The sequence below is a fragment of the Elgaria multicarinata genome, chromosome 6, assembly GCF_023053635.1.
Source record: "Elgaria multicarinata webbii isolate HBS135686 ecotype San Diego chromosome 6, rElgMul1.1.pri, whole genome shotgun sequence".
NCBI lineage: Eukaryota > Metazoa > Chordata > Lepidosauria > Squamata > Anguidae > Elgaria > Elgaria multicarinata.
In genome coordinates this window covers 53,209,378-53,353,556 of record NC_086176.1, presented here as the reverse complement: position 1 = coordinate 53,353,556, position 144,179 = coordinate 53,209,378, and the positions used below count along the sequence as shown (strand labels likewise).

General features: G+C 41.9%; 5 protein-coding genes across 12 annotated transcripts in view; 4 read left to right on the top strand and 1 right to left on the bottom strand.

Moving 5' to 3' along the window:
• Positions 1–4,299, top strand: part of LOC134400269 (protein FAM240B-like) — an 11,673-nt gene extending 7,374 nt beyond the window's left edge. For both annotated transcript variants that reach the window (XM_063128580.1, XM_063128581.1), the window contains exon 3: positions 3,566–4,299. In XM_063128580.1, the coding sequence (XP_062984650.1) occupies positions 3,566–3,698 (133 nt within the window). In that variant the 3' untranslated portion in view covers positions 3,699–4,299. The remainder of the gene's footprint in view (positions 1–3,565) is intronic.
• Positions 4,300–37,081: 32,782 nt separating this feature from the next.
• PRXL2C (peroxiredoxin like 2C) lies at positions 37,082–47,649 on the top strand. 2 transcript variants are annotated; one of them, XM_063128578.1, is made up of 6 exons: positions 37,082–37,303; positions 39,387–39,455; positions 40,194–40,247; positions 43,050–43,155; positions 45,074–45,205; positions 47,026–47,649. In XM_063128578.1, the coding sequence occupies exons 1-6, from the start codon at positions 37,097–37,099 to the stop codon at positions 47,151–47,153; spliced, it is 696 nt and encodes a 231-aa protein (XP_062984648.1). In that variant the 5' UTR covers positions 37,082–37,096; the 3' UTR covers positions 47,154–47,649. The 2 variants fall into 2 exon arrangements, with proteins under 2 accessions (XP_062984648.1, XP_062984649.1); XM_063128579.1 differs by lacking the exon at positions 45,074–45,205.
• A 4,809-nt stretch (positions 47,650–52,458) lies between these two features.
• CDC14B (cell division cycle 14B) lies at positions 52,459–109,540 on the top strand. 6 transcript variants are annotated; one of them, XM_063129426.1, is made up of 15 exons: positions 52,461–52,707; positions 65,494–65,587; positions 70,241–70,316; positions 72,531–72,623; positions 83,811–83,887; positions 86,732–86,798; positions 87,564–87,626; positions 87,998–88,085; positions 88,623–88,853; positions 91,880–92,018; positions 93,356–93,509; positions 93,951–94,048; positions 98,550–98,666; positions 104,597–104,653; positions 104,904–109,540. In XM_063129426.1, the coding sequence occupies exons 1-15, from the start codon at positions 52,527–52,529 to the stop codon at positions 104,938–104,940; spliced, it is 1,572 nt and encodes a 523-aa protein (XP_062985496.1). In that variant the 5' UTR covers positions 52,461–52,526; the 3' UTR covers positions 104,941–109,540. The 6 variants fall into 6 exon arrangements, with proteins under 6 accessions (XP_062985498.1, XP_062985499.1, XP_062985496.1 ...); XM_063129431.1 differs by lacking the exon at positions 52,461–52,707 and adding an exon at positions 62,746–63,226; XM_063129428.1 differs by lacking the exons at positions 98,550–98,666; positions 104,597–104,653 and adding an exon at positions 95,116–95,260 and having other exon boundaries at positions 52,459–52,707.
• Positions 109,541–110,505: 965 nt separating this feature from the next.
• HABP4 (hyaluronan binding protein 4) lies at positions 110,506–131,760 on the bottom strand. The gene is made up of 8 exons (XM_063129433.1): positions 131,336–131,760; positions 123,759–123,906; positions 122,275–122,436; positions 121,659–121,730; positions 118,842–118,925; positions 116,233–116,401; positions 113,399–113,581; positions 110,506–110,827 (listed from the first exon to the last, which is right to left on the bottom strand). Exons 1-8 carry the CDS (start codon positions 131,631–131,633, stop codon positions 110,771–110,773), a joined length of 1,173 nt encoding a protein of 390 aa, XP_062985503.1. The 5' UTR covers positions 131,634–131,760; the 3' UTR covers positions 110,506–110,770.
• Positions 131,761–135,851: 4,091 nt separating this feature from the next.
• On the top strand, positions 135,852–143,132 carry ZNF367 (zinc finger protein 367). The gene is made up of 5 exons (XM_063128762.1): positions 135,852–136,214; positions 137,093–137,243; positions 138,629–138,748; positions 140,284–140,422; positions 140,709–143,132. The coding sequence occupies exons 1-5, from the start codon at positions 135,852–135,854 to the stop codon at positions 140,941–140,943; spliced, it is 1,008 nt and encodes a 335-aa protein (XP_062984832.1). The 3' UTR covers positions 140,944–143,132.
• Positions 143,133–144,179: the final 1,047 nt, after the last annotated feature.

The window sequence follows — 144,179 nt, the reverse complement described above, 5'->3', positions numbered from 1 at the left end:
CTAGGACCTAGAAACCCCACATTCTCTCCTGGGGGCCGGGATTACCCACCGCCGCCCTTGGAGAAGGAAAGTGCAGAATTAAGGAGGGAGGCAGCACCAACCCAGCATCATGAAGACAGCTCCTTGGTGTGCTCAAGCAAGCCTGCTTTTAGGAAGCTGCAATAAGACAGTAGTTCCTCACTTCTTGTCCCAGCACTTCCTGTTTCCCCTCTCTTCCTTTCCCCCCTCCCAGATCCTGATTTTCTTCACTTTTCATTAGTCATGATGTACTTATTGCAAAACAATGATGTAGTGCAGAACTATTCTGGGTCAACACTGCCTCCTCAACACTACCTCAATGCAGCCGTCAGCCACAAAGTGCTACTGTCTGGACTGCACTGCCATGGCCTGCACATGAAGGCAAAGTACTTGCTGCACTGCACCACATATAACAAAAGGTCAATAGCTCTTTTGCCCTTGCAAAATGCCTTGTGGAAGACTGACTGGTGTAAGAGAAGAGACAGTAACAAAGAGAGTGCTTAACCCTTCCCCTACCAGCTGCTTTCCCACTTAGCCTTCTGTCTCCAGCTGCCTTTACCCCATGGGTTTCAGACCCATATTTGTAAGGTAAACAGAGGTCTGAAACACTGGTAGGCAGTGTTTTTGAGGGCCCTTGGGCAAGACACCCCCAATGGGCCCCCTCCCTCTGGGAATCTGCCTTCCGACTACTGTTGTCACTGCTCCTCCTCCTCTTTTTCATCATTGCTACCAATTACTTGACAGGCAGAGAGCCAGTGAGCAAGCAGGCAGTGGCATCTCCTGCTCCTCCTGGATTCCTGCATTGAGCAGGGGGTTGGAATCAAGGGCCTTATAGGCCCCTTCCAACTCCAGTGTTCTATGATTCTCACCACCACCATTGCCTGGGCCAGAGCAAGAGGCAGGTGAATAAGCAGGTTGCAATGATGAACAGGAGGAGCAAGTCCAGGGGGCTTTTGTCAGTGGCCCCCTGTTGCGGTGTGACCTTTCAGCAGGTGCCCAACGATGCCTTGACACCAGTCCTGCTGGCAGGGGTAAAAGTAGCTAGAGAAGAGTTAAGCACTTCCTACTCTGATGCAAATTATCCCTGTCTGAGGCCACTTTTCAACAGAAAAAAAATGAATGGGCTGGTTTGCACCATCGACGCAGCCCACTCTGGCATGCTGGTCACCCCTTTGAATATTCACGCTGCAGTGGGTAGGCACCATGGTTTATCGTGTCATGTGAACCTACTGGGGGTGGTTTATGTGAGAGCGAAACAACCTTTACATAACCCATGAGCTGTTTTAGGGTTATGCAATGGTTGTTCTACCCTTGCATAAGCCATTCTCGCCGAGTTTTCATGGCCTGATAAGCCATGGTGCCCACCCATTGCAGGTTGAGTATTGAAAACGTGGACAGTATGTACTACAACCCATCTACTGTGTGATGGTACAAATCTGGTCAGTAAATCTTCAGAACACACAGCTGCCATATAACAGTTTGCCTCTTAAAGCAGGAATGCTTCCCTGAAAGAAAGTATTAATTTATTAAATCACTAAGTCTATCTGGAAGTACAATATCTCTGCAGGGCTATCTGGAAACACCCAATGCCTCCAGAATGGTTTAAACAGAAAGGTGCAATCCAGAGAACTGAAGGCTCCAACACATACACAGAGCGAGTACCACATGATCAGAAGCTGCCCTGTTATTTACTACAAGGTCACATCTTCATCAAGGATGAAATGTTTCCCCCCCCCATGTTGAGGATAATGGAACAGCTACTGTACATGGAGCTTGGCGTTGATACTGAAGTCACAATGGACTATTGGGAAACTATTGAAGTCACTGTTTTAGTCTTGATGATAAGCTATGTCATAGTTTTTTAAAAAATACTTTATAGTTCTTCATCAGAAATTTCAGCTGAAGCCAAATAATGTTCAGCAGCTCTATTCAAGTTAACTTTTTATAACCCGCAGGTTCTTCAAAAGGAGTCTATAATTCAAACAATGTACCTTAACTTGGCAGGCTATGGTAGACTGACTTTACAGAATACAGAACTTTTGACCAAGACACCTGGTGCTTGTAAGCAAGCAAGAGTCTGAACTGAAGATAGATATTCTCTTTGTGTTCCCTGGGATCTTGTAATTAACAAGGAACACTTGACCAGAGAGAGAGAGAGAGAGAGAGAGAGAGAGAGAGAGAGAGAGAGAGAGAGAGAGAGAGAGAGAGAGAGACTGTGCTTTGAATAAAAATGTTCCCAACTGATTAGACTGATTTTTGAGATCTTGAATAGGCCCTCCTGAGAATGCCACTTTTGCTACAGGGCAGATCAAACGGGTGGGAAACATGTTAAACTGTAAATTGTAATCTCAGTTGGAGGCAAAGTGAAAATGACCACAGCATTAAAAGGCCAAGCTAGGCTTACTGAGACATTAAAGGCGTCAGGCACAAATACCCAGCAGTACACCACCACACAGCATTCAGGTAATATTTCATTCTACGTCTCGAATATAGAATGCTTTCTAACCATAGTTCCATTGGAAAGCTAATCTGGTAGCAGCAGTGATGTGATCTACAGTACAGATGGGGAACCTGTGGCCCTTCAGTTGTTGCTGGATTAAATCTCTCATCATGTTGGTTGGGGCTGATGGGAGTTGAAGTCCAACAACATATGGAGGGCCTAAAGTTCTTCATCCCTGACCTATAGGTTCCTCCCTCCTCACTATACCACAATAGAACTTCAGCCTGTGGCATCTCTCCCCATTTTAATGATAAAAGTATTTATGATCATCATTGTTGAAAGTGTATTGCATGTTTTGACAGAAGTCTATAATGACTTGTCATGATGGAGTGCCTATGTATTCCCACTCTCCCAAAGACACATCCAGATAGTTCTGATTTCAAGGATCGAGTGCACAGAAGTTCTGATTCCTGCTGTCCAGTCATGGAAAGTACATCCATTCACATTGGTCCTCTACCAGCTCACTTGAGAGCAGTGAGGAATATGCAATCTTTACGGTTCACTATGACATTTTCTGTGCTCTGGGTCATATGTTAAGAGCCCAACCAGGCACATCACATGGAAAGTTGCCATTTCAATATGTATCATTAAAAAAAACATTTTCTTGACTCCAAATGGAAGCATATCAATTCCTTGGCTTGAATTCTGCCTTTGGAGTACCATAAACAGTGTCTGTGTCCAGTTTTCCTTGATGTCATTTCCAATGCAAGCATTAAATGACTTTTCCTACGAGACAGCACTTATGCTTCATCCAGAGAATACCCAGAGGAGAAACATGTATCTCTAATGACAGCATTTTCCCAGTTGTTTGACTCCTATGGAATCTAGCAATGTCACCAGGTTTCGCACTGATGATGAGTTATGCCATTGGGATTCTCTCTGCGTCCCAAGCGAGAAAGCCAGAGAGATACCTATGCTAAATTAACACAAGACAAGTGCATTGGTGATGAAAGAAAAGGGACAGCATTGGGATCACTCAAAAGAGCTAGGCATTTGAAAAATTTGGCTAACGGTTCATGCATGAGAATGTTTGTTCCTTGTTCGCAGGCTCCGACATGAATGGGCCCAGCGGCTAGAAGGTCAACTAAAGATGCTTCAGAAGACAAGTGAGAAGCCTAACGTGCAGACTAGCCTATTGCCAATTGAAACTTTTCAGCCAATGCATAAAACAGCAGCCTAAAGTTGTTGGTGAAATGTAAGAGAATGTATTTTCCTAGCATTGACTGGACCTAATTTTGATCTTGGAGACACTATACTGAATGTGAACAGCAATTCCAATGACATCGAAGTTTTAAATGAGCTGGTAAGAGATTAATCAGGCTCAGTTCGTGCCTTTCTCCACAGTTGTCAGCATAGGTCAGATAATAACAAAATAATTTATATTGACTGTTAAAACGTTATGATAAATTTTAAACTGTGTGTTAATATATCTCTGTACCCAGAAATATCTTGGTATCGTCTTCAATTTATCAGGTGACAGCGTTATAGTTTTAGGGTGGGGGAACTATTCTTTATTGGGTATAAAATGATGGCGATGATGATGATCAATGAACACGGTGCTTATATTTGGCTAATATATTTCCTTGTGCTCCTTTCCTTGAAGTTTTCCCAAATGTTTGGAATTCTTGAGACTGAAGCATCTTCAGTTTTGAGAAAACAAACCATCTTTTTGCAGATCTGTATATGTATGTTTTTCGAAGTTGAACTCCTTTCCTGTTCCCAAATGAGTTTCAAGGAGAAAAATCTGTTGAAAAAATCTCAGTTTTCCCCATTAGGATATAAAACACATTTTGCACTCTACTAGCTGTAGAGTCACTGAGCTATATGTGTGACTACTTTTTTATGCCTAGCTTGTCAGGATAGTGGGTATAATTGTATCAGTGCATCCATTAAATTTTTGGAAAAAAATGTTTAAAAACTATTTTAAAGTGCAATTCTGTGCATAGCTACCAGGCTCAGCCCTCCCGTGAGGCATGATGAATCCCCTGCTCAGGTGGCAGGTCAGGAGGGGCAGAAGATTGCCCCCACCACTGGGAAGGGCCCCTCCAGATACTGCCACCACCACTGTAGCAGTGCTCATCTGCTCTAGCAGATACCACAAGTAGGGTTCCTTGGAGGAGCACACACCTTCCTCTCATTTCTCACTCTGAGCCCTCTCCTAAAACAAGAGACCAGTGAGGTGTCTTGTTCGGAGAACCCACACACCCAATTTCTCACTTTTGGAGAGAACTCAGAGTGTGAGACCAGGCTGATGGGCTCTGTTGAGAGGCTGCATGCCCACCTCCATGCCCACCTGGCAAATCACTCACTCTGGGAGAGTCCCTCAGATGAGAGATGGGGGGGGAGTGGTCTCCCTGGAGAGCTCACCTGCCCAATCACTCATTGTGGGCAGGGGAAGACGGTGGCAGCACAGTCAGCATCCTCCTGCCTCTGACACCTTGTGCTGCTGCTGCTGTTTACTCAGAAGAGACTGCATACAGTCATATTGAACTCTTATATTGAACTCAATAGGATTTGCTACTGATTAGAGATGTATAAGAATGTGCTGCTAAATGATAGCCTTAAAAAAAAACTCACACCAAATCTGTGCTGCAACTTGCCTAAATATTGAAAACTAAAAAGGCATTTGAAGCTGAGAAAACGTAGCTAATAGGGAGGGAGGAGGAGACTTACTATATTCAAGTATAAAGAAAAATATCTTACTCTTGCTGCATAGTGAATCCCTTAAGGGTGATAGAGAAGTCAGCGTAAATGTATAGCCCTATATTTTTAAAGGAGGATTTTATTTTATTTTACACAGTGAGAAACACACAAAGGAAGAGTTACGTTTCAACTTTTTAACGTTTACAATATTGTAACTAAGATGTTATTGGCTTGTTTGTTTGTTTTGTCTTTTGTTTAGGCTGCAAGATATACTATTTTAAACCAATAGATACTTTGTTAATTTTGGGGACAGGGACTGGAAGTTAGATGCCGAATGTTGTTAGTACAGCTATACTTGATGTCAGCGCCATGCTCACAATGCAGAGTGATGGAGGCTCGATTAGTTGTACAGGTTCTGTGAGTTAGGAGGGCTAAGCGACATGAGGCCCAACACAGACAGAATGATAGGGGGATGGCTAGGCCCTAGGTTGCAGCAGTGTCAGGGCCATCAAGGGTGGTAACTGCAGACTTTGGCAGGATCTACATTACTGCTTTAAAACAGTTTATAACAGTAGTGACAACTGTTGGGGCCCAGGACACACTCCATACCAAGTTTTCAAACCATTTTCAAAGTGTCATATCCTGCTTGATGTAGATCTGGCCTAAGTGGTGTCAAAAGCCAAGCAGAGGATCAAAGCTAGGTCAGCAGATCGTAGAGAGTTGAGGCTAGGCCAAGCAAGGCATGGATGGAAGTTGACGAGAAGTGTGAGCAGTCAGAAAAAGTAAGAAAGAAGTGGGGAAAGGAAGCAGAAGCTTAGTTCTTAAAGAGAACTGATCAGACTGAAGAGCAGAAGGATGTTTGGTGGTATTAAAGTACGAAGTGAAATTTCAATAGTTCTTTGGGTCACCTTTCAGGCCTCTAAGTCAACAGGATTCACTTGGGTGTGTAGCAAGCAACTGTCTTTCTATATCTGTGGTATGTCTGCTGAGCCATTTGTCCTGGTGGCCTCCAAGAGCAGGAACGAGCTGGTGTGGTACATCTGCAGTACCAGCTTTGGTGCAGATAGGACAAATCCTGCATCTGACTGCCAGAATCTTTGGTTCAAGGTTCAGGATAGTTTAGAAGCAAAATAGGCTTTGGTATGAGGTTTATTATTTCTAAAAACATTGAATATTGATATGCAAAAGATGTGTGATTTGGTGAGCAAATCACCAACCCCTCTTGCCCACCCCTCAGATAATCTCACCACAGCACACTGAAGTACAGTAGTCCTTATTTTCCCTTCCTGTTGCCATATTATTCTGTCACTCTCCATTTGCCCACTATTCCTTCCATTCAGTCCCTTGCAGAATTTGTAATAGGCCAGAATCTGGTCCCTAGGTAGCCCGTATCCACTGCTTCAGCTTATATTAGTTCCTAAAAATGAATATCCTGTTGGTACTGATTATGTCACTGTGTTATATTGAGTATTTTCCTTCTCTGTTCTGAAGCTAGTCCATGCCTTGAAGAAACTATCCCACTACCCTGAAGGCTGATTTGGGCAATATCCCAGCATCCTGTGAGCAGTGATGCAGTAAAGCCAGGGCTCCCAATCAATGCACTGGGCTTCTAATTATCCAGGACAGTTATATCATCTGCCACCCCCTCAGTCTTCTCTGTTTTCAGTTTGATGTGGATTAGATGAAAATTAGCATCAGGTATGTGGAAGTAAGCATGGAAATTACAGCTTGGCACAGAAAGAGTGATACAACATTCATATAAAACTATGTAGAATGCTATTTGCCAGCGGTTTTTTAACGGTTTTTAATGCTTTATGTGTGTATGTTCTGTGTTTTAGAATTTTAAATTTTGTATACTCGTTTTAATCTTAATTTTAGAATTTCTGTAAACCGCCCAGAGAGCCCTGGCTATGGGAGCGGTATATAAGTGCAATAAATAAATAAATAAATAAAAATAAATAAAGCAAAGTGGCAAAGAGACAACTTAAAACACACACACACACACACAAGCCACCTGAGATACTGTTGGAACAGTTGCTAAAACAGCTTGAAAATTCTGCTCAGGTTTGCAATGCTTATGTGTCATGAATCACAGAGTTGGGAGGGAACTTGAAAGTCATGTAACAGAGTAGTCCTGACTGGAGCAAGGTGGGATGTGTGTGATCAGTGAAGTGGTGGATCAATTCCAATTCCAAAGCCCTACAGGCTCATCCTGCCTACAGTAGGAGGGGATCAGACTTGCCTTTTCTTTCCTCCAGCAGTTTCTCCAGCTACCCAGGAAGTCACAATGAAGACTTTCAGGCAAGGGGAAATCACGTTTCCTTACCGTTGCTCTGCTTCCTGCTTCTGTTCCACATTTGAAATGAGCTGAAATTACATGGGGAAAAGAGCAGCAACTACATGCCTCATACAGTTCAATGGGACAGTGCCCTCTGGTGGGCATTTTACAGTGTAAATTTGCCTGCACACTGGAAAACCCGTCAAATCCAGACATATTTCAGAGGAGTCAGGTTTTCTGAGTCTTATTCCTTAATGCTAAAACTGGGAAATGGAGCAGGACATATACAGGAGGCTTATGGCAGCATCAAAATGACCCACGAACAAGTGTGCTATAGATCTCTTGTTTAAAGAAGCCCATTCTCTGACCATTTATTTTATTTTATTTTATTTATTTTATTACATTTATATAACCCCCCATAGCTGAAGCTCTCTGGGCAGTTTACAAAGATTAAAATAGTGAACATTAAAAACAAATATACAACATTTAAAAGCATAACAAACAATTTCCATTTTTCCTACTGAACAGAAAGAACAAATTCTTCTCTTGTTCTGTTTGTTCCCAAATGAGGCTTTTAATCCCACCTTTGCCCTGCCTCATTCACAGTTTGCAAGTGAAGTCGCCAGCAGTACTTATTCCCCCTCCACTATACACTTCCCAAATACCATAACCATACATGAAAAAAACCATCACAAATGAATCAGGTTAGTGGACATACACATAGTGGAAGTTGGTGGCTCTGATGTCAGTGGGGCGGTGAATCTGCTCCGGTCACCTGGTCTAAAGGAGCTATCCAAGGTCACCTTGGATAGCACTTTTCGAGTTCTGACTGATTCTGATTGTAACTCAGAGCAGATTCACTGCCCCTCTAACACGGGAGCCACCAGCCACTACTGTGTGCGCGCACACACACACACACACACACACACACACACACACTTCAAGGCAGATGAGTAACATCCATAATAATATGGTAGGCAGAATCATGATTTCCTCCCCACTAGCTTATAGCCCACATCATTGTATGGATTAATATGAGAATAGTTCACCCAGGCCTTTCACAGTTAACTCCACAGCTGAATAATGTGTTTTAAAAACGATTCTCCCTTATTTGGAATAGTGCAGGGTTGTGCCTGCTTTGTATTAAGTTAGGATCTGCGAGAAAGCTCATGTATCATGGATGACTGCAGACCACTGATTGCAGATAGATTCAGGACCCCTCGAGAGTAATCGCTAGTCAAAAGGTCCCCCAAGAGCTAACTTTACAATTTAGATTTTTGAGTTGGTTGACAGATATGAAAAATTACTTATGCTGTAAACAGTCAGCCTACTGCTAAAAACACTGAAGAGTCTCATGAGCATTATTTATTCTTCCAAGTACACAGAATACATTTTATTATTAATCAGGTTCTTGAAAACATTCATTACAGCTGGTTGTATGCCTGTAACAAGTCTGTGAAGGCCTAAATGGCACTAATTTCTAATCAAAAGGCAGCTCCAGAGATTTTAGAGGGCCTGCATAGTAGACATGTTGCTGTCTTTCTCTCTCACTCCCAATACATAAACAGCAAGAAAAGCAGACAGCTTGTAATTTCATAATTCATATTAAACCACTAAAATGTTTCAAAGTGGGAGTGGGGAACCTTTTTCAGTCTGACTTGGTTCCAGGCAAGTATGCTGGGGAGGAGGGACATGTAGGGTGACCATATGAAAAAGAGGACGGGGCTCCTGTATCTTTAACAGTTGCATAGAAAAGGGGATTTCAGCAGGTGTCATTGGTATGCATGCAGCACCTGGTGAGATTCCCTCTTCATCACAACAGTTAAAGCTGCAGGATCCCTGCCCTCCTTTTAATCTGGGTTCTCTAGTATAGCTCCTGCAGTTTTAACTATTGTGATGAAGAGGGAATTTCACCAGGTGCTGCATGCATACAAATGACACCTGCTGAAATTCCCTTTTCTAGACAACTGTTAAAAATACAGGAGCCCTGTCCTCCTTTCCATAGGGTCACCCTAGCTGGGACACGTTCTGCCCACATACTCATGTATACGTTGCTCCTCCCCAACTGCAGCTAGGCTTTTAAAAAGCCTGACTGCAATGGTGGAGGGATGATTTTTCAAGGGGGGGGGTTGTAGGGTTGGGGAAGGGTGGCTTACCCCTCCCCTCCCCAGTAGCCCCTCCCTGAAAATGCCCCCGCCTACAATTAGGCTTTTTAAAAACCCTCCATTGGAACTAAAAGGGGCTGTTTTAAAAGCCTGATTGCAGCAGGGAGGTGATTTTTTTAGGGGGGGATGATAGTGATGAGGAGGGGCGAGTTAGCCCTTCCCTCCCAAGCAATCACATACACCCCCACAAAACAACCTTGTTGCTACAATTAGGCTTTTCAAAGAAAACCTCCATTGGAGGCTTTTGAAAAGCTTTAATGCAACATGAGCAGGGAGTTGGGAAATTGCCTTATTTCTGATAAGTGAGAAGCTGCTGGGCCAGATCCAATGGAGACCTCCTGTGGGCTATGGTAGGCCCATGGGCCAGAGATTCTCCATCCCTGTTTTAAAGATGCAGCATTCAACAGGTGGCCATCATCTTTCATTAATCATTAAAAAAAGCAAAGGTAGCCATGTTGATTATAAGAAAAATGCTGAGATCCATATTTGCATAATATCTTTAGATGACCTAATAAAGGTATTACATTAACATGGATTTTGGAACTGAAAATCCATTCCACCTTATTTACTATTTTTTAAAAAATAATTTTTATTAACACAAATTAAAATACATCAACATAAACAATCAATCAAAAAAAATTTTTGAATACACAAAAAAACCAAAGCTCAACTATTAATATTTGTAATTTATCAATATTCATAATCAAACAATACAATGCAATACAGTTGCTCCCCTTCACCCTTTGGGATCTATTCCTGCTTCCAAAATCTCATTACTTCTTCTGGTGGTGGTTTTCCACTTCCCTTAGAGAACACATACACCAGGAACTGTTTCCAAATTCCCTCAAATTCATTCGTATTTGTTATGCCTCTTCTTACTTTAATATTACATGTCAATTTATCATTAATGGCAATATCCCAAATTTCCTTATACCATTCTTCAATACAATAATCTCCCTGAACCTTCCAGTTCCTAGATATAATTAATCTTGCTGCTGTCAGCAGGTTTGTTATCAATTCTTTAGTTTCTTTGTTACACTTTAAATCTCCATATAGTGATAGTAATGACACACTGGGTGTCTCATCAATCTTCATTCCAACAATTTCTTTTATCTCATTAAACACCATTTTCCACAGTTTTTGTACATATTCGCATTCCCACCCCATATGTAAATACGTTCCTTTTCCCCCACAGCCTCTACAACAATTTGCTGAATACAGCTTATTTATTTTATTTAATCTCACTGGGGTTAGATACCACCTCCATATAATTTTATAATAATTTTCTTTAATTCTCACCAACATGTTTCTCAACACTCTTTGTCTCCATATTCCCTCCCAACTCTGTTGCCCTCCTTATTTACTATTGAGCAAAATAAGCACATGCTTAAAGAGATTGGGTGGCCTCCAGATGTTTTGGACAACTCCCATAAGCCATAGCCAATATGGCTAGTGGTCAGGGATTATGTGAGTTCTAGTCCAAAACATCTGGAGGCCACCAGCTTGCCTCCCTCTGGATTAATGCTTCCTGAGTCATTCCAGATGCCCTTTCTCTTCTTCCACCTCCTAACAGTGCAGAACAACTGTGAGACCTGGGAGTAGAAGGGAAAGAGCTGGTGAGTTCTGGTGGTAGGGGAAAGGTCATGGCTCAGGGGTAGAGCATGTGCTTTGCATACAGAAGATCCCCGGTATCTCTAGGTAGGGCTGGAAAAATTCCTGCCGGAAACCCTGGGAAGCTGCTGCCAATAACTGTTGACAATACTGAGCTAGATAGGCCAACGGTCTGACTCAGTATCAGGCAGCTTCCTATGTTCCTAAGGGGATGAACCATCTGCAGCATTGGTACTCTTCCATCTGATCCCGTGTGCTGCTGTGTCTGCACATTGGCACCTAAGTGGGGCATTAAGCATCCATCTGTAATGAATGAGATTAACCACTGTTACAATAAGCAATACAGGATAGCTTAAGTTATAGATGAGATCCCACAGTTGTCCTCCAGTCTCTCAAATAAACAGCTAATAACGTGGAACTAAGTCACTTCAGGCTCCATTGATGCAGCTGCAGTCATGACATATACTCTACATTGTTCAAGCTAATGACTCATTTATTTATGATTTTTTGAAACTGACAGCTGATTGGAATGCTGTTCAAAAAGGATTTGAAGATGCGACCAACTTGTTTAGAAAGCCTTACGCTTTAACCATAGATGTTCAACAGTATATTTTCCAGATTTCTATCTTGGACAAAGTATGATAAACCCTGAATGAGAGCCACTCATTTTCTTAAAATCAGCCAGCAATATTGTTCATCTCGTTAACATCCCACGATTTCCAAAATTCCCAATAAAACTTCCAAGGTTTGATTCCCCTTATTCCAAAGTTCATTCACCAGTCCATTCGTCCATTAGTCCTGTGGTTCAAATCCTGGCATTATCATTTTCTGACACCTCTTTCACATGTCTAGGCTGCATCTTCACTGCAGACATTCAGTTATTATTGTTTCATAAACTGAACTCCCCAAAAGGAAGAGCAGAAATCTCCAAACAATCAAAAACTGTTTTCAGCTACATTAACCTTCTTGAATATGTTTGCCTTGCATCACAAGGGAACAATGGGGGTTTATTCAATAATGTGAAAACTGTTCTGATAAAAATGACATGATACGTGGTATAGACTTGTTTTCTGAAACTAGGGGATGTATCCAGTGTCGCTCATATGCAAGCAGGGTTCATCACCATTTCGGTTCCACGAGTGGCCAGCTCTGTGGCACCCTTCACATGCACAATGGTGATTTAGTGCTCTTGGGGCCAAGTCCTGCCATGCATGGAAAACCTAATTTCTGGAATGGGACAAGCTGGTGGAGCCCCCTTATGCAAGCTCCGCCAACCTGCCCCATTCCAGAAATGAATGATTCCGCTCATTTAGGGCTGCTCCTGGAAGTACTAAATCTCCATTGTGCTAGTGGTGGGTGCCACTTGTGCCCTTGGGATTGGTGGGGCTAGCCGCTCACTGGCTGTCACCATCGCATTTTGCCCTATGATCAAACTTTAACCCTAACGTTCAGTGTAGGACCCACTTTTGGTGGTAGCTATTTGAGGTTACACACACACACACACATTATCCTTTTATTTGCATCCTGCTTTAGCCCCATTAAGTGGAAACTTGAACGGTGGGTGTGGGGGTGCATGTAGGGAAAAAAAAGATGATTGCACCAACACTCTTTCAACAGCCACCAGCTGAAGACCAGTTATATAGAGGGGTCCACCCACATCCAACCCGTCACTGACTCCAGACCACAGTTCAGGACTTCCACAGCCTCCCTGGTCTGAGATTTGTTTTTGTCTGTACTAGATATGAACCAAGGACAAGCAGGACTACAGGAAGCTGAGCCCACAGCTTTTGAAACTGAATCTCCCGTATGTTTTCGTAAGTGCTAATTTAGGGGGTGGGAGAAATTATATGGTTTAACTTGGGATTACGACTCTTCGGTAATGATCCGTCCCCGAAGGCCTGAGATGGGACAAAAATCTTTACTAGAGTCCTAAAAATAAAGTTTATGACATGCGGTACAGCTGTAGTGTTGTTCAGCTGCAAGTGACAGATCTGTCCACCCAAATACAACCAACGTTAAAATATTGTGAGGTGCTTTTACCAAAATAGATTATTTGAAGGGCATGCCAAGGAACAGTTTGAACAGCTTTTGAAAAAGGGCAGGCTTCCTTCATGCAGATAGCATTCTATAATTTCTCCCATTAATGCCTGAAAACGACACTCTACAATGTGCTACAGCATGACAATGACCTGGTTCGCATGACATGGCCATGGCTTAATTTACCTGTGTGGGGGGGTGTCATTTTTGTACGGCCACCGCAGGTGCCTAGCTTGCCATGGCTTGTTGTGTTATGTGAACCCAGGTGACAGGGGCTGTTTGAGGGTTAGACAACCCTCAAATAAGCCATGGTTTATTTTAGGGTTATCTGAGGGTTGTCTAACTCTTAAACAAGCCCTGCCAACTGGGTTCACACAATAGGGCAAGCCATGGTAAACCGGCTGTGCTCGGGCACCGTGCAAAAATTAACCCACGGTGGGCTGTTGTGTGGTGCTAACCAGGTCAATGTGTTGGCTTCACATGCTGATATTATCTCACCTGATCTATATTAAAATAAGGAATGTCATATATAGAACAGGTGTGGGCTCCAATTTTTAGAACAAAACTTAGAACTTACACAGCTAAGGGAAGTGGGGCTCTCCCACACCTGCTGCTTATCCCACATAGCTGCTCCTATCCCCAGTTTCCTGGGAGTAAGACTTCTATTGAACTCAATGAGGCTTACTTTTGAGTAGACATGTATAGGATTTGCTGTAAGTCACACAAAGGCAAAACCTACTAACTAATGACAGCTAGGGTGGCCATATGGAAATGAGGACTGGGCTCCTGTATCTTTAACAGTTGTATGGAAAAGGGAATTTCACTTCAGCAGGTATCATTTGTATACATGCAGCACCTGGTGAAATTCCCTCTTCATCACAACAGTTAAAGCTGCAGGAGCCCTGCCCTCTTTTGTATCTGGTCTATTCTAGAGTATAGACCATGGCTTAATTTACCTGTGGGGGTTGTCATATACTACTTTAACTGTTGTGATGAAGAGGGAATTTCACCAGGTGCTGCATGCATACAAATGGCACCTGCTGAAATTCCCTTTTCTAGACAACTGTTAAAGATACAGGAGGCCTGTCCTCCTTTCCATTTGGTCACTCTAAATGACACCAGTGATTGGCTTGCAACATCATTTTCCCTGAGTAGGGCAAACAGAAGCTTCAGGAGTGGGGGTTAATTTTCATTGGAGAAATGGTATTGGGGAAAAGGATTAAACTTCAACTAAGGCAGCTATTTGCACAGGAGAGAGAGAGAGAGAGATTTCTGACACTACACTTCGTATGGCTCTAAGTAAAACTGACAAAAGAAGGATTGCCCTTTTGAGAAACTTTCCAGGACAATTTAATAGTTATTTTTCTCATTGTTTTTGCAGTGATGGGAAAAGCCCTATCTGATAGTGTTTTCTTTCCAATTAAAGTCTTCTTTGAGATCATACTGGTAACTCAGCTGGAGTCCTGCCATTTTCTTTTGAAGATGAGTTGACCCTACCATAGGAAGCTATTTGTTTTATAATGAAGCATTCTAGAAACTAGGCTGGGGAACACTCATAAAAGCTATGTTTTTTCCCTCATGCCCCCCCCCCCCCACCATCTAGTCAGCTACTGACACAATTCAGAGACTTCTTCCTGTCATCCAGTGTGAGCTCCAGGTTTTTGTGGGCCCTTGGGAAAGACACCCTCAATGTGGCCCCTGTCCCCTGGTGAGTCTGTCTTCTTACCACCATGGTCACCAGTTGCTATTGTTCCTCTCCCTCTTTGTCATCCTTGACAAGTAGTGAGCCAGTGAGCAAGTAGGCAATGTTATCTGGTGTTCCTTCTCACCACCAGCATTGTCTAGCCGGAGTCAGAGGCAAGCAAGAGCCCAATACCCAGGAGGGGCAGGTTGAAGGGGCTCTTTTCAGTGAGCCCCTGCTGAGGTGTGGGCCCTCAGCAGGTGCCCAACCATGCCTACTCTTGATATCAACCCTGCTGTCGCCCCATGAAACCAATATCAGGAGTCTTTACTGCAAGCATGGCCCAACGAGGGCTCCAAATACTGAGCACATATAATCTGGGATGAATCATCAGGCTCAGTTCCAGCCAAAGCCCTCAGTATCCCTTGGCATTTGAGCCATGCATCCCTTGGCAATTGCCACCCTTCCTTACCCGGATTTTCACTGTTTACGCCATGCCTTTGTAACATTGCTGAGGGGGAAAGAAGATTATGTTAGATTATATGCTCAGTGACCTGGCATAGTAGCAAAACTCTTTCAAAGATAAGATAAATACATTGCACAGAAATGTTACATATTAAAAAGAAATGTCCTAAAAGAAAAGAAAACATGTTTTTTAAGAACTACTCAGCCTCTTATTACTCTTGACTGAATCCATACCGACATATACTGTAGAAATGAACTGCACTCGGTGGCTGAGAAATTACTTGCCTTGAATTCATTGGCCTGTCTAGTAAATGTCAGATCACAAACTACAAAGAATGCTCCAGATGAAATGAGTTTTAATATTACAAAATACTAAATTCATTATTGTGTTTGAGAATAGCAATATCCTTACCTAGTTGCTGCTGAGGAATTTATTTTGAAAGTGAACCCTATACTAATCATGACTTTTTGTCGCTCCAGATTGCAATTCACATCTCTTTAATCAAGTATCTGTGCTCTGTCTCTCCCTTGTCATTTTTCACAAATGCCTCTTCCTTCTTTTGTTAAAAAAAAGTATTACAATTTTATTCACTATCCACACAGACACCTTTTCCCATCCCAATGCAGTATGCTTTGAGCTTCTCTGCAGTTTTTTTAACAGCTTTGTTTTTTCTTTCAATATATACAAAGGAGTCGTTTCTTTACTTTAAAAATATAAGTCCATTTAAAATAAATCTATTTACAAAAGCCCATCACTAGAAAATTGCCTTTATGAGGAGAGGGAAAGGATGTCAAATGAACCACTGATAGGTAATACAACATGGCAGGGAAGTTCAAGTGCACTGCATGGCCATTTTATGAAAAAGAATTAATACCAGACATATGGCTTATAATAAATGACCTTATTTTGGTGTGTTGGGGTGTGTGCTTGTGGGTGTGTATTAGTGCCATGCCAAAAATTTCTTCCACATTTTGTCAGCCATTCTCATTCAATTTGATAGAAAAGAAATTGCTTGTGGTGGTGGTGGGGGAAACAATAGTAAAGAAAATTTCAGAGACTTTCTCATTGTTTGTGTTTGGGATTCTTGTGCTTACATTACTTAGATGGTGACTGTGTAGTGTGTACAGATATCCTACCCTTCATTGTATGATCACCTCTCTGGCAGCCTATAGCCTCTTCAGCTTCCCACAGTTCAATTAAAGCCCAGGGAAAGACATAAGGCATTTTCCTCTCAGATCTGGAAATGCAGGCAGACTTGGAGGTTGCAGAGTAATGGATAGATGTGTAATGGAAAGAAAACATACAGAGACCCCTGGCCACCTTGCAGTGATTAGGTAAGATCAGAAACACCTCAAAAATAAGTTATCAACTACCTTGGTGATGGAAAATTTCCAGGAAACTGATTTTGGCACAGCACTAGCTCCACCTCTTCCGCGGAGCGAGACACAACACCGCCCCCTCACACCTGCTTTCTGGGGGATGCAAACTGGGGGGTGGGGACAGGCTCCCAGCACAATTGACGGTGTTGGCACATGCAGTGGCTGCACAAAAACAAAAACCCTTCACAAAAAGAAAAAGAAAAAGTTGTGCCACAGCCCATGCCAATGGTGAACCTCACCTGTGAGAAATTGTTGAGAATTTCTCCTCCCCCTGGAGAACTTCAGTGGAATTATCCCCTCAAGATTGGGGACAATCTTGAGAAGACAAGATTGAAGTCATAAGACAAGCTGGTGATGAGTTATTTTGGAAAATACGTCAGTACTTATCATGGAAAGTATTTTGGAATCTGATGGCTCAATTTCCCCTTTGCCGCAATGAAAGTTGGCTCCAACGTGATTCATTTTTACATGGCACTGCAGAATCAGCAAAGACAACAATCGTTTTCCATATGTGCTATATAACCTGGCATTGAGGAAACAAACCTGGAATGTCTTAGTAATGTCGTTTGAGCATTACCATTTACTTCTACAAGGATAAAATTCAGTGTACGTGTACAAAGCAAAACCAGGGGAGTACTTTAAAAATTGGCCTCTCTTCTAAAATGGTTTTTCTCCCCCAAAAGCAAGTATATCTGGTAAAGAAATTGCTTTCCCAGTAAATCATAGGGATGGACAACAACATATTGGTCAAATAGGTGGGAACATCATCTCCATTCCAGATCAAGTGAAATGGACCTAAAAGTCAGTTTGGGTTACTGAAATTTACTGTATATATCTTCCATTTCCCATATGTCAACTCCATGGTTTAAAAGTCTATGCCCATGGCAAACACCAAAGCTGCTAGCTAAGAGTTAATAATAAATTTCACACAGAGTGTTCTGACATATGCATATATTGATATTCTCTCTCTCTCTCTCTCTCTCTCTCTCTCTCTCTCTCTCTCACACACACACACACACACACACACCATTCAGAAATGTAGTAGCACATGTATGACTACTTAATGTAAAACAAATGAATAGCAGCCTCCCATTTGTTTTGCTTTTACAACTTTTTCTATTCACATGCTAGCCATCATGGCACGATACTACTCACTTCTTCCTTTTACTTCTTCTGAAGTTACTGTTGTTTCAGAAATCATGCCAGGGTGGCCAGCTGCAAAAGGGGACAAGGCTTCTGCTTCTTTAATAGTTATTTCAGCAGTCACACAAGCTACTCCTATTTGAAATTCACTCTTCTAAACAATTGGTAAAGGTGTGGGAGCCTTGTATTGTTTTGCGTCTGGCCACCCTAGTCATGTAAGCAGTAACACACACTGCAACCTTATACATGTCTACTCAGAAGCAAACCTCATTGAGTCAAATTGGGCTTACTCCAAGGAAAGTGCTACAGGGTTGCAACCTAAATTAATGTCATGTATATATGTTACCGGTGGAATTAGTGGAATACAGTTGAATTACCCTAAATCAGCCTTCCCCAGCCTAGCGCCCTCCAGATGCTTTGGTCTTCAATTTCCATCAGCTCCAGCCAGCATGGTCAATGGTCAGGAATGCTAGGAGTTGGACAAGGAGATCACAAGGTTGAGGAAGACTCCTCTATGTGATATACATATATTATTTACTTATTACATAAAGTACTTGTTGTTGTTGTTGTTGTTGTTATTATTACACTTTAGGATTATATCTCTTAATTTACCCATTCAAATACTAATAGCTTCATCCCACGGACCTGTTTCCCTCGAATTATCCCTACAGTGCTAAGCTGTCTGCGTTGTTGTTGTTGTTGCTACCGGGCAGCAAGATCCTTTTCATACCAGGAAGTGGGTTTAAGGGGGGGAATGTAAACAAATCATAAAAAATCAAAGGACCCAATCTGATTCAAATTTGGTATGCTTAAAGCTCTCCTTAATATCTATTACTGTGCCAATTTTGAAGTCTTTATCTTTAAAGCTTATGCAGATGTAAGCATTTGTTTAATTCATATCAAATCCTGCTCCTGCGCCTCAGTGGCCGCTCAGATGATACACTCGAAATCTAGTATCAAAATACGGCGAATCTTTTGCTTTTAGAGCACAATTAAAACAGGATGCATGGAAGTACTTCACAATAAAAGCTGATTATAAACTGGAAAACTTTGGAGTCCTTTGCATGCAATTCGCAGTGATTGCACAGTATAACGCTGGTGTGATAAAGCTCTTCGTTTCTGCTGTGCTTTCCCCCATTTTTTATCCCACTAATCTTAAATATTGAAACTAGACTGTCCTATGACACGCTGGGACAGCCAACGGATAATTCATCATAGGATCTGAGAAACTATTTCATTGGGTTATATCTGCAAAACGTGTTCCCTCAAGCACACAACAGCAGAAGGTAGGATAACAGATGCCCTTTGAACCCACTGGATAACATGGCAGAGTATAAATAAAAAATGAACACAGAAAAGGACACCAGTTCCTGACCATATTCAGAAGTGCCTTGTTTCCTTTTCCTCCATTCCATCATCAGAACATTCTGTCTGTTCAGAGCCTGTCAGCCTGCATGTATACTTGGGAAATGCTCCTCTTGATCTAGCAGTGACATTATTTAGTTATTACATTTATATCCCACCTCTTTTCCTCCAAGGAACTCAAAGTGGTGTACATCCTCCTCTCCATTTTATCTTCACAACAGCAACCCTGTGAGGCTGACAGTCTGTGACTGGCCCAAAGTCACCCAGTGAGCTTCCATGTGGGGACCAGAACCTGGATCTCCCGACTCCCAGTCCAACATTCTAACCACTACACTACGCTGGCAGAGGACTGTCGTGTCTGACAAAAGCTTGGCTGGAGGTTTGATTCCCCCCATACTACTACTTAGGAGGTTTTGGCTGACCCTGTTGTATATTATAATTTTGTAGTAATATATTTCTATTTTCCTTGCATCCCCTCAGTACTATTTTTGTTTGTGTTATGGGCAGCCATAGTATGTGGGCATGCCATCCTTCTGTACCTTGGGGGACTGCATGCAGTCCAGACCGCTCTTCCCGTTTACTCCCTCCAAATACCAAGCTATTGAGTTGTTGTTTAAATGTACATCTAACCCTCTCCCAAAGCCTCAGGCTGGATATCAGCATGTACAGACAGAGCAACATCTTACATTTGGGTTTTTGGGGGGCCCTAGAAGCCAGAAAGATTTAAAGGTAACGTTACCCATATATCTTGGGGCCTGTCTTGACGAGGGGTCTGCCCTGAAGCTCTGGTTTTAAAAAGTTGGGGACTTACCATGACTTTTTCATGCCCGGGAGGTGCAAATCCCATTTGTTGCCATCCTCTGGCATGGCACCAGAGGCGTGTCCCCTGCCAATGGCAAACTGTGATTGGTCATTGGGAGGGCAGGGGCGGGCATTACAGTGAGCCAAATGGCTGCTGGACCGCCTCTGCACCCCTACGGACCTTGTGGAGCTCTGAAAAAATAAATAGTAAAAAATACAAACACAAAGGGATCACCGGTGCATCACGACAGTGGGGAGGTGGCTGCCTGTCTCCACACCTGCCTCTAACTATGAAACTTCACAGTAAGAGACAAAGTTTTTTTTAAAAAAACAACAACCCAAAGATTGCAACTGTCAAGACACCCCCTTGGCTTATTTTGGAGTTTTCCCACTTCCCTCTTCTATTCTGTCTCTCCCATTCCCCTCCTCCTCCCCAATCTATAAAAACTCAAATTAGGGAAGACTCAGAGTAATTTTTAAGTTATTAAGAGTGTGTGTGTGCGCAGGGGCGCGCGCGCGCGCACACACACACACACACACAGAAGGTGGGGCAGGGAGAAGAGAAACTGAAAGTTGTAAGTGTTCTTTCCTGGAAGTAATAAATCTTTGGCTGGGGGAGAAGGCAATAAAGAAGCATTTGAGAGGCTAATTCTTTGCGGGGGGGCAAAAGAGCAGCACGGGCGCACCAGGACAGTTGGGGCGGTCCATCTCCACGCCTCTCTATAACTGCGGAAGTTTGCAATTATATAAAATTATAAAATTGCTCAAGTTCCTCCCCTTCCCCTATAAACCTCATGTTAGCTGCTTCACATGGGAACAACATGAAGGAGCACAAACTATAAAAATACTTTATAAAGGACCTGGGGAAGTTGCAACAGCCCCAGACCATTTTCCAGGTGTTCATCCATCCAATGAGCCACCAAGAGTCCCATTTTGTGAACCATTTGCATGTCTGCTTCCTCCATTTCTATGTAGAAAATTCTTCCTAGACCTTTTGCTGAACTGCCATTCCTAGGTTGCTTGGTTGAGAGCCATGACCATTAAACAGACATAAAAATGTTTTACACTTGTAGCACAGGCATGCCTATGGCTTCCTTTGTCTAGGCAGTGGGACACTTTTTCCTCTCTCATACCAACATGACATTAGACCATTTTAGGGTGCATTCAATTGTTCCTGTACTGTTGGATCCACTCCCATTCACTCCCAACTTCCCCATTCACTAGTTTGATTCTCAGCTGTTCATCGACTACAGTTCTTGCAGGAGTGATAAATCCAGATTTCCCTTGGCTTTCCCCCTACCTTTACTGAATGCTGAAAATTATCTAGCAGTTCAACCTTCAGGGGCAGTGACCCACAGACACTATTGCTCTAGTCATGAATTTCTGAAGTGACCAAACTAATTGGTCCCATTAAAGCTAGAGTAATTTGTGAATCTTTCCAGGCCAGAAGCATCTCTCAATTCAGCAGAAAAGCAGCAGGCTAAGGACTGCTTTACTGTAATCCACAGGAATGTGAGGCTCAATTTCCTATGGATTTCTCCCAAGCTACTTTGGGAATATGTGGATAAAGAAACCACATGAGCAGGACCAAAATTGTGGTTCTTTCCCCATGTAAACATCATCCTTCTTATGGCCACCCACCTGGTGCCTTCTGGAGAGTGGTGTATGATTGGACCATCGAGAGTCAGCCACAAGGCCACTGCAGGAAAGTATGAATCTACCCATCAAGGGGCTCTTCGCATGAGCGAGATAAGGCATGCTCGTGACTGGCCACTCATGGAAGTTTGCGGGTCCTTTTGACAATGTCATCAACCTCCTGCACGTCTCCTGAGCCTTCTCCCAGTTATTCCGTGCTTTAAAAAAAAACACCACCACCTGGATATCCCTATTCTTCTGAAATATTGTGGGATTTCCTACCGTGTGCAGCCGAAGTTGAGCTACAAAACACCCATTGTCCCATTCAAGGCCATGAGCACTGAAAGGGGGAGATGTTTTCAAATATAGACCACGTGGTTCCCCTTTCTTTATTTATTTATTTATTACATTTTTATACCGCCCAATAGCCACCCATATAATGCAGTCCATTACAATTGCACAAGAGAAACAGGAAACTAAGCCCTGGTAAGGCAACATGATTTCCCTTTAATCGAAAGGAACCCCAAGTGTGTGCATAGGGAGGGGTGCTCCTAGCTGAGCCAGCCCTATTCTATGCTATACCAAACAGTACCATCTTTTTTGGAGCAGGGGAGAGAAGGATCACAAAAGAAAGTCAGTCTAAAGAATAGCATGATTAATCTCATTTTGTATAATCTTAGTCTTCTCAAGACAGTTTAAAGAATAAAAACAATACAATTCAACATCAAACATAAATTCACATTCATTTGTGTGTGTGTTTTTAAAATGTACACTAAAATATAATTTCAAAATGCCCATCATCAGCAAATACTATTAAAATTTTCAATTAAAAGCCAGGGTGTTACTAATTGATTTTGATGCAAAGCCAGGACACATTTAAATGGACTATGGCAAACTGTCTATTGCAGATTATTTTTTACTTGGACCAAAGAAGTCAGTGTTATGTTTCTTGTACACATGGGGTGGGGGTGGGGGTGCGCGTGCAGCACGTACACACACACACGCACACACATATGCTTTCTCTCTGTTATCACTGTTTTCATCTTTCTCCTTTGCTTTATTTAAAATGGGTGAATGCTCTATTGCAATTAGGTAAACAATTCATAAAATGCACAGACTCATAGCTGATTAGTTAAATCACAGAGCAGAAAACAGCAGTCTGTCAACCTTTCTTTGCAGATGGGTTAACTAACAAGCTAAATGGTTTATCTTCTAAAGGCCAAAATTGTAATGATAATGCCAGAATTATAATGGGTTGGATCCAGACTTAGAGCCTGGCAAAAATTCTGCATCACACCAGGCAAAAATCCAGCAACTTCACCAGGGCTTCTACTTCCAGATTCCTTGTGGGATTAGATTGGGTCTTTTCTACATCTTGCTTTTTCTTATTCTTTTTCCCCAAGCAAGGTCTATGTTTCATTATAAAGCCATTAGATGGCGCTGTTGTTTTATTTGCCATGAGGTCACTACACTATAGAGCTAAAGTGGTTTATTGCAAGAGGGGGGAAAACGCCGGACTTTTGTCGTCACGAAAAACACCGCGATAAAGCTTGCAAAGGGCAGGAGATGCCCTGGAAGATGATCATATTGTGTATAGGACTTGTGAATATCTGTGACCAATCCAGAAACCCAAGATACTAAAAGATGATTGCTGCCAACCAGAAACCTCATAGTAACCTTTGCCAGCCAGCTCCAAAACAGTGTAGAGATCCACTCAGTCAATATTCCGAAGGTGCCAGCTTGCTTATGAGCATTGGCCCTACACTACTAGTATGTCCACAGCCCACTGGCTATGGCAGTTAGCAGACACTGGGTTGCCGATGAGTCTGATGTCACAACGAAACCTGGCAGGCACAATTGTCCTGATTGCTCTCTGTCTCTGATCACAATCCAAATAGCCCCTTAAGTGCGCCCAAGAGCATGCACACACAATCCCTGGGAATGTGGTTTTGTTTCATCAGCAGCCTCCTGTTGCACTACACAAACTGCTTTTGAAATTCCTGCCGGCTTTTAAAAAGAACTTGGCATAGGGGATTGATATTTGGAAGGGTGGGGGAAGTCAAACTGTCTATGGCAGTACTAGCTCTGGATTGAGATCTACTATAAAATATTACAACCCAAGTTTTCTCTATTCTTTTTGCCAGTGCATTATACCCCTGCAGCTATTGGAATGAGTGTTTTTCCCAAAGTTTGGCTGTTCATCACGCTTCCCTGTTTGTTTTTGTTTGTTTGCTAGCTAAAGATATACCCTGCATTGAACGTTATATGCTGAGCATCCTAACAGCTTGAAACCCTTCACTGATGTAGCCTGTTTGTTCCATCGTCGCTGTAAATACACCACTGATCAAGTTATCTACCTGAGATAGTGAGCATATTAAATCACTTGAACTTCATTTGCATGATGACTCTGCTAAACATGCAGGCTGCAGTAGCAATTCTAGCCGTTTTGAATGACACACTTGAATTAGCTGTTTATTAAAAAAAAAAAAAGCACAGGAAATGAATTGTTAGTTCTTATCCATTTCAAATTAGATTCAGCACATAACTCTGAAGAGTGCACACCTAGCAACGGTTTACATTTGTCTCCCCAGTAAGCTTTTTAATCAAGAGTAATTTGGAGTGTTAAACATATTGAAGCGTGTTTCATTAGCTATGGATGGTATTTGATTTATTCATATGCTCTGCAACATATGTTGCCTGTGCTTTTGAAGCAGCATCATTTCCGATTGTAAATTAGAGCTTCTGCTTTTTGTTGATGTGTTGGCACTTTGCCTGTTTTCATTCTGACATGGAGCATAAGGCAGGAAACTGACAGCACATCTCTAGATGATGTGCATGTTTGTCCGGAAATAATAAGGCCACAAAATACCTTCTGATGAATAATATCTCAAATTAAAGACAATAAGTGTTGGCTTTTTTTTTTTTACTACACAAATATTTTATAAATAAGATGGCTTAAACTCCTGAAAATAGGGGGGAAATCGTTGAGAAATGTTTTGGCAATACCTTACCAGTATCACAAATATATTCTCTCTCTCTCTCTCTCACTGTGTTCGCATATCATGCTATGGGTGATTAATCCCAAAGCATTAGTGGTCCATGGAGGCAGTCATTTGAATATTCAAACCACAACTACAGCTTGTCATGTCATATGAACCTGGTGCGGATGGCTTGTTGGCATGGTTAACACACATATACACCCGAATTCATGGACTGCTTTAGGGTTGCAGGGAGATTGCTCTCACCATGTCAACAACCCACTCTTGCTGGTTTCGCATAACACAACAAGCCATGACCAGGGCATGAACTGGCGCCACGGCTCATCTTTATTTAAATAAGCCATAATCGGTGCCTGGCAGCTTGACTAAAATAAGCCACAGTCACTTGTGACATGTACTGGCTGCCATTGTGAATATTCAAGCAATGGTGGTCACTCATAGCAGCTTATTGAGTTATACAAACCCAGGCAGGGTAGTTTGTTACCATTGTCATGTGAATCTGGGCAAGGTGACTTGTTCTAGCCACCCAGAACCCATGGGCAGTTCTTTGGTTCTAGGGTCACTTGTTACCCAGGGTAACACGCCACCTGCCCAGGTTTGCATACCATGATAAGCCAATGGCAACGGCCACCATGGCTTGAATATGGCGGCCGGCACACATCACAATCCACTGTGGCTTATTTAAACCATGCTGCCAGCCACCAATCATGCAAACCAGCCCATTGTCTCTCTCTGACACACACACTATCCTGACTATTCCAGGCTGAGGCCTGCAGAAATTATGAGCCACCAAGCTGAATATAGCTTGGCAGCCATGCATTGCAGACCACCGGGGATTCACACTAGGCCTTTGCTAGACCTACCTTAAAATCCGGGGGAGAGGAGGGGAGATCCCGCGATGCTAGTATCGTGGGATGTCGCTCCAGTCTAGACGTCAGACGCGACGAGCTCAAGAAGAGAGCCGTCACATCCACCATTCTTTTTCATTCTTAAAGGGACAATGCGCACAAACAGTCGTGCACACAGGTAAGGGTTTTTACATTAAATTCATTTCCCCACTCCTCCCACCCTGCCCCCGATGGGCGCAGCTTCTCCCGGCTACGCGCGAGTAATTGCGCGGAGCCAGGAAAAGCCGCAGAACGGGCCATACGCTCATGGTCTTGGGCTCAGCCCAAGACTGTGGGAAAAACCGAGGCCAAAGGATAGGTTAATATCCCAGGGCCAGGCAGGGTTGATCCCTGCCTGAGCCCAGGATCCCCTGTGCGTCATCTGGACGCACAGGGATGATCCCGGGTATCACCCCAGGATATAGCCTGATCTAGCAAAGGCCTCTGAGACAAGGGAAACTGCCCAGTTCTGAGTTAGACCTTGGCTTCTTCTAGTTTCAGTACTGTCTGCACCCAAGCTAGGCAACCTGGTGCCCTCTAGACATTTTGGACTACATCTCCCACAATTCCTTACAATTGGTCGTGCTGGTTGGGGCTGATGGGAGTTGTAGTCCAAACTATCTGGAGGGCATGAAGTTGGCAACTCATGATCTACATCAACTGTCCAGCAGCTGTCCAGGGATTCAGACAGGGGTCTTTCCCAGGGCTACCTGAAGATGCCAAGGATTGAACTGGGACCTGTCATGGGCTGGGCCCATGGTTCCTTTAAGAGAACATCTTTGCTTCATCCAGGGGAGAGGGAGAGGGGTTTCTTTGTGTCCGAAAAGGGAGTAGCAAGTAAAATACTAAGGCCTCGCTGTGCAAGAAGTGCCTGGCATCTGATAACGCCTCCCCGGGCTGGTACCGGGGGGAGGGTAACAAGTTGCAGCTGTGCAATGTCTGGGTTGTTAAGGGGTTTCTATTGGTCAGGGTGGGTCTGGTGACAAGGGGGTCCCAGAAAGAGATAAAAAAAGCTTGGGCACCCAAGGGTTCCTATGTTTGTTAGGAGTCCAGTGAGTGTGTGGTGAGGAAGAGCATCCAGGCCGGGCTGGCTAGATGGCAGAAGCCCCACGTGGCCACTGAGGGAAAGAATCAGTTCGAGTGGTGTGAAGCTGAGTCAAAGTGAGCAACAAAGAGGTTGAGTCGCAGTGCTGTTTGTTATGTTTTAGATTAGGTTTGGGTACAAGTGGGCAAGGGATCTTGCCGGAGTTACGGCTGGTGGGTGGTTAGTGGGGAGTGAATGTGAATCCAATTGGTTTGAGTGTGGGGGAGGAGGAGGGAGAGGTATTAGTCCCTGCTGTCCTGAGTGTGTTATTCCTTTGGCCGTGTTTTTCCCCCAAACTTCTTACGTGTTTACCTTAATGTGTGGACCCTTATGGAAGTGTTTGTGTAAAGAATAAAAGTGTTTTGGTCCCTATCTCCCGTGTGGTATCGTTTCCTTGAAAACCTAGACTTCAAAGGGTTAACAAGCGGCAGTGAAGGGGTGTGTGTCTGGGTTGGCCGAGCCAGAACCCCCTTTCCTGGCTGAGGAAACGCTGAATCAAGCCGAGCGGTTCTACCACGGGACCTTCTGCCACTTGCCCTTTCCTCCTGCTTTTTTTCTGAATGCCAGGGGATGAGGGGCAGGAGGGGAATGGAAGGGCATGGAGTGATGGAAGTCTGGACAGTTGTGATATGTCCATGTCACTGGATCTATCTAACTGTCATGTCTAACCCTACTGCCCCTGTTTTGGGAGAAGGTGTTTCGGGTAATCAATCAGAATCAGATTCGGAACTGGAGGAGGCAGCACCGGACACCGGCCAGCCTGTGCCAGCGGGGGAGGGAGCTCTCATGTGCGATTCACCAGCTGGGAGTCAGCCCTCTCCACAGCTTATCTCCTCAAGGTCAAATCCTACACACTCAGAGGAAGTGAGCTTTCTTCCGGAGGAGAGTGCCCCGATAAACCGATGCTAGGGTCCATCGGAAGCTAAAACGCAGGGAGCGGAAGGAAGGCATGAGAAAGTCGGTCCGACTAAGATTGCGCCAGAACCTGCCTCTGCACCCAGGGCCGGGTAAAGCTGGTAGTAGGCCCAGGCCAGATGGGGAATGTAGGCCCCATTTCAAACTGCTCATTAATTTTTTTTTAATCAGTTCTAAATACACATGAACTAGAACAATTTATAAAATAGGTAATGGCAAGTACTTTTATTCAAGATGTATATAAGACATCACTTCTTCACATTCAGAAATGCTTTACGTGCTTTTCTTTGGGCAAATTCATCATGAACAACAGAAAAAACAAGCAACTTTGCCCAAGGGGCTCGGAGTAGGCCCCCTCAAAATCGTAGGCCCATGCCAACTGGCTCCACTGCCCCCCCCCTTCTGCCCAGCTCTGTCCGCACCAGGCTCTCTGAAGTTACGGGTGTTTGGGAACAGGCTTCCTGTTCTCCTTAGAACAGGCTTCCTGTTCTATGCTTAGTTTGCATAGTTTTGCCTAGGGGGAAGTTTCCAAGACATTAGACTCTCTTCAGGTAGAAGAGATGTTTGTTGCTTAATAAAAACTTTGTGGATTACCTAGCAGGCCTTGTCATTTGCCTCCCATCGAAAGCAGGAGTTTTCTGAGAAACACGACACTAACTATTTATCTATGTGCAGGCTGCCATTCAGAGTTACCCGTTCCAAGGCAACTCACAACATATTAAAACCATAAATTTGTATTGTAAAACACAACACATATTAGCAGCAGCCATTAAAAACAACAGCAGCAGAATAAAAACACTTTTAAGATAAAAAAAAACAACTGTTCAGCTTTTGAATTGAAGTCTTTAGAGTTTTCCTGCTATCTGTCTCTCTCACTCTTTGTTCCCCCTCCCAAATCCTTCAAATTCTCTATTCCAGCCTTTCCCAACCTGGAGCCCCCAGATTTGTTGGGACTGCAACTCCCATAATTCCTATCCACCATGCCCATTGGCTGCAGTCCTAATACTACTGTACAACTGGAGGGCACCAAGTTGGGAAAGTCTGCTCTATTTCATAACATGACCTTGTATTTTGAAGTATCTTATGTATACTATGTGGGCTGTGGCATAGAATTCAGGAACAAAGACAGAATTGTAGTGGATTTTTTTTTTAAAGTTCATGGGATCTTAAATCAATGATGGCCAACCTCAATTCTTATGGGGTCATTCTATTCTTCTTCCCAGTCTGCCAGACACTGTCTGAAGTGCATTTTGCCACAAAGCCCAAATTGTTCACAAGTTGTTCAAGGTCTGCAATATAAATCCCTGAGTAGCTATTAGTCAAGTCATTACGTACAAAAAGTTTGAAGTATCACTCCCGCACTCAATCTTCTTTTCCTTACAAGTGAAAGTGTGAGTCAAGCTTTTTGCCACACCTTAAATTGGAATTTTGTTGGGCTTCTGGGTCCCAGCGGCTGGAAAGAAGAGGCAGGCAGTTGGAATCCAAAGCTAAGGTCACAATTCAAACTACATGCTGGGCTTGGACACAACAGGGATCAAAGCTGGAAGGAGGGATGGAGGGTAAATAGATGAAAGAGATGCAGGAGCCAAGCTGAGTAACAGACTGGTCATGCACTCAGAGAGGCAGCCTAGTAGTTTCCCTTAGCAACACATTCCAGGCTGGCATCAAAAGTTAGCCTGGTCGGACACCTTCCAAGGGCCCACACAGCAGGGACCTACTTGCAAGAGGGCCGTGAACCTGCTCTTCCTCTTCACCATTGTAACCTGCCTGTTCCCCCTTCGTAGATTCCACTGCTTATTTGTTCATTGGCTCTCTGGGCTCCCCTAAACGAGTGATTTATAGCATGCCACTCATAGACGTTTACAGGTTGATTACATGACATCGTCAACAGCCAGGATGTCTATCCCTCCCTTATCCCTTTGTCAGAAAACACAGAGATATAATCATTTTGGTTTTTTTAAAAATAGCACTGCATGGAGCAAGCCTACATTATGGTCTATCTGTCTCTGTAAACAAGTGTAGAAGGTCTTATCTTCACATAAAGGGTCCCAGTTTATCATAGAAAGATGTGAAACATCACAAATCTAGCAAGGTAGAGCTACCTAGCAGGACGTGCCATGGGATTACTTTTCCTAGATCACCTGATTCCCAAGCACCTCAGCATTCTGGCCTGCAGTGTCTGTTGCCCCCTCCTAAAACACGTGCCCCACCCTTGTTAATTTTCTGAACCTTAAGCTGTAAAGTATAATTATTTAGTTGATTGTTTTTATATAGCTGATATGCTATTTCAATTATGGTTGCCCTTTACCCACAGTCCAGAAATGGCTGCCATAATATAAGGATGCTCCTGTAATACTGCAAAGATCCATAAAGTTTAAAAAGCAATTTTGCAAAATCACCACTTCTATGAGCACATATCTGTTAATATAAAATATGACCATATAAAATATTCATTTTGCAACATAATCAGGGTTGATTGAATTAATGGCTTTGTGATGAATCACTCTTGTATACACTTTGCCAGCAAAACTGGTAGGAGAACTTAAACTTGTCCTTCTGCTATACAGAAGGAAACATCTTAACGAACAGCACCATCTAGTGGGTTTCACATATTGCAAGAGCTGTACATCTATTTTGTAATTCAGAACATGGCTTAAGTGATGTATTTCTGAGAAGGAAAGGTAGACCCAAATCTTCTCCTACAACCAAGAACCCAGACAATAATTTCAGCAATTTGAAAGCAATATAATAGACATAGCCAGCAGTATAGTATGCATGCTCATTTGTTCCAGCTCTCTATAGTCTCTGGTCTAACAGTTTTTTTGAAACTTGATTGAATTTAGTTGGCATATTATTCCAGTAAAATGCAGCATTCAAGTTACTTCCCTACTAAATGAAGGCTAAGGCTATAGCTAGACCTAAGGTTTATCCCTGGATCATCCAGGGGTCAAACCTGTTCATCTAGGTGACACACAGGGGATCCAGTGCTCAGGCAGGGGTGAACCCTGGATGATCCCAGGATAAACCTTAGGTCTAGCTGTGGCCTTAATGTGAGCTGTTTAACCCTTGATGAACCCACGATGGCTGGGTTTGCATGACATGCTGCAACCCACAATTGCATGGATCATCAGAGACTGCATATTCAGAACTGCGGCTGCATCACAGCCAGGCCAAGCTTTCTTTCTACCAGGCCCCCAGTGTGCAGCTTATGCCTAAGAAAAGCAGGGGCTTGTAGATGCTTGAATAGGAGGTGCAGAAAGGCGTACCTTGGAGTGGTAGTGCAAAGGCAGCCCAGTGCAGAGGTTCTACTGATCCCTACTCTTGCACACGTGGGGCGCTTTAACAGCAAGGGTGCAGAACCTCAGACCCGTGGGCCAAATCTGGCCTGCCTTCAGTACCAATCCGGCCCTCCAAGGTTGCCCAGATGGCCCTGGCCCTTTCCCTGGCCCCACCCTCCTTTTCCCTGATTGGCAATAGTTTGGTTTCCCAGTTTTTTCATGGCTCCCTACCACCCCATTCTCAAAGCCTGAAATGTCTCCCCTAAGGCTTAGTTACAGGCAATGTGAGCTTTAAGGTAAAATAAGCTGGTATCTTTGGGATTTTGGCCCTGCCCCTTTGCCCTATCTCATTTTGTCTTTGACTCCACTCACATTGGAATGCAGCCCCCAAGAGCTTCTCCAAAACCCCTCTCAGGCAGAGGGCTGGATTTCATTTAACACAGTTAGGGTGCAATCCTATGCAATCCACTCTGGTTACTCATCAGCCTCTGCAGAGGGAGGTGCAGCGGAGGTGATCTTTGCCTTTGCCTATGCCACACCTCCCACTCTGGATTTTAGCTAGACAGGCATGCTTGCCCATCTAGCTGAGGCATCAGGGAGGGGAAGGGATGGAGGTTGGGAAGGTCTGGGGATATGGTATAAGCTGTCCCCTCCCTGCCCAGAGGAACATCCCCTTTCCCTTCCTCTAAGGTTGCCTCACAACCCCGGAGAGACAGCCAGCATGGTTCTCACTGTGCCAGCTGCGAGTGGGTGGGGGTGGGGAGCTTGGACTCCTGGGTCTAAGGTCAGAGCACTGCCTCCAATCTTGGATCCAGGAATCCAAAAAAATCTGAGACAATGGCCTTTGCTAGACCTAAGTGAAAAACCGGGGGAGAAGAGGAGAGACCTCGTATTATGAATAATGCAAGATCTCACCCTCATTTACACGCGAGTCACGATGAGCTCAAGAAGAGAGCCATTTTAAAAAAAACTTTTAAAGGGCTGGCTGCACAAGAGGACGAACGGCAAGGTAAGTGGGTTTTTTTTTTAAAAAAAAAACTTGATTTCCCCACTCCCCCCAACCTAGCCCCAATGGGCACAGTGCTCCTGAGGAGCACTGCGCCCTGTGCACGGCTCCCCGCTACACGTGAGTAATCACGCAGAGCCGGGAAAAGCCGTGGAAATGGGCAACACGCTCACGGTGTGGCGTGAGAAAAAGCGGGCCCAAAGTGTAGGGCTTTATTTAGGGCTCCCTGAGCCTGGGATCCCCTGTGCGTCATCTGGACACATAGGGGCGATCCCGGGTATCAGCCCAAGATAACCCCTGGTCTAGCAAAGGCCAATGTCTAGGCACCCTAAGATTGCACATGATCCATTTGTATTTAACCCTAGGGAAAGAAAACAAAATGTAGTATTGGCATTTTATATAAGGACTGCCAGACTGGGACTGCTTTTGACATTTTTAAATTCAGCCAATGTGCCACATTTCCCAAACGGTTTCATTTTTTGTAATGCCCAAACAAGACTTTTCATTCAGAGTCCAACACTATAATATATACAAATTCATGGAGAGACTAAAAGGACTTGGTAAATTTTAGTGCCTGGTAAAAATTGGCTCCATTTTAGTTTATGGGCTTTCTTTTCAGTGAGGCCAACTTTGGATCTAAAATCTACATTTATTTCCATTGAAAAACCAGTGAAATATCAGTTCTAGTCAAGAAATGGAAACGTTCTTTCTTTTTCATTTTAAAGTTTCACTGCAGTTTGCTGACCAGAAGCCTTGAATTGTCTAATGGGAAATGTAGTCAAAAGCAATCTTTTCATGATAGGATTTACCATTTCAGCAGAAAAAACACACCTTTTCCCATTTGAAGGTTGTTTTGATTCATGGTCGTCCCCGTCCCCCCCTAAACAGACCTAATTATGAACATGCAGAACAACCCTGGGGCTGGGAGAGGCAAGCACATTTTTTATTAACTTTTCCTGTCAGACAGTTGCAAAGTTAGCATTGTTTTAGTATTCAGGGATATACAGATAAAGAAAAAAGGAGAGAGAGAAATAGAAACTGATGAGGCATGTACGACATGTCAGAGAGAATGAAAATCAGAATAAAAACGGTAAGGCACTGTGTTGGCAAGAACCATCTCAAATATAAGCATGAAAGCTGTTGTTACAATAGACAGCATGTCTGATACTAGCAGGCCTGTGTGTCATAGTAGCACATGAGGAACAAGAGTGTAATACATCTCTGACACCAAGTGGTCAATCTGGAAATGTTCATTGCACAGAACATTTTGCATGTCCTGCAGCCATTAATGGGTGTGTTAAAAAATAATTGACACAAAATCTGATTGTATTATAAAAATACCCCATCATTCTTATGACAACTGCAGTCTGTGCCTCCAGTAATTATACACACTTACTTTGGAGTAAGCACCACTGAACTCAGTGGGATTTATGTATAACTAGTGTTGCATAGGACTGCAGTATAAACTTTCTCCCAGTCCCCACTTTTTTGCAGCAGCTGCATACTAATAAATTTACTCTGACTTAGGCCATAGCTAGACCAGGCCTATATCCAGGGATCGTCCCGGGATCATCCCTGTTCATCCAAATGACACACAGGGGATCCCGGGAGCAAGCAGGGACGACCCCTCCATCTGCCTGGGATAATCCTTAGTTCTAGCTAAGGCCTAATACTGAAGATTTGGAGCAAATAAAGATAGTGGGTTGGTTTTTTAAAAGAAGAACGTTTTAAAGGACCAAAAGGAGAAAATAATGTGAAATAAAATATCCACTAAATATTAGAACACAGTTTTTTGTTTATTCGTTCAGTCGTTTCCGACTTCGTGACTTCATGGACCAGCCCACGCCAGAGCTTAGGATAACATTATCCCATACTAAGCTTTTAGAATAACTCCTACAAAATGTATAGTTTTCCTATATAAATGTGGAGAACAAATTTTGTGGAAATTAACACGCATGAAGCATGCATACTCATCTATGTCACTGTGTGTATGCAAACTCTGATGTAGTTGTGTGTGCATTCAGCAAATTAGATGGATTCAATTGAGAGAGGCATGAGTGGAATTTCACTTGCATAGTGGGGCTTGTAGGAGATCAGCAAAAGTTTCTGGCTCCCAATTGTTTAACAACAGCAAGAACAAAGCACCTTTCTCACTTTCCAAAAGGGCTGTTAAAATCCCTGATCTGCAGCTACTCACATGTATATTTGTACTTGTATAGGCAGCTCCACCCAATGTGTGGTTGATTGGGAACTTTCTGCCTTCACAGCCTATTACAAACCTCTCACATCATATCTAGTTTGGCCCTGAGAAGACAGTCACTTTTCAGAGCTAAAGTATTAACAATACTTAAGGAGTTTTGAAATTGTTTTAGAGAGCAATCCTATGGCCCCTAAACAGATGTGTTGGAGTGCAACTCCCATAATTCCCAGCCATATGGAATTTACACTCCCAACACATTTGGAGGACACCAGATAGGACATAATGCTATGTCCCTACAACTGCTGGGAACATTCTGAGAATCAGCGACAAACAGACTCCAGTAACAGCCTGGTACACAGCACCTTCCAGATTTCAGCCTGGGTTTAGGTTCTGCCTTGGAAGGTTCTCAGGGACTTGTATACTATTATGCTCACATTAATCACACCTAAGTTCTGGCCATACCCCAATAACTTCATTTATACATTCTTGTAAAATGAGAGGATTAGCACTAGCAAGTGGCAAACAGCCAGCATAGATAACAATATGAACATCCCAGACACTCCTGCTCGTACCAGGTAGTAAATCTAGCCAAGGACTAACTAAAGGTAAATAATAGCCTCTCAGGTCATACCATCTGAGACAGATAACTGCCTCTGAGAAATAATAAGCATAACTGTCTACTTAAAGAGCCCAGGCCCAACAGGCGGTCTAGACATGAAAGGAAAAATTGTTGCTCGCCACTAACTCAAGATGATAATGGTCTTACAAATTTCCACTACACTGGCTGGCAGTTGAATCTACTTCAACATTGGCACTAGAACACCATCCTCCACCTGAGGCTAACAAGCCACCTTAGGAAATGCACAGCAGAAAGTATAACACTCACAACTCTTCCCTCCAACACCTCACCGCTGTTCCACACCATCATTCACTACCTGAGGCAGCCATTTCACTCTGCCTAATGGCAGGACTAGCCCTGGACAGCCTTAGCTATAATGGCCAAATATGTTTTGTTTTAATGTATATTTGTTCCAACATATGTATTTTGGTATTAGGGGAAGCGGAGTTCAAACAACCCTCCTCACACATTTAAAGTATGCATGAGGGAGTTGTGGTGTGCTCCATGCAAAAAAGAATACTGTTTGGCCCAGGATTCCACCTCACGTGGAGATGCTCTATGTGTTTATGTTGGTACACATATAGGGCTGTTTCACACCCAGCATGCAACAGTGGGTGAATGTAACAGTGGGCTTGAAATAATTTTAAACAAATAAATGTAGCATGGCTACTATCCAGCATGTCTTCAACAGTACCACTGCTTCACACATTGGGAAAATACATAAGGAATTTGTGTGTATCCTGCTATGGGAACTTGTTTAATAATAGTACCTAAAGTCATGAGAATAAAACAAGCGGCAAGTCATTTGAGGAGGAGCCATCACCCATGGTAAAATATCCACTTTGCATGCAAAAGGTCCCAGGTTCAAATCCTTGGTTATATCCCACTTTGAGTGCCATTTTTTGGCATAAAGGTAGGATATAAATTAAATTTAGGATGGAAGGAAAATCTGGAGAGCTGCAGCTTGTCAGATGGGCAAGCAACCCAGTGCCCTCCACATATTTTGTGTTGTTGTTTATTCGTTCAGTCCTTTCCGACTCTTCGTGACTTCATGGACCAGCCCACGCCAGAGCTTTCTGTCGGCCGTTGCCACCCCTAGCTCCCCCAAGGTCAAGTCTGTCACCTCCAGAATATCATCCATCCATCTCCCATAATCCCTGACCAATGTCCATACTGGTTTGGGTTGATGGGAGCTGTAGTCCAAAACATCTGGAGGACACAAAGTTGCCTACCTTGACAGTGGCTCTTCATAAATTATTCATATGTTCATTACAATCAATTCTGTGTATGTTTACACAGACAGAAACCACATTGATCTCAATGGGACTTCCCTTTCATAGAAGCCTTAATTAAATAAAAAAAATCCTGTAATTTAGCTTCCCAAAAGTAATCATCATCATCATCATCCAAGGCAACTTTAACTAGAGGTATTATTATCAAAAGATATATCTGAGTTCATATCTCTCAACACTTGGAAGCACCGTAGCGCAGTGATAGAGTACTTGCTTTGCATGCAGAAGGTCCCAGGTTCAATCTCCAGGTAGGGGTAGGAAATAATCCTGCCTGAAATCCTGAAAAGATGTCCCATTGGTCTGAGTCAGTGTAAGACAGATGCCTATGAATAATTGTTTAATGCGAGTAAAGTGTTGGTACTATTGGTTCTGGATATTGTTAACTTACTTATTTGTATGTGTTGTGCTTATTTGAATTTTTGATTATTTTAAAATGAACTTAATTGGCTAGTGTATTTGTTTTGTGACTATTGAACTAAGGTAACCCAAAAGCTCAACACTTCTCCAGCTATTAAACTCCTCTGCCATAAGCCGTTAATAGGAAGAGAAAAAAGCTTAAACCAGACTTCAGTATATACAACAGCTACTAAAACTAATGAAGCCTGCGTCACCAAATTCACAGAGAAGTACAGCGGTCTCCGTCATCCTCCGAGCACGCGTCAAGCAAAGAGCCAGGAGGTGCGAAACGGAGCAGGGATTCGAAAATGAAAGTTAAGCATTTCTCTAATGAAAAACTACCCACAGGGGCGCGATCCTATGCATGTTGATCCTGCGCCGCGCCGCCCCCGTCTAATCATGCATAGGATTGCACCCTAAAGCGCGTAAGCAGCACGGAAGAACGCAGCCAAAGACGCCGCGCTGAAGTCTGGAGGATAAAACGGTGTGAGCAGACTTTTCCATGCGCTGCTCCTGGCTCACGGAAGCAGCCAAATAACCGGCTCCCCCGCCCTGCCCCTCGGCGTTGGAGTTCAGCCACCGCCGTTGCCGCTGCTTCTATTGGCGGAGGATCTCATCCCGCAAAGGGAAAGGCAGCCGCCTCCTCCGGTTCAGCACATCCCCCTTTGCAGGGTCCGCTTACGCCGGGCACTTCCAGCATGGCGGAACCGCCGCCAGCGGGACCCCCGCCGCCGCCTGCGGTCACACGGCAGATCGGCAGCCGAAGCCTTTCGCGGCCAACCGGGGAAGATTCGCCCCCGGAACTGCGGGACGCCGCCCAGCGCCTGGTGGTGGATGTGCTCGGGAAGGAGATCCCGTTCGGCGTCCTTTACAGGGAGCGGAAGGCGATCGTGGTGTTCGTGCGGGTGAGAGAGACGCAGCCCGGCCCGTGGCGGACCTCCCCAACTGCGGCGAAACTTAGCAGGTTTCGCCGGCGTGCAAGTCCGTGTTTCGCCTCAAGGTGCCGGAGCGTTACACAAGCGAAACGACCTCCAGTCTGCTTGGAGGAACCCTGATACTGGGTAACTGCTCTTCCCAGCCCCTCTCCTGTAAACAGGAAATTTGAATTTCCACGCGCAAACTTAAGTCTTCCGACTGCGATTGGCTTCAGAGGCCTTGAAACTGAGGAGCAGAGGAATCAGTGACGATGAAGTCGCGACCCTCTGCGCGCCTGTTTGGGTTGGATGTGAATCGCACCGAACTCCTTGGGACTGAGGGCCACAACGTGCATGACTTAGGCCTTAGGTTTATCCCGGGATTGTCCCGGGGTCATCCCTGTTCATGTAAATGACACACAGGATATCCTGGGAGCAGGCAGGGATGAACCCAGGATAAACCTTAGGTCTAGCTAAGGCCTTAAACTCTTTATCTGGCAGCTACATCTCCCCTTTTCATTTTTACTCTAGAGTAGATACAAGGAGGGGGTAGGAAATTCAGATGGTGCGGGGATTGTGAGGGGGCTTTTAACCGGATCAGTGGGGTCTACTTACGAGTGAACATCTATAGCCTTGGACTGACTGTCCAAAAGGTGAGGTGTGGCTATGCTGAAAACAAAAACCATACACTTTCAATCATGTTATTTTTAATACTTAGTGTACAGTTATGTCTGTGTTTTTTATTATTACTCAAAAGTAAACATGGCATATGGTTCAGGATTGCAGCGCTTAGGGAGGAGATCTATCTCCAACTCGTGCCCCCACAAGGTAGGGAAAGTAAAACTACATAACAGATGGGCACCAGTGGGAGGTTTCCCCCACTTCCCCCCCATCCCTAAATGGCGCGCTGGAGGGGGATATCGATCCAGATTGGCCCTGCATTTATTTTAAGCAGGAAAAAAACGACCAACACCTACGGAGTTGCATACTACTAATTAAAGTGTAGCTAGACCCCAAAATGACTTAAAAGCAAAGACTGTGTCATTAAGTACAGGAATTTTGAATGGGCAAACCGTAATTACATTTGTATATGAATAAAACAGTAGTTCTGAAGGGGGAAATACTTGTAGCGCTGCAACCGAATTCAAGTAATTTTAATAATTAATCATGTCAGTTTATGGCTGCACTCTTCCTACAGAGTAAGCCTCCATTGAACACAATGGCACTTAGGGCACAATCCTGTGCATGTTTAGAGCGCAATCCTATGCATGTTCAGACGGACAAAAGCCCTACAACTCCGAGCATGCCCCAGTCAGCATGGGAAGCTGGGAGCTGGAGAACTTTTCCTACCTAAATGCATAGGATTGCATTCTTACTTACATTTGCACAGGATTGCAAAGTACCGATTCTGTCTTGCAGCCCTAGAGCAGCGTTCCCCAACAGTGGTCTTCCAGATTCGTTGCACTACAACTCCCATTACCCCCAGCCGGCACTGAATTCAGGACTCTTAACACTGAACTAGGGCTCTTCCGGTAGGGGAGGGAGAGAGATAATAATTACACTTAGGCCAGTAGCTCTCGTACAGGGCTAATCAACCTGGCACCCACTACATGTGTGGGCCTTCAACTCCTATAAGCCATGAACATTGGCCATTCTGTAAGTTTAAATTGCTATTCTAGCTACCCCAGTGATTTCGGAAGGATATATAATCTTCTGCCATTCCTTTTAGTCTGTTGCAGTAAATGAATGACACACTGGTTAAGTTCTGAAATAACTTCCTCCCCTGTATACCATATTTCCACAAAACAGATGTTCTTCGTACACACAGAGAAAGAATGTTTATCTGTTTTGTCTTTGTTTCCCGACAGCCTGAGTTTTTACAGAACAAATATAAACCCAAGACACTGAGACTAGCACAATACATCCCAACTTCCATTTGTGAACTCCAGTGTAGATGAAGTTTGCATGCAAGTTTGTAAGCCCCGGTGTACTTATCTACTCTCCTCACTTATTTTGAAATGGAATAATTTTATTGCAAATGTATCCTCTGATATCCGAAATTGGTTCTTTTCAGCATTTTCTGTGTTATACTTGTAAGGAATATGTCGAGGATCTGGGCAAAATTCCCAAGAAATTTTTACAAGTAAGTAAAAAACCCAGCTTTTATCATATTTCAAAGTATAATCAGACACTGTTACTGCCTGTACAGATGTCTGCAGTTTCTTTAAAATACAGATTGTGAATTGGTTCTTGCACATTCTCTCTGGCTTTCTTTTTAATATTAGATATAAATCGAATACCCTTTAGTAACTTCTCCTTGACTTGAAAAAAAACTTTATATTATTGTTCATGTACAGAACTGCTAAAATTTGCTCTGTGCTTACAAAGATTAAAAAAAACAAGAAAGCACTTGCCTGCAGGCTTACAATCATGTATGGTTTTGTGTATATATGAGCATGTGTCTGTGTGTGTGCATGACTGTGCACATGTATGAGCATACGTTTGAGGGGGAAGTAGGTGTGTTCCAAATTGTCTTTCTGTCCGCCTGTCTTTCTGTGATTTTTGCTGTGGAATTCTGAAATAGCATTAATTATTGCTTAATGGCTTACATTCATATTCTCAATATAGAAAACTAATCATTTAATCAATAGTAGTACAGAACTGGCTCTACAGTCACAGTGACTACAGTCACATTAGTGTTGGCACATCTGCCTCCAACACTATCGTGACTTCACTGTAAATTGCTAGCATACCACCTCATTTTGAGACATTGCTGCAATGCCATAGTTCTTGTTAATTCCAAACTATGTGTTTCTTTGTGTTGGCATGGTGGTCAGGTTGTATTGGTCTCAGTTTGAAATATGTGGGTTTTTCCTTTTAGGATGCAGATGTCAGACTTGTAGTTATTGGACAATCATCACACCACCATATTAAGGTAAGTATAAGAAGATGTTAGATTTATTCTAGGTTAAATCCAGGGGCTTTCTTCCTCTCTGCCTGCCTGCTCCATACCACCTGAAAGCCTGTTTTGGAGGGTTTCCCAGTGCTCTGGAATAGATTTTGAGGGTGCATGGAGGATTTCAGACGGGGAGGGGGAATTGACCCCCTCCTGGAATTGCTACTGTTAGCAGAACAACATAGTTGGGTTCAAGCCTCTGTTGATGTATTCTAATTCAGGTCTCCTCACTTTTTAGCAAATACACACACACACACACATACATTGAAGCACAGCGCTGACAAGTGGAGTTTTAGGAGTGCCTACTATCAGCTTTGGCTGATACGCCAGCTGCGCCCCTTTCTAGAGTTGGAAGACCTAAAGACAGTAGTGCATGCACTGGTAACTTCGAGGTTCAACTTCTGCTATGCGCTCTACATAAGGCTACCTTTGTGCCTAGCCTGGAAACTTCAACTAGTACAAAATATGGCAGCCAGGTTGGTCACAAGTACAACTAGGAGTGACCATATTACACCAACTTTAAAATCACTTCACTGGCTGCCAATTAGTTTCTGGATGAAGTAAAGCCCTACATGGTTTGGGTCCAAGTTACCTGCAGGATCGCCTTCTCCCAGTACATTCCGCCCCACACACCCAGGTCCTCTGGGAAAAATTTACTTCAGTCAGCAAAAACTAGGCTTACAACCATGACCCAGAAGACCTTCTCTTCTGCTGCTCCCAGACTGTGGAATGGCCTGCTGGAGGAGATTCGCCAACTTAACAGTCTTTCCAAATTTAAAAAAGCTATGAAGACTGATCTCTTCTGGCAGGCCTACCCAGTCGAATTTTAAGATGTCATAAAAGATTTTAATAATAAATTGGTTTTATATGTTTTTAATCAGTTTTATGTATTTTATAGTATTTTTGTAGTCTATTGGCTAAAACCTATTTTGGTTGCCTCAATAAACTTTTTGTATTCGATGTTGTTCCCTGCCTCAATCCAGAGGGAGAGGCAGGTAATAAATAAATAAATAAATATATTATTATTATTAATTTATTTATTTCATCATTTCCCTTTCTCCTCACCACAATGACAGTAGTGAGATGATGTAAATAACATCCACACTTGGCAGAATTTATTTATTTATTTATTCATTACATTTCTATACCGCCCAATAGCCGAAGCTCTCTGGGCGGTTCACAAAAATTAAAACCATAGTAAGACAACCAACAGGTTCAAAGCACAAATACACAATACAATATAAAAAGCACAACCAGAATAAAAACCACACAGCAAAATTGATATAAAATTAAAATACAGAATTTAAACAGTAAAATTTAAATTTAAGTTAAAATTAAGTGTTAAAATACTGAGAGAATAAAAAGGTCTTCAGCTGGCGACGAAAGGAGTACAGTGTAGGCGCCAGGCGGACCTCTCTGGGGAGCTCATTCCACAACCGGGGTGCCACAGCGGAGAAAGCCCTCCTCCTAGAAGATATGCTTTGGCAGCCCTTCTTTATGTGGCAACACCTTTGGGGGTTAAGCGTGTGACTGCAAGAGTGTCTTGTCAGTGGTAGCATCCAGACTATAGAAGCCTTTCCATAGATGTACATCTGGTGTCTTCTTTATTTTCTTTTAGGCACCAGGCAAACATATGCACTTAAAAAGTGTGTATCAGAGCAAAGGCCTGTGTAGACCAGCATTCTGCCCCTACAGGGGCTAGGCAGATGCCTCTGTGAGACCTGGAACCAGGATATGAGGGCAATAGCCCTCTTCTGCTCTTATTCCTTAGCAACCTGAAAGAGTGTATAGCCATAATTAGCAGCCATTAATAGCTTTATCCTCCGTGAATTTCCCTAATCCCCTTTTAAAGCCATCCAAATTGGTGGCTCTCAGGACATCTTGTGGTAGAGGATTCCAGAGTTTAATTATGAGCTGTGTGAAGAAGTCTTTCCTTTTATCTGTCCCAAAATGAGAAAAGTCTGTCCTGTTTTCCAATGCCTTAATTGTTTTGAGTATTTTTTTTAAAAAAGATATAGAAACTTTTTGGGAGAGGCGGGTAGAGAGTCACTCCTGCTGGTCTAATATATTTTTCACCTTCATGTGAATAAACACAGTTGGTTTCCGATGGATTTACTTTTAAAGCTGCAATCCCCTTTAGGAGTAAATCCCATTAAATTCCATAGGGCTTACTTTTGAGTAGACATCTATAGAATTGTGCTGCAAGTTCCTTTGGGGGCAAACACTACAGATTTTGTTTAAGAAAGAGTCCAATTTTACTGGAAGCTTTACTTTGATTGTTGTTTTAATCCCTCAGGAACAGCTGTAATTTACATCCTGGTTTTTAAAAACATTATAAGAAGAGCCCTGCTGGATCAGACCAAGGGTCCACCTAATCCAGTATTTTGTTCACACAATGGCCAACCAGCTGCCCATGGGGAAACCACAAGCAGGGTATGAGCACAGCAGCACCCTCCCACCCACGTCCCCTAGCAACTGGTGTACAGAGGAATACTGCCTCTGATACTGCTGGAGTGCTCGGAAAGGGAGTCATTTCTGAGAACTACAGGATACTGGAGTTCACGGAAATGAGTCCCTTTCATTTCAGTGGGACTTCCTTCCAAGCATGCATGCTTAGGGCTACAGTTATGCAGCACAGGCTTAAACATGTTTACTCAGAAGAAAGTCCTTTTAAATGTTATGGGCCTATTCTTTGGTGCTTAGGATTGCAGCTTTAGTGTTCCAGGAAATATAAAAGATTTTACAGTACATTCTGTTGATACTTATGTATGTCTCTTGCAGCCATTTTGCAATTTGACAGGTTATCCTCATGAAATGTACGTAGATCCTGAAAAGGAAATTTATAGAATGCTTGGGATGAAAAGGGGGGAAGCATCCATTGCCTCAGGTAAGGTGCTGCTGCCGACTGTCAATATCAGAAACCACAGTGCTATGTAAAGATGTGTAGACTACAAGCTATTTCCTTTCATACAGACATAAAATCATAAAGGGCGGTTCAAGTCTCAGGCCATAATATGTCAACAGCAAGGCTAACGTGATGATGATGAATTTTATTTACGGTCACAAGACCAGCAAAACAGTGTAAAAGTGATGTATTAATTATTTATTAATTATTATTAACAATATTATTTAAAGCCAAAAAGACTTCCAGAGCAGCTTAGATATAATCAGTAAAAAGACACGACACACAAGGAAAAAGGAATGGGGAGGGATGAGGGGGAAAGAAATTAATGATGCAATCCTATGCACATTTATTCAGAGAAAGCCCTACAACTCCCAGAATGTTGGGAGTTGTAGGACTTTCCTTTTTCTAAACGTATATAAGATTGTATGCTAAGTCTTTCAGTTGGGCTGGTGGAATGGCCCTGTTTCCCCCACTCATCTCCCTCCATATAGCCTGCTGAAATAGCTGCTGGTGGTCACAGTTGAGGGAGCAGGAGCCTTCATGGGGAGGTCTTTCAGCAGGGGTGATGGAATGCCGCTTCCCTTCCCCTCTCTCATCTACCTCTAGGCGTCACTAACAGGAACAAGTGAGCAAGTGTTCCCTCTGTGAATTGCTCCCCTATGAATGTGCACATTGGAACACTAAGGTTTGCAGGAAGCAATTCACATCACATCAATTCATGTGCTATATAAATAATAATAATAATAATAATAATAATAATAATAATAATAATATGATGCAAGTATGGGAATGTCTTGCAGAAGTGATCCTACTGGAAAATGTAACATATAAATAATGGTACAATCCTAAAGGCACTTATTAGGGAGTAAGCCCAATTGCACAGAGGGCTTACCTCTGAGAAAACATGTGGAGGGGTTGTTTGCATGTAACGATAACCCATCAGTGTAAAAACTGATGAGTTGTCAGGTGGGGGGTGCTGCCTACAGTGCATCCACTTCCTTCGCTTTACCCCACAAGTCATGATTTGCTCCTGCTGAGCATGATGACTGAACCCCAGTAAACAACCCAGCGGTTATCGCAATGACAAACCATGAGTAACCAGTGGGTTCAGTCAACATGCTCAGCAGGAGTGGATCATGCGTTGCTGAGTAAAAGCGGAAGAGATGGGCTGTGCTGCAGGCAGCTTGCCCACTATCTCTCATTCATTCACAACAGCCCATTGGTTTTTAAACTGATGGGTTGTCGTTACATGCAAACCCAGTCATAGGCTTGGCCTGTTAGTCTTATATATGTTGTCTGCAGGCTGCTCGTTTTTCTTTCTCAGTCGTCCACCTGCAAAAAAGTTATGTATTGTGCTAACACCTGCAGAAGTGTTTCCTTTTACAGGATTCTGAAATAGCATGATCCTAAGTACATTTACTTGTAGTTTAGTCTGTTAATTTCAATGGAATGATGATGAAGTAATTATGCACAGCAGGACTGGCATCAAGAGTTAGCATGGTCAGGCACCTTCCGAGGGCCCGCACCCCAGCAGGGGCCCACTGACAAGAGCCCCCTGGACTGGTCCCTCCTCTTCATCGTTGCAACCTGCTTATTCACCTGCCTCTTGCTCTGGCCCAGACACAATGGTGGTGGTGAGGAGGAGGAGCAGGAGATGCTACTGCCGGCTTGCTCACTGTCTCTCTGCCTGTCAAACAAGCAAGGTAGCAATGATGAAGATGAGGAGCAACAGCAGCTGATGACAGTGGCAATGAGGACGCAGGGATCCCATTGAGGGCGTCTTGCCCAAGAGTCCTCAAAAACCTGGAGCCGGCACTGACGCTTGGAATTATAGCCAAATACCTAAACAGAAAACTTCTCATGCCAAACGTGCTTCCTCTTCTCTGTTGTACTATTTTAGTGCAGAGCCCTCACGTTAAATCCAGCTTGCTATCAGGAAGCATTAAAAGCATGCTGAGAGCAATGGCAAGCCCTGCATTTGACTTTCAAGGAGATCCAGCTCAGCAGGGAGGTACCTTGATTTTAGGTCCAGGTAAGACTGTTTATAGAAATTGATGTTTTTCTGAGTTATGCTGATACATTATGTCTCCTCTCTGCTGCCTGTACATTTCTGGTTTTCCATGGAAAGATGGTCTTGTGTTGCAAAATGAGAAAATAGATTCTGGGCTGAATCCAGATGTTGTTCCCACATAATGCTAACCCATGGTTTATTTAAGCCATAGTTTATTGCCCTACACAGAGATTGTCTGGCAGATAATCAGACAAACTGTTGTTTGTTTTGTCAATCCCTGGGTTGTTTGTTTTGTCAATTCCTGGGTTGTTTGTTTCCCTCCTTCACCCACTCCCTCCCTGTATCCCAAATGCCTTTATAGTACTATAGTACTGGCATGTAGAATAACAGGTTTTTGGTTTGCCCACTGCCTCTGTAGCCTGGTGCAACAACCCAGAATCAACCCAGTTCTAAGTTCACATGTAATAACAATCCATGGTTTTAAAACCCAGAGTTCACAACCCAACTAAAAACTATGGATTATCTTTTTGGGTTGTTCATGTTTAACAAACCATGGTTTGTTAGCTCAACTCGTTCACACATATCAAGCCGTCATTAAACAATCCATGGGTTAAATAAACCATGCGTTAGAGTTATATACAAACTAAGTCTGTCATACTTAGAAGTTAGTCATGACTAACGTAAGTCTCACTGAGTCTACCATGAGTAAGACTAAACTTAGATCCAATCCTGTTTAATAGTCACCTCTTAAGATGGGATAGAGGCACCATCTGTCTCTCTTTGAAGTCAGCAGTGATTTTTTTTATCTGTGAACGTTAGGAGAAGGCTCACGCATTGAGTAAAGTGAACAGCTTGGGAGAAATTGGCTGATATACTAAAGGCTGGTTGCAATGTTCCGCATCCACTGTGGGGCTTTTTTTAATAATAATAATATATAATAATATATTGTTACCTGCCTCTCCCTCTGGATCGAGGCGGGGTACAACACAAATAAAAACACCATAAAATACATAAAAGTAATTCAAATGTTTAAAATCAGTGCACCATTAAAAAGGCATCTTAAAATTCAACTGGGTAGGCCTGCCGGAAGAGATCATTCTTTATGGCTTTCTTAAATTCTGGAAGACTGTTATGTTGACAAATCTCTCCCGGCAAGCCATTCCACGAACTGGGAGCAGCAGAAGAAAAGGTCCTCTGGGTAATAGTTGTCAGCCTTATTTTACCCCATTCCTGCTGCTACTCCACATTCCTCACCAAAAAGCCATTTCTGAAGTTCGTGTGACACACCAGCAAACCCGTGTGCATGTGTGGAAGTGCTTTGTACTTGTGTACAGGGTTCTTTGTCGCCCGGGCTTAATTATCAAAGCATTTTACCATCATTCTCTTTGTTCACATGACATGACAGCCTACCATAACCCATGGTGAGGCTGCGGCCCATGTGGGGTGCATGGGGCCGCCATGTTGAATATGCAACCTCCATTTATGGGTTGTGTTGCGTGAACTTGGTGAGTGTGGGTAATATGAGGGTTAAATAAAACAGAGCATTTATAGAATAGGACTGTTGTTGATAGGACTGCTATCAACAGTTGTTGATAGCAACTGTGTATCTTTCATCCCACCATCACATAATTGGAGTTTTGGATTGCTCAGTAAATGAGGCATTTTTGTCATCTGGAAAACAAATCCAGTAAATCTATGGCTGATGTGGAATCTGAAGCACTATCTCTCTGATCCAAATTCAGCAGTCGAGGCACCAGACCACACTGGCTGGAAAACAGTGATGAGGAAGCAGTGTTCTCTACAGATGGGAATTCATATTGTTGGTTTTTAATTTGTTCCAGATAATGAAATCCACTTTGTGCACCTGGACAAGAACAGGTTGGATCACGCTCCCATTAACACTGTTTTGCAATGTGCAGGAGTTCAAACAGTAGACTTCACCCACCGATCTCAGATTATTGAAGTGTGAGTTTTCGAAAGAAGGAAACTCCAGGTGGCAAGTGAAATGATACACAGCAAAAGTTGATTCCAGCAAATCACCGGGCTGAGGTTACTGTAACTTTGCTAAATGAAAGATCCCTGGCTATTAGGTAGACTGGTTTCTGGTAGGTGAGAAAAGGACTTCATACTTAATATTGTATTCAAGGAAGCAATGTTTACACTATGATGCATTTAACAAGAAATCATTTGTATAAATCTGCTGCACAAAAAGATACTTTGAGGCTGTAATCCTGTACCCACTTTACTTGTAATTAAGTTGCATTGAACTCAGTGTGGCTTACTTCTGAGTAGACACACACAGAATTGCATTGTAAATGTTGCTTGTCATAAACAGAGTATGCATTTTATTCTATTCACAGCATTTTGTTGATTGTTTAGCCTTTTCTACCATTCCTTCCCAAGGATTTAATAAAATGAAATACTCATCTACAGATCTAAATAAAAAAGTAAATTTCTACGATTTCTATATACGTAATAGCTTCTTTGCAGAGTCACAATAGAACAGTTATGTTTATGACAAAGTGGTGGAGAATCTGTATTCCTCTCCAGAAATGTTGACTTGGACTCTGTAAGCCATGAGACGAACTGAAAAAAAATGCTTAGAAAATGATTTCATAGCATCCTCCATAATCTTATTGTAGGGAATGACCCCCCAACCCACCCGCCTGCCCCCCCTCCCAAGCGTGGGTCAAAAATTCTTCAGAAAGCTTCTTGCAATTTCTTGGTAAGACACATTTAAAAGACCACACCCAAAATCTATTCTTGTACCTGGGTAATGTGAGAGTTTGGGGTTATAACCTTTTGCCCAATTTGGGTCCCAGAGGATTCAAAATGACTAGACAAAATGTACAGTATACTGAAATAATTTGTGGGAGCATTATGGAGCAGATGCATAACATGCATTTTTCAATATTCACTTAACGAAAAATAGCTCCTAGAGCCCTAAGGCCTGATCTTTCATCTGCATATTATACGTTTAAATTTTCTTCTCCATTTAGCCTGCTACCAGAAACTATGCCATCATCAGACAATGTACTATTGAGTATAATTGCTATTGCAAACATGTCCTCTTTTCTACCAGTGGCAACATTCACAGCACTGTACAGCTGTATATATGCTCCATTTTCACTCTCTCAAATATAATTGAGAGTTAATGTGTGGGCATTACAGAAAGATTTCTTTAAGAATATTGAAAACTGCACATTTTTAATAAGAAAATTGTCATATTTTCCTTACCCAACAACTTTAAAGAATGTTTGTGAATACAAAGCTAAAACAAAATAACTCCCACCTAATTTACAAACTTGATAGAAACTGTTGTTTTAAGACTATTCTTTTAAATGTGTCTTAAAAAAACACCAGACATTTTGCCAAAAATATTTAACCCAAATGCGTGTTGTTGCCTTCCAAATAATACAGAGTTTATGTATTACATGGGGATGGAGGGAAATGATGCAATAATGGGTCTCATCTCATGACCTCCTACTAATTTCCTTCTAATTCATTGCAAAGAATGTGGTAACACTAATGCACTAAATTGTGGGAAGCCACGACATATTTGCAAGTTGGAGCTGCAGTCCACAAAACACTATTTGATGATGATGATGATGCTCTCAGGGTGACATACATAATAAAAACAATTACAATAAAACCATAATAAAAATAAATGTAATAAAACATTTCATTTCATTTATTAGTTTTGTATAGCACCCAACTGGCAAATGCCCTTGGAGCGGTTTACAATCATAAAACCAAGTAACAACAAGATAAGAAAATAAATAAAAAAATACAATAATGCAAGCCTCAAAATAATATAGCATTAAACATTAAAAATATTAGAAACATTGAGGAGCCAGTGTTAAAGATAATAAAGCACCAGATTAAAGGCTAAGTGACTGCTTAAAGAGGAAGGTCTTAATCTGCCATCTACAGTAAATGTATACAGTGAAGACAGCAGGTTGGTATTCCTGGTAAGGGCATTCCAAAGATGGGGGACAGGGGCTACTACAGAGAAGTCTGTTTCCTTGGTAGCCACCTGTTGTACCATAGTCATCAGCAGCACCCTGAGAACAGACTTTGAGGACTAAACACCTTAAAAGCATTTAAATCCAGCAATAGTCATTTAAAATAGACTTGCTTTGGACTTGTTTATGAATTTTAGGCTGCAATCCCTGAGCTCTCTCTTCCTAGGGAATAAGTCTCATGAAACTTGGTAGGGCTTATGACATGCTCAGAATCACATGAACTCCCATGTTTATTCTGAAGATGAAGTATTTGGTCTGAAGACAACCATCTCCCTAATCAGATGAATTACTTACCGACAGTATTTCCATTTTACCTAGATTGAACTTCAGTTTATTAGCTCTTTTAGTCCATTGTTGTTAAAAACTAACCTGAATGTGAAGGAAAGGAGAGATAGAGTTGGGTGTCATCTGTGTACTGTTGACACCTTACTTCAAATCCTTAGATCACCTAACTCAGCAGTTTCAAGTAGATGTTAAAAATGTAGCATGGGGGACAAAATAGAGACCTGCAGAACTCCATAGCAGTAGTGCCTTGTCACAGAGCAATAGTCCAACAGTCTGCACCACTTTATGGAACAGATAGGAATGTCTTCATTGGGGCAGAATGGCCTCACAAACAGTCCAACAGTCCCCCACAAAAGCCACTGATGGGTCCAGGAGACCTATCCTGTCCTGGTGCATGTCATTTAAAGGGCAACCAAGTTGTAGATATCAGATTAAATCCACTAACAATAAACGTTCACAGCACTAATAATTAGTGATGGAAGAATCTCGCTTGCTTTGCTATTTCCTAGCAAAGCAATGAAGATTGTAGTATCACCAATGACTGCTGTTGTTTTTTATCTCAAATTTGAAGATTGCTTAAAAATTTCACAGACTACTGCTTGCATTTTATGTCCCCCCCTTTTGAATCTGCCCCCCTCCTCTAATGTATCCCAACTGAGAATCCATTTTATGCATTTGATGAAGTGGGCTGAATCAAGTCACAATTCATGTTAAGATGTAAGATGTCACAAGGGTCCTTTTGCTTTTGCTGTAATAGATTTACACAGCTGTAAATCATACATGTTTTAAAAACATCAATCTTTGAAAAGGAAATAAAATTAAAGTATTTGAATATCCAGCAGATGGCAGACTTATCCCAAAAGGAAACAAAGAGAGGAAGCGTATGTACCTTGATGTGCTCACAAAAAGTGAGAGGTAGGGTAGGGGACTCCTAACATTCCAGGCTTATGCCTTCCATGTGACACAAACTCCATGGAAATTATGAAGCCTACTTTCAAATGGTTGTGTTTATGAACGAGGGTGCATAGATTTTCTAATTATTTTTTCATAGCATCGATTGAGGGTGTTATTAAAAGAATGTAACCAGCAACAAGTGTACTTTTAAGCAACAGAAACTACAAATGTTGAAGAGCTATTGGCATTTTTTTCAATATTGTTTGTATAGCAGAATTTTCCGACAGACTGCTTCTTGTTTTCATTGGAGATTCAATGATGCAAACCAATTTTGGATTTGAATTATATATGCAGCAGCACATTTCTTACTGTTCTGATTTTTAAAATGCCTTTGGTGTAAAAATAATCTTCACTCCAGTCCGCAGAAGTTCTGTTGTGTAACATAAGCTAACACAAAAGTATATGTACACTGGAAATTTAAAGTTAAGACCTATATTTACTTAATTGCTTACTATAGCATGTTCTGAAACAAGATATGAAGTAGTAGCCACAATCATGGAACTCAACAAATTCCTTGAAACTACTAATCTGTGCCTCTTTGAACTAATCAAAATGCTAAAGTAACCTCCCAATCATAATTCCTGCATAGAATTCACTTTCAGGTGGACTTCCCACTTCCTGTACATGAATACTGACTGTAGCGTCTGTCTGTGCATGGAATGACTCACCAATGCAGCCCACTAGCCATGAATTGTGCCAGAAGTTTAACCTCTCCTGTTTTTGCAGTCCCAAGCAGGCAGCAAAAATAGGCTAATTGTATGCTGTATTAGCTTGATGGGTTACATATTGTACAAGCCTGATGGCGTTTTTAACTGGTATAGACAACAAATGTGCATCCATCCCATAAAGCGTAATGTATTAATGGGAGAAGAGGTGATGGAAAAGTTGTCATAAATGGGGACGGAGTATCAATTAAAATAGCTAAAGTATATGGCAAGGGAGAAGAGTATTTAAGGTATATCTAACTTATGAAACTTCCCTCAAATGCATTTGAAGTTTTATGCTAGTTCCTATTTTCTTTTGTGCCCAACTTGTGTGAAGAGCACATCTGTCATAATACTACAATCCAGGGTCATCCCATGAAGCTGATTGGTGGGAGATTCAAGACAAATAAAAGGAAGTACTTCACAAAGCACATAGTTAAGCTACATAATTCAGTAGCACAAGATGTAGTGATGGCCACCAATTTGGAATGGCTTTAAATTGCAGTTAGATAAATTCATGGAGGAGAAAGTTATCAATGGCTTCTAATCCTGAAAGCTATGTTCTACCTCCAGTAGCAGAGGTAGTATGCCTATATTCTGCAGTTGCTGGGGAACATGGGTGGGAAGGTGCTGTTACATCTGTGTCCTGCTTGTGGGTCAACAGTTGGTTGAGTACTGTGAACAGAATGGACTAGATGGACCCTTGGTCTGATCCAACATGGCTCTTATGTTAAATGCATTTGAGTTTTATGCTATTTCCTATACTCTAAAGAGTCTTCCGTGCATCTTGTGTGAAGAGCTGAAAGAGATCCTGAAGTAAGAAAAACTGGATGGCTGGAGGTTCCACATAACTTGAGAACTAGCATAGTTTTTGGCCAATGAAGAATTTAAGTCCATCCAATATCACCTGACCTATTTTATAACTCCCATTTTCTGGTCCTCAACCCAACAGCTTTGCCGATTAGCATCCCGCGAGGAAGAACTGCTTGGGTGAGTAGGTGGGTGGGAGAGACCGTAAAAGCCTTCCGTAGGAGCTATATTCCCGGTTGCTTGTGACGCAGTTATTCAGGAGTAGCACTATGACATCACCCGGCAGAGGCTCTGCGATTGTGGCGTCACGCCGCCCTGCCCCAATGAGAGGCGAGCGGGAGGGGAGGAGGGGGAGAGGTGGCCGAGAGCGGGAGCAGCGGCGGCAAGTGGCAGGTTGGGCACAGGCAAGGGGGCGGCGCTTGGGAAAAGCCACCGCAACCTCCCTGCCCATTTTGGCTCCTGGTGCTGCTGTTCTTGGGCTGCTTGGACCCCTGCCGAGGGGGAAGCGGCGGGGATGAGCTCGGGTGCCCTGGCGCCGCTTCCTCCTCCGCTACCGCCGCCGCCATGAAGCGGAAGACCTCGGCGGCGGGGGGCCGGCGACACTCGGCCCCGGCCACTGTGCCTTCCACGCCGCCGCCGGCGGTCAAGAAGACCCGCAGCTCCGCCACGCTGCCGTTGGTGAACGAGGCAGAGGAGGAGCAAGCCCCGCGGCCCCTCCGACGCGAGATCAGCCTCCAGATCACAGGTGAGGAGGGGGCAGCAATTGCTGCTGCCGGGATCAACGCCAACAAAGCCCGAGTAGGGTGGTTCTGATGGGGCTTACATGGAGGGGGGGGCGTTATCTGCTGGAGGGTTGCCTTCTTGGACCCAAATCCACACGAAGAAGGGGGCGGGCCGAGCCTCCAAGTTCCTCCCCAATCGTAATCCCCGTAACTTGTCAACAAGCCTCTTACGTTGCTATTGAGTTCCTTGAAAGTCGTGCATCTGCTTGGAGTGCTGGGCTCTGGCGGTCCGCGAAAGCTTTTGCCACCAGCAACGTGTTCGTCTTTAAGGTGCCACAAGACTCTTTGTTGTTCTCAAAGTGAAGAAGTGTTGCTCAGATGTGGAGCTTTCAGGATGGCAGATTCATTTCAATGGACATTCGCGCGGGCTGGCGAGGTATAAACAACAAGCACGAGTCAAGTGTTCATGTTATTAGGGCCAAAGCAGACAGTAATTTAAATCAGCATCTCGCAGCTACGTCCTCCCCCAACCCCGTTTCTTTCTTTTCATTTTAACTCTAGAGTAGGCACAGGGGGCCTGATCCAGATCAGACGTGTGTAGGGGAGGTGGGGGGGCTTTATCCGATTCTAAACGTTTTTAGGTGCCTGCGAGCCTTTGCAGTTAAAACTGGATTAAAATCTAAATAACCGATGGGGTTTCTAATCCTTAGGATTACTCATTTGAATAATTACTGGGGGTTTTTAAAAAAATAAAGGTTAGGGTTAGGGTGGGGGTAAATGCAAATGGTTCAAAAAATTCTGCCTGTCTTGTGCCCAGATTACTGATCAAACTTTGGGGGATAGTTCCATGCCTCCGGTATGAAGGTAAGGTAATGGAGGCTGTGTGTGTGATTCAGCAAGTACACAAAACATTGAGGTCCAGTGTTCTCTAATACTTGATATAAAGGGAAATAGTTATATAGAGAAGGCATCATTCAAATGTTTAATTTACAAGGTTTCGCTGAGATAAAACCAAAAATCTTTTGAGACCAGGGGATGTGCTACATATAAACACTGTAAAAAAAAATATAAGCGGCACAATCTACCATATTGTTTACTACTTATTATTATGTAAAACATAATTTTAAACCTTGCATTTAAAATCATGTAAGGCTTTTGATGCCCTAAATTGGCAATTAGTGCTATTGGGAATTGGGTAATGTGTGAAATCCGCCTCAGAAAATCATTTTTAGGTTGTAACCTGCCCTTGCCTGGCCTCTCTCGGCTTCAGTTATCCATCCCTAGAAGAGGAATAGTAGCCTTGAAGACATGCTGGGAGTGTGGGAGAGAATTCTAAAAAGTATTTTCCTGTTCAAAGTGGTGTCACATAAATGGTGAATAATAAATGAATGAATGAATAAAACCTTTTGAATTAAAACTGAGACTCTTGGTCACAGCTCTCCTGGTCTTGCATAACTTGAATGGAAGTGTTATGGTATTGCAGTGCATATAGTGGATGTTTATGATGATTCTTCTTTTTTGCCATTGGATTTTATTTTATTTTGAAATAAAGCTTAAAATAGAGGCAACGAAAAGAACACACAACAATACAACAAAGTCACTAAAGAAATAAACTCACTGATTATAATTTTTAGTATAATTCTTAGTATATTATGCATATATTAAGCTGTAATAAAACTGTGATAACATCGCCTCAAGAGAAGGTCATTATCTAAAGAAAGAATTGATATGAGTTGTGCTTTTGTGTATGTGTAGATGTACATCTACACACGCTACAGAAAAATATATATAGATATTTGTATTAAATATACTTGCAGCATTATTGCAGCATTATTCACAAAAATGCAATATGTATACTTAAGCTGGCTTTGTCCCTTTGAAAGAAAAAGCCATTAAATATGTGGGTCTGATCCTGAGATGGGCTTGTATAAGTTAAGGTTTATCAAGCTAGATGCAGTGCACTAGCCATGGATGGCAGCCTGGTGGCTCATTAAGCCCAGTTTGCTCAAAAGGCAAAAGAGAGAGAGAGAGAGAGAGAAGAAGAAGAAATGAAAGCAACAACAGCAAAAGATGTATGTGTGGTAAAACATTTGGCAAGCCACAATACATAGCTAGCAGTAAATCAAGGAAATTTAAATCAGTGGTTTAATTCATGATTTATATCAGCAAGAAAAAAGGTTGATTTAAATCGCCAATTTAAATCAAATTTTCCACTGAAAATTTCATAAACAATGGTGCAGATCTAACCACTAAACCATGTTAATTTATAACTATTATTTACATCATGTGGTAACATTCTTACAAGCAGGCTTTGCATTTCTGTGTCTCACTGTATATATTTTGCATGCCTCCCCTTTTTTTAACCTATAGAGGGAATGTTTTTTAAAATAGCTTTATTCAGTCTTTCTTATAACCAGCATCCATGACAGTTTGAAGTTAACAGCACAATTCTATACATGGCTACTTAGAAATAAGTTCCATTGAGTTCTGTGGGGTTCAGATGACACACAGAATGCAGCTGATGGTGTGTGAGGGAGGTTGTCTGAACTCTCCTGGTGGGAATCTACACTGGTGTTATTCTAACGCTTTGAATGGGTTACTGTGACGCATAGCGTCACGTGACCCTGGGTCTCCAACGTTGTAAATGAGTCATACTTACAGGTTCTGTTTCTTAGTTCCAGCATGGCTGCAGATTCATGTGCCTTGTCCTACCGGTAATTCTCCTCTCTCAACCCAGAGCTGCTGAGTTTGCTCCGCCCACTTCCTGTTCTCCTTCCTTCGCCCCGTTTGCTATCTTATCTGCTACAGCAGATAAATCACACCAGCCTTATACTGTGCAGTCACTGACAATTGTATGCAAAGGACTCAGAAGTTTTCCACCTTAGAATCTGCTTTTATTGTGAATTACTCCCATGCATCCTGCCTTAAAATTTGAATCAAATTGGGTCATCGGTTGATTTTTTAATGATTTTTAAAAAAACATTTCCCCCCTCTTTGCAAAGGAGCTGTAGCTCCTTGCAGGAAAATTAACAAGGGTCCAAAACTCATGACCAGCGGGGCTTTAATGCGGCTGCTGCTAAAACTTTTTTTAATTTGGTCTCCCATCCAAATTCTGACCAGACCTAACGCTGCTTAGCTTCAGCAAAGTGGTTGGCTTTTGTGCATTCAGGCAATTCCCTGGGACTTGTGTTAAGATGTTTTGGGAGGGGGGGATTTGTGTGTGCTTATGACTTGCCCTGCACTGATAGCTAGGAATGAGGCAGGCAGTGGGCGGAGCAAACCCAGCAATGAAAGGATTTAACAATGTGCCCTGCAGTAACGTTACAGCTACAGAGAACCACGTTAGAAAGGGACACTAGCAACGTTATAAGACTAGTGTAGATCCGGCCCTGGAGTGTATCCAAATTTGGCCAACAACCAGTAGAATGGAAACCACTTGCAGAAAGATTACTCTTCTCCCTCCCACCACTGCACCCAGACGCATATCTACTCTGTAGGTTTGGGGGATTCTCCGGAGCAGAGCTGGGAGGGGGCACATGGGGAGCTGCAGCGGGGAGGAGAACAAGGGAAAGTCCTGTTGTGCAAGCAGAAGTCTGCTTGCATGGCATTGGATTTAACCCCCTATATTTATAGTAGGAAACAGGTTTTAGCTGTTGGTCTCATTTTGGTGTGCAAATGAGGATCAAAATGGCCAGAGATAGATGATGTAGTCAGTGTCAGACTGGGGGTCAGTTTTTGGAGCAGACAAGGTGAAGCAAGGTGAGTTGATCAAACTAGAAGCTGACTTGGATGTAAAGGCCTGGTGTGTTCCAACTAAGTTTGTTGGGTCAGCTTTGGGCTGGAACTGCCACCTAGAGCAGAGGTGGGCAGAAAGTAGATTTCTAAGTGTTTTGGACTTCCTGACCATTTGGCCTTTGTGTCAGGGGGTTTCTGGGAATTGAAGTCCAAAACACCTGGTGATCTACCTTCTTCCCACACCTGGCTTAGAGGACATCCTTTACACACAGAGGCAAATCTGACTGGTTTGTGGGGGGTCTAGAACACAGGTGGCACAGAAGGTAAGGAACTGGAGACTGGGTGCTGGAGACCATGATTTCAAACCCTCCCTTTATAAACTTCAAGTGCCAAAGAAGTTTGCCAAAATCAATGGACAGTTTTTAAAAACAAAAACATGGCACCATGTTGCAGGGCAAGAAGCAGAGCTAAGTGCTAAGAAGTCTTTTTATCATCTGAAGATAGATTTGTTTCCCTTCCCCACCTTACCCCCCCCCCCCCCATCAACAAAGCATGGAGCCCAATTCTATGTATGTTGACTCAGAAATAATTCCCATGTGCTTATTGGGACTTATTCTTCAGTAAGTGTGCATAGAATTGAGCCTAATTTACATTGGTCAGTGAGCGTTTCCCATTTGTAGGATATTTACTTAATACAAAGTGTTTCATAACTCAAGGATATTGCTCTGCAGGTGTCTGTTCTGATTGCTGCAAAGCTTTTTCATCACACACATTAGTCACTCTAACTGCAGCTCTTACTCTGTAAACAGTGACAGCTGATTTATGAAAGTGCTGAAGTCTCAAAGGCACAAGAGACAGTAGCTGGAACTCTCCCTTAAGATGTAGAGGAGTCAAAGGACTTACAGAACTATAGGAGGATGTGCCTATTTAAATATGGAATGTTGTTTTTATTGATTTATGATCTAATATAGTAAGGAAGTAGGATGTATCTTAAGCTTAATAGGTAGAAGGCAGAGGGTTTGTACCCCCCTTTTTTTCTTTTAAATTAATGCTGTGATAGTTCCCACAAACACTGCAGCTTACAGCTACATTTCAGAAAAGACGTTAAAGAGGGGTGAGCAACTTCTGGCCCTCCAGATGTTTTGGCCATCAAGTCAGTTTTATCTGGTTGTACTTTTATATTGTTTTTATATTGTGATTTTATATTGTGATTTGTTTTATACCTTGAATTGTATTTGGTGGTTTTAATTTTTGTGAACCACCCAGATAGTTTCGGCTATTGGGTGGTGTAGAAATGCAATGAATGAATGAATAATAAAGTCTTATCCTCCCTCATCATTGCCTATGGGGGATATGGTAGGCTAACACTTCTGGAGGGTCACCAATTACCTGGTGTGACCTGAGAACAATGGCCTTGGGTAAGTCATCTTGGATCTGTGAAATAGGAATAGTGATGTCATTGTCATTAGGAAGGTTGTTGGGAAGATGAAAGCAATGGTATCCAGCCTTTGCCCTCCCTCTCTCTCTCTCTCTGTGATAAGCAAGTTGTAGCAATTTGTACCCACACCCAGAATAAGAGGCAAGAAGACAAACAGTACTGGATTAAACAAGGACCACAATTTTATTAACGTTACACATGTGGGAACTGCAACCAAAATGAAACTAAGAGCAGGAAAATCAGCTGCTTTAGGCAGGATTGCCTAGCAGTCCTCAGCTTCCCTCTAGTTGTAGGTGAGTTGATCTTGGCTCAGACTCAGAAGTAGCTTCTAGTCTGCTTCCAACTTTCCTGCTAAACATCATTTGTATTGAAGGATGTTTGTCGACATCCCATCACACGAGTGCCACATCTCCTGAATGTATCATGTCAACAATCCAGAGAGGAGTTCCACTGACCACACCCACAGTCCTGAGTTGCAAATCTGAGGCCGGATCTACACTACGGCTTTAAAGTGCTTTATAACAGTTATAAAGCGCTTTAACTGCTTTAAAGCGCTATAAAAGTGTTATAAAGCGCTTTAAAGCAATAGTGTAGATCCGGCCTAAGGCAACGTCTATTACCTCTGGGTCAATACCTTACTTGTTTTATATTTCCTGCTTTATCATACCACTGGAAGTGGGGGCAAGTCTGTGCTTAGTTTCACCCCCCTCCCACCACTCTAGGGTCAACACCTACAAGTCACGTTGCAGATGAAAAATCTCCCTCATCAGAAGCCATAGCTAGACCAGGCCTATATCCCGGGATCGTCCCTGTGCATCCAAATGACACACAGGGGATCCCAGGAGCAGGCAGGGATGACCCCTCCATTTGCCTGGGATAATCCTTAGGTCTAGCTAAGGCCTGAGACATTGATACCATTATTCCTTGAAAGATTATTCATATGTGATGAATCTCAAGGTGAGCTATGTACTAGCTCCTATCCTGGGCAGGGTTTGACAGCCGTTTTGTGACTGGTCAGCCTCAGTAATTTTGAGCTCTCTCAGGGGGCCCTGGGAGAATAAAGTTTCAGAGCCCTTGGACTAGAGAGCTTTTTAGGCAGGGGTTCCTAATATGGTGTGAATGGGTGCCATTGCACCTGAAAGGCCAGGCTGAGGTACTTGTCAAACAATTTTTCCAATCTTGTACTGGGGAAGGAAGTCCTCCTTGCCAAAAATGGCTGAAGAGGGGGCCCCAAGGTCACCCCTCACTGAAGACACTTAGGGAAACAGTGGTCTTGGTAGGGGGTGACCTTCATTCCTCCTCTAGCCAATTTTCAGCAGGGGCCTTTTTCTCACCCCATGCAGATGAATGGAGGAATTGTTCCACTCACTTGCATTGGGGTGGGATGGGATGGGGAGAGAGAGAGAGAGAGAGCAGAGACAGAAGGAAGAAATGGGGGAGGGGAAGAGGCAGACAGACAGACAAGCCAGAGAAAGAAAAAGAAAGAGCAGCTAGAGGGAGTGGGAGGGAGAAGGATGGAAGGGGAGCCAGAGAAAGAGAGAGAGAGAGAAGGAAAGAAATAAAAGCCAGAGAGAGAAGGAGGGAAGGATGGGAAAAGAGCCAGAGAGCCAGACAAAAAGAGAGAGGAGCCAGAGAGAGAGAGAAAAGGAAAGAGCAGTTAGAGGGAGAGGAAGGGAGAAAGAAGGAAGGGGAGCCAGAGAGAGAAGAGCCAGAAAGAGAGGAGTCAGAGTAGCATACATACAGGGTGCACATTCATGCATGCACATAAACACAGTTAAGTGGGGTGGAAGCACTCCCAGCATTCTTGAGATTCTCCCTCCACCCCTACCTCCCTAGAGGATCTAATTTATAGTGGTGCCCAGGGCACTTTTTCAAAACGCCCGCTGTGCCCATGGGCCCCAAAACCCCTGTTCTAAGATCTGTTATTTTTTTAGTGGAAAGGCAGGATATAAATTAAATACCATCAGAGGGATTCACCAACTGAAACTGGCTTTAGCACACACGTCTTAGGAAGATCTATTGGGCTTGATACATTTAATGCCTTAGGCAGACCTTATGAAAGCATCTTAAAGGGCCTCTATTGGATCCCTGGGCCAAAGCTACAATACTTCTCAGGGTGACCATTGCAAACATTGGCCCTTAATGGCTGGCAATTGCAAGCTTCAGAAGTATATACTGTGCCATTGGCTAAAGCCCTAAATCTCACCAGACCCATGCCTGGAATGGCAGAGTTGTTCCTGGCTTTAGTACCTTCCCCATTCTTTGTGTGCGGCTGCTTTTTTAAAAAAAGAAAAAGATGGGCAGATGCAATTGCCATCCAGCTACGCCATTTCCTCCTCCACACCACCACTGCTCAATCTGACATCCCTGTCTGTTCCTTCTTGCTCCTGCCAAGTCTGAAAGAAAGTGCACAGGGAAGGGCAGGACTAGGGCTTATATAGCCTCTGACTGTTTCTTTCCCTGGTTGGCCAGCCCTGCAATAAACTCACATGTCCATCTGTGGCACTTAGCATGTGCCCAGTCATCATCCCTAGCATGTGCCTCTCTCCCTGTAGCTGCACACAAAGCTGCCCCAACCTGACATTCCTTTTGAGGCTATGAGTAGTCAAACAAATACTTAATATCTGAAAAACTGCAAACTCAGAATTCCTCCTGAACATAAGTGTCCAGTTCAGATCTGCCCTTTGTGTCTGCCCTGTGTTCCTTGTGGACACATTTATTCCTGTGCTGTTGGTGTTTTTGTTCTGTTATTATTTCAACACTGGGTTTCTTTTATAGTAATAGGCATGGTAAAGAATTGTAAAAATATTCAGCCATGAGCATTCCTTAAAAGTTAGCACCCTGAAACAACACCTACACACCCTACAATTAGCTTCTTAAATGTGCTATTACTTCATAATATTACACAGTTCCACTTGCTGGGCAGGAAGAGAGCCCTTGGCTTGTAAATAAATAAATGTGCAATGTTTTCTTTGCATTCAGAGGTTGCTCTCCATTGAAGGGTCAAAATGGTCATGCAGAATATGAAAAAACAGGCTTCTTTTTGAGAACTGGGAGCTCTCAGATGTTTTCTTTCTATGCCACCCCAAATGGAATAAAAAAACATTTATTTATTTATTGCATTTCTATATTGCCCAATAACTGAAGTTCTCTGGGCAGTTTACAAAAATTAAAACCATGAAAACCATTCAAAATATAAAACAAACAACAGTATAAAAACATAGTATAAAATGCAATATAAAAACACATATGCTTCTCTCCAAAGATTAAGTAGATCTGGCAGATGTTGATGATACTTAGTGCTACTCCAATCATTAGTACTGATTCTCACTATACAAAGTTTGGTTTGAACAAGGACAAAGCTTTTTAAAAAAATAATAACACTACATGTGTCATTTAAAAGGGACATTTTACTCAACAACTGTTTTGTAAATAGCGACTAAATAAGGTAATTACCACTGTCCATACTTAATGCATTACATTTCCCTTTGATCTCACTGTTTAAAATCTCCCTCCTCCCAACCCTGAGAGTTTGGCATAATGCTTCATGCATCTGATGAGGTGGGCTCCAAATTTGCTACTCTTTAAATTGCCGCAAGACTCAGGAAAAAGGGATTCTGAATACTTTGTTCCATGCTGAGATCACAACTTGCCACATCTTTGTTCAGTGCACTTCCTTGTATGCTTCCCCCCCCCCCCCCCCGGCAAGATGTGATGAATCAATCTTCAGGCTGAAGTCCATGCCACAATCTTGTTTCTCTGGTGCTGCCAAAGAGTAAATTAATACATTATATTTTTCAGTTGTGGAATCACTCCTGTATGCATTTCCCTTTCTAGGGGTATCCATGCACTGTAAATGTGAGAGTGCATTATATCCCCCCCCCCTTCAACATTATTGGAGATCCACAGATGGGAGTCTTGTTCCTGGGAAAGCAATCCACTTAGGAGAGCTATTATAGCTGGAGAACAGAGAGTTCTAATCCCAATTTAGGCCTGGCAAATTACTCCCTCTAATTTCTCTCACATGAAAACAACATTCACTATCTACAGTTGCACAACACCTTATACTTTTCATAGTGTCAAAGAGATTATGAGGACATAATTCAAAGGACTTCACATTTTTAATCTAGTAATCCTTACAATAACTCTGTAAATTAGATCAGGAGTGTTATCCCCATTTTGCAGATGGGGGCTGGGGTTGAGAGGGTGGTTTGCCAAAGGCTGACTAGAGCAGAGGAGGGTTCCGGTTCAGGCTGTCATTCTAAACTAGTCGGGAGTAAGACCTCATTAATCTCCAGATTTCTAAGCAAACATGTCTAGGATTGCACTGTCTGTCTCTTATCATGCCGCCCTATGCACAGTTACTTCCCAGATTGTATTCACTGGAGATTCCTCCCAGATAAGGCTGCATAGGTTTACAGCCTTAGCCACAACTTCAGAAGAGTGATTTCCTCACTCAAATATGTAATGTGCCCAACTAACTCTTGAAAATATTTTGAAGCTATTTGTGAGCTGTTTTGAGTGCCTCTCAAGCGGCGAGGAAGAAGACACGAAGCGGCCACTACCAAGGAATGGGGCTTGGCCTGCCAGGCGCTGGCCGCCCTTTCCAGCGGCTGGGCCGGCGTTCAAGTTGTGTCGCCAGAGGACTAGGCCGAGGTTCCCTGGAGCTCTCTGGGCTAGGGAAGGGCCGCTCCACACCCTGGAATAAGAAGGGTGGCTGTGGCCGCCTGTGGCGAGCAGCTGCCGGGCGGGGTTGGCTGGCTCTGCCCCGCTCGCCAGCCAATGGCAGCCGCTCGGCACGGAGGCCTCGAGAGCCGCTTTATTGACGGAAGGGGGTTGCGTGGAGGGCGACATAAGCGCAAGGAGCCTGTCCTGGCCGCAACTGTAGCAGACCAACCTCTCAGGACTGGGGGCTCCGCGCGCTCGCCGTGCCCGCCTCTTAGTCGCCTCTCTCGGGGCGGCAGGCACTTTTAGGCGAGACCGTACACCGCTTCGACGCCTGCAAGTTTGGGCAGAAGCTGCACGCGTAAGGGGTGACTCGCCACCACTCGGGCTTCGCTTGCTTAGCGTGGGAGCGGCGAAGAGGCGGAGGGAAACCATCCCTGGAAGTGGACAGTAGCTGTGGCGCCCCTCGTTCGGGTCGCGCTGCCTTCTGGTGCTCGCCTTGGGGCGACGAAACCGCCTCCTTGCTGGCTGGGGGGCGGGCGGGGGAAACTTTTAAGTTAGAACTCCGAAGAGGGAAGGCTTTTCTGCAGCCGCGGCCATTTCCAGGAGCCGCGGCCCCTCCTCGCCCAGAGCCTCTGTGTTTAAATGTTTGTAAACAATGAACGCCGGCAAGGATTTGCGCCTCTGTGTGGAGGTGGTCAAAGGTGAGGAAAAGACGGAGCTTTGAAATGGTGATATGTGAGCGGAGAAAACTGTCCTCGAGATGCGCTTTTCTGTTTTTGGTTGCCTCTTTCGGTCTTTTAAAGCGTCACCCTAATGAAAGTTTAGACAAGGGAAAGTTCCTACAACTCCCAGCATTCACCCAGCCAGGGCTGGCTGTGGGATGCTGGGAGTTGTAGGACTCTCCCCCACCCCCTGACTAAACTTTTATATTGGGGTGGTGCCCTCACACTGTCTCCCCAGGCGGAACTTTTCTGCAAGCGTGTTAAGACCCAGGATAGTTTGCAAACTGGGTTGTTTTGTTTGTTCTGCACTCGTTTCACGCCCTGTTTATATTTTGATAGCTGGAAGTTGGTAAGGTTAAAAGAAAATAATTTTTAAAAAGCCAACTGTGTCTCTCCACCCCCCATATACGCAGCTGTGTTGCATAACAAAGGACCTCTGGCAGAAGAACGGCTCTTGCTTCTGTATGTCATTTCAGTCTTTAGAATAAGTACAAATGATTTGTCGCAGGCTTCCAGTGGTTGAATGAGTGTGAAGGTTGTTTATGTAACCCGTGTGGGCACGCAAATGAGCCAGCCTGTAGGTGCAGAACTCCTACCTGATGGAAAGAAAATGTGGACTAAAAGAGGACAAAACAGGGCTCAATTTGAGAATATTACTTGCAACTAGTTGCGTAAATTCTGTTGATTTCAGTGGGACATCCATGTTCTAAGGCTGGGTTGCATCGCTTAAGGCTCTGATCCTTCCATAAACATGTTTAGCATTACATTTTACATGCTGATTATGATCATAATAAAATCTATCTTAGCTATCTGTCATGGTTAGGATTGTGCTGCAAGGCTGTGGCCTACACATTTTTTACTTGGAAGGAAGTCCCATTGGAAATGCCTAAGATTTCCCCCTTTAAAACACCAAAATGTTTTAGCACTGGGGTGTTAGGCTAATCAGTTTAGAAATATAACAAAGACCCTTATAGCACCCTGTGAACTGACAAGTTTATTGTTAGAAACAATTTGATTTGGAAACTTTTGAGTTTTGTTTACATTGATTAAGAAGGTGAGATGAAAAATAAAGTCTGCTTTGCTTTGAAAAGAGAACTTTTAAAAAAATGTCCACTTCTCAATCCTCCCCCAGTTTTCATTTCAGATCACCTCTGTCAGATTAAAGACCTAGATAGACTTTTGACTGTGTAACAGAGATTCCACACACACAAAAAATTTTTCCCTTTAGGAAACCAAAAATATATCAAGCAACTTAAAACAAAATCAAAGCATACAAAATATAAGCAGCTAATACAATTATATGCTGAAATTCAACCATTCATCATCAGTAACAACCATAGAAAATTCAACTGATGCATTAAACAGCCCACTGTATGCACCATTTGTAATTTACATTTCTATAATATATAATTTAAATAATTTAAGCACCTTCACACATGAGAATAGGGTTGGCAAGGCCATGCCTGTAGATGTCTACAGATGGGTGTTTCCTATATTCTGAACTTGGATCATGCAGAGCTCCAGAATGCAGGGAAAGCCTACATGCAGAAAGGTGTATGGACATAGGCTGAAATCCAGATATTTTCCCAATGACCGAGGTATTTCCCTCAATGGAACTGGAAGGTGGGGTGATTTCCCACCCAGCCACCCACGTACATGTGCAGATCTGCTTCTTAGGGTGGGAAAACCTTCTAGAGCAGATTTTTGGGGCTGCAGGCGGGGAGGAGAGAAAGAGAAAGTCCCACTGCATGAGCAGACTTCCACCTGTAGGCTTTGTCTTGAATATATCCATACCTATCATGTGGACCTCAGGGGAGCTGCCAGAGGTGAGCCCCTGTCTACAGCTCTGTCCAACTTGTGACTGCCCTTCACATGAATGCATGAAGGGTCTGTAGTGGCATGTTTATGCTGTCCTTATTATAATGGAACATAATATTGGTGTTTTAATATCGAAGAATCATTCTGTGATGTTGGTTATACCAGTGGCTTCATTGACAAATGCTGGTTTGAACTTGTGTTCTCACATGCAAATCAGACACTTCGGCCACTGTACCACACTAACTAATTGGGATCTTTTTTACTGACTAGCTCCTGGAAACTAATATCTGCTCCAGAAATTTTGAATGGAAGAATTTATTTTTACAGTTTTAACTCATTTAAAATCATAGTATCAACATATTTTCTACAATTATCTTTGTGCTCATTGTAAGTACTAGTTTGATATTTTGTTTGTTTTTAAATTTCAGATCGTCTTTATTTTGCCATTCTTTTCCATAAACCAAAGAGTGGTAGTGCAAGCACACACTATTTCTGCATAGATGATGAATTTGTATATGAGAAGTAAGTATAATATTCCCTTGTTCTGCTAAGACACTGAAATAAAGTAACATGAACAACAGCATGGAGGAGGATGTAATGCGGATCTTTGTGACAAAATGGGATATACTGGCAGTGACATGAAATTATAATGGACCAAGCAAGATGTTCTCAGGGTAAACAAACACATATAAGAAGAGCCCTGGTGGACTAGACCTAATGTTCCACATCTTTAGTCACATCTTCTGATGGGGACTTCTTCCACACTTAACCTATACACTATGTGAAGAAATACTTTTCTTTGTCTTCAGTCTCCCACCATTCAGCTTCATTGTTTGAACTTGAGTTCTAGTACTATGGAAGAGGATTTACCCACATTGAAAAGCACACTGGATAGCATAACATGATATCCTTATATTTACCTAATCAGTAACAATAGACCTGGCAGCATATTACTTAAATCCAGAGCACATTCCATTGTTTAAAAAGCAGCTTGAACTGTTGACAATTGCAAATTAGTGAGACTTAAAAGAGAAAGGGGGAAAGCAAAAAAGGGGGAAAGTGTTAACATAAAGGAATCTGTCATTGCAATGGAGGTGTTTTTCTTTTTGTGTGGGAGTGTTTAGAAGAGGGAGGGAAATGAAAGGAACATGACAAATATTGGGCAGCATCCATCACTGCCTGTGTACCTTTGCTGATTACATTGCAGCAGTGGGATCCAGGAAGCTAGCATTTGCTAGAGCAACCCCCAAAATGAGCCAAATGTCTCATTTACAGAATGGGACAGATTGGTGGAAGTCACAGAAGGGTACCCGCTGATCTGTTCGGTTCAGAAACTAGTATTTTGGCTCATTTCCAGTTGCTTTAGGAAGTGTTAGCCTCCCATTGCAACAGCAGTTGATCTTGCTGGTGCGCAGGCAACATTGGATACTGCCCATTGTTTTCCAGATTTTTCATTTTATTCCCTCTTCCTTAGAATTCTGTGTTCTGTCTTATATTTCATTTTGTTTTTGTATATGTATGCTGGTTGAAGCCTGATGTTGGTTGAAGCCTCCCACCTCATACTATACATAGAATTTCTGACTCTGAAAATTATTGAGGATTCAAACTTATTTCAGCAATAGAAAAGGAGATGAGCTCATTAAGTCTTGTTAAAAAAGAGATCTGCCCATTTACCAGTGTGGTGTAGTGGCTAGAGTGTTGGACTGGGAGTCAGGAGATCCGGTGCTAGTCCCCACTTGGCCATGGAAGCTCACTGACTGACTTTGGGCCAGTCACAGACTCTCAGGCCAGCCTACCCCACAGGGTTGTTTTTGTGAGGATAAAATGGAGAGGAGGAGGATTATGTATGCCGCCTTGGATTCCTTGGAGGAAAAAAGGCGGGGTATAAATGTAATAAATAAAATGTCTCATGCAGATGCAACATCACTTTGTAACAGGAGAGTTGAAAACTTCTTTCAAATACAGTGTTCAAGTAGATTTATTTTTAGTGATCTACAGTACAGTATACATCTTTCTCAAGCTGTCCTTAAATTATCTACCAAGTGCCCCTTCTTCCTGCTTGCTTCCATATACTATGCGTACGATTCAAATGTAAGACACCTGGTGCATGTGTGTGTCTAAGCAAGCAGGGATTGCAGTGTGTGTGCATGTCAGCATTGGGCAGAGCCACAACCCAAAGTGGGTGAGTTACTCCCACCAGTGGCATGTGACCCACAATGTCATTGCCTGCATACAGACATTCACAAAGCTCCTGGTACATTGAAGTGTAGCTTCAAGGAAGCCTACTTTGTGTACTCCTTGCTTATCCCTATCCCCAGTGCTTCTCTTGTTCGCATCTCTGTAGGAAACAGGTCAAAAGAGGAGGAGGAGTTTTTTATGGGATGCAGCAGCCTTCCCTAACCTAGTGCCCTCCAGATGTTTTGGACCACAACTAACCTCAGTCCTAGCTGGCATGAACAATAGTCAGGATTGATGCAGGTATAATCCAGATATATGGAAGGCACCAGGTTGGAGAAGGCTGGCCTACAGATTTTCTTAAGGGACTGAGGAGGAATCCTCTAAAAGTACACAAAAATGACTTATTTTTTTGGTAGTCAATGGGTGGTGCTGTCTTGTACCAGTCATTGGGTGGTACTATGATATGAGTATCTGTACAGGTACTCACACTGGATAGAGTCAAGGACAGTTCCTATAGAACTGCCAATATAGTTTTATACTGTCTCATCCTACCCTTACAGAATTGTTCATAAACAACTAAAACCTGACAGGTTGTATTTCTCTTGGGAGTGTTGAGGTATATGACTGTGTTGATGCCAAAGTTTCAATGTGGAGGTGATACAAGCAGTTGACGATATACTTGAAAAAGTGTCTTGGGATTGGAGACCAACCAAAACAACCATGATGTGGGTTTTCTAGAAAATAATGAATTTTCTGGAAAAAAATCCAGTCCAAATTAGATTAATGTAAATTAGATTAATTTGCATAGGGTCATTTACATCAGAAAATTTTGTAGTTTGCATCGGAAAATGTTCTGATACTGAAAGATCTAATTTAGCATGTTTATTTTATTTGAATTTAGTAAACAGTTTTTAAAAAGGTATCCCATGTTAATTTTTTTGTCCTAATATTTGACCTGAAATATTTGAGGGGGAGGAGATAAAGAATACTTAATGTAATTTAATGTGAAGAAAATTTTATTGGAATACTTGTAAAATTTTAAAGACAATGATTACGTAGCAATATGTAATGACCGTGGGTTTGTTTTTTTGGCTCATCGTTTTTAAAGTTGTTATAGTAGTTTTAAATCGTGTATTTTGCTTGTTTTTGTGGTTTTTAATCTTTGTATATTGTTTTTAAGTGTTTTTATCTGATGTGAACCGCCTAGAGAGCTTCAGCTATGGGCCAGTATACAAATGCAAATTATTATTATTATTATTATTATTGGAGGGAAAATGAAGATACTGAAAACTGTTGATACTCTAATTCATTTTAGCAACCCAAAGAACTATGTGTGATATGCTGACAACAGTTTATCTATTTTAGTTTCATTTCATTGAGACATATATCAATGACATGTATGTATGCTAGGGATAATCACTTGACAATCATTAATTACAACTTTGAAACTGACAGGCTTCCCTAATCATAGAATCATAGAACAGCAGAGTTGGAAGGGGCCCACAAGGCCATCAAGTCCAACCCCCCGCTCAATGCAGGAATCCACCCTAAAGCATCTCTGACAGATGGTTGTCCAGCTGCCTCTTGAATGCCTCTAGTGTGGGAGAGCCCACAACCTCCCTAGGTAACTGATTCCATTGTTGTACTGCTCTAACAGTCAGAAAATCCTGATGATTTTCCATATTGTATATGGAATTAGCATAGGTTCGTTTTCACTAATGAATTTATGAAGTGGAAATTTTTCTGCTTAAAAATAAAGATCTGGATTATTATTTTTTTCGGTTTGGGAAATTTTCCACCCTTCATGCAGATGGGAGAAGCTGCCAAAAAGTTTTCCCCACAAAGTTTCCCAAAAGCAAGCTGATGTTCATCTTAAAAAGCTGTTGATGTCTTTGGCTGTTGGAGCTTAAAAGAAACCTCCACCCATGTTCACTAAAATAATGTTTAGTGAACATGGGTTCACTAAACATGATTTTCTAAGCAGACCTGAAAATTAGCTCTCTTTCAAAATAATAATTTTTGTGTTGTTGCCTCTGGATTTCCACTGTTTTAGTAAGAATGCATGTTAACCCTCTTCACACACTACTTGCATGAATGGTGTTCTCTGATGACTCGGGCTATGCTGTTGTTCCCACTCCTAGCTGAGTTAGGCCTGCCCCATAACATCTGCGCCTTAAGTATGGCTGTCTGAGGAGGAGCCCCTACATGTGAGTAGCTATTCGCACATCAGGGCTCCACATGGCCAGGACATCTGTGCACTTTATTTCTGCATGTGTGACTGTTCTGGCTAAGGAGGCAGGCCTAGAGCAGATACACATGCAGAGATACAACAGGCAACACCTTCATTGGATTGCCTTTGGTGAGTACTCCTGCTGTGCCCTTGTGACTACAGTGAATGAATGCTGCAATTGCAGCCATTGTGGAGCTGGGAAAGAATTAACCATCTGTAGCGGAGGCTGTTGCAGCTTAAAAGAGGACACAAGGCCAGACCAGTAAATCATGCAGAGATGAATCAAGGAGATTCTTCCGTGAGTTGGTGATTTAGGCTTACAGGAGCCCTCCATTTATTATCTGTAGCTCACTAGTATGAGATTTATTGAGAAAAGAATCACCAGTACTCTTTCCAGAACTTATAATTTCTGTGTTATCTTTCATATGGAGTTTTCTTAAAGCAGTGCCTTCAAAATATTTTATTGCAGGATCCAAAAATGTTTCAATTATCAGTGACATTGTAATCCAGGAAACACTGCAGAGCTGTTTTATAATATGTATCAGGTTTACGGATTTCTCCCCCCATCATAATTAACCAGGATGGATTTTGTAGAAATAGTATGCCAGCTAGAAAGCCTGCTTATTGTAATGTGAGCAGGGCTGGGGAGTGTTGCTGGGTGGAAGAATGTGGGTTTTTTTAACAACCATTCCAGGAGAGGTCTTACAATTTAAGAATTTTTTTCTCCCCTACCCCCTCTCTTTTCTCCCCCCCCCCTTTTCTCCAAGCTTCTATGCAGATTTTGGACCACTCAATCTGGCAATGATTTACAGATACTGTTGCAAGCTAAATAAAAAATTAAAGGTAAAATGGTTTTGTAAACTTTAATAGTTTGACTCTTCTGAATTATGTTCCTTTATAAAATATTGGAGGGGTGAACTTTCTTCACTTGAAATGTGTTTCTGCTGTATTTTTTATTTGGCTGTACACATTTGAAAAAATATATACAGAGTGATACGGGTCTAGGTTAGTGCTCATGTTCATAGTCCGATGAACATGGGATATGCTTTTGTGTTTTTGCCAGAAGGGTGGGAAAGACTAATATGGCAGAACTTGCTTTCTTTTATTTTAAAGTACAAATGACTTGGCATTCATTCTGTGGTTAATGGTTAAAGGCAAAAGCCAAGAAGCACGAAGCCATGGAACTTGTAAAGTCCTGGTGATATTAAGAACAGAAGAATCTTATTAGGAAACATTCCTTGGAGTGGAGAGCCCCCTCCCCAAGGAATTTCTTGTTACTGGCAACCTGCCAATGTCTGAAAAGCTTTAGGGCACAGAAGCACATATTTCTTTTAATATGTATTTAGGTGTTGTTGTTTTAAAAAATGTTCTTAACAGTGGTTGCTCATATTTTTGAAAATGGAAATACTAGTTCTTTGTAATAAACTCACCCTGTAGAGCTTAATACTTCAAGAAAATGTAGTCCCAATATTCTTTTGGAATATACTCTAATGTATGAACAAATACCTAGTTACTTTGTTATCTGTTGTCCCATGATAGAAGTCAGGTACCATAAGCTTGTAATTTATTTTCCTTGTGCTTCATTGTAACTGATCAGATGTAATTGCTATGTGGTAACTTACCAATTATTTTCAAGTATTTACAAAAAATAGTACCCTATATTGTGAGTAACCTTTGGAACTAGATTAATATGAAGCTTTGTGAGAGATGATGGTAGTTCCAAGGTACTCTAGTAGCAACGCATCTTCTCTAAGTTAAATCTAATTCCCAGGCCTTTCCATACATTCTTAAATTATTTAGTGCAACAATGTTTCATGTTAAAGGGAATATAAAGGCTTTTTGTGTAGGGAATTGAAGGTTGCAAAGATGCTTTCATTCAACCTTCAACATTATGTTAATATAGTGAAAACAAATTTGTTCGTCAACGTTTAGCAGTATCCAAGGTTGAAAGCTTTGCTTGCTGTGCAGACTTGATGAATTTTAAGTCTGGAATGTGAAATATTATGAGAGGAGTTGGCTGTGGCATGACTCTTGGATCCTTGCATTTAAATTACTCATCGAAATTCTTGTCTTGTAGTAATTACTTCTCAGTGAATAAAAAAGCACTATGCTTAGGGCAGCTTTCCCCAACATGGCATATTCCAGATATGTTGGACTACAACTTTCATAATCCCCAGCCAGCAGACTAATGACCACACTAGCTGAAGATTATCAGAGTTGTAGTCCGACACATCTGGAGGGTGCCAGGTTGGGAAAGGCTCTCTTGGGAACTAGATGTTTTATAAGGACATGTCTTCATTAACATAGCACAGTAAGTGCTTGTGTGTGTGTTTGATTTCCCCTGTTATAAACAACTAATGAATATCTAAGTTGCAAAATGAAATTACACACTACATAGAGCATAATTAAAAGTTGTCTGAACACTATTTCAAAACAGCAAAGCTGAAGAAATTGCTCCTTGTGTAGTAACTTCGTGGTTACATAGATGTTTTGTGCCTAACCCAGATTACTAAACATATTGCAGGCTTCAAAATCATTTCATTAAATTAGAAGTTTGCTTTAGATATTAGATCTAATTCAATTAGCCTTTTTCCTCTCAAGTTCCTACCTTCATACTATGAATAATGGATCCTTGTATCACTCTGTCTTTTAGTAGGCACTGACAATGTAGTAATACTATGCCATCTTAAAAGCATGGGTTAAATCCAACATCATGGGAGTGGAAGTCTGCTAGCACAACAAGACTTTCTCCCTCTCTCCTATCCCCTTGCAGAACTCTACACTGCCCAAAAATCTGACTTGGGGTGTTTCCCAGCCCTCTGGAGCAGACTTTGAGGGCATACAAGGGGGAGAAGGAATCACCCCGTCCTAGTTCCACTGACAGAACTGCTTCTGTCTGTGGAATTGAACTGTTGGATACAACCCTACGTAACACTTTGTCACCTGATGGGGCTGTTTTCTGTGTCGTTGTATGGTGAGACTTTCAGTTTATTACTTAAGTACAACCTTTTAAAATTCAAGGAGTCAAATTATAACTCTGTTCATTTCTTGATACAGTCCTTTACCATGTTAAGGAAGAAGATTGTTCATTATTGTGGCTTTGATCAGAAAAAGCAAACCAATGCAGTCTTCCTCATAGGCTGTTACACAGTAAGTATTTTAATGTCTAACTTGAAGCTTGACAAGGCCCATGAACCTGTGCTTTTCTTTCAGTGTGATAATCACATTTATGGACCAAATGCCTTGCAGTTTATAATGCTTTTGTCATGGCACATGAAAAGAAATGCATTAATATGATAAAGTGGCTCTATGGTTTTATCCCTCTGTTCATTTCCTTTCATCAGAATGGTTTCTGTATAAACAGTCCAGATGTTCGAAGTTGCAAAGCCTAAAAGACACACATGCTTTGGGGCAATGGAAATGGAGTGGGCTCAGTTTGAGGGAACAATGGTTATAAAAAAAAATCTCCAATGTTAGTTTTCTAAATAAGAAACGGATATATTCCAGGTCAACACTCCCATCCTAAATGTATTTTCTTTGAAGTAAGTCCTACTAATTTTAACGGCCTTAGCCTTTCAGTAATTATGCTTAGCATTCCAGCCATATTTTCATTTCCATTTTTTAATTGAATGTAAATCATATATGAAAAGTTTCTTTCTTTAAAGTAACCACAGGTGTCCAACAATGAGGGGAGGATGAGGAAGGGCAAGGTATTTGCCTGGGAGGTACTTGCCTCCCAAAGGCCCCCCTCTTCTGGTGCTGGTTATGCAAGGAGTTTGCAATAAATTCTAGGGCTCACTCATTTCATGCAGAGTAAGTAGCAATACTCAACATGCCGGATCACCAACCCTGCCTTACACGTACCCAGAATCCTTGCAATGTGTGGAAAGGGGTTTCCTAGTGAAGGTAGAAAGCTTAAAAACATTTTTCTAAACAATAATGGTGCCCAACAGCTTAGATACAAATTTGTTATGGAAAATTGGTTTCAGCGTGCTGGGGGTTGATCTATCTTAAAATGTGTCTTGTAATTTGATGTATCTTTTTGATGACAAATGGTGTTTAGCCCATATATCTGACTGATGGGAAACAACAATGGTCCTAGTGATAAGCATAGGATTGCACAAAGCTTTAATTATTTTAAAGGCCTTTGGAATTGTGACTTAACTTTTTTCATAGTTGCCATAAGTATGTTTGTCCTTGTTTAATCTCCCCCTCCCCAAAAGTCCCGTTACAAGCAAGTTCTATAGTGAGGTTTGGATGAATACATTCATTATGGCATAAGCTTTTATGGACACAGTCCACTTCATTAGATGCATGAAGCATTAACCTTAAGCGGTCTGATTATATATACATGTTTGGGATGTCGTGGGGAGATGTAAGCTGTCAGAGGAAACGGAAATGTAATAAGTACAGACCGTGATAATTACCTTAACAGTTGCCATTTACAAAATGTTGCTGGGTGATCACACAGACATCACTGCATTGGTGAGCAGATTAAGACACATAGTGTGATTAAAACAAAACAAAAAACCCACCTTTGTCCTTGTTCTAACCATAGAAAATAGAATTAAACCTATTGGACTGTATCCAATGCCTCATTAATGCTAATGTAAATTTCATTGCAGTAGCATAAGAGACCTCTAGCACAGCCCCAGTAGTGTTAGCTGATATGATGGTTTTGGGGGGTCAATCCCGTCACTTCAGCTAATATTATTGGTGTTGCATTAGAGGTTCCTTACACTAGCACAGCATAATTTATGTTAGTACTTGTGTCTCATTGGATACTGCCCCTTGATGATTTTTTTTAAAAAAAAATCATACTTCATGTTTTAATTTGTACATCAATGCAATAATGTGTGATCACCCAGTAATGTTTCATGGATAGCAACTGTTAAGGTAATGATCAATTAATGTACTACTTGCATTTCAATTCTTTCTCGCCTCACTGTTTACAATCCCCCACATCAAGCATGTGTATATAAATCTACCAACTTCATGCATCTGATGAAGGCTTCATGCATCTCATGAAGTGGACTGTGTCTATGAAAGCCTAGGCTATAAGAAATTTGTTGGAGATTTATCCAGTGGTAGGATTCCACTAATGCAAATGGCATTGTGATAGCAGATACTGAGTTCTGAGCTATGTGCAAGGAAAGAATGCATCAAAAGTTCCACTTTTGCAATGGGAAAAGGTAGCAAAGCACCACTAGTGTAGGAATTTCTTCCACTAATTGTACACTGGATGTGGGCCTTCATCTCTAAGGTGCCAAAATACTTTTCGCTATTTCTTCGAAAATGGTGACTGCTGCAACACATGTATCATCTCAAAACTAAAAACAAAAGTTCTTCAAAATTATGGTTTTGTTCATAAGCAAATATTAAATATTTAATCAGTTAATTGATGTAGCTGCCAAAATTATCTTGTTATTTAATAGTCATGAGGGTTTTTTTCCTGAACTACTAAGAATTGGCTCACTGGTGTTTTTTTCTTTTTTAAATACACAGAGTCAATTGTTAGCTTGTCCTGCAGTATTTTTTTTAATCCCTTTTGTGGAATCGCAAAGTGGTGATTATTATTTCAGAAAGGAGTGTTGTGTGCTTATTTGTAGTTAATGTGGAAGTATATCAGTGCTGAGCCACTGCTAGCTAAGAACTTCTGATGGCTGTAAACTCACTGTACTTCTTGGCTATCTCTACCATGTGTCTTTTACTAGATGTTTATAGAAGACATTTTGAAAATCTTCAGTAAGATTATAAGAAATCTTAAACAGCATGTATTACACTAGCTCTCTACCGAGTGTGACTATTCTGAATGCTAGGCTTTGTATAGTGTTCTTTATGTGCAGAGCTTTTAACAATGTTTAAAATTGCAAGTTTGACATACTATTATGAACTACCATAACTAAAGAAATATAGAATTAATGTTGGTCCCGTGGCTATCACCAGAATGTTGATGCTTTCAAGCACGTTCCGTACTGGTTGGAGGATTAACATTAAAGGATATTTTTACTATCAGTTAAGTTGGAGTTTACATTAGCCTTTTGATATTTTTATATCATTTGTACCCCAAAGAAGTTACACATTTGTCATATGCCTTCATGAATATATTAAATGCAGATTTTGTGTTGTGGTTGCGGGGCCTTTGATGTCAGGATACACCTAACAGACAGGAATTATTACAGGTTTCCACAGCATTGCAAATACAAAATATCCAAGAACTATTCTCACAAATTTTATTTTAGAAAAAAAGCAATTATGCATACAGAATCATAATTCTTGAAGGACAATGAGGACATGATCCAGAGGAAGGTTGATATGCTAATGCCTTGAAGTTGGTGGGTCTTAAATGGTTGGCTGGCTTCTGGATTGCATCAAGTGAAAACTGGATTTTCCAAGTGTGTATAATTCAAATTGCCGTCATGCAACCTTAAGCAAAGAAAGTAAGCCTCAAATTAAGAGAACTGGAGTACTGTTTATCATAGCCATATCTAGAATCTTTACATAAAATTAATTTTGAGGCAGAGTGTCCATGCTGGTTGTTCCTTCTTTCTATAAAGATTGTGAAGCATAAGAACAAAAGGTATTTTAATTTTTTGTTTGTTTTCAGTCTTTTGTAGACGGCGCATTTTTTCCTGTTATTTCTTCCTGTCAAGTCCTTTGCTTTCTTGGTTCTTTCAATAAGTGTTTCAGAATGGATGATCCAAGTAACCATGTGTAATTTATAAACTGAACTATGTTAGGGACCTGAACTTTTGAAACAGAAGCAAGAAGTCTTTCAAATGTGAAATAACCAAAAATAATTATCAGCAGGGTTATCTAATCCTTATTGTCTGTTAATGATCTGGATTTGATTTGGGGACTTTTGTTACTAATCATCTATACATACCTGTCTTTTATTTACTCACCTGTGTTATATAGATCAGAATGCCATGTCCCTATAAAGAATATTCAACAATAGAGTAGAAGAAGAGTTCTAAAATAAGACATTATGGCTTTTATTTTGCTTAATTAAAAATTAATATGGAAACTTCATTTTATTTAAAAGGCAGAACTATATTACCTTGGAGATGTTTGCAGTTCTTCATGGTCGCAAACTAGAATAACACTTTGGGTTGACTTGTGTCATGGGCACTTTTGATCCTCAATAATATTTCAGGGATCAAGTGAGAGTTTCATTTATTTTGCCTCCGTTTATCTGCTTTAAATCGGAATTAGCTGCTGCTATGTATTCTATCTTCTCACTTTGCTTTCTGCCTCTATCACAGCTCTTCCTTCCCAACCCTGCATTAACTTAGTAACAGTGTTTCTTTTTCTCAGGCATGGCACTAATTATGTCCTTTTGGAGGGGTACCTTTCTTGGGTCCTTACCCCAAGAATTGCTGTAATTCAGGTCATCTTCTCCAGGACTCATCTCTGTGTACTTTATTTTCTCATCTTCCTTCAGGGTAAGCTGTTTCCTTCAACCTCTTGTGGTCCTTTTTTTAAAAAAACCTTCCTAGGTTCAATCTGCCAACATTTCTAGATGTAACCTTATTTTAGATGGAGCTGCTGAAGCAGGAACATCGTCTCTGATGTAGCATTCAAATATCTAACCTCTCCGTTAGTTTCAGTAGAACCTGAAATTAAATATATTTAAAAATACATTTTAATTTCTAGGTTAATGCATGGGAAGCAATGTCAGTGGTATGTTTCATATCCACTGTGTATAGACTCGGATAGCCTCTTCTTCATTTAACAAAATCATGTCTTTGGATATATATTTCAGCTAGTGCTGGTGTGTGTCATTTTCGCAAGGGATGATATATTCCTCTGTCCTTTATTCTTCACTAGGTCTCAAGATCTGTTTTCTCCATACATAAATTAATTTCCCTTTTTATATTAGTTTAGGTTGCTTCTGTTGTCTTTAATTTGCAGTTGTGTTTGTATGCTGGCTTAGGACGATGATTTTTTTCCTGTCTCAGATAGCTTTTCTTCCCCTGCTTTTGTAAAGCGTATGAAAAATGTTGTTTTTAAAGGAACTGTAGAATATAGGAGACACACATGAGCTGAACACCATCTGATCTTGGTTTCTTCTTTTTCTTTCCTTTCACAGGTCTGTCTCTCTCACAGACTTAATTACAAACCAGCTATTTTAACTTTAACTTAAACCATTGCATATTCCCCTCCCACAGAATATTGTATGATTGACTGGGGTTTAGAAATATTAGCTAAATATACCACTTGGTGCTATTGCAGATGAACCCACTGTTAACCTAATTTTTTAACTTTGGTTGCAGTCAGCTGGCATTATATCTGCACTGAATCTTGGAATAAGAAGAAAATAAAGTTCCTAATTTAATTGCTGTTGGTTGATGAGAAATTATGTGCATTTGAGTAGAATGGCATTCCAGGTTGATCTGGTGCCATTTTAAAAAACATATTCAGTTCTAAAGATTTGTAATGTTTTTACATGCTTGTACATAACTATGGAAGTAGTAATCATTGTATAAAGGACAATGTAGTTAGTAGGGGTGTGCATGGACCCCCTGCTCCGCTTCACTTCCAGATCCACGATTTTTGGATCGGGCCGCTTCGCCCCGCCCCCGCTCCGCCCATTTCCGCTCCGCTCCGCTCGGAGCTCCGGATCCGGATTGGAGCTCCGTTTTTCCCCCCATAGGGTTGCATTGAAAGCTAAAAAAGTAAACAACTTTTTTTCTGTTCAAGTTAGAAACCTCACGTTTGGCACCATGACACCTCATGGACGAATACACACGCACACCAAGTTTCAAGGCAATCCCATCATCCCCTGATTTTTGGGGAATTTATGAAAATCTGGCACCCCATTCAGACCCCTTGGGATAGCTCCGTCAATTTGCACGTTAGAAACCTCAAACTCGCCACCATGACAGCTTATCCATGTGTCCACATGGACGCCCAGACTCAAGGCAGTCCCATCATCCCCTGATTTTTGGCGGGGCTCTAACCTCTAACGCACCACCCATAACCCTAAGTCACACCCCTTTCGATAGCTCCATCAATTTGCACGTTAGAAACCTCAAACTCGCCACCATGAAAGCTTATCCACGTGTCCACATGGACGCCAAGTTTCAAGGCAGTCCCATCATCCCCTGATTTTTGGGGAATTTATGAAAATCCAACACCCATTCACACCCCTTTCCAATAGCTCCGTCAATTTGCACGTTAAAAAAACCCCTCAAACTCACCACCATGACAGCTTATCCAGGGATACATACGCCGCACGCCGAGACTCAAGGCAGTCCCATCATCCCCTGTTTTTTGGCGGGGCTTAAACCTGCAGACATCTCAATGGGGCCATTTCAAAGGAAATCCCAACATGCCATGAATTGGGGAGTAGAGATCAACCTATATGAATCTTCTTCCACACTTGAAAAATGGATTTGGAACTTCCAAAACTCCAAGTGAGCGCAGGAAGGTCTTCTCCCCTGAGTCAAAGCCAGACACACACAACATCCCTGCAAGGCGGGCAGGGGAGGAGAGAGGGAAGGCAGGTAGGCAGGCAGCAGACATTTCTGGGGGCATAAGGAAGTGAGCCAAGGATAAGCCAGTAATGCATATAAAATGGAATAAATAAATAAATAAACAAAGGAGGGGTGGAATTAAAAGCAGCAGTGTTGCTGAATAAACAACAAGAAGAACTTTTTTAAAAAGGCTATATCTGTCTTTTACCAGCAATAGGGGGACGTGCCCAGGGGACAGGGAAGCAGCAGCTGCCAATTTGACTGGTCAACCAGTCTTTTAAGAAGCAAGGCTGTCAGTTCAACTCATGAAAGCCATTGCTCCACCACAACAGAAAAGTGGAACTGTCACTTCAACTCATGATAGGCATTGCTCCACCACTAAGAGAAGTAGACCGCTCACTTCAACTCATGATAGGCATTGCTCCACCAGGTTACTCTCTTTGGAAGGCTCTGATGGCCTTCCAAGTACAGGAGAGAGTGGGGGCACGTCCACAATGAGATGCCCTAGGGGAGCTCATCCCCTTGTACCACATCTTTTCAGTTGTTCCCCAAAGTTAGGGTGGGTAGCAGTGCTGTGTTTCTATCTCTTATTATTGGCTTAGTATATGATTTCACAGGTTGTGTTTGTGCATTTGGTGGGGCTACTGTTTTAAAAAACACTGGGAAAAGTCCGTTCAGACTAAGAAAGAGAAGTTCCCAGAATCCCAAGTTACCCGTTTTGCCTATCCCCTCCTCCAACTTTGGGATCATGTGATCATGACCGGGAGTTGACTCTGCCCCTCAGCAATCGAAAAGGTAATCTTTTTCCCGCCTTTACCCTACTATTTAAAAAATTCTAGCGTGCGACCCGCACCACGCAGAGAGGTGAGAGTAGTCTCAAAATGACCCCCATCCACGACTGTCTAAGCACAAGAATTTTCAGAACGATAGCTTAAAAACAACCCAGTTATCCCCGATTCTTTTCCGCAATGTAATCCTATGGGCGAAAACCGCCGTTTGACCCGCGCTGTCCCTGTTTGTTGACCCGATTTTTTAAAAAATATAGCACGCGACCCGCACGATGCAGAGAGGTGAGAGTAGTCTCAAAATGACCCCCATCCACGACTGTCTAAGCACAAGAATTTTCAGAACGATAGCTTCAAAAACAACCCAGTTATCTATGGGCGAAATGTTTCAAGATGGCGATTGGAGCGCTCCGCGGAAAGAGAAGCGCTCCGAAAATGGTCGCTTCTCTTCGCCTTGCTTCTAGGGGTCCGCGGTCCGCTTCTACTCCGCCTCTGGGCAAGGCGGAGCAGGCCAATTCGCTCCTGCTTCTGCGCTTCTAATAGGAGCGGAGCACATGCCTAGTAGTTAGGCCAGTAAATGGCCTATGAGAATTGATTGCCAAAGCGCTGTTGAAAATAAGTAATTATGTATTCTATCAATGCCTGGGAGGGAGACTGTTGGGCATCCTGTGTAAGACAAATGGGGATGAAATATCCTTGTGTTCTTAAGAATGTTTCTAACTAGAATAAGTAACGTTATAGTAGATACCCAGCAGTAAAAATGTAGAGGATTTCAAAGAAAAATATTGCTGGAATATAAGAGCATTTTAGTTTTACTAGTTGGATTTTTTCTTTTTCTTTTTCTTGGTGATCTATTTTTTTTAATTGCCACAAGTATTTCTTTTTCTTTTTATAACTGTGGGGTCCTCTAACTTTCTGTAAGAAACTGATTCCTTTCTAATGTAAGGCACAATAATTTATTTAAAACTGTAAACACTGATCGGCCCAGAGATTAGATTTCTTTTTTAAGTAGCCTGTACTTAAGCCGTACTTTTAACAGAAATGTTAGCTGGCTTGATGAATAACAACAACAACAACAACAACAACCTCAAAGAAATGAGTATATTTGGAGATAGCTTTTGTCCAGCGAGTCCATTGCATTTGTCTACCTGGAGAATGCAGCAAGAGTTACTAGCTGCTTTGCCTAGGGAGAGAGGATAAGACTGTGACCTGCAAGTTATGTATGCATGTATCCAACGTGGTAAATGCAGCTGGGCTCAGCAGCTGTTTTGTCCGTCTTGCCTCTGGCAGGGTAAGAGGCATCTAACCTGAATTCATACCTGGCCTACATTGTGCTAAAATTTAATTTGTGCTTACATTCTTCCAGCACACAGGTTCCTTATACTGGCTATGGAGTTCCTCAGTGCAAAAGTACTAGCCTGCAAATATTAGAGGTTGTGTCATCCCTTATGGCAAATACAGCCTGTTCAAGCGTTTACCACCCTGGATGGATGAAATTATTATTATTATTATTTATTTATTTATTTATTTATTTATTTATATAGCACCATCAATGTACATGGTGCTGTACAGCGTAAAACAGTAAATAGCAAGACCCTGCCGCATAGGCTTACATTCTAATAAAATCATAATAAAACAATAAGGAGGGGAAGAGAATGCAAACAGGCACAGGGTAGGGTAAACAGGCACTGGGTAGGGTAAAACTAACAGTATAAAGTCAGAACAAAATCAAGTTTTAAAAGCTTTAGGAAAAAGAAAAGTTTTTAGCTGAGCTTTAAAAGCTGCGGTTGAACTTGTAGTTCTCAAATGTTCTGGAAGAGCGTTCCAGGCATAAGGGGCAGCAGAAGAAAATGGACGAGGACGAGCAAGGGAAGTAGAGACCCTTGGGCAGGCAAGAAACATGGCATCAGAGGAGCGAAGAGCACGAGCGGGGCAATAGTGTGAGATGAGAGAGGAGAGATAGGAAGGAGCTAGACAGTGAAAAGCTTTGTAGGTCAACAGGAGAAGTTTATATTGGATTCTGAAGTGAATTGGAAGCCAATGAAGAGATTTCAGCAGTGGAGTAACATGGTCAGAGCGGCGAGACAAGAAGATGATCTTAGCAGCAGAGTGGTGAACAGAAACCAACGGACTGATGTGAGAAGAAGGAAGGCCAGTGAGAAGAAGGTTGCAGTAGTCCAACCGAGAAATAACCAATGCATGAACAAGAGTCTTGGAAGAAGAGACAGACAAAAATGATCGAATCCTGGCAATATTATACAGGAAAAGGAGCATCACTACATTGAAAGAATGTAATGGAGTGCTAATGACAGCTGTCACTCCTCATGGTAAAGCCTGGTGGAGGAGGCAGTCTTGGGCAGATAGATCGTGGTGGAAGCAGTGACCATCACTTCCTTTATTTGGATGATGGCTTTCAAAATGATGGGTCTCCCATTAAAAATGTGTTTTCTCTTAGTGTCTTCCCATTTATGCTGCCATTACATCCTTTGTAAGAGATGGTGCTTGTGAGGAGATGATGTTAATATGTTATGTTGTAAAGAATATAATAATTTAGTATTCCCCCACCCTTTGTGTGCATGCACACACACATGCATATTGCAAATGCAGATCTGCCTGCACATTTCTGCAGTGGTATTTTATTTGTTATGTAGGACAGTCTTGTGTTGAACATATTAACAGTAACACTTGTAGCTAGCTTATTTGTGTTGTAGAGTCTCTAAATTCATGGGGGGCTGTTACATATTGACTGCATCAATGCACATGGCCAGTGAATCTCTGCTTCAAGATTAACAGTGATAGCTTGTTGTGCTGCTGAATGTGTAGCATCTGTTCATCAAAACAGGAGTTGAACGTTCTTGAAACATGGTTTGCCTCCTCAATCCAAATAATGGATAATTACCTTGTGTACAGCTACAGTGTCTTGGGAATGCTAATTGGATAATCAAGACTTGCAGCCGCTGAATTATGTTTTGCCTGTAATTTTAGTCTTTGTTTCACGTAGTAGGAGAACACTGTTGTTTGGGGAGATTGATTGCAAAATGATATCACCTAACATTTAGAATATTTTTAGCATTGAAATATTTTTCTGGTTAAGAATTGATAGAAATCCACACTTGCTCAACTTTCCTGTTTTTAATTTATTTTTAAATACAGCATATCTAAATTCTCAGTTATAAATTAATATTAAATAAGGGATATAACAATAGTCACCTTTCCTATCTTGTGCTGATGGGAGTGGTTAAGATCACATTCCAATGTGTATGTCTTTGACAAAGCTAGTTATATGTTGCGAGAGATAATTTGCCACAATATATAGTAAATAATTCAGTTAGATAACATTGATGGAAATCCTACCGTTTCTGTCAGATGCAGGCTGGCTGTGGAAGTCAGGTCTAACTGATATATTATGGATATGGTTTGGTTTCCTTGCAGGTGCTAAATGCAGTTTCTGTGATATGGTGCCCAGTAGTAAACATGCAATTAGAAACCTAGATGTGGTTGTTTACTTGTTATAGTGCTATTGTGTCCGCAAAAACCTGGTTAAACCAACCTTGTTTGTTAAAAACTCAGCAATTTGGTAATTTTGAGCATTTCTTGGGCCAAGTTTGTATCTTGTGAAGAACATGTTAGAACACCTCTTTGAATAGCTATTTAATTTTGAGTTGCAATTCTTCTTGGAGCTTGAAAAGTATTTACATATGCTTAATAGCTTGTTCTTTAGCTCCATTTGCCATATTCATTTTGGCCACCATGTTACATTAAACCAGCTGTCTGGTGCCCTCTAGATGTTTTGGACTTCAACTCTCATGAGCCCCAGCTAGTATGGCTAATAGACAGGAATCTTCGGAGTTGTAATCCCAAAACATCTGGAGGACTCCAGGCTGGGGAAAGCTACATTATACCTAATCTGTTTCCCAGCCCTCTATATCACTGTGTGCGTGTTATCCTTTGTTCTGTTTTTTATCCTACTTGTGGTAGTGACCAGGATGCAAGAATTTTATCTTGCACTTAACTTCTCAGAAGTACAATATAAACATTTCTTCTCTTCTCCCCCACCCCTTTTTCTGAAATAGATAATATATCTGAGAGAATCTCCAGAAACGGTATACAGACATTTATTATCTGGAAATGCATCGTATCTTCCTTTCAGGTAAATAAAAAGCATGTATTTGAATCATCCATTTTGCACATTTCTTTTGAGGTGGTGGGGACACTGATCCCATCACAACTTGCAATTTCTAGGTCTATTTTTGCTACCCATGAAACTCTTCAACTCCTTATAAAAAAATCCCAACCCAACATAATCATTTTGGGGGAGACATGAGGAGTCCCATGCAAGCTGTGGTGGGAAAATGTGTAGAGGCCAAACTTGATATCAGACCCCATGTCTACCTACAACACATCTAGGCCTCAGCTGTTTCACAGTCAGAAAGCTAGAAATTGTCTACCTGCAGAGCAGTTAATTTAAGAAATTGGGCCAAGCTACTGGCTGTGTCATAAATATAACAGTACATGAGGAATTAAACATCTAGAAAACATGTAGTCATTCTACAGCTGAGGAGCACTGAGGCTGTCTACTCTGAGAACTCAGTACAAGCAGAGCATCCAAAAAGTGAGCCGCATATGCAGAACCTAGGCTCACACAGACGGCGGTCTCTGCTGCCACCGCCATTTTCTCTTAGCTCTGCTGAAGGATAATCTGGCTGTCTTGGTGGATGCAGCATGCTCCTACTCCTTGGAAGACTGGTGCTGCAGTTCATGACTAGAGAGCTTTCAGGCAGGGGCCTAGGCTGTGTGTGAGCACCACGGCTGGGCTGGTGGTAATGGCAGACTGAAATGAGTCTGCAATCTCTTCCTGTTGCCAATGCTCAGTTCACTGCCCAAAGAGGGCAAGGAAGCTGTCCTATTTTGACCAGGCTCTGAGCTCATAGGGGAAGTAGACTGCAGCAATGACACTTACTGGAAGGCAAGTGTAACTGGTCAGGTAAAGCAGGTACAGCAAGGGGAGAAGCAGTCAGGACCTTGGACAGGTCACTGTGAGAAGGCGTGGATGGAAAGGGAACTGTTACTTGAGCAAAGTGCAGGAACCTTAGGAAGGCTGGCCAGCCTAGTCCTGGTGTTGGCCCTGCCCCCTCTGAGGAGCTTTTGTGCCCTTAAAGAGCCACTGCCTGATACTGCAGCCTTTGGCTCCTATGGTGCAGAGGGTGACAGGAGACTGCTTTGGAAGTTAGTCTTCTGAATCTGAAGAGTCTGGTAAAACAGTGTCCTCTGGCCTGGAAAGGAAGAACTCTCAATGGGAGATGCTGACTCCTTAAGAATCGCATCCATCCTAGTGTTGTGCTTGAGTATGAATCAAGGCTGGAGAACATGACAGAAACCAGCCACATGCAGGTTCATCTCACTGGAGTAGTGCCATAGTGTGGGAGGTACCAGTTAGTGTGCATGGAGGCCGTTGGGATTTTGCATCTATGCACATGGGCCCCTCCCTGCCCAGTATGCATGTGTGCATCATGGAAATATCACAAATAAACAAAACTTTAGGTTAATGGGGATTGGAAACAGGGAGGAAAAGTAAGCTTTCTCCGCAATGTAGAGGACAGATATCCCAAGACGAGTTCATTTCTCTTTAGTTGGTTGGCAAACTTAAATATGAGAGCCAATAAAAGGGTGCAGTTAAAGATGCCACTGAGTAGAGGCTATGCCTATTCTCTGGATTGTTCTCTCCAGGATGTGAGGTAAGGGACAGGGTTATACCTCCTCAATAGCTTTATTGGGGCATTCTCTCAAGCAATTAATCATGTAGAGGGCTAAAATCCAGTCACCACTAGCTGAATTTGGACATTCACTAGACACAGTTGACTATCGTGTAGAGGAGAGCTGTGATGAGCCCAGAGGCCTCACTCCTCGACTGTGCACACGTTGAGGGGGAAAGAATGTCTGTAGAGGGATGGAGCTGCCTTATACACATAGGCTTCCTCTGTTATTTGGAACTGTGATTGTATAGGCTTCCAAGTTAGGGAAGGAGCCTACGTTAGGGAAGGAGGCTCCTTCCCAAGTTAGGGAAGGAGCCTCCTAGTAGCCACCTGCCAAAGGAAGTGAGGCAGGTGGCTACTAGGAGGAGGGCTTTCTCCGCTGTGGCACCCCGGTTGTGGAATGAGCTCCCCAGAGAGGTCCGCCTGGCGCCTACACTGTACTCCTTTTGTCGCCAGCTGAAGACCTTTTTATTCACTCAGTATTTTAACACTTAATTTTAACTTAAATTTAAATTATACTGTTTTAACTCTGTATTTTAACCTTATATCAATTTTGCTGCGTGGTTTTATCCTGGTTGTGCTTTTTATATTGTATTTTGTATTTGTGTTTTTAACTTGTTGGTTGTTTTATGATGGTTTTAATTTTTGTGAACCGCCCAGAGAGCTTCGGCTATTGGGCGGTATAAAAATGTAATAAATAAATAAATAAATAAATACGTACATAATGCAAGCTCCTCTGCTCTCTCCCTCTACATGATTGTTAATTGCTTTAGAGAATGCCCTAAAAAAGATATTAAGGCAGTGTAAACCTGTCCCTTACCTCAGATAGTGGAATGCCCAATGGACTCTCCCTCCGAGAGCCTCAGAAGAGCTCCCTCCCCCCACCACCACACACCTGCACATGACTCTTAAGCAGCCCTCTAAAAGGTTGCGCATTCCTGGTCTACACTGACTGGCAGCAGCTCTCTGACACGGGTCTATCCCAGCCCTACCTGGATTGAACCTGGGATCTTCTGCCACATCCCCAATAGTTTGGTGTAAGATTCTAGAAAAGAAATAATTGTGTGCTACAACACTGGAGAACAGTTAAGTGCTCTTTTAATTGACATTTAAGTATTTGGTTTATAGGAAACACTGAATAGAGTGTGTTGTAGCCAGATTAGGCAGCTTAAACTATTTTGCCTAGGAAACAGCAAATTACTCCAGCTATCAAAATAAGTTCAGATATGTGTGCCTTGCAGGGATGCTGCGTTTGGTACTTGCAGTTTTCATCTGACGTTGCTTGACTGTTTTCATGCAATAAATAAGGTGAGTAAAATAAATTCCTTGTCTATCTGAACTAGAAGCTTGTACTTCATTCAAAACCCTATGGAACTCTTGAACAACTTTAAATTTAAAATGTTATTCATTGAAATATTGGGAAATTAAGAAGGTTGAAATAAGCCATATCAAATTAAGAGTTGGATATGAAGGTGCGTTGCAAGTTCAGTAAAGTACTTGTATGCATACAGGAAGACACACAGAGCCCTCTAAATTCCATCAACCACTCTTGCTCCATCCCACCCCCTGCTCTATCCCACACTGCTCCAGGGGGTCCTATGACTTTTAATTTTCACTGGCTAGTAGATCCAGATGTCCCATCCAGATGTGTCCCCCCCATTTCACAGTACTGTAGAGGGTCCTATGTCAGGAGTTATTTTTCACTGGCCAGTAGTCCAGATGTCTGTTACACTGCAGTGAGAAGGGAAAGCTCTGTGGGAGCAGAGCTCTGCTCCCATTTCCCTAGATCTACCTCATTGATTTGTAAACAAAGGGATTTAAATAACGTTTTAAGTATTCACAGTACGTTCTCTCTCTCTCTCTCTCTCTCTCTCTCTCTCTCTCTCTCACACACACACACACACACACACACACACACACGTATGTATATATAATATATATATGTAACATTATATATCAGACAGGGAACCTATTATACTGCTCACTGGTTAAAAGCCACATCTTGAAAGAATATGTTTATTGCTGATTTTACCAGGCTTCTCCGTGTTTAGCGCTCTCTCTTATGGATTTTAGGCTTTGCAGTATGGCTTCCTTGATTTCAGTTCATTTGATGTAGATGAATATGAGCATTATGAGGTAAGTATCATTCTCTTTGCTGGTTACTATTTATAATTACTACTGAGACTGTCTTTGCATAAAATGGGCATGCATTACTTATAGCTCTTGATTTTTTCTGTTTTCAAGATAGTCTATATCTAAATATGTGGAGTCAAGGAAAGTAAGGTAAATAACCAAAAGATGTTTCAATACACTTAAAGCTGTCGCATGACAGTGTGAGAGCATGTGGTCTATAATCCTAGATGAAATTGGAATTACACATTCTTATACTGCAAAACCTTACATCAGCATTCCTTGTCATCTTCACTTTGTTCACTGAAGCAAATATGATTAATGCCAGAGATGTTTTAGGGATGAAGTGAACAGTTCATTTGTGTGTTTTTTGACAGAGGGCAGAAAATGGAGACTTTAACTGGATAATACCCCGAAAATTCATTGCCTTCAGTGGACCTCACTCAAGAAGTAGAATTGAAAGTGGTATGTTTAAAAGATTAAAGGGCGTGGGACAGAAAGCGTACATGGCTGCTTGTCATTACTTATTGGGTTATCAGCTGTACAAATACATTTTTGAAACACAAAAGCATGTTTACTTGTTTTTGGTGGTTGCTTTTGAGTGAAGCATGAGTGATTGAGCAGCTTCTCACCACCCGATACTTCCTGCTACAGCTGAGTGGCGCTAAACAATGTTGAACGTGATGTCCAAACTGAGTATTCTGGGTTGTTACAATCCAGGGTTGTAACCCATGATTTGTTCTTGGCTTACAAGTCTTTTTGTTATCTCTCACCCAGCAACCCACAGTTCTGGGTTCGGCTGTTTTAACAACCCAAGGTGGAGCATTCCTGGGTTGTTTAGTTCAGTAAGAGGAAGTGGGCAGGAGTCAGCATGCCTGATCACTTCCACTCCTTTATGACTACCCATGGTTTAACAACCCATGGTTAGTAGTGACATGCAAACTGAGTGTGTTTTGCACTGCCATGAATATTCTTTTTTCTTCTTCATTGGCTTCCTTCCAGGTTATCCACATCATGCCCCTGAGGCCTATTTTCCCTACTTCAGAAGACATAATGTTACCACTATAATCCGCCTGAACAAGAGAGTGTATGATGCAAGAAGATTTAGAGATGGAGGCTTTGAACATTATGATCTCTTCTTTGCCGATGGAAGTATACCTAGTGATGCCATCGTCAAAGCATTCCTAAATATTTGTGAAAATGCTGAAGGTGCTATAGCAGTTCATTGCAAAGGTATAGAAATGATGAGATCAAACCCTTAATGTGATGTCTAAATTTATTTTAATTGTTTTTATAACATGCATTATCAACCTTTGTGCATGGCTATTTGACTTGGCTATTTTACTGCCTCAGGCTGCATTTTTAAACAGTTTGACCAGCATTACTTCAGTTTCTCTTTAAAAAATGAAGCTATTTGGAGTAGGATGACACTTCATTTTTTCACCATTACAACACAGGAGATGAGCATTTCTTCCACCTCATCCCCAGTTGCTGTGGCCTTTTGCTAGGTTTTTGCCAAGTTCCAGGTGGAAGCTTGCTAATCAAACATGGTTTAGGTCGAACTTCAGAAATGTAAGCAGCAGGCCTCTAATCATACTACTTAATGTCTCAGTTCCAGTGGACTCCACTTTATCATAATAAGCATGTTCAGTCCAAGTTACCTGCAGAAATTAGTGGTAAACTATTATTCATTCTTATTATAGATTTTTAGACATCTTTCTTAAAACTGAGGCAACTTACAACAAAATTAGGACATACAAGATTTAAACATTTAAAAATGTAACACCTAATTTCCACTAAAACATAACCACCACATAAATAAAAAGAGCAGATACAGGCAAAACTCACCATAGATCAGCCAAGAGATATGTATAGCTAAAAACCTTCTTTCTTTTTAAAGTTAACATTTTTGGGTTTCACTAGTTGTCCTCTTCCTTCTGTAGCCCACCTGTACTACATATAATTTGCTGCGGAGGGTAGGGGGACCAGTTTCTCGGACAGTATAGGAGGTCCCAAAGGGACCTAAGTAGGAGAAAGGGGGAGCTTGAAAAAATCACAACCGTCCATTCATGGAAACCTCCACTAGATTAAAGAGCCTTCCATGAACAGAAGATCACTGTTGGTTACGACCCATTGTGAGTTGTCCTGACTTCCTGGATTAAAACAAACAAACAAATGAGCTTGTAGCTCTAATTCATCCCATAGACCCAGTGGAGTTTTTCGCTTTTCAAAGAATTTTTTAAAGAAATACATTTATTTATTTAAAATATTTCTTGGCCACATTTCAGGGCAGGACCCATCGCAAAGTGGCATACAATAATAAAAATCATGTAATAAAAAGGCATTTAAAACACACACACAGACAAACACCAATACAACAGACATCTGCATAAAACAGAATCTATAGCATACAATTGCAGCTATAACCCAGTCTCATAAAACATAATTGGGAGAAGGCCAAAATAAGCAAGTTTTTATAGCCTTCCTAAAAGCCTGCAATTATGGGGCCTAGCGGACTCCCAATGACAACTCATTCCAGAGGTGTGGTGCCACTGGCGAAAAGGTCCTCTTTTGTGTAATGCCCATCTTACTACCCTCAAAGGTGATCAAGTGAGAAAGGCCTCCTTTGTTACCTTAAAAGTGCAAACAGGGTGAAATACAAGTGAAGGTGGGCCTGCAAATTGGTCCCAAACCAGTTAAGTCTTTAAAGGTCAAAACCAGCTTGGAAAACCAATGGGCTTGGAAGCACATTGGTAACCAGTGCAGCTGAAGCACTAGAGGTATTATATTATTGCCTTGCTCCCACCAACGCTTAGGTGGCTGCATTCTGCAACAGCTGAGGTCTCCAGACCATCCTTATTGGCACCCCAATGTGTACAGCGCATAATAGTTCCTGGACATCACTGATATACGAAGAAGTGAGGCAAGGTCCTCCCCAGATAGGGCTGCAGCTGGCGTGCTAGCTTAAGCGGGTTAAACGCAACTGGATGTTGCAGCTACTGGGCTTTCCCAGTTAGTGCAGAGTCCAAGAGGACTTTGCACTAGGTCTTTTACGTGCACTGCAACCCCATCTAAGACCAATTGTAAATCCTCATACAGAGTTGGTTTCTCAACCCACAAGATCTTTGTCTTGGTGGGATTAAGTCTCAGCTTATTCTCCCTCATCCTCCTCAAAGTAGTTCCAGATACTGATTCAAAAGTTCAACAGCCTCCCTGAGATGTGTAAAAGGAAACTAGAGGTAGAGCTGAGTATCATCCGCACACTGATTACACTTCAGCCCAAATCCTCTGAACTCTTCCCCAGTGGTTTCATGTAGGTGTTAAAAAGCATGGGGGACAGAATGGAACCTTGCAGCAGCACGTTCTGAGACCACTCCTTACAGGAAAGACTGGAACCATTTTAATATTGTGTCTCCTAAGCCCAACCCAGATAAACGATCCAGAAGGATACCATGGTTGATGGTATCAAAAACAGAAAGGTGCAGAATAATCAACAGGGTTGCACTCCCTTGACATATAAAATGGAATGCATGCTAAACAATACTAATACAGAGTTACAAAGAATTTCTATCTGTTAAGTTAATAACTTATGTAAAATGGTTTCCGAGATGTTCAAATCTGGGATTTGGAAGAAGCAATTTAGAGGTAAGATAGCTGAAAGCTGAGGAGTCTTAGTCAAACAGAATGGTTAATTCTCCTTTAATTTGTACTTGCTTACAAAAGATATTGGGAAAGCAATCCAGTGCCCCTTAGACAGCATCTGGGGGGCCATAAGTTACTTCTGATTCCTGGATCTGAGATCAGAGATAGCACTCCTATTTTGGAAAGAGGAGTCTGAGCTCTCTACCATCTTCCTTTCGCAGCTGCTTCTCTGAGGTAATGAAAGCAACCTTGGAGAGAAGGTAAAGGAGGTGTTTCCATGGGCAGGGAGGGGAGGTGACTGGAGAAGCTAGCTTATGCAGCATCCACGGGTCTCTCCAGCCTCCTTCCTTCCCCCTCCACAGCACCCAGCTAGATGGGCAAAAAAGCCCATCTAGCTAAAATGTAAAGCAAGAGGTATGGCAGAGGTGACAATCACTTCACACTATAGTTCCTATGCTCCAAACATAGCCTGATGTGCTAGGAAGACCAGATCTAAGCTGTTTAGTAGTATAGGCAACATACAACAATTTTAGGATTTGCCCTGCTGCTTTTAAAACTTGAATGAGGATCTGCCTACAAATGCCTGAATAAGAATGGATTTGTTGTGTTTTATCCAGCTGGTCTTGGCAGAACTGGCACACTTATAGCCTGTTATATTATGAAGCATTACAGGATGACTGCTGCTGAAACTATTGCCTGGATTAGAATATGCAGACCTGGCTCTGTGATTGGATCACAGCAGCACTTCTTGTTAGAGTAAGTAGACCTTTAAACACAAATATTTAGATAATTGGTTCAGTACTTAAATGACCAATTATTTATGTGCTCTCTCTCTCTACGTCCTGACTGAACTCACACACACACACACACACACACACTGGCTATCCTCATTTCTGGGATAGTTTTGGCTGTGTGCCACTCAAGGGTGAGCTACTTGTGGTCCTCCAGATGTTGTTAGTTTATGGCCTTAGCTAGACCTAAGGATTATCCCAGGCAAATGGAGGGGTCGTCCCTGCCTGCTCCTGGGATCCCCTGTGTGTCACTTGGATTCACAGGGATGATCCCAGGATATAGGCCTGGTCTAGCCATGGCCTATGATTTCCAGAGATGAGAGAAATTATGGGAGTTGCAGTTCAACAACATCTGGAGGACCACAAGTTGCCTACCTGTGGCTTAGATGGGGTGCTTCTGCTGCTTGCTGCTTTTCATATCAGAATGAGATCAGAAACTGTGGCACAAACAACCTACAATTTGTCTCTGGTCAAAGCTGCATGTCAGTGGCTGAATGTGCTTTACTGACTTAGGCCTAATCTACACCAAGCAGGATATTTCACTATGAAAGTGGTATATAAAAGGCAGGAGCCACACTACTGCTTTATAGTGGTATTGAAGTGCACTGACAACTGTTGGGGCCCATTGACACATATATCACTTTCATACTGCTTTCATAGTGCTATATCCTGCTTGGTGTAGATTAGGCCTTAGGCTTTAGACACCAAGCCTGTATATAATTCTATATACAGCCTGAATGTATATAATTCTACCTGGTCTATTGCACTTGCTAGGAGAGTCAGCTGACCGACAGAAATCTGTTCATTGATCTCCTTGAAAACATGTCTAATTATTCCAAACCCAAAAAAAACCCCTATCTGAAATGTTTCTCTCGTGCTTTCAGTAAAACATCCAAGGAGTGAATTCCAGTATTTAGCATTATTTTTTAATAACCGTGGGTTGCACTAACTATGCTCTTCTGTTTGCAGAAGGACTTTTGGTCCACTGGAGGCCTCTTCTAGTGGAAGGGATGGAGGCAATTTTCACAAATTTCCACATATAGTCCTCAACGTTACTTCTCATACTGTTCCAGAGGCCCTCCCCTCCAATCCTCTGGAGCTGAGTTTGGAGGGGCATCAGAGTGTTTGCAGTTTGGAAGGGGGATTGTTAAAATTATCTCCTTTTCCACTTTCTGCCACAGTTGAGGTTCCACCAGGGCGGACACACCTATTACTGTACCCTAGTTAAGCTATTTCATGGATTATAAATGTAGTCATAAATTAACTTGGCTGATTTCTAATGTACTGTTCTCTCCCTAATAGGAAACAGTCAGAACTTTGGATGGAAGGTGACATTTTCCGTTCAAAGCTAAGGAAGACCCAAAATTGTGTTGTTACAAAAATTCTTTCGGGAGTGGATGACATTTCAATTACTGATTCAAAAAGTCAGAATGGCAGCAGGAAAGATACTGAACTGGTAATCACCCGAATATTGTGCTGTTGTAAAATTTAAGACATTACTTTAAAAAAAGTGGGTATAATAAAGCAAAAGTGCCTGGATTCGTTTTGTATGCTCTTCTGTTTTCCTATTCTTAATAACCATTCCAAGATTAGGGGGATATATGCAGCAAATGAGCAAGATGAAAGGACATTCTTCAGGTGAGGAATGGGCATAAGGATGTTTTTGACTAAAAAGCCTCTCTCTGCTGCTGTGTTTTTCTTCTATACCCTGATCTCATCCTGACAGTTTTACGCTAACAACTTAAATAAGGATACTAAAATATTGTGCATTTCTTAATAAAATCTGTGGACATTTTGGGTGAAAAGGTTCATTAGTTCACCCATTGGTAGGGTCTGCATAAAATTTGATGCTTCTGTACTTTGAAGTTTAATATACATAATTCCAATTTATTTACAGTACAGTGATGAAGAAGAAACAAACACAGTTACGCAAGGGGATAAGCTTCGTGCCCTGAAAAGTAAAAGGCAGTCAAAAGCAAGCTCAATTCCACTAACGTAAGTTGATTTTATTTTATTTTCCTAAATGCCAAAGCCTCTTTGCCTCTTCCTTGAATATTGAGTTCTATGTAATTTAAAGTTGTACATGTTAATGTATTGGAATTGACTCTCACCTCAATATACAAGTTTTCTCATTGTCTTGTTTTCTCATCAGTAAATTCTCTTCTATGCTACTGTCAGCTACACATTCCCTACCTTCACAGGCCCTCTGGCTAGCTTAAAAAGTGCTTCCTTAACTGGACATTACATCAACCTCTAAAAGCTTCTCTGTCGCACTCTATTTTTAAGCAATGTCTGCTACTTGAAAAGACTCCTCTAGATTAATTTTCATACCCATTATTTTTGTCAGATGATCCTTGCTTTCTAGGGTTCACATTTAGGCAAAAACTGTTGCCAGTGCAGGTGCTTTACTTGGATGGATTGTGCTTTATGTATGGGAAAACTTATGGCTAAAGGAAAATCCTTTGTGTGTGCATTATGGTTAGAGAAAAGGCATACCTGGGTCAAAAGTAGATCATACTTTTTGACACTTTTGAAAAGCAGAGCATCCCTCTGTGCTATGTTTTGTGTAAAATCTGTGTGTGTGTGTGTGTGTGTGTGTGTGTGTGTGTGTGTGTGTGTGTGTGTGTTAGAACAGATATAATAAGATGAGTGAAGCTGGAGTAATTGTAATCTATTAATCCTCCCTTAGAGGGCATTTAATATTGGTTGGCTTTATTGTGAACATGGTTTCATTTTTGTATTTTTTTTTAAATGGCGTTTAAACAGGACTAGGACTAATTTTTCACTGAGGCAGTTTTTTGAGGTGGAAAGTGATTTGAAGAATCATTGCTAGATTCTGGTGGCATATACTCTGTAAATCAAAGGAAAGAAAAGACTCTGTAAAAAGCAGCATGGCCTCTGAGCGGAAAGGAGCAATGCTTTTCCCTACTGAAAGCTGATAGACCTTTTTCTTTTTGAACTGCAACTGGCTGAAATGTTGTACCACTCATTTCTAAAATCCTTATTTTTTCCCCTTTAATGTCAATGTTCATATCTTCCTCCCCACCCTCACTCCTTTTTAGATGTCTCCTAGCTATGCTGGTCTCTACCCTGAGTAGCATTGTCATCTGGTGGATTGTGTGTGGCTCCTTTCTTCCCAACCTGCTATTCTGTCTAGATGGTTTAAGAACGTAGGTTCATCAGAACCTCCCTTGGGAGAGCCACTGTGTAAGTGTCCCTATTACATTATCTTCAGTAGCTCACCTTCTTGCCTCTTTCATTAACACATGCACCAAGCTTTTACTGTCTTTTATTTTAATTTGCAAGAAATCATTTAATTTCTCTACCTGCACACATTTACAAGAAAAAGGGGGCTTGGACATGAATTATGTGTCTGCTTTAGAATTCCCCTTTGAAAACTGCCAACTTGTCTCTGTGTTTGTCTGGATAATTGTGCAGATATTTTGCTGTACTAGCAATATGGTGTTTGTGTGACTGGTGGTTCCTTATGTCAGTGTATGAAAAAGGGTTTGTCACTTTGAGTTTATCAATTCTTTAATAGTTTGAAGTTTGAGCGCTAATTACCTACTTTGGTCTTTGAATCACAGTCGGTGAATATGGAGCTGTGCATAGGCAGGTCGGGTAATTTAAGACTGTGATCCTATGCTGACTTACCAGTGAATAAATCTTACTTCCGAACAGCGTGCATGGGAGCAGGTTGCAATAGAGGAAATTAATTGCACTAAGGCAGAATGAAACGGAGCAAAAATATTTTTGGGATTGCTGCTCTTGTTGTAGACTTCAATCTAAAGTGTATATCAGTGCCAAATCACACCTTTCTATCTCTGATTTAGGATGGTAGTGGAAAAAATTACAAAACAGGATATTTTGTTGCTTGGATTGCATTGGGGAGATTTAAGAAATGAGGCATTCTGCCCTCTAGTGATTCTTTGGAATATTTCACTTTTCCCCATGTCTGTTTTTATAAGAAGGTCTTGTGTTAGTGTTGAACAGCTTGTTGTTTTAACTTTTGCCTCCGATCTCCCCACATCCTTAATTGTCTAATGCTCCAATTCAAATCTCCAAAAATGAGACAGATTATTTCCTTAGCTTGATTAATATGTCTTATAGTTGCAGCCCATTTTCTTGTTCTAAGTACTATCACTGAAAGGTAACATATCCTACATTTTTATTTTAAAAATTCAATCAATGTTATATACGTTGGTCTCAGTGTGCTTTGAATAATGTGCATTTATTAATTCCTGGGGATATAGGTGAAGCATTTCTTCTCTTTTAACTTGTAGCAATAATATGAAATTCACTGCAATTAGGGATGTATATAGAAGTAAAACTTGAGTTCATCAAAGTTCTCCAAATTCCACTTCAAACCCTGTTCTGTCTCGTGACCATATCAGATTGTTTTTTTTCTTTTCACATTAAATTTGTGTGTATTTTTCTAAATGTATGCATTAGTTATGCCCGTCTTCAAAATGTACCCATTCTTATCTCATTGGTTAAAGTGTGTTTGTGCACATTTTTCAAAAGTACGCATTTTTAATGTGCATTTTTAAAATGTACACCTTCTTTTGAACACATTTTGTTTGTCCACAAGCTCGGATGGTAGATTGAATTCAAATCCATGTCTAGTCTAGAAGATGCAAACTGGATAAATTCTAATTGAAAAAGAACTGAAACGAAAAATTTCACTGGGTTGCAGTTAAGGAAGTATGAGAAATATGTACATCCCTAACTATAACACAGAGAGATGATTTGGTAGAAAGAGGCACATTTTACAGTGTAAAAGAGGCAATTGCACTGAAAGATTATCTCTTTCCTTTGCAATTGCCACCACAACTGCAAACTTACAGCATGTATTACTCACATGAAAAGCTCACTTTTACAAAGTTGGGGCGGTGGGCAGCTATTGCTGGAGGAAAAGGTTTAACATCTATAACTACCCTCCCAATGACTGGATTATATCCCTTTGTGGAGAGAGATATTTTTACCACCTGAAGTATTCCAATACTGAAATGTTAATATTGGGTTGGAGGGCTAGCAATAGAATACATAGACATCTATTGAAAATATTCCAGTAAAAATCCAATTCACAATCGGTCTTTAAAAATATCCATTATCCTTCTTGGGGAGTTTATCTGAACAGAAATATCCTTTCAACCTACTCAATTGCTCACAGCAAACCCTCAACAGGCAAAATATTTCAAAATGTTGGGGCCTACTAGATCTTACTTCATGCAGAAAATGAGCTTGGACAGAAAATCTTAATAGGCAAGGAGGGGAGGGCGCTCATTTAGTAAGGTGTGTTGATTGGATCCTTCTTCTTCCCACTAATAACTGGGTGGTAAAGTGGAGGGAGGAGAGAATTATGGAGAGAATTGTCCTTCACAGGATGAGGATTGGTAAATTTGAGTTGGATTCAGAGCTGACCCTCTGCAAATGGAAGACTCCTTTAGTTGGCAGAAGGAACTGGAATCCAGCAGGGGCTTCCTGTTGGAGGAAGAGGCAGGAGACAATTTTTGCTGATTCCACCTCTCCCTACAGCCCACCCCCCTACTAACTCACACACTGGCCAGTTCACATGATCAGACAGCCCACCATGGCTTATTTAATGGCAGGTATGTGTGGCCATTTTGAATATTGAAACTCTGACTTCAGCCGAACCCAGCATGGGTGAGTTGTGCATAACCAATGGCTTATTTTAGACTTACGTGAGGGTTGCATAACCCTCACACAACCCTCCCCAGCAGGTTTGGATGACACAACAACCCACAGTTGCGACTTGAATATTGAAATTCCACCTAGCATGCACCACAATCCACAGTGGCTTAAATAAGCCACAGTCAGCTGCAGTAATCATATAAACCAGCTCACTGTTCGCTTTCTGCAACTCTGGATGCAACCCATTAAAAACTAGAGAGCTGGTTTACTGTTTACCCATTGTAAATCCAGTGCCTCAGTTGGGGGTTACATGGTTTGTTCTTTGGTGTGTACAAATAGCAGCCTCATTAGCTAGAAACTCCACTGGTGCATTTTTTTATATATTTACATATTTGATAGAATCGGTTAATACATTGGGTGGACGCAACATCTGGAACCTTATTTAAAGAGTTCAGACATTTTACCTCCATTCTCCAACCTGCTTCCATTGATGGGAAATGTGCATATGGTAAACTCTTAGTCCTCCATAAAGTGACTCTTAGGATGCTTAAAAACAGCAGCAAGAAACATTGCTTCTCCTTCTCAGAAATAAAAACTTAAGACAGAGGGGGAGAGGACTGGATGTATTAACGGTTTAAATGAAAACTCTACGTGGTTTTAGAACTCAGCAGGAATCTTAATGGCTATGACACAATCACTGAAAAGAGATCATAAGTATGTGACCACAAAATCCTGTCTTTTTAGGCATATTTGTGGAAAACCATATGCTATATCTTTCATTCTCATTGTGCATTACATTTCAGCTTGTTTTATATAACTTTCTTTCTCCTGCTCCTTTCAGAGTAATTCTACAATCCAGTGTTCAGAAAAGTAAACAGTCTGAACCTAGCATTTCTGACAATGCAGGCCTTACTAAAAGAACTACCAGGTCTACTGCAAGAAAAAGCAGTTTTAAAAGGTGAGAATTACTGTCCTGAATTCCAGATATTGTCAATTAATGAAGGCTGAACTTTCAATAAAATTTACACTTCTGCCATTTTTAAATCAGAGGCCCTTTTCATATGTAACACTAAACCATGATTTAGGTTAGCAGTAGTGAGTTCTCAGGCTCACACACCTTCTCTCCCTGATCCTTCTCTGGCATGGCCCTGAGGAGATCAGAAGCATCTGCTTCCAGTTTTAAACTCACTGGAGTTTCTTGCTACATCTGAACTAGTGGAACTTTGGTTAATTTAAATCAGTGATGGGGAATCCTTTGAGGCCAAAGGGCCACACTCTCTTCTTGAGACCACATGCTCAGAGGTAGGTGGGTGCAGACAGACATCCCTCCAGGCTGCAATTAGGTTTGGGAAAAGCCTTCCATTGAAGCCAGTGGAAGGATTTCTATATTCAAGCCTCTCATTGCAGCACAGTGGGAAGGGGAGACAAAGTCATGGGCAGGCCCTGCAGACAGGAGGTTCTCCGCCCAAGATGTGAAGTTTACTGTGTAGTTTATGATCATGGTTGTTTAACGAGCTGTAATTCGAACTAACTAGAATTCCCCTAGTTAGGACTCTGGTTTAAAACTTCTGATCGCCCCTCCTTGCTGCCGCTCCAGGGGAGGGGAGGGGAGGGAACAGGAACAGGAAAATGAGCTCAAGGCTCACTGCTTCTCATGCATGTAATGCTAAACTATGGCTTAGTGTTGCATCCAGACCTAGTCAAAGTATTCTTTGCTCATGTATTGCAAATGTATGGAGGTCTATTTGAGTTATAAAAACAGGCTTAAAATGAGTTCTGTAAAAAAAAAAAAAAAGACAAGTTTGAAGATGCTCCTCCAAGTGAAAGGGACGGTTTAGAGAATTAAATAAATCCAGCTTAGGTGCAGAGAGGAGGACAAGGAGCTGAGCAGAAGGAGGGAATCCATTTTTATTTCTACCCCATAAGTATTTATGGAAAACAAATAATGTGGATATGACATAAGGTTGCAATATTTAGTTGCTTAATAATACCAATGATTCAAAAAATGTGCCCCTGCTTAATCAAGTCAGCAAGTAAAAGAATTTACAATTATTTCTGAAAACTCCAGATGACAAACACCTTAGAAGAGGTATTCCCTCCTGTGTGAAAAAAGTGGAATGCCTCTTCTAAGACTCTGCTTGCTGTGCCATATGCATACATCATCTAAAAACATTGTATGTATGCTTCTCCCCCTTAAAACATTTATTTTGCCTTGTGCAAAAATGTATGCAGATTTCAACTCATTAGTCAATTATTCAATTGACTAAGGGCGCGACCCTATATCCTATGGGGATGCTTATCAGCCTCCAAATGTGGAAGTTCAGGCATCCTATGCAGGTAGGGAGGAGCACAGGGGCAATTATCTTCTCTGTGCTCCTCTTGCCCTGCCTGTCTAGCGGGGGCTGTGCGGAGAGGGAAGGAAGGAGGCTGGGGTGGCCAGATGATTCTTCGTAAGCTGGCCACCCCGGTCCCCTCTCTTCCCCACTCACAGAATCACCCTTTCCCTCCTCTCAGATCTCACATTTGCAAGCTTGTAGGGCAGTCAGCATGTTTCTCTCTGCACTTGCTGCAAGAGAGAGGGGAGCTCAGACTCCAGGATCCAAGGTTGGAGCACTGTCTCTAACTGCGATCAAGGAATCTGAAATATCCTATCCCCCTTCCAAAAAAAGACTCTGTCTAGGGGTATAGGATTGCTCCCTTAAGCCCATCTATCAAGGTTTCATTTATCTGATAACAGTCATATATGACAAAGTATTGGAAAGAGATGCTAGACTGGCCATAAGTTTATTTGAGGGGAGGAGGCAACTTTGGTCAAGAAAATACATCCGTGTGCATATATTTAACATTTGTGTGTGAATTTGATTGTTCATGGGGCATTTTGAAATGTGTCCTTGAAGAAGATATGATTGTAGTCTGGTTTTGTATCTTATCCCCACACTGTCTAGTTCCAGGGGCAGTGTTGTCTTGTCCTATCAGAGGCTTACCTTCCCTCTTGGAAATACTAAGTGAGAGAAGGGTCTTTATCTGCCCAGTTTAGCACTTTAGTTTCCTTCTCTAGCTGTTTCTAGAATTGTTTTCTGTTATCACTTCATATTGATCTGCTTCCTGCAACATAAACCCTTGGATTTATGCTGTCAAGGCATATTCTTTACCTTGCATTTTCTAAAAGAAGTAGAGTGTATTAAACATTTTTACCCTTCTCTGCAGTACTATGAAAAATTGATCTGGACAATACTAATTTGTAAATTACTTCACTAGTGTTAATTGTTGCTGTTACTTTTGTCATTTGTTTATCAAAATTTGTGATCGAAGTTGCCAGTACCCTTACAGCCCACGTTGTTTACTCAAATAGAAGTTTGTCAGGGATTTGTTGGCACAAGGTGCCATTTCAGTTGCTGTAGGCAAAGTCAAGGATTTTTTTCAGCTAAAAGTGAGGTCAGTGTCTCACATTACAGATTAATACTGTCACAGCAATGGGTGACTTCTTTTGGCTGTTCCTGACTATGTCATGCTTTCCTTGTTCTCAGGTCCATTAGTTGTCTACCATAAGTATCGGTAAATTCATCTGCCTGTATTCTATGTGATGGGTCTTCTTTATAGGCCATCTGTCTAAAAAAAAACACCCAGATGTACTAATGCCCAGAAGGATGTGAGAAAATACTCTCTAGTATATACCAAGAAGCACAGTTTCTGCAATTGCATTGGAAGAACGTTCTACTCACCAATTACTTTGATGTGTAACATTCTTCTACATGAATTAACCTAGAATTGAACATGGGGAACCCCCTCCCCCACCTATGTTGGCTTGTGTAAGGATGAGATTAGGATTTAAGCATGATTACCAAGACAACTTTACTTTGTGGCTCATCCCATCCTAAAAAAATCTTAAAAGTGAGAAGATACCAAAAGTTCATTTTTATGCTTCACTATATTATGTTATATAAACAGTAATGGTGTGAAACTCCTGCAAGAGCCAGATCAGGATTCACATTTCATACTATGACCTTATTCACATTTCAACCATAATTTATAATGAGGACTGGAAATTTTCTGCAAACTTATGGTAACTCCTCCATTTTCAGGTTTCCTCTAACTGTAGGTTGCCAGGATCTCCGAACCAGGCAAAGCATAGTTGCCTGATTTTGCCATCACTGGAAACTATGGTTAGAAGAAACCCAGAAATTGAGGAGAGAATTGGCAAAAGAAGGGAACAAGTAATCCTACTTCATGTTCCTGATGCTCCAAACTATAGTTTGGTGAATTATTGAAACTGAGTCTACATATTTGATCACTCTGGGCAGTATCTGCCCAGGCGTCTCTATTTGTTCACACACTGCTTATATTGTCCCCCCATTTTAATTCTCTCTCTGAAATTTTAAGTTAGAAAACTCAATTTAGTGATGATCACATCTTCTATCTAGAAAGGGCAAACAATAGTAATCCTAGTACTTGGCACCTGAACTGATTCATTTTCAGTTCATTCATTAATTACTTTTCTATACCGCCCAAAAACTGAACCTCTCTAGCCAGTTTACAAAGATTAGATATTTTAAAAATACATTATATATAGTATATAAAGTGTTTACATATAAATGGCCATCATGCACATATACATCTAAGCAACAATCAACAATAAGACAATCCCAGGACTTGATTAAAAATGTTACCATATGTTGCAAAATGCCTGAGACCTCTGGATCCTATTTTAAAAAGTGGATTTGGAAAACTATGCCTCTAAGTAAAGTCCTGGAAATATATAGAGGCACCAAACTAAGAGTGGAGAAAATCCTTTTCAAAAACAACTTTTGTTGTGAGCACACAGCAATTTCAATTTCAATTACCCTTAATTCATTGCTGTGACACAAAGCCAAGAACAGCAAGTGTCCCCAGAAAATGTGGGTGTGTTTTCCTTGGAAGGAGTTACCCTTGCCTTCTCCCCTGCTCCAGTCTAAGTGGGAGGCTTATCCACATATTATCTGCAACGTGCACTGGTACCACAGTGGTCCTCCTCAGTCAATGGGATTATTAAGAATCAGCATGTGCTGGAGATGCATAGTGTGGAAATCAGATGCAATGAAAAGGGGTATCTGATCCTCTTTAGGTTTAAGTTATGATAACCTTCTGTATGGATACCCTGAATATGCTGAGGGAGACTCACTCCGATTGGCAAGACAATCCTGTGCTACCACCAGGCATAGATCTGGTTCATATGACACAACAGCCCAACATGAGTTAGTTAACCCTTGAGGAGTTGTAGCATGTGCCAGCTGCCACTATAAATATGCAAGTTCCAACTGGGATTGTCATTAGGGATGTCAGAAAAATCCATTTCCAGGAAGATGCTCAATGAGTTTTCTAGGTCCCATCCCCTCAACTCCTTTCTGGTTCCTGCTATGGTACCCAACTCTTCAGCACATTGGGCCAGTTCATGGATTTTCTGGACATTATGTGTATTTCCCCCCACAGCTTCTATATTTTGCACAAATAACTGAGGAATTTCCGCAAATTGTGGAATCTGCAGGAGAAAAACAAGAACAGTTCCCGGAGTTCGGGCAGCTGTCAAAGAAGAAGCAGATTTCCCAGCAATGGTCAGCACTAGTTGCCATGGCTTGTTGTGTCATGTGGATCTGGCTAGTGTTATGTGAGGGTTAACCATTCCAAGCACAACCCATAGTGTGTTTTAGGGTTAAGCCAGGGTAGGGCTTTCTGGATTTTGAGAAATTTATCTTGTGTGTGTTTTGTGGATTGTGCAGTGTCATTTATTCCGGCATCTGTTTAGATGGATTTGAATTTTTTTTCCTGTCACATGGAAAAATACGCAAATAATTCTGTAAGGAAGTTAACATTTTACATAATTTGTGTTAGCATGTAACATTTAGTGTGCCCCCCATTTTCCAGCATGGCATATGTCTCAGCAGAAATTTGCATCTTTTTCTACAAATGAATTTGTATAAATTTGGGGAAAGTTTAAAAATAAATAAATACAGAAGTCCATGGACTCTGTGCAGCCTGGGGAGGATGGTCTGCAGTGGATTCTTAGAATTCCAAACTCATTTTAGTCCATGTCAAATTTCTCCAGTATCTCTATGCAAGGGTTGCTTAACCCGTAAATAACCCCACCTGCTGGGTTCACATGATACAACAAGCCATGGCAACCTACAGTCGGGGGTTGCTTATTTGTAATGGCAACCAGCACACATGGCAGCTCCTCATGGGCAAAGTAACTCATGTTGTCATGCAAACTGGCCCATTCTCTTGTTGGTGGTACATGAAAATTCTCTCCAGCAGGGGCAGTCAATATAGCAAGGTTCTTATAGATATGAGTGCTATACAGCACAGCTGCTATATGGAGTTGTTCACAAGTAGTGATGTTGTGTAGAGCAGTTTTCGAAGCTGTGTAGATGCATCTCAGCTGGTTCTAAAAATGGGATCTTAAGCTCATGAAACACCGTTTTTGAGGGTGCTTAAGTAACTCCCTCCCCTCTTTCTTTTGAAAATTTTCGGAAACCTTTACTACAAATGAAAGAGTCATGCCTTGTTGCTACAGTTAGCAGTTTAGGGAACAAGATATTATAATGACACGATGAGTGGAGAGAGGATGGATTTTAAGAGAGACTTGACGAATAGGAACAAGTACACAGTAAGTGCTATCCTGTTAATTGAATCATAAGAAATGACTTCCACTTATTTTAGGGGTATTTTTTTTATAATGAAAAGCTAAACAAAAAAGAAGACCTTTTTATTCATTTTCTAAAGGTCTCCACCTGTTTTTAATAGTCAGTTGCATTTGGCTCTCTTATTGAAATGGAAACTGAATAAAAGTGACATAGTCACCTAACTAGTCTTAAAACGTTTTTTGGTTTACCTTTTTTTCTACTTTTCCCACAGTCTGATGCCTCAGAGGGAAAGAAGGAAAAGGGAAGCTATACAACAAATGCGCTCATGGTACTTTGAATCCCACTGCTTCCTCTTTACAAGCCTGAGCTTCCTTGTCTAATATTTGTAATCTGAGCGGCAGGCTTGAGCCTTCTTTGCTACTTTCAGAAATGTCGACTGTGGGTTTTTCTCCTCCTCCTAACCATCGTTTTGTTTGCTTGCTTAATTTAAACTGCATAGTAATGCTTCAGTTATTGATTTGTGTTTCGTCATTTGTATCTGTCTACCCATAAACTTCATTTTTTTATCATTTCTGCAGTGCTCCTATCCCAAGAACAAGAACTGTTTTGCGTTAAGTGATCGAAATTGAAGAGGATGCAGTTGATAAATGGGATATTGCTGTCAATTAAAAAAATTGAAGAGGAACTTTTAACAAAAAGCAGTGGTCTATTTTAACATTTAGTTTGCATTTTTTTAAGCTTGAAGAGAACTCTTGTGCAAAGGCCCCAAAGGTATTATGACCGTAAGACTGGTTTTTAAAAAATGTTGGAGGCATTCCGAAATGTAAAGATAATTATGGCCTGTAAATTTTAGCCTTGGATTTAACTAACCCTCTTCTAACAAGAGAACTTGCATTTCTGTTTGATGCTTGTGTACAAAATGTGATGGCAATCACTTAACTTCTGTCCACCACAAACTGATTGTAGGAAGCGTTTTAGCTACTTGATAATTTACAAGTCATTCCAAAGTGATTTCTCTCAAGCTAGAGAAAGAGAAATTAGGAAGAAACATTCCTTTTGCTCATAACATGTTCAACTTTGACTATCCTAATTTTATTAGGATTTTTATCATTTATAATTGGTTTCTAAACCAAAACCCACCAAAGAGTGCTTTATTTTCATGGTTTTATTTTCAGATTTTTGTGTTACACAGCTGCCTAAAGTGTTACTTATTACTTTTAAATAACACACGCTTCTCTGAGGATTAATGAGAGAGTACTGTATTTTGAAGCCACTTTTGAAACAGGCTCTTCTGTGCAGGTACTAGAATGTGGGAAGAAAAATGATTGTAAAGCTACTGCAAATAATAGGGAATTGGACAAAATGCACTCATTAAGGAGGGCTTTTTCACACACACCCATATCGCATATCTCATACAAGTCTTTGAAAATGGATGAAGGGATGGGTTGGTCAGTATGAGGCCTGTTCTCAAACATCACCTCTCTCAGCACTAGACACTCTGGCAGTGGTTCTCCCAGATTTCAGGCAGGAGATTTTCCTAGCCCTACCTGAAGAAGCAGGGGTCTGAAACTGTGGGCCTTCTGTACACAATGTACGGGCTCTACTACTGAGCTTCGGTTCCAATGGAGCCATGACCGAGGAGGTAAAGTTGTGTTAGCCTCCTTTCTGTTCACTCTGTCTGGTTTATTGAAACTGGGCTGTGCCCTTAATAATTGTAAGCCCCAATCTCAGAGGCTTTTGAGCATCCTATGCAGGGTGGGAAGAATGACATCTGCGATCTTTGCCTCCCTGTCCTCTTGCCCTGCATTTTTTGCTAGATCGTTTTTTTTGTTTGTTTTTTTTTTTTGCCTGTCTAATGAAGGTGTTTTGTAGGGGGGAAAGAGACTGGCAGAACCTCAAGATAAGTTGTATCCTGGCCTCTCCAGTCTCCTCCTCTCCCTACCCAGCGAAATACCCGCTTTCCCCCTCTGAAATTGAGTCTGCCTTGCTGTTTTCAAATGGGATTCCTCCCTGTTGCAGATTTGAAAGAGTAGAGAATCCATACTTCGGATGGGTGTGCAAGATAGGGATCTGCTCAACATTGTCTGCTTTGTAGATTATAGTTTTTTTCATTTACCAACCCTAATATCCTAGTAGAGCAGGAATGGTGGGAGTGCAAAGTTTTCTTTGTCATGCTGACGGCAGCATGCCAGAGCCAAAACTGAGTAGACCCATCCCAGTTCTTTTCCAAAGCAGCAGGCTGCCCGTAAAAGAGAAGACCACTCTTGTTGGGAGATTTGAACGGATTACTTGCCACAGGTTGCCCACTTCTGCAGGTGCCAGCTACTCAGGCTCATGCCTTACACAATAGCATTTACTAAAGTTTCTATTATGGAATCCAAGTGTGTTTAAAACATTAGCTTTGTCATTATTAAGTTTGTGTTTTTAAAATAGGGAAACCAATTGTATATGTCAATTTGTACACTCATCCCATACCTCCAGCATTTACTATGAAAGATTGAGGTTGCTTACATACTAGTTTCTTGTTCTTTGGTGTGTTCAACTAAGTAGCACGTAGACACACTAGTGCTGGGCTGAAAATTTCTTCCACACTTCTTTCAATCATGTTCTCATTCAACTTGATAGAAAAGAAATTGCTTTGAGAGGGAAATTCAAAGGAGAAGTAAATTTTGGAGAAATTGTTGTGGGTTGGGTTCAGGGTTCTTGTGCTTACTTATGAGATAGCCAAGAAGTGAGTATCCTCTCTTTCATTGTACAAACATCTCTCCAGCAGCCTATAACTTCCTCAGCTACCTGCACTTCAATTGAAGCCCAGGGGAAGACATTAAGTTAACTCCTCCCATTGGGCATTTTCAGATCAGGAAGTGCAGGCAGCTGTGCTACATGCCCTGCCAATGGCGAGCTGTACCCCTCAGAAACTGTTAGAAAAGTTCTCTACCCTGCTGGAGAAATTTAGTGAAATTGTTTCCCCAATTTCTCTGGCCAAATAGGATGGAAATTTTTGAGAGGACGTTAACACACGTCTCTAAATAATACATCTCATAGCAGAATGAATTCCTTGTCTATTCACACCATGTACAAGTATAAATCACTGCAAATTATAAATTTGAATATATAAGTTTTTGAATTTTGTTACCTGCTTTACTGAAGGCAGTAGGGATGTACAGATTTTGTTTAATCCATTCCTGTCTGTGTTCCATGGATTATTAAGCAGCTTGTTCTATTAACTGCTCATTGATAGAATCAGAATTCTTTTTCATAACATACAACATTTTTGTTCCACTTGCACAAAATGTTCCATGGCATCCACAGGACTTAGAAAAAGCTGTTTTACTGCAGAATACACAACTCATTTGAATCCGCTGCAGATTTTTACATCTTTCTGGTTTTAAAGGACATACTAAGTTTCTTTGAATCAGTTTTATAAGACCTACCCAGACATTTATTGCCATACTTGTAGCCAAGTTTGTTAATTTTACTCACCTTACATTTATACTGCTATAACAAAAATTGCAGGTATACCTTGTACTCTTAGCAGTAGAAATATGTCCAGTGATAAAATGTTTCTCTGTAGATTCAGAAGGCTTTTAAGAGAGAGATTATTTCAAATTAATGGGACTTTTAGGTAACCTTCTCTTAAAGTTGACAGATCCCATTGATATATTTTGAACAGTCAAACCAGCCTTATAACACAAGCACTTGTCATCCCATCTAATTTTAGCTTGCATCCTAAAATTCAAGTCTGAGAACCAAACTATGCCTTGTGTCCAGCCATTAGTTTGATTAGTGTGCCTAATGGAGTGAAGTTCAGACCAACGCCTGGCACATTTGCTGAGGTACTTAGTTTTTCTTAACAGTTTATAGTATACTTTGTCCATTTCTAATGAAGTAAAGGCATAGGGATGATATAGCTCTATAATAGTTCATGACAAAAGATAATTCCCCTTTTCAAATTCATTTAGGGTCTCCCTTTTGATGGCTAATTGTCTTGAGATCATGCTGTTGCCTTGTAAAGTCATTGTATGTAGCCATAAGTGCCATTTGGTAGGTTCAGAGTCCATCCATGACCTCCAGCTATATAATTTTATGCTCATGGAGAATAACAGACCAATCCAAGGAGGTGGTTAGGACAGGATTAGCATGTGCAGTTTTGAGATTAGCAGTAGGCCCTTGATAGAACTACAGAGCCTTGCTGGTTTACTGTCTGGCTCCCCAATTCCCCCCACACACACACACACACCTTTGCTGCACTAAACACTGGCCCAGAGTTAATGGCCCACCATTAATTTAGAACCCAATCCTGGGCATAATTGGTATGAAGCCCCGAAGACTTCATTAGTAGTCACAGAAAAGTGCACCTGGAATTACAATATTTGTAATTACAACGATAGCAGGGCTCACCTTGAACTATCTATCTATTCACACCTTTCTGCTTAAGGTTACAGAAATCCTAGTAGCGCTAGTGCAATCGATGGATGCTCAAAATGGCACTTCGCCTAGTGTTGTCTGTTAACAACAGTTTCAGTTCATGTGTCTCAAGCCACATTTAAATAACAGCCTGACATTAGGCCAGAAAAATATCCCCCAATTTCGAAGTGATTGTGTATATGGAGTATATTTGTTGAATCTTTCCAGGCTTGTAAACCAAAGAAGTTTCTCAATACTTTTCAATTGCATTATTAGCTATAGTTTGCAGCTGATAAGCAAATGGCACTTCAGACATTTTGCCTCTTAACACTCTACATACCAAATGAAATTATTTCACCTCTGTACTGGTTAGCACAATTGCAGTACATTTTTCAAATTCTGCACTTACAGCAAAGTTATCCCCAAACATTCACCTATGATCTTCACAGCTGTGCTGTTTAAGGACTGGAGAAAAACAAAGCTTTTTCAGAGTTGCCACTTGTCATACCCAATTATGTTGTCCTGTAATTTTTATATGTACTGCCTTGTAAATTTTTGTACAGATCATTTGTTCAAAGTATATGGTGTAATCAATATTGCTCATCTTTTTTTAAAAAACGTAATATTTTAAAAAAATCAGACAAAGTTTATTTTGCTACACATATTTTAAGGGGAAGCTTGATACTTAAACTTCGAAGCTTAATTTGTAGTATGTATCTCTCATTAAATCTCTGTGATTTGGTTATATAAATACTAACTTGTAAAAAAAAGGTATACAAATAAAATCTATTGTTTATACAAGGCTCCACCACAAGCGATGTATAATATAAAACTTTCCAAAAATCCCGTATCAACATTGATGGAAAGATGCTAGTCCTGTCCAAATCTTATAACAGGAAACAATTTAGTATAACTGTTGCTCAGAAAATGTGTTATTTATAGTTCTATTCATAGGAAAAGTGTTAATGCTGGCTCACTTGCAAAAAATAGTTATGGCCACTTCTCTTGAGGGATTTTATACCCTGATAAAATACTCCAATATACCCTGCCTCTCACAAGGAAGTGATAAATAGTGATGGCCCTCTGTAAAAGTAACTTGCACATTTACTATTCTTCAAAACTGATGTGGAAAACAGGATTGAAGTAGTCGGTAAATAAAATAGTAAATAAAATCTAGAAAAGTACAAAGGAAGATTAAACCTTTGAATTGATGTAGACCTGTTCAGGCCCTCAGGTAGGGGCTTATATTGAATGAATAGTTCTCCATTCAAGAAATTCTCTCTACAGAGAACTAGGATTTTAACCCAGTGTCCTTGACCATACAGTTTTCTATATGTATGTTAACTAGTGGGAAAGCATTTCATCATGCAAGAGCACACTTGTACGGAGTTTACCACCTTCCCTCTTAAGCACTTACAATCCTATAGTTTTCTTACCTTGTAACTTACAACTCACTCCCAAAAGTCCACGGGAGAAATCAGTTTTTCAAACTGGAAATGAAATAATAAAGACTACACTTTGCAGCCTCCAATATTAAGAAAATAAATGATGTGAAAATAGTGCCTCACGCCCCAACTAGTGAGCAGGTTTTCTGTTTTCTTTATTTGCCAACCTCTGAAAATTGTGCAGTTACCCGATTTATGGCAAAGGTACATTTCACGCAGCGAAGTGAGGAAAAAAGATGCCAAGTCTCTATGGGGTTTTGCTATCAAGTTGCCAATACATCATCTTGTATAGCTTACATCTGTGACACCATGGACAAAGAGTCATCCCTCTGTACCTGTTTGACACCATCATCTTGAACCTTTATTTGAAACCCCTCGTGTACGATACCACAAGCCTTCACACAGCTAATCCAAAAACAATGGTGCTGGATCTTCCCTCCTAGCCCACTGGGTATGCCTAGGCGCTTAACACAATAGAAGTGCAAAATTCACACACAAAAGTCATTTATCTCTGTAGACTTGGATGATTCTCTTCCACAGCAACATAGAACTGGTATCGTCACAGCTACTTTTGGAGGTGCCATTCAGTTCTTTCAAGCTAAAGCAGGAAAATCCTCAGGGTCATCAGGGTTTGGAGCAGTGGTGTGCATCTAAGAGGAAGAAGAGCACAACTCAAAACCTTATTAATGTCTATATATCACCTCTTTGTTTAGATTATAACTTTGTTTCTAATTGTTACTCAGATGCACATAAATTTGGCTTTGTCAATCATTTACTGGAGCTCCCTATTTTAACAATGGATGGACAGTTTCAGTGTACATTAGGCATATAGTGTACATTTGGCACACATCATTAAGAATCCATGGTCAGAAAATTAAGAAGATAAGAAGCATGGCACTTCTGATGTTCTTAAGAAGAGCCCTGATGCTGGATCAGACCAAGGGTCTATCTAGTCCACTCTGTTCACACAGTGGCCGACCTGCCACTGCATGGTGCAACAGCACCCTCCCACCCATGTTCCCCAGCAACTGATGCACACAGGTTTAGTGCCTCGAATACTGGAGATAGCGCACAAGCATCAGGGCTAGTAGCCATTGATAGCCTTTGCCTCCAGGAATTTATCCAACCCCCTTTTAAAGCCATCCAAATTGGCGGCCATCACTACATCTTATGGTAGTGAGTTCCATAATTTAACTATGCGCTGTGTGAAGAAGTACTTCCTTTTATTTGTCCTGGATCTCCCACTAATCAGCTTCATGGGATGGACCCCAGGTTCTAGTATTTTGAGAGAGGGAGGAAAATGTCTCCCTATCCACTTTCTCCATACCATGCATAATTTTGTGCACAAATTCACAAACGTATTTCGGTTTGAGTGCTGGATTTGAATTGAGGAGGCCACATCCCAGATTTAGCCCATGAAGTTCATTCGGCATCCTTGAGTCAGTCATTGACCTTGTTCAGATGACACAACAGTCCACCATGGTTTAATTAACCCTTTGGCTGCCACAGCACATGCCATCTGTCATGAATATGCAAGCTTCCACTGGGGGTTGTCTGGACTTGGGTCATCCAAGTCCAGTTGATGGGAGTCATTTGAGGGTTAAATAACCTATTCACAACACTTGTTTAACCCCCATCATCTGGGTTTGGACAACATGGCAAGCCATGGCTGGGGCTTGTGTATGCATAATGCCAACTGCACGTACCACATCTCATGGATAAATTAACCCACAATGGGCTGATGTCATGTGAACTGGCTCAGTATTCTCATGAGTTCAGATTAAAGTAAACTAAGATAATGACTGAATTTGAAGGAAGAGTAATTCCTTCAATAGAATAATTATGTTGACTTATTCTAAATTCAGGTTTCCTACCTTACTGCTCTTTTCTCTACCAACAATGCATGTTAGGGCACTCTCCTATTAATTCCCACACATATATGTGAGCCTTTTGATGGAGACAAATGTTGGAATGCCTAGTGGAAATCTAAATGTTAAGTGGTTTTTTGCTGCTTATGCATTCCCACCAGCAGTACACAATCCTTTGTATTCCTAGCACTTTGGAGTCTACAATTGGCTCTTAATCCCTTAGAATGGGATGGGGACCATTTTTCAGCCAAAGAGTCAGATTTCATTTTGGAGAAGCTCTTGGCAGAGGCATGAAAAGTCCCGAGACCCAAATTACCATTGTTACCAATTTATAGTAGGAAACATGGCTATTTAGAAGTAAGCAGGACAGAATCCTCTGCAGCACTTTCAAATTGCATCTCAATTACCAAGCCTCTGCAGGTCTTCTCAGAAGTAAGCACAAGCATCGTGCCTGCTCACAAGCAAAGCAGGATGACCAATGCAGGATACATCTCAGAAGGAAGCAGGACTGAATCACTCAACCATTTCCTCCCCTGGCCCTGCCCCCCTCCCTCCACCCTGCAAGGAAAAGCCCTTCTCTCCAAGCAGAGGAGGGCCAGGATCTCTTCTCGATCATCCCAGAGTGCAGGACACAGAATAATGGGCTCAAGTTACAGGAAGCCAGATTCCGGCTGGACATCAGGAAAAACTTCCTGACGGTTAGAGCAGTATGACAATGGAACCAATTACCTAGAGAGATCATGGGCTGTCCCACACTAGAGGCATTCAAGAGGCAGCTGGATTCCTTTAAAGTAGATTCCTGCACTGAGCAGGGGGGTGGACTTGATGGCCTTATAGGCCCTTCCAACTCTACTATTCTTTGATTCTATGATGGGAAAGAAGAGCTTTTCACTCTGTGTGGCAGAGGGCACAGCTAACCCACGCAGGTCTCATCAGGACCATCCCTAGCTTAGAATTCCTGACTTAAAGTATTCCTGACATCCCAAAATTCTCAGTGGCTAAAGAGAACTTGAACAGTCAATGTATTTTATCTCCTGTTAGGATCTCTTTTTTTTCTGCTGGACCAGTGAGCTGTGTGGGGTGCTGTTTCTAGGATACTCCATTCCACCTAGTTTCCACTCTTTCCCCAACAGTGACTCAACTTTCCATGGACACTAAACGTACTCAATTCTCATTAACTTATTTTGTGGAAATCCCTACTTAAACAGTGGTGTTTTTTTGATAGAACGTTCTTATGATCCTACATATCTTTAGATGTCCCCCATACACCACCACCCCTTTTGCATGGATCATGCTGCTGCATAAGGACAGGCATTTAGGAGAACTGAGATCACTATTAATATTTAGGATTACCATGACTTCTGGCCTGGGTCCTGAGTCCTCTACTCTCCGGACACGCCCACGCCCACCTCGTGCCCCTCTGGCTCCACGCCCAGGACGAGGCAGATTCCCAAAATTAATGTCAAGCTGAGAAGTGATGTCATTTGCTGCTTTTCGGAAAAAGTGAGAATCATCCTCAAAATCCTCCTTCAGCACCTAAAACAGAATGCATCTACATTAAGCATGCCATCTGGAAAACAAATCATGTCAAAAAGAGCACCGAAGGCTTCCTAGAAGCTGTGGAAAGGAGACATGAAGTGAGGCAAGTTAGATTTCTATCCACCTTTTGGCCCAGCGGTCTATAAGGCAGCTTATACAAATTTGACTTAAATACAAGAACAAAATGCAATAAAGTACAATAAATGAACAGGAAAGCAACAGCCATACACAGTGAAAAGTCTGAATGAGGACCATCTTAGCCAATGATGTAAAAGCAAGGAAGCGAAACAGACCTCTTCTGGAGGAAGTTCCACCACCTTGGTGCCACTGCTGAAGAAACTATGAAAAAAAGAAGCTACTAGCTCTGGTGCTAAGAAATGTCAAAAGAAATTTCTTTATTTTTATCCAAAATATAAAAATTTAAAAATGTTCAACGTTTCGGATCCGGAGATCCTTCGTCAGGAGCTGTATGACAAAACAAATTACTTTTTGAAGTAATTATGAAATTTAAAACCTTCTAGATATTTTTTTTTAACAAAACTGCAGTAGTGTTCATTCTGTCTCCATCAGCAGTCAAACTTTGGCCCTCCAGATGGTTTGGGCTAGCCAACAGCCAATAGTGAGGGGAGTTGTAGGCCAAAACGTCTGAAGGACCACAGGTTGCCCAACCCCTGCCCTGTGGTAACCTCTTAGGCCGTTTGACAATGAAAAATTGTTCGCTGAAGTGTGCTAATAATGTTACACCAATTAAGAACATAAGAAGTGCCCTGATGCTGGATCAGGCCAAGGGTCCATCTAGTCCAGCACTCTGTTCACACAGTGGCCAGCCAGCCATCGGCCAGGGACCAACATGGAGCAACAGCATGGACATGGTGCAACAGCACCCTCCCACCCATGTTCCCCAGCAATATCTTATAACCTACATTACACCTGCAAGCACAACAAGCTCAATGGACTGTCTCCTCTAGAGTAGACAGATGACATGGAGCACCTAATGGCTTTGAGTTTTTACTTACCCAATATTTTGCCCTTTACAAAAGCAGCAGCCAACATGCTCTACCAAAGCTGTTTGTCCAGATGCCATGTTGAATGGCAGGTCTTAATTGTACAACCCAGAAATGCATATTTACATAAACTTTTGAACTATTTTATCATCAATACTCATTGGTATTGATTTGCTCCAAGCTCTTCAGAATTGCAATAGCACCTCCAGCCTAAGACAAAGACCCAGTTCATACAACACACCCGGTTCGTTGTGAATTATTTCACCCACAATGAGCTGAAGCCCATGCCAGTCACATGTGGCCACCATGATAAATATGCCATTCCCAATGGGGTTGTGCCGTGTCATCCAAGCCTGATCACTGTGGGATATTTCTGCCTGAAACCCTGGAGAGCTGCTGCCAGTCAGTGTCGACAATACTGGATTAGATGGACCAATTGTCTAGTATAAATCAGCTTCCGATGTTCTTATATTAATTTTATTACATAAACGAGTCACTTTATATTGACAGCAAGACGCAACATAACTACAATTGATTTTAAAATGAAATGCTATAAAAATTAAAATAGCATCACCTTGTGCAACCACCAACAGTCCAATAGCCAGAGAAGACATTTGATATAAATATGCCTTTGCCTGACAACAAAAACTACCCAGACAGGATGCCAGCAGTTCTTCCTGGGCAGGGTGTCCTAAAAATAATGGTGCCTCTCCAGAGAAAACCATGCACCTTGTCCTACTTGATCTCAACTCAGTGGTAAGACACATCACCATGTGTAACCACCTATAACAAAGAGCAGGGACTGACATGAGAGAAGCTCCCATTAAGCTGCCCATCATTAGCAGAAATTTAGGCACTCAAAATTGTAACAGTTACCAAAACTCAAGGATACTTGGCAAGCTAAAATTTCAGAAACCCCAAAGCTTCAGTTTTGCTTCAAAACTCTGAATCAAGGCTATGCAAAGTACTGCAGTAAAAACTGATGCGACCAATCAAGAGAAAGACCTCCGTGTCAGCCTATGAACCTACCAATATATATTAGAAAAAATCTAGAGGGTTCTTCACACATTCCCTTGAGCACGCTCCCAATACATCCAGCTCAAGGTATGTCGAGAACCCTGCACACGGCACAACTGCATGTATGGGTTCTATCAAACAATCAGGGTCCCCGTGATCATTGGATAAAGCCTACAGGTACTTGCTGAGGGCTCTATGCAAACCTTCACTGAATGCAATGAGGTTGGAGTGGATCCTACTGCTACAACCTTCCCCTTTTTCTCCCCACCCCCTTTTCACTGGAAATGTTATTTTCATATAAAATGGAGGAGTTGAGTATAGGGTTACAATCAGGTGAGATTGTAAAGTACAGACTAAAAAATGCATCAAGTTGACCCACTGATAATCAACAATCACAGCAAACCAGAAACTTCAACAAAAATGATTCAAGTTTGGCTAGTGTGTCTGAGCTGTCCAATAAGAATGGAGAAAGAACTTTATTCTGCTGGAAGTCGAAAAAACAAAGCAAAACACATTTTCAGCTGTTGCTGTGATGAGCTAGATTTTCTAAGTTTCAATATTTAAAAAAACCCAGAAATTTTAACAAGGTTTAAAGGAAGCACCCTCTAATTCTAAGTTAATGCTTACATCATCTCTATATTTTGACTTGTGAATCACCACTGCTTTGGAAGGAACAGCAGTTTCAGGCTTCCGGATGTTGAATTCAGGCTTTGGTCGATTTTGTTCCTGAAGATTTTTCCACTCATCCAGTGTCATCTCTTGAACTACTTCTTCTACTGGTTCTCCTTCAGCAATTCTAAAGTCAAAATCATTAGCCAGTGAAATACCAGGAAGGGAAAGGCCAGGTACAACTTCAATGAAGGCAGAGATTTAGCTTTGTACAAAGTGCTGAAAGTGACGCTTCCCTTTCTGAATGGTGGCAAGGAGAGCAGGCACAAGTGGGATGTGCAACAAAATGCTGCCCTATGGAGTGCTCCTGTTCAGAATTCCAGCCAGCCATGCCCTCTTCCAAGATACTCTGTTCTGCCTCCTACCCCGAGCATGACTACCGAACATAGTCACTCAACATACTCAGTCCTCATCAGGCTGTTTTGCAGAGTTGTCCCTTTAGTGTCTTTCCCCCCTAAATGTTTTTCGAATTCTGCAAACCTTGGGGTTCCCCTGAGCATGGTGGTGGTTCCCTCTTGCTCCCCTTTTGATTACGTAGCTGTCATAACGCAGCACCTGAGTTCAGTACTAGCAAATACATTACTAAAAGGAAAAAAGGGCTGGACTGGACATCAAATGCTCTTCAATTATTGTGACATTGATAGTAAAATCATGGTTAAGGAATGGGCCATGAACTGTCTTTATGGTCTACATTTTCTTGGGTTACATCCAAGTTTAAGTTTTTGCTATCTGATCACTGCATATTTACTTAGGATAAAGTATTATCTGGATACCTGCTCTCAGGATGAAGTGAACTTGATCTTATCAGGCCTGGTCATAAGACCAGATTAGTACTTCATCTGGCATTTTCAGCATGCTCAAACTTGTAGTACTCAAAGCATGACTTCTGTTACGAAGTTCAATAGCAACCTTATGCAACCTGGTACCCTCCATCTGTTTGGGGCTATAACTCCCAGCATTCCTGACCATTAACCATGACGGCTGGGACTGATGGGAGTTGTAGTCCACAACATGGGGAAGGACCCAGATTGAGGAAGGCCGCTCTATAGAATTCCACCACTAGTCTCATCCTGCAGCATGAGTCAGGTACATATAAAACTTACCTTTTTTCTGTACTGCAACAGCAGCAGTTGTTCAGCTGAAGTGTCACCACATTTTTAACACAGATTTGCTGTTTAGTTTTGCCATAACAAGTCCAAGATGTATGATGAAAACCAATCTCAGTAAGTTTAGTGCGTTAGCTGTGTGTAACTCACCCAAGTAACATCTGAGACTCATACCTCTGCCTTGTAAATAGGTCCAAGATACATTTTTACTAGCTTGCCTGTCTCATATATACCTATGACTGACATTTGTCACATGAAAGAATAACAGAGCCAACTCTTACTCCTTGCAGATAACTAGGCTAACATATTGTAAAAATAATTTTCTAGAAAGATATTCGAGAACTTGATCAAGTGCAGGGATGGGAATAGAACATGGATACTTTATGGCTGGGGCAATAAATTTCACTGGTGTACACTAAATAATTATCCTACTGAAAGAGCAGTCTTGTCAAATATAAGATTAAAGGCAACCTTAAAGTAAATGAAAAAAAGTATTCTGGGGCTCTTCTTGTCTATAGTCTGTACAGCATTTAAGTTGGGAGTTTCTCTCACAAACGTGTATAAAGCATGTTCCATTCAAAGCCTGGCTGTAGAGGACTGATTCAGGTTCCTTGTCTATCCCTATTTTCATTCAGGAGCCAGCAGTAACTAGCCTGCCCTGTATAAACAGGCAAAAACACAGCAGGGATCTGCACTATGAAAGACGAGTAAGCAAAAAGTTTGTCTCAATTTTAAGCCCTTTAAGTTATGAAAGGCAACCCAGAAGTCAGGCCAATGTATTCTGCCTACCAGAAACAGTGCCTTAATGTTTTATGAGACATCCATATCAGAAAATCCTAGCTAATTGCCAGGTCTTCCCTTCAGCCAACACACTCATGTAATTCAAGTTGCTCACACAGCCCCAGAGCTTTTGTTCAGCCCCTGCCTTCTGGATTGTGGATACTTAGGGCCTTTTAAAAAGGTTTAAATCAAAACCTAATGGCACAGCTTCTCATGTTTCGAGAACTTGCTATGACCTGATTTGCATGTAACAACAACAATTCCTGGGTTGTTTAACCCAGGATTGTTGGGGATAAGCGGAATGCTTAAGCCATTCCTGCTTTTAATTAACAATCCAGGAACACCTCATTTCTGATTATTTCATGTGAGAACCCTGAAACTCTGGGTTGCTTAAGGGTCAAGCAGATCAGAGGTTAACACAACAACTGCCCACATTGCCCACCTCTGAGTTAAAGCATCTCCTTCAAATTAAGCTGCAAATCCAAGACCATCCTTGGTAGCATTGTAATCGTGATGTACCAGAATCAATTCCATTTTGCTGACTTTAGACTGTGACCAAGTCCATGCCATAATCTGGTCTACTTGGCATGATGCTGAAATAAAACTTCCCAACAAGAGGCCAGACTTTCTAATAATGACTTAAAGAGCATCAAGAGCAAGATATACAAAACCTATCCATACTTAGCTGGAGATTCTCCCTCAGGTGCTCCTGGGTTCTCTTCTGTTTCTGCAGTCTCTTCCATAGGGGCAGTTTGTTCCAACTCACTGTAAAACATTAATGCCCTGGATAAATCCGTTGAAAACCAATGACTGCACTGTTCAGCATACCTCATATGGGCTGTTCAGAATAAGCACCATACCTCGATGCAGGCTTCCCTAACCTGGTACCTTCCAAATGTGTTGGACTACAACTATTACCCCCAGCAGGCACTGGGGAAGGCTGCCTTAGTGTCTGGGGAAGAACTCAAAAATATTAGTCTCTGCAACTAGCATAGTACTAACGTACTGAACGACAGAAAGAGTACAATACCTTCACTGAGGCCCTAAACATTTAATTAAATAAAAACTCCACTCTGCCCCCCCCCTCCGCTTGGCCCTTTTCTGTGCCACAAAGCTGGCATTTAGACACCAGCAGTAGCCAACATGTAGATACAAGTCTTTTGTGGCAATTTCGTCAATGCTTGTGATTTAGTTCCTGTCTAGCAGAGCTAGAAGTCAAATTTTTGTTCGTATAGTATCCATTTCCATTTCCCCCAGAATGAGCATATGCTAATCCTTACCTTTTTTGCGTGTTACAGTGTTTTGCAATCCAGTAACTTTAAATGCAAATGGAAGTATTGAAATGAATAACTGCACGGAGAGTTTTAGTTCTGGCGTGGTATAGAAATGTAATAAACAACAACAATAATAAAATAACTCAATATTATAAGAAAACTAAACCCTCCAGTGATTAGTCCTGGAAACATATACTCCCACGAGGCATGAACTCTACCAGTAAGCAGCTGTTTTATCACAAGGATTTGGATTCTTCATTAAAGCAGGATTGATATGTCTTTCTGCAGAGATCCTATGTTGGTGTTCAAGTTCAGAGGAAAGGACAAAGTAGCTTAAAGTGGAATAAAGCATATAAATGCTGTTTTTCCTCTCAATTCTTAAAGCCTTGACCCAAAAGGACACAGACATGTTAACAAACCTTCTTGGAAGAACTTTTAGGGGAAAAGTCAATTCTGCATGGTTTACTAAAACAAACCCAGTCTCTATGTGTTACCAACTAGGTTCAGATGATTGCAGGGGCAAAAGAAGCCATTGTGGCTTCTTCCCCCACTTGTGCCACAGACGCATCCGCGCTTTGCATAATTATCCGCCACATCGTCTGAATGTGGCATGTGGCCAGGGTAGCTTCTTACCCACAGCACAACCACTACTACAAGCCATGGGTTGTGGCGTGGGTGAGTCACTCCTGCAGCACACCACACTGGGTTTGAATGGCACAGCAACCCACACTGCATCGCAGCAGCTTCTTTTGCTTCCACAGTCATCTAAACACAGCCACTGTTTTGTATTTTGAGCCACCTCACACTAGGAAAAGGTGGACTACAAAGCCTCATAGTAGGGGTAGGGACCATTTTATACATTGAGGGTCACATTCCTTCTTGGCCACATACCTGTGTGGGGTGGGAGCCACCCCTTCTCCCTGCTATCCCCTTTTGGTCCAGTTTGCACAACTACAGCTGAGGAAATAAACACTGTGGCTTCTTTCTCCTGCTGCACGTGCCAGTCGCGTGCTGTGGGGTCGGGGGATTAGCACAATTATGCTCAGCAGCGCGGTTTGTTGTGTCATGCGAATCCAACCAAGTTGGCTTGTTGCCATGAGTAACAAGCTACTCAGAACTCAAGGGCTCTGGGAGGCTTGTTACCCACAGCAAAAAGCCATCCTGGTCAGATCCCTTCAACATGTGACCAGCACATGCATGCCAAAATAGCATTTGCTTTTTTTGCAGTGACATCACACTGTTGGCTCATATTCAGCTTGTTATCTACAAGTGGGAATTCAGTTATTCTGCAATAATAATTGTGGATATGGAATAAGGTGAGGGACATATAACAATAAACAACATTCTCAGATACATAGTAGTATAACATTGGGAAGACTGCTGTGATCCAATCTAAACATCTCAAGCAAAAGATTAAAACCAGAGTTTAGGTTTTGGACATACTAAACAGCAGCTAATTGAGAACAGAAGCAAAAGCTTCAGATCTCCTTACAGCCACACCCAAGGCTTGTTCACATAACCAGGCCACACTTTACTTTTCATGTTACAGGGCTAAGCTCAGGTCTTCAAAGCTTTCTTTGATGCTGCATTCAGACTTCATGCAGAGCTGGTCTAACTTGTAGCCATGTCTACGTGTCACTGATACTGACTTGGTTCTTAAGATACGTTAACCTAAAAATGTACAGAAGGAAAGTTTTTCCCATCCACTCCTCTCAGCCGCAGCCAGCTATGTCCCCAAATAGACTCTTTGGAGGCTCTGAAGCCATTCTAAACAATCTGGGATGGGGGTTGTGGACCCTGAGATCAGTTAACAGAAAGGAAATCCACACAAGGAAAAAATCCCATCCCCTACTCCCTCTGGAAGCCCCTGTGCAACATCCCACATTGTACAGGTGGGCACCCAAAACTCTGGAGAAGCTTTTTAGGGGGAGTAGGTGGGACGAAGGGATGAGAAACATGCCTTCCTTGAACTTTGTTCTTAACTTAACCTATCTTAGGATCCAAGCCATTGTCAACATGCAGCATGGCATCACCTACACCTTACATTGCTTTCCATGGGATTAAAGTAAATGTTGTTACAACGCAGAATTTGGAAGCTGTTAGACAAAAGTCAAATAGCAAACTCAGAAATGAAGAGCTTAGTTCATAACCAACAAATTATGACACATGCAATTATACTCTCAATGAGGTTAACAGTTGAAGACAGCCACTAGCATTGCCATACCTCAGATCATCCTTAACTGCTCCCCAGTTGCGAGGTCCACTTCCGCCCCTTTTGTCCTCTGCTCGGACTCCTCTAGAGACAGAAATTGGATTTTTTTAGTTCCTTCCTTCGTGGAAGTGAAAAATATGTGTACAAAAAGCAGCTACATAAAGGCACGTTGTACAGGCGAGGCAAACCAGAGGTGGGCACAAAGCTGATCCGGATCTACTAGTAGATCTCTGGATCACTCGCAGTAGATTGGCAAGGATTCCTGACTCCCAATTGTTTAATGATAGCAGCAACAAAATGACTCCCTGTCTCACCCAAAATTTATACTGTTGAAATTAAGGAAGACTGGAGCAACCATGAGTGGATTTCCATCAAAGAAACTGAGCTGTGTTTAGATTGGGTACTCAAAACACATTCCTAGCCTCGGAATTCTTTGAAGACTATGCCATTTGCACCAACTGGTGATTCAGCAGGGTTCTAGCAAAAAACAAAGTGGATTCTACAAAGCCTCAAGTCGGCTGATTCTGTGTTCAACTCCCTATCACCACTGCCCATGATCCCCCTCAGAACAAGTATCGCTACAATGCTATTTCTTAAGACACTGGAAGAGCACACGCAACACACTTACGTTTTGTCACTCCCACTCTGTCGGTCAAATTCCCGTTTGCCTCTCTGATCAAAGCCATTGAAAGTCCTATTCATTCCACCACCTCTTCCTCTGCCTCGCATTCCACCTCTACCTCCCCCACGACCTCTCATTGGCCTTTCCCGATCGAATCGGTCCATTGGTCTGAAAGAGAATATAACTTAGTTTATTCTAACATATCTTAAAAGGTCAATGACATGCAGATGGACTAGAAATACAAACACGGTTGTATTAGAATGTAAGCCTATGCGGCAGGGTCTTGCTATTTTATTGTTTTACTCTGTACAGCACCATGTACATTGATGGCGCTATATAAATAAATAAATAATAATAATAATACAACACTGGCTTTCTACCAGAACAGAAACCACCAGCGGAGTGGATTTCTCCTCCCTCTCATGCACCCCTTCAAATCTGCCAGAAGATTGGGGGACCCTCTGGAGCAATTTGTGGGTGCAGGAGGAGGAAAGCAAGCGAAGTATCATTGCACAAATAGAGGCCTGCTCAAGCGATGTTGGATTTAACCCATTATACATAAGAGACAATGTAACAACTCTTAACATTTTTTATTCTTTCCCTTGAGAATTTTTAAAAAACACCTAAATCAAAGCTATGATTGCATTGTTTTATTCAATGAATAATAATCAGACTTAACTCTGTAGCCATTATCTAGAATACTGGCAGCAATTCTAAAACTTCCTTCCAAAGACTACAATCTAAGTCTCTAAAGGGCAGCCCAAAAGCTCAATTAGGTGGCTGAACATTCCTCCTCCAGGACTAGACAGCCTGTAATTCCTACTTGAAAAAGTAATAAAATATATGACTATCCCAAAACAGTCCAAACCTAGAAGTTGTTGCACCAGCCTTAGGACTATTATGACCAAACACCGTAAGACATGATGTTAGACCAAGGGTGGCCAAACCATGGCCAATGATATCAGTTGTTTTTTTTAAAAAAAAAATCACTGAAAAAAATTCCAGTGAAAGTTACATTAATTTGCATAGCATCATTTGCATTAAAAACTGTTGTGATGATGTAGAGATATCTAATGTAGCATGTTTATTTTACTTGCATTTAGTAAAGAACAAACTTTTTTTAAAAAAAGTACACCATGTTAATTTTTGGCCCAATACAGAGCATTTAGCTGAGTGCATTTACAGAGTTTATGCACTTTTGAATCCTGCCTAATAATTGGGTAGTGGGAGCGCAGGGATAGTAAAGGCACGCCTTATGCGCACACACACACCCCAACTTTAATCCTACATGTGAGCAGGTGAACGTAGGGCTAGTCAAGTGGGGATCTCTAGAGAAGTACAAAAAGAAAACAAGGCTTTGTTGGTCATAACCATAGTTTTGTTGACCACCTCTAGAAACCATCTATGGCAGGCCCAACTGCATGGCACCTTGTAAAATGAACTCAAAATCCCTTCAAGGGCCACCTTATACCTCTTCAAGCAGCACATACCTTTCTAGAGGAAACTCTGCTTGTCTTTCCATTTCATGAGGACGGTATTCCCTGAAAGGTCTCCATTCAGCTTTATCTTGCTTTACCTCAGTACCTCTGTTTTCATTCCATCCCTGCTGTTCTCCCCGTTTTGGAGCTCGCTTCTGGCCTGTGGATCAGCAAATTACTTAGGTCAGTGGCATTAAAACAAATTTAATTTTTATCCAATTGAAGATCATCATAAGTGTTGTATTCAGTGTTAGTCCTACTTAAAGTAGACCCATTGAAATGAAGAAGGCTTTAACATTGGATTCAAACCATACAATGTTATTTGCCATTATTTAAGAACTTTTTGTTCCAGTCAGCTTCGGGGGGGGGGGGGGGACTTTTCAGTAACTCCCATCAGCTCTGGCCAGCACAGCCAATGGTGAGGGCTGATGGCAGTTGTAGGCTAAAACATCTAGAGGGCCACAAGCTGCCTGATGCTGGCTGCTCATTTGTGTTTTCTGCTGTCTGTTCTAATACCAGTCTAATATTTTGTTTTATGGTCAACTGCTTTAAACACTGTGCATTTGTACTCTTCACTAGTGTTTCCTGGTGTGTTTTTATTTGTTTTTATCTAGAAGCATTCTCAGTCTACTTCATAAGCCACTTTGATTACCTCCAGCAGAAAACTGGATTAAAAAATAATAAACTAAGCTAAAAGAACTAAACTTCAAGTATTCAGGGAATTTAATCCACACACAATTTAATATTTTTAAGGTTAATGTTCATTTCACAGCCCACTACTTAATTTACAACTTTTGATGTACCTTCAGTTGCAGTGTGCAACTGAACAACAAAAAGCAAATGTATTCTCAAGTTAGGTTCTGGCTAAATAAAGCACTGGGTGCCAAAAAACAGGAAAATGTTTCATTGGGCTTTACAAGTCCAGGACACATGACTCAGCAAGAAAGTCCAGCTGTACAAGGAGCGTTTGCCAAGTTTACATGCAAAGAACAGATGAAGCACACCAGGTATTCAAAATGGGGGACCATGACTAAAACATACAAAGAACAGACATCACAACTGCTGATGACCAACAGTGAAAACTCATAGAACATACATACTCCTTAGGATTCATGAAACCATTTTCATACTTTACCCAGGTGATGAGGGGAAAAAGAACCTTCATGGAGCTTTAAGTATTAATGTATGTTCCCCAAAACTTAGGCAACAGGATGAGGCAAGATTGCAGAGAAGATAGCAAATAAAACACACCTACTCCAACTTCAGCTGCAAAAGTGATTAGAAAGGAAATAAAACTATCATACGGGCACTTTTATTGGGCAATTTAAGAATGCCAAATGTAATCAGCACACTGAGATTCCTGTTGCAAATTACTGTGTTATCACTCAATGAGCTCTCAATATCAACTTAGTGATCTATCATCACCTAGCTCCCAGTGGTCACCCCTTCCTCTCTCAACCAGAAGGGCAGCTTAGGAAACATCTTACCCTGAGGGGAAGAAAGCTTGGATGCAAAAAAGAGAAACTATAGAAGAAAGGAAAAAAAGGAACCGGCCAGCAAAGAACATCTGCCATCTATTGTCAACGAAGGACAATAAATGTAGGGCAAACCTGAATAAAACTGGTTCCAAAATAAGTATATTTCCATCCATCATGCTTTCCCCTCTTCCCTCCCAATCCCTTTCCTTGTGTCTTGTGTCTTTTTACACTGTAAATCTCAGGGAGTATCTAATTATTGATTCTTGCAAGCTGCTCTGAGAGTCTTTTGCCTGAAGAGTGAGATAGAAATGCTCTGAATAAATAAATATCACAGCTTCTTACCCATTTTTATTTATTCGTGCATTCGATTTGCACCACCCCACCTTTCTACCAAAGAATGGCACTCAAGGTGGCTTTTTTTGCAATCATAAGAAAGCCCTAAAGATTGTCAGAGAACTTCCTTTGCCAGTGAACACGAGACTCCAGTACTTGGGGAAAAGAGAGACACAAGCCTATTGTGGAGACATTACATAATCTTGGTCAGTCTATATCCTATGTTGAAGGTCTCCAGAAAAGTTAAGCAAGGAAATCCTGCGAGTGTTGACATGATACCAATGACAATAATCCAAGCAGCAGAATGTTCATTCCAAGGATCTAATGAGCCTGCATTTCATTAAGCAACATCCACATGCTCTGGATTTAAGAGTTTTATAGTGCCACTTGGCAGAATTAACCCAGCAATGACATAGCATATCAAAACCTTGCAATAAATGTGATGTACTCAAACCAGCTGTTTTAAAATCCGGAAGAACTTTACCTGACTGCTCTATAGCATAGCAATAGTATAATTAGGATCCACAGACTGAAAGATGACGAAGAGGAAATAGCATGGCTACGTTCCTTATAAAAGCATTTCAAACTGATTTGAAGTCTTCAATATATACTATAAGAAATCTTGTGTTAGTGCAATTATATCCTTATGTAGAACAATTGGTTGTAGAACCCTTTGAGAAATGCAGAGATTTACTTATCTAACCATTTTATGACTTTCCAGTATTTTAGTAAGTTGAAGCTGATAGTAGGCTCATGACATGTGAATGTCTGCATATACAAATATAATTACATAAAGATAAATTTAAAAAGCTATCCTTTTTACAAGAAAAAAGTATGTTTTCAAAGACGGCACCCAAAACTGAATGGCGGCTTTCAGACAACATAATAGTCAACGGTGGGGTAATAATCAACACAACAGTTGTTTTATCTAGGGGGCACAACCCACATAACATGGTAATAAACCGTGGTGTAGATTAGGATCAGCACTGAGCTGACTATTAGTCCACACTGAGTTGACTCATTCATTTCCCACCCTCTCTCCCTCCTCAGTCCTCCTGCTAATCATCAGCTATTGCTGCTGAAAATCTATCCTGCTAGCTGTACTATAGCACCAGCCACCACTTTGACTGCTCTTGCCTTGTGACTCTGGCTGACGAAATAACCAACAGTGCCCTCCACACAACACAATATGGGCTCATAGGAACTTTTGATTCATTTATTTCTCATGTCACAACAGCAACTCTCTCACCACACATGAGCTGGAAAATAATGACTTGAGCAAAATGGGCAATAAATTCACTATAAATACAGCAATACCTTTTACTGACAACACCCACCAAAGGGGTGACAATTCCCATGGTATTCTTAGCAAATATCCATAGGGAGTTAACCTGAATATTTCCTCTTTCTTTACTAGAGCAATCTATGATAAAATTAGGGCACACCCAAAGCTATTCTTCCCCCACTTCACTATGTAGTTTCTGGAAATGGGCAGTTGTATATCAGAAGGAATTTTGCACGCCAGAAACTATAAAAACTATGATCTAGATGATTTGCTAGATGATTTCAATTTGGAGATCAAGGGCACTGAGATGTGCAGCACTGGATAATGTTGGAACTGCTTATGTGTTGTGATGTGCTTCTGTGCATTTTTGTAAATTCAAAACTGAATTAGCTTATCACTGCACCTTTGACTGTGGAGACAAATCATCTGCTACTAACATGCTGTTCTCTGTACAGCATAACTACCAAGCTGGAAAAACCCCAAAACAATCCCAAGCAATGGAAGCAGCTGGTAAACAGGCTGAATTCCAGATGTCTCAAAATATCTGAGCTGTAAAGAACAATGTAAGGAATATACATGATACCTAGTCCAAACCTCCAACTTGCAAAAGCTTCTACAAAATTAGTTAGCTGCAGTTAGACAGATGTGAGACTCTTAAAAACAATTTGAATCAACACAACAGACTACAGAGCAAAGAAAGGCAACAGCAACATGTATATTTAACAAAACGCTGGATTATGCACACAACTGCTCAAACATTCTGCATCCTTATAAGAACCATTTTACATAGACTAGCAGCTGATCAAGTAAGGCAGGATAAGGAATCAGCGAGGCACCATTAGAGTAAGTGTCCGGTGTGACTTTAGCATCTGACAGGTACTTTAGCAGGACTTCTACAACAGAGCTTCCCTTATATCTGTACTATCAACACATATTCAGAATCTGAGAATTGCTGCTTTTCACCCAGTAGTTTAATTTTCACTGTAGTAATGCAGGGATATCACAAGTCTGCTTCCTACAGAGCCAAGCACCCATATTCTTTGCAGCAGACAATGATGTCTGCTCTGATCGGATGGGGGGTGTTCAACCAGTTCTGGATGGGGTTGCACTCCCCCTGAAGGAGCAGGTTCGTAGCTTGGGGGTTCTCCTAGAACCATCTTTGTCACTTGAGGCACAGGTGGCCTCGGTGGCGCGGAGTGCCTTCTACCAACTTCGGTTGGTGGCCCAGCTACGCCCCTATCTGGACAGGGATAACCTAGCTTCAGTTGTCCATACTTTGGTAACTTCCAAATTGGATTACTGTAACGCCTTCTACATGGGGCAGCCTTTGAAAACGGTCCGGAAACTGCAGCTTGTGGAAAATGCGGCAGCCAGATTGATAGCTGGAACAGGAAGATTTGAGCATATAACACCGATTCTGGCCCGCTTGCATTGGCTGCCTATATGTTTCTGAGCCCAATTCAAGGTGCTGGTTTTAACCTATAAAGCCCTACATGGCTTGGGACCACAATACCTGATGGAACGCCTCTCCCGACATGAACCTACCCGTACACTGCGCTCAACATCTAAGGTCCTCCTCCGAGTGCCTACTCCGAGGGAAGCTCGGAGGATGGCAACAAGGGAGAGGGCCTTCTCAGTGGTTGCCCTCCGACTGTGGAATGATCTTCCCGATGATGCTCGCCAGGTGCCAACATTGTTATCTTTTCGGCGCCAGGTCAAGACTTTTCTCTTCTCCCAGGCATTTTAACAGCATTTAATAACGTTAAGTTTGTTTTAATGGACCCCAGAATTGTTGTTTTAAATGAATACTGTTGTTGTTTTTATACTGTTTTTATGTTTTTTAAATTTTTTGTATACTTTTAATGTCTACTATTTTTAATTGTTGTAAACCGCCCAGAGAGCTTCGGCTGGGGGGCGGTATATAAATGTAATAAAATAAATAAATGTCCTAGTAAAGGGAAAACAGAACTGCTCCTGACTTTTGGACAATGTTACAGTTTAGGTCTGAGGATAGATATACATCATTAAAGAGGAACCCGTACCCATGTTTTAACAATGTATATTATGTTTTAATTCAGTTTTATGTATTTTATATTTACTGTTGTTCCCCACCTTGATCAGAATGGAGAGGCAGGTAAGAAATACATTTATTATTATTATTTCTTCTCCTTTTCTCTCTCTTATAAAAACTGTATAAAAAGTATAAAAACTGAAGCACAAAGAGTGACAGTTCAGACATAAAATATTCTTCATGCAATATCCCCCAATTGTCCTGGAGTCACATTTACAAAGATAACGCAAAGTAACGTGCAATGACCCATCTATACACTACCATAGCCACCCAAAGCAATTCATGTTATTGCATGACAGAAAAACAGTGCTGCCACAATTATCTACTTCCTGCAATTCATGGTCTTCCCACACAACCACATGAACATATCTGCAAGGAGAGTGAGGATATATCATATGGAGATTTTGGACAGCTATTCTGGCCCTAAGCACATTTGTTAACTGAAGTGGCTGGATATAGACTGAGAGACACTAAACAGATAGCAAACAAAAATATACGTGCTGTACACAATCAGACACAACACATGGTTCTATAAGGATTCCAAGGCATGAACCAATTTGCGTCAGAGCCTACTTTATATTTCAGCGATAAATCATTCTTTCCTTGCCCTAATTTTTGTTTTAATTATGTTTATATGCAAGTTGTGTACACATATTAGGTGCTATATTTCCAAGGCTACTTATAACTGAGACCCAGTTTTTTTTTCCTGGGCTAAAATTGGAGCTACACTTTCCATACCAAAATTAATCAAAATTTTCTTAATCAGCTCTCATAACAGTAAGTGGGCAGAGATGCAGTTAATATTTGTTCCTGGCATCTCATCCAAACCTCTACATAATCATTCAGAAATGGGCCAATGCTAGGTCAGCAATGGCAACACTTCCAGGATTCCCACATGCCTGTCTGCATCAGGGCAGCTGATGCACTGTTCCCACAATGGCAGGTGGAGAGAAGACAACAATATTATGTTGCGTTTCTCTGCTTGGAAGAGCACCAAAGAGTGGATGCATTAAACCTATTTAGGTTTAATTTCGTAAGGCACGCACGCACGCACAAAGCAGCGGCTCTTGTGACACACGGGTTGAAAACCACTATCTTACTAAGTCATGATTTTTAATCTTGTTCTTGCATATACAGAGTTGTTCACAAGTAAATGGGCAACCCAGGGTGGCCTGTAAAGGAGAGGGCTGCAGAGCACAAGAGGGGAGAGGTGGTGAGGAGCAAACCCCACACTCTGCTTTTTAACGATTACTCTGTGAATAGAATAACATGCTTGTACATACATGGAGCCCCTTTCAAAACTTCACACCAACCCACTGCCCTCCAGATGTGTTGGACTACAACTCCCATCATGCCCAGCCAACATGTTAGTCACAACACATCTGGAAGGGGCCAGGCTGGGGAAGGCTAACTTTGGGGGATGTCAAGGCAAAGTTTTTTTGAAGTAGCTCGAGCCGTGGTGAATTTCGAGCCAGCCAACTCGAAGCGTCCTGAAGGTTTCCGGGGGGGGGGGGGAGGGGAGGAAAGGGCTCTCCGCTCGCGGAGCTATCCGGACACAATGACGGGTTGGGAAGCAAGCGAAGCACGCGCTACCTTTTGGCGCCGGCCAGCCCAGTTCATTGGGACTGAGGGCGGAGACAAGACGCAGCGACAACTTTCAGCCACACTTAACCTTCAACACAACCACCGCCTGCGGTAGCTGCTGCGAAACTCCCCGCCAGACGCCACAATAGCGCGCCTTTACGCAGGCGACGGCCCTGGCCCAGTCCCAGCCAGGAGACTCGCCCACGGCCCGCTCAGGGAGGAGCCAGGACCTCACCATGAGGCCAGTGGGCGGCTGCGCATCCCCGGCCCTGAAGTTGCGCTCCCTCGCTGCCGTATCAGGCGGGGCAGCCCTGCAGGGAGAAGCGCGAACTGCGGAGGGAGGCAGGGAGGGAAGGAAGGAGGAATGCACATGCGTCTGGGCCCAGAAAGCGTCCATCATGTCCGCAGGAAGCAGCCACCTCGTGCGCTGCGCGTTAGTTAATTCGAACTCCCTGCTGTCACTCTCGCTCCCCGTCTTCCTATGCGCAGTCGTGAATCCAGGTTCTCCTTATTGCCCATTCACCTAAAAGAAAGGTGAGGGGGAACCCGCTTTAAGGAACGCGCAACTGAAGAACGCCCGAGGTTATATGGCTATACCTGCTTATTGGGGAATAAGCCCCACTGAGGTACTTCAGAGTGCGCATGGAAAGGGTTCCGCGAGAAGTCCGCAGGTTTACTTGCAGGGAAGTCCGCAGAGATCAAGGGGACTTGCTTCCAAGTAAACTCGCCTCTACCTAGGGCTGCAGCGTCCGGCGCTTGCCTTCGCCCCGCTTGTGACCAGCCATTCCTACTCCCCACCAGCCACACTGGCTTTCCTCCGCGCCCTCCCGCTTCGTACCGGGCGCTGGGGGGCTCTCTGGCTGCAAGAGCGGGGAGCCCTTGCGTTCCTTTTGGGATTCTCTTTTGGCCGCCGAGGCAGCGGCAGCTCCGCCAGGGCCAGGCTTTCTGCCGGTTGGGACGGCCGCTTCTTCGCGCTTCTTGCTCTGCTGTTTGCGTCGCTCAGCCTCGCGGAGGATGTCGAAAGGGTCGGACTCGTCGTCGAGCAGCTGGTGGAAGCGGTTGGCGACGGCACAGCCGAAACTCTCCTGCATGGTTGTGGCGGCGGCCACAGGGCTGGCCAGCATGCCCTTCATCATCGCCAACCGGCGGCGGCACCGGCGGCCACCCCTTCCCGAATGCGACAGAAAGAAGCAAGCCGTGCTCAGAACGGCCCAAGTAACCACGCCATGGCGCTCGCCCGCCCCGTCCGACTGCACTGCCCAATGAACACGGCGCTACTCCTCCAAGACCTGAGCAAACAACCAATCCACGCTCCTCATAGCCATACCCAATAATGCGCCTCGGCGACACTCTGAGGCATTGACCAATCAGCATGCTCACTTCTGCCTCAGCTGACCAATGGAAACGCGGGATCCCCTCCGTTCTCACAATTTCCCACGCCGCTGGCCGATGACGTAGAGCGTCTGTGGCGTCACGTGCCCAGCTTTGGAGGCAAAAGCTATTAAAAAATCTGTGGATGGGAGCTGTCTTGGCTCCACCTAAGAAAAAGGCATCCGCTTAATTAGATGCTGTTAATTACTGCTCTTCAACAAATTAACTAGTATGGGCACGCTGAAGCTAATGGTGCAAATAAACTGCATAATCTAGAAGCAAAAGCACCACTACAGTCTATGTAGGTATTTTTAGGAAATGTAGGAGACTGCAGGGATTGGATGTTATATTATTGGTTTGACAATTAGTAGAATTAGAATTATGTTTATTTCACTGAATACTGGAGGCCATTTATGAATACCACCAGGGTACAAATTCCACTCATTAACAATCTATGTTAAAATAAAAGCAAAGTAACTTTGAAAGGTATTTAAAATACACGTAAAATAATATGGAATTATTATTGTTGTTTAATACATTTTCACCCCATTTTGCCTCTAAAAGGCTATGAACCATACATAGTTCTTCCTATCCTCTGCCCACCATTTACCTTCACAGCCCTGTCAGGTTGGTTAGGATGAGATACTGTGACTGGCCCAAAGTCACTCATTGAAGATCATAAGCTGCTGTATATCAAGTCATACCAATTGTCCATTTAGCTCAGTATTGTCTACACTGACTGGCAGGAGCTTTTCATGGTTTCAGACAGGAGTCTTTCCCAGCCCTAACTATATATACCAGTCAGGCACTATATTTGGAACTTTTGGATTGCAAAACGTGCATAATTGTTGAGCTACAGACCCTCCCCCATCATGTCTATGTAGGGATTTGAATCAAAGGCCTAATCTAATCTACACCAAACAAGATATTGCACTGTGAAAGTGGCATATAAAAAGCAGGAACCACACTACAGCTTTATAGTGGTATTGAAGTTCACTGACAACTGTTGGTGCCCACTGACACATGCCACATACTACTTTCATAGTGCAATATCCTGCTTGGTGTGGCTCCTGCCTTTTATATACCACTTTCAAAGTGTAGATTAGGCCTGTTCCCAGTCTTAATCCCACACACTAATAGATTTATTGTGACAAAAAAAATGCAGATTAGACTTCACTTAATTTGATGCATGAAGTATTCTCCTGCTTCTTTCTAGCAAAACAGCCCATAACAGAGACATAAAGTTAGGAATCAGAACCACAAAACTATTTTTGTTTTTACTACAGCAGACTAACAAAACTATCCTGGAAGATGTTTCGAACAGTGCAACCAAGAGCTAATTTCAGTGAACCAACTTGTCTCAGACAGGTTTTTGTTTATCTGTGGCCCTGTTCAGAAGACACCTTAAACCACAGTGAAAGCCTTATTCACCATAGTTAAAGCTGTGGTTTCGAGTCCAACCCCCTGCATTGAGCAGGGGGTTGGACTCGATGGCCTTGTAGGCCTTTTCAACTCTGCTGTTCTATGATTCCATGTGTCTTCTGAACAGGGCCAGTATCAATTAAATCATGTATAATTGCAGCTTTTGGTTCAGCCATTGTGTGCTATAATGGACTGGAAAAAATATAATCCATAGTCCTGCTCAGAGTTCCTAACTGAGCCAAGCCATGTGCCTTACCTTTGGGCACCTGCTCTTCCAAGCATGGTCCAGGAAGTCTTTCACAGGCCTGGCCATGTTCTTCAACAGTTCTCATCGTAGGCATGTGCAGCACATTTCATTAGGTTGTGCACTCAGGTTATTTTTTAATTGTTTAAATGTGAACATTTATTAAATACTCAGTCATAAATGACATTATTTTTATTCATTTATTTAATAAAAACTGTAGACAGTGATACCCTACTCCACATTCAGCTTGCCTCACTGTGAGATGGCTGTTGCAGGTGGTGATGGGAATAAGGAGATGGGGCTTTGTGTGACACCGGCTGGAGGGGCTTACAAGGCAATATTAGCCTTCTTCCTTTTCACTCCTGCTGCCAGGAGCAACGCTTTGTTGTTGGGAGGGTACAGCAGCAGAGCAGCTGGACGGCAGCTGGAGAACCATTTCCACTGTGTCTCAACCCCCTCTGGATCCCTACTCAATGGCCCCTCAGTTCAGTGCTTACTGCTTGAGACATAAGGTTGTGCCTGGGCGTACCTGACACACCCCTTGCGCACACCTGTGGTTCTCAGTACACTTCTACTCATATCAGGTAGTTGATGTATGATTTGGAAGGAGTATGGCTTGATTTATAATTTTATTCTGCATAGCTTCAAGACCCTTCACATGTGTCAGCTGTATAGATGAGGTGAAAGAGTATTTTGACCTCAAAGACTGCTGTAGGGGATACCAGATCACACACATTGAGCCTTATGAAATAACTGCCTGCTTGAAAGGAAGTACAAGGTGAGTATGATGAGTAATAAGAATAGCCTACACACACACACACTATACATATGAGAGATTAAGACAGGTAGGTCTAGCTCCATAGCCCATGAACGAGATACCTAGAATACACCTACTCCACTTCCAACAAGAACATGTTCCTCAGTTTGTTTCATGATGATCCTGAAACTGTACCAGTAGTCTCCTGTGGACTGAAGAAACTGTGGAAAGAATGCACTAAGGATTTTTCTAAGGTTTGGTCCCTGGGACCCCTAATAATTCCATGGACTCCAACGTCTGCACAAACTTACCAAGGGCTCATCTACACCAAGCAGGATATTCTATTATGAAAGCAGTATCAAAGTGGTATATAAAAGGCAGGAGCGACACTATTGCTTTATAGCAGTATTAAAGTGTACTGCAGGATCTTCACTACTGCTTTATAGTGGTACTGAAGTGCACTGACAACTGTTGGGGCCCATGACACATCTACACCAAGCTGGATATATTATTGCACTAAGAAAGCGGTATGGTAGTGGTACATGGTCTGTATCAATGGGCCCCAACAGTTGTCAGTGCACTTCAATGCTGCTATAAAGCAGTAGTGTGGATCCTGGCTTTTATATACTGCTTTCAATATCCTGCTTGGTTTAGGTGAGCCCTACACAATTTGTGAGACTGCAGAACATATTTATTGCTTAAATGGCGCGCAAGTGAAGGTGGGGGCGCGTTTTCCTGGGAATCCCCAGCACCTTCCTGAAGCTGGAATCATTGTTTACCCGTCCCGCTCTTTAAATGGATCACATGATAAGCAAGCAGATGGTGCGCTGCCACAGAGCTGCTAGCCAGCCGGATCAGCAATTCAGCAGCCAGTCGCCTGAAGCGAAATAACGCGCCAAACGTCCCCGCCGGCTCCCTCCCACTCTCCCGAAGCATGTTTACTGCGCATTTAACCGCCAGAGCTCCCGGGCCTGCCTCTTTCCAGCCGAGGGCCAATTGAAACCGACTAGAACCCTTCGCATGAGGGAAGCTAGGGGCCGGCCTTGGTGGGATGCCGGCGCCCCACCTTTCCAGCCGATTTTCGAATTCTGTTGGCTGCTGTCGGATAACGTGAACCAATGGCTGAGCCCGAGGTCGGCCAAGCCCAACCCAACGCGTCTCTGTGTTCAGCCGCTCGCCTTTGAAGCGAGGGGAGTGGGTGTTTTCTCCCCCTCCTGATTGGCTTCGAGCGTCTGTCACTTTCCTGACGTTTACGCCCGACGTGGTGATTGGTTCCGCCCAGGCGCGAAATGTAACGCGGGAAAGTCTAGGGCTCGGTGGTGGTCGGCGGGGTTGCGGCTGCTAGTGGTGAGAAGCCGCGCGCGTGGGGGGAGGAGGAGGCGGAGAAGAAGAGGCCGCCGCGGTCAGTTCGGGCACCGAAGCGCGATTGTGTCCTCCGCGGAGGATCCTTCCCGCTTTCTCTGTCATGCGAACCTAAGGCGTCCCCTCCGGGCACCGAAGAAGAGCCAGAAGCGGCGGCACCAGATCCGATCGTGCAGGGGAGAGTGCTGCTGCAGCACGATGTCTGAACGGCCGGGCCCTCAGCCTGTGATCTTCTGCCCGGGAGACTCCCCGAAGCGTGTCTTGGTCTCTGTCATCAAGACCACCCCTGTCAAGCAGCCCCGCGGGGGCAGCGACGATCCCGCCCGCGTCCCTCCGCCGCCGCCCATCCCCACCAGCCCGGGCTTCAGCGACTTCATGGTCTACCCGTGGCGTTGGGGGGAGAACGCGCACAACGTCACCCTCAGCCCTCCCCCCGCCACGGCTCAGCCGCTGGGAGGCGGAGGAGGCAACGGCAGTGGGCCCCGAGGTTCGGCCGGGCGATCGGCCGGAGAGGACGAAGAAGCGGGCAGCCCGGACAGCGGCAGTGGCGGGCATTTGAGAGTGAGTGCGGTGGGGTCGATGGGGTTAAAATGTGGGTGGGGCGGGGAAGGCGCGCGCGGCGGGGACGACGGTTGAGGGAAAGGGCTCCTTTGAAAAAGCGCCCTTTTAAAATGCCCAAGCAACCCCCAGCCACCCCGCCCCTTTCCCAAATCCCTCGGAGGTTTACGGTTAAGTCACTTCCGCGAGTGATTCACGCTCTGAATGACGACACCTCCGCGCGCCAAAAAACAGATTTTGTGTGGGGGGGTTTAAATGTCGGCCGCGAGTTCAGGCGCGCGCGCGCACGAGATTCACCGTTGACCAGCGCGAGCGCGCGATTAGACAGGTAGCGCTCGCGCCGTTCCCCCTCTGCTGGGGACCTTCGCCGTCGCCCAATCAACCTTTCATTGATGACGAGATGCACGCGCTTTCAGCCCTTTAAAAAAGAAAGAAATACCTTTTTCAGACTGCTTCCTTGACGTCCCCCTTCCTAAAAGATGGCCTCTGCTTTAAAATAAGCAGTAATTCTGGCCAGTGGCTGTAAAAGTTGTCATAATTTGAAACCTCCTTTTGGAGGGACAGTGAAATGTAAGTAGTACTGTGGCTGTCACTGATTTGAATGTAATCTTTTTGCTGTGCTTGTCAAAGTATCTGAAGTCAAAACAATCCAGTACCTAATTGGTCTTGTGAAAAGTGCTTTGCAACGCGAGGAGTGTGTTATGTTCCTGGGTACCACAAATACAGATTTAGCTATTAAGGTTTAACAATACATTTCAAAAGTTTGGGCTGCCAAGAAATACTCCCACTTGTTTATGAGCGAAGGTCTTTCCCCCGCCCCTTTTTCATGCATGGTAGTTTTTGATCATCAGTATTTTGATCATAGCCTGTTAATTTACTAGGACGGCATTAGACGAGGCCGACCAAGAGCAGACACAGTCCGAGATCTAATAAATGAGGGAGAGCATTCTTCTAGCAGGATTCGCTGTAATGTTTGCAACAGAGTCTTCCCACGCGAGAAGTCTTTACAGGCACACAAAAGAACTCACACTGGTAAGTGGAATGAGTCAACAAGTCAAACACAGGCCTTCTGTCCATTCATTGGAAAATAATGGAAAATTAAGCTAATTCATTTGTAAGTAACTAACTGGAATATGTGATATACTGAGATTTGCTAACATGATCTGTTCTGTCTATATGAGTTTAGAAATTGATTTGCAGTTGCAAATTCAATAATATAATCAGGAGAAATGTCTTGGAAATGCTTGATTCCTAGGGTGCTGAAAGTTAACACCAATACTTATGACACACACACCCAAAAAAACCCTGAAAACAAGCATTATCTCACATTAACCATGTGATAAGTACTTCTTCATATTCTTCTCTTGCTTATAATTTGTGAATGTTAGATGTATTTAATTGGTGGGAAAACTCGAATAGATCCCCTTACGTTACATTTTTTCTTATGAACAGTTGTTTCAATCCAGATTTAATCACAGCTAAAAGAGACTCGTGACTGACTTAGGTCCCATTGAATACAGTGGCTTTACTCAAAGTATTACTAAATTGGGTTTTAGCCCTGGTTGTTATTCTGGAATCTGTGAAGTAGTGACTGGCCCCATTCAGAAGACACTTTAAACCATGGCTTTAACCACTGTGAATAAGGCTTTTTGCTTTATTCACCACGGTTAAAGCCATGGTTTAAGGTGTCTTCTGAATGGGGCCAATGCGTTTTAATAAACACAGAAGTGTCAATAGATTTGCCACAATGTGAAAGATTGGATTTGCCACAATGTGAAAGGAGCAGTCTTTTAATTATGTTTATAGTTCAATCATAGGAGTATTGAACATAGTTGGATTTCTTTTCGAGAGAGAACATTGGCTGATACTCATTGGCTTCTGGGGGTTACGTTTTGCATTTTCACTTTTTTCTTAAACTCCCACTAAATCTTAGGGATGGTTGTATGGGTATCTTGAAAGAATGAAACAGCAAATGATTCTGAAGTTCTTCAAACTTCATTGGAATTATTGACTACTGTCCAACCAGTTAAACACTTCTAAATGCCATTGCAAGACTTAAGCATACGTTTAATGTTTTAATTTTAAGCATGTATTTAAACATATGTTTAACTTTCTGTGATTGAAACCAGTGGGTCCTAAATTGTAAAAAATGACTAGGGCATTACTATGGCCAAGTAGCATGCCAACTAAAGCATTTGCAATTGGTCTGTTCTAGATTTTCAATATATTTCTATTCTTATTCCTTAATATTGTTTACCATCCTTTCAAAGTAACCAAACACACTTTAACATTTGATATTATAGTTCTGGCAAGAATTACACAGTTCCAGAAGGAACTTTCAATGCTTTAATTTCTACAAAGCATCACTGGAAAATCTCAGGAGGTGCAAATGATGGTTGTTCTACTTTTTTCTCCAGGTGAAAGGCCTTATTTGTGTGATTACCCAGAATGTGGGAAAGCCTTTGTTCAGAGTGGGCAGCTTAAAACACACCAGCGTCTCCATACAGGAGAGAAACCTTTTGTCTGTGCAGAAAACGGTGAGCCATGAGAAAATCATCTTTGTTCAAATAAACTGCTGTGAGTAAGAGCCTTATAAATAAGCTCCCAAAAGTTTCTAGCCTTCAGATGTTCTTTATCAGCCTGCTAAAATGCAAGTACTGAGGAGGAGGGGAAGGCCCTCCATAGCCAGTAAAATACCAGCCTTTTAGGAGGCTAGTTCTAAAAAAACTCACAAGCTTTCTACCAAACAGGTAGAGGAAGAGAATGGAGAGGAGGGAGGGATCTAAAGACCAGGTTTTCTTTCCTTCACAACCAGCACAAAAACAAAGCAAACTGGTAGTGGAGGGTCAACTCCTCTGCACGGAATTCCTGGTCAACTATGGCTACTAGGTGAGCTGTTAAATGCAAACTTGGTGAATACAATCAAAAGTTTATAATACTTATTACAGGAAGTAATCCCTTAAAGGGAGAGGAAGACTGTGCTAATAGTTTGAAAACAAACGGCGTGAAGTAAAGCACTTTTAAATCCCATTGAAGCATGTTTAAATTTCTCAGCTATAATTGATGATACCAAGTGTGTTTTGCTTCCACTGGAATTCGCACAGGATTCCAAAACCCAAAAATCTGTTTTGAGAAGTGTAACTTTTATGTCTTGTAATGTGGTAGGGGAGATGAGAGATTAAGCCTCACTGGGAAACAGCACGTGTGTTTATGGGAAGATGGCTGAAAATAAGGTTGCTAGAGCAGGTGAATTTGGACGAAAGCTCCTGAAAGGTGGCACCTGTATATGGGTGTGGATAGGGGAGAAACCAGGGACAGATTTTTGTGGGGAAGAAATGGGATTCCCTGATTGTACATGATGTGAGCAAAAGAAATGGGATGAGACAGTGTTTATTTTGTAAAAAAAGAAAAAAGAGAGAGAGATTGAGATTCTGGGATTCAAGCGGATGTGACAGTCATGCTCATGCTTGCATCCCTTATGGTAAGGGGGTGGAGTGGGTAAGCTGTAGTTCAGTAGAAAGGAAAATGTATTGTCAGCATGATCCGAAGCACTGTTTCTCAGATACATAGATGCAGCCCTAGTACTTAAAATGAATTCTAGACTTTAACCTGATGAACCCTAGCTCAAATAAAGCACTGAGTATGGAACTATTTTCTGATTAATTTTGATACACAAATTTGTGTGTGTATGTCAGTCACTTCTTTCTGACCTAAGGGGAGTATGTGGCTTGAAGGAAAGAATGAAACAGGCCGGTAAAAGTGTGACTGCAGGAAGGTATCCCATAGAGCTTATGTTCTATGGTGTGGGGAAACCATGGAAGAGAAACTTTGGATGAGGGAGCCTGGGAGGTTGACTGAGTTTTAAATATTGACTGGAACATATTAGCCAAAACTTGGTTGCCAGGTCCACTGGTTTTCACTTGATAAAAACTAAAACAAAGGCAAATGAAAACTTAGTGCATGTTTTTATATTACATATTCTGAGCCTAACATTAGTGTTTTATACATAGGGAAGATCTTGTAATGGCTTTGTATATGCATGCTCAATGTTTTTTCCTTCCCTTTTAATAAGGGTGTGTAAGCAGATTCACACATGCAAACCGTCATTGCCCCAAGCATCCGTATGCAAAGCTGAGGAGAGAAGAACCTACAGATAAACTGAATAAAAAGCAAACTGCAGACAACAAGGCTGTTGCTGAATGGCTGGCAAAGTAAGATTTATATATATATATATATAAAAAAAAATACATTGAGGATAAAGGAGTCTACTTAGTTTTGAAAGCAACCTGTTTTGAATTTAAGTATAGTATTTCATGCCACACTGATCAGAACATTTTTTTTAAAGTGCTTCCTACTCTTCATTACCCCAGAGTTGTCTTTGCCTTGAATGAACCAACACTTTCCTTATCTTTATTATATGAAAAATCCTTAAGAGGCTAGGTGGCTACAATGTTTCTGTGATAATTCATAATACTAGTGTTTCATATTAACTGACAGGTATTGGGAAATGAGAGAACAGCGCACTCCTACATTGAAAAGCAAATCTACTCATAAGCCTGACCAGGAGCAGCAAGACCCCATGGAATACCTTCAGTCTGAAGATGAGGAAGAGGAAAAAAATACCTCCCATTCAGCCCTCTGTAGCCGCCTTCAAGAACAGCGTGAACGCTTGCATGGGGCACTAGCACTCATTGAGCTTGCAAACTTGGCTGGAGCTCCATTACGCCAGTAATACTAGACCTGGGCCTGCTGATCAACAAAATGTAAATCAGTTAACTCCTGAGCATAAGCTAAGCACCTTATTTGCTTTCATAGGCTGCTATTAAGTAGAATTTATGAAGAATGTTGTTGCCTCAGAAAATGGGGTAAGAGAATTGCACTTTTTTTGTAAGTCAGATGTAAAGCTTTTTAAGTATTTTGTAAATATGAGATTGTATAATGCAGAATGAAAATGCTCATGTTGTAGAATGCTAGATTTGCAAGGTTAGGGCTATGCTTTTAATCACAACTATGTGGAAGTAAGTCACTGCAATTAGTGGGTCTTGCCTCCATGTAACAGTGCTTAAAATCAGGATGCCAGTCATTCTTTGATTCAGTTCTCACAGGAAGCACTTTCTGAACTCATTATGTTGGAATAATGGTACGTGTGTTCAAAGAAATTAGTTGAAAGTTTTTTTTTTTAAAAAGATGTAAACAATAATGCATCCATGCTATTTCAAAAGTCAATATTTTACTTAGCATTACTGACAAGGATGCTAGAATAGCTGTCTTAACTTTGCAGCAGCATAGAAGAATTGGATGATGTTTTGTTCAGAATCTTCACTGTGACTGCTGACACGGAGACTTGATTTTTGTGGACTGAGATCTCAGCAGTCTCTTCATTGAGTAGCACTTGTTGTTCCTAATAGAACGTTGGGAATGTTTGCACATTGTTGGACTTGCCTATAACTGAGCGATTACTCTTGCATATCCTAGGCATGGTAACATCATATCAAGTGTGGATTTATAGGAATATTTACAACGTATTATTACAAGATGCTCATTAGCAAACACTAAAGTACTGCTTTAAAAGTTTTCTTGCAGATAGTTTTCTCATTGCATATCGCCACCTTATTGCTTGATTTGAAACTTACATGCCAAGTTTGTGTTCACTAACTGTAGCTCAGTCACTGATAAAATTGTGAAGTATTAGCTGTAAACTAGGAAAATAGGCTTTGAACAGTAGTTGCAAATGTGAGTTGTAGGGTTAGTATTTCCCTAAATGAAGATATAGAATAGCACTTAGTGCTCTTGAGCACTGAAAGAAAATAAATTTTAGCAGTAATTATCATATGCCAGGCATGTGCCTTGATAGCTATCTGGACAAAATGAGTAGAGGTGCATAATAGACTGTGCAAGTTCAGTACTCCTGATTTTAAGAGTAAAGGCTACTGGCGTAAGCATTTGAATAATCTGATTATTATCTAAATGACCTCCTCCTATGATAGCATTTTACTTAGAAGTCCTGATCAGAGCAAATGACTAATGTCTTAAATTGGCAATATGAAGATATGTTGATACTTCCATGCTTATCTAGATTATGGGTTAAATCCAGATATTTTACAGAAGGTGCCTCTTCCCGGTTTTCTGTGATCTCCCCCACCACAGCTTACTCCACTCTGCAGAAGCCCTGACCCTCAAGGGGATATATTTGGGAAGCTCTGCGGGCTGATGGAGAGAAGAGGGGTGAGAAAGTTAGTCTTCAACTTCCCCCTCCACGGGTGGCTATCTGGATCCAACATACCTTTTAGGGTCAACTTCATTTTGGTATATCCTTAAGATTATGTATTAATGTTTGCAAAGAGCTAGAAAAAGGGAAGATAGTGCAGTTGATCTGAATCTTAGAATTGTCACTTTTTGGCTTGTTAACTTCATATATGTTTGTTTGGCACCTCTGCTTCCTTAATACAAAGCACTTGGACCTTTTGACTATATAAAAATCAAATTGGAATCCTCAGAAATAAAGCTTAAGGACCTTAAAATGTCAATTTTGACGATGTCTCTGAAGCTAATTCAGCAGCAGGAAAAACATTTGCACTTCATGGAATCCAGTTGATACTATTGTAGAAGTAAATATATGACGACATCAACGTGTCATGTAAACGAAGCCCAATTTGTTGTAAATGAACACAAACTCTTACCCCTTTTCAATGTATTATTTGCATAGAATACATATTGAAAATATGTATTTAATTAAAACACATTCTGCCTAGCTGTAGGCAAATCAAGCTGCTTTACCAATTATGTATAAAATACATCTTTGGAAAAACTCCAACCAACCATTTCTGAAAAAGATTGGGTTTTTAAAAATGGTGGTTAAAGAATTTTCTGCTTCATATGATTAAGCTGTACTTTTGGCATGAGATAAAATGCTGTAATTCTAATAAGCTTGGAATAAAAAGTTGCCAAATTTTAAATTTGTATTCATGGTGGTACTATGAATTCATATTGCAGCCTAGAAATACTATCAGTCCCATTCAAAGCTTCCTAGAAGTTCTGTTGTGTGCACAGTTCTTTTGTCTGATTCTTTCACATAGAGAACTAGTTACTGCAGTTCTTTGATACAAAAGATAATAGGAAAAGCTCTCTCTGTGTGGGAACAGTATGTGTACCTCAAAGCCCTTATCTAGCTTGTGATGCTTCATACTTTTTCCTCAGTAGCTAGATAGTTCTAATGTTGGGTAAATAAATATATTGTTAAACCTTTTCAAATATCTGAAGTGCACGTTTTGGGTTTGGGTGGTTACAAATAGTTTTAAACATCTACCGTGTTAGATCTGACCACAGTGGATTCAATTAGTGGTCAGGCAGAAGCCTCTTAAAGCTCACAAGCAGCCTTCCCTCCTCAGCAAAAATGGTCCAGAGGAAGCTTTTTAATATAGTGGCCATCACAATTTGTGGTATTCTGAAAAATACTATGGGCAGTATCCTACGTTGCCCATACATTAGTGAGACTCACTGCCAGCACAATAGAAAGCCTGTAGTTCCTCAACCATCCAGAAGGAGTGGAAACACTTCTCCCCAAGGGACCTCTGCAAATATGTGAAAGGTTGTCACACGGGAGGACCAGGATCTTTTCTTGATCATCCCAGAGTGCAGGACATGAAATAATGGGCTCAAGTTACAGGAAGCCAGGCTCTGGCTGGACATCTGGAAAAACCTGACTAAGAGCAGTACAACAATGGAACCAATTACCTAGGGAGGTTGTGGGCTCTCCCACACTAGAGGCCTTCAGGAGGCAGCTGGACAACCATCTTTCAGGGATGTTTTAAGGTGGATTCCTGAACTGAGCAGAGGGTTGGATTCAATGGCCTTATAGGCCCCTTCCAACTACTATTCTATGACTGAACTAGTGGAGGTGCAGTGGCAGTATAAGATACTGCCCATTATCTTAATGTCAACTGAAGTATCTTTCAATGAGTTCTGTAA

Excerpts from the sequence above, each read along its gene's own strand:
- PRXL2C (XM_063128578.1), top strand. The coding sequence starts at position 37,097 with ATGGCGGAACCGCCGCCAGCGGGACCCCCGCCGCCGCCTGCGGTCACA. Across the intron at positions 39,456-40,193 it reads TTCCCAAGAAATTTTTACAA|GATGCAGATGTCAGACTTGT; the intron begins GTAAGTAAAAAA and ends TTTTCCTTTTAG. Across the intron at positions 40,248-43,049 it reads CATCACACCACCATATTAAG|CCATTTTGCAATTTGACAGG; the intron begins GTAAGTATAAGA and ends TGTCTCTTGCAG.
- CDC14B (XM_063129426.1), top strand. The coding sequence starts at position 52,527 with ATGAAGCGGAAGACCTCGGCGGCGGGGGGCCGGCGACACTCGGCCCCG. Across the intron at positions 70,317-72,530 it reads AGCTAAATAAAAAATTAAAG|TCCTTTACCATGTTAAGGAA; the intron begins GTAAAATGGTTT and ends TTCTTGATACAG. Across the intron at positions 72,624-83,810 it reads TCCTCATAGGCTGTTACACA|ATAATATATCTGAGAGAATC; the intron begins GTAAGTATTTTA and ends TTTCTGAAATAG.
- HABP4 (XM_063129433.1), bottom strand. The coding sequence starts at position 131,633 with ATGATGAAGGGCATGCTGGCCAGCCCTGTGGCCGCCGCCACAACCATG. Across the intron at positions 121,731-122,274 it reads CAGAGTGGGAGTGACAAAAC|AGGAGTCCGAGCAGAGGACA; the intron begins GTAAGTGTGTTG and ends TTCTGTCTCTAG. Across the intron at positions 110,828-113,398 it reads GACCCAGGCCAGAAGTCATG|ATGCACACCACTGCTCCAAA; the intron begins GTAATCCTAAAT and ends TCTTCCTCTTAG.
- ZNF367 (XM_063128762.1), top strand. The coding sequence starts at position 135,852 with ATGTCTGAACGGCCGGGCCCTCAGCCTGTGATCTTCTGCCCGGGAGAC. Across the intron at positions 137,244-138,628 it reads ACACAAAAGAACTCACACTG|GTGAAAGGCCTTATTTGTGT; the intron begins GTAAGTGGAATG and ends TTTTTTCTCCAG. Across the intron at positions 140,423-140,708 it reads GTTGCTGAATGGCTGGCAAA|GTATTGGGAAATGAGAGAAC; the intron begins GTAAGATTTATA and ends ATTAACTGACAG.